This window comes from Prinia subflava, chromosome 4 (genome assembly GCF_021018805.1).
Source record: "Prinia subflava isolate CZ2003 ecotype Zambia chromosome 4, Cam_Psub_1.2, whole genome shotgun sequence".
NCBI classification, from domain to species: Eukaryota; Metazoa; Chordata; class Aves; order Passeriformes; family Cisticolidae; genus Prinia; species Prinia subflava.
Genome location: NC_086250.1, coordinates 25,581,732 through 25,704,162, shown reverse-complemented (window position 1 = coordinate 25,704,162; position 122,431 = coordinate 25,581,732). Strand labels below are relative to the sequence as shown.

Below are 122,431 nucleotides of genomic sequence, written 5' to 3'. Positions count from 1 at the left end.
TGTGGCCACAGTACTCACAAGTGAACACAAGAGGGAGGTATTTACGTGGGAAAGCAACTCACAAGCTGGGAGGTGCAGAAAAACAGGTGTCCTGGAAAGCTCTTCGTTTCCCTAGGCAGGGAACTTTGTTACTCTTAGGCAGAGTTCCATGCCAGATGAGTAGGCTTTTGCAAGAAAGAGATATATGTGCTTCATATAAAATCAGAAGGTTGCTGCAAGTTCTCATTGACAATAAAAATTTTCACACAGGATGTTCCTGCTGGTAGGCAGAGAAGAGTGAGAAGCTCCTGCATATGTAAATTTACTGAAAACATGAAAATTTAATTCCCAATACAACCATTCATAAACTGGATTTTGTGCTACATGAAAAACAGTGTTCAAAATAGTCCTTTTTAGATCTAAATGGAAAGTAGAACTATTGCAGTAGTCAAAATGAGCACAGTGGTTATTTCTCACTGTCAGCATAAATCTAGTATCTGCATGTATGCTAGTCAGAATGCTTTTACGCTTTTGGTAGGGGCAGCAGATTTTGCAAAGAAATGCCAAAAAACCTAGGTCTGTTTTATCATGAGGAACTGAGATTCTCTTTGGAGCAAAAAGAGTGCCAGTGTTCTCACTCTTTATTATATTGTAGCAGTTCACTTAAATCTCACAAATATCTTCAAGTCTGATAGCTGTAAAATGGTCCTGAGTCAGTGGCAGATAGTAAGTGTACACATCTTGGGTATGTTCACTGCTAAGAGCATTTGTGTAAAGCAGAAAGTGTTTATCTTCCCCAGGTCCTAGCACAGAGGGGCAGGGGTGGAAGCCCATAAATAAAAACATGTTCATTCTACAGGGTCCTTTGGTAGCAAACCGCACAGATAAGAGGAACCAGCCCTAGAATGCACCAGAGAGAGAACAAAATGAGTGATAATATGGGTGGAGATGCAAATGTTTGTTCCCCATGGAGCAAGGGAACACTCCCAGCTGTCCTGCTGGGTGCTTGAACAAAATTTCTTATTCTTTGCAAGCAGAATAGGGTTGGTTCCAGTATCAGCAAAAGAAGTTTAAATCTCTCTGAGGGTTCTGGATCCCTGGAAAACCTCTGGAGTGTTATTGCCAGCTATGTAATGGATGAGATGCAGAGTCAGTCCTGAATCAATCTTGTCAAGGGAACTTTGCTGGAGCTTGTAGGGCAGAGTCGTTCCTTTCAGAAGTAGTGAGGCTTGCTTTAATAGGTTGTTCCTATGTGGAAGCCTGTAACAGCAGAGGGGATGTCTTGTCCCTAGATGGAATCAAAAATTATTTGATTTTTGCAGTAGCAAGAATATTGGGGGAGAGAAATAGAGCTGCTCCTTGTGAAAGAGTACAGAGCCTCCTTGAGAGGAGTGACTAGACAGCTGGCCACCTCCCTTGATTTGGAATGACAAGCTGTAGAAGCACTTGGCCTTAGAAAAGCCAAGTCTCACCACACCCACATTCTCACTGGTGCCTCACCTGCTACAGGTATGTGCATTCAGTTTCAACTAAAAATATCTCAACAGGTTGGAGGGGCAGGAAATGTTTTGTTTTATTGTGGCTACTCCAGCAGGGCTGGGTCAGAGCGTGTTTGTATAACTGAAGTGGAATAGGGAGTGTCCAGAGATGTATTTGGGCAAAACAGAATTTGCAGCCACCCTAAAACAAAATCTCTAGCTGATTTAATGAAACATGAGGGGAAAAGAATGAAGTGAGACCTGTCTGTCTCTGAATAAATATTCAGAAAAGACCAGCACTGGTATGTGTGTGGCTGCATACTTTCATACAACAACTGCTGCCAGTGTGTTTGTTCAGTCAGGAAGGCTTTTGAGGGGCAGTTCTGAAGCACACCCCTGCACATGCTTGAGTTTCACACAGCAGGGAGCTGAGGATTAACCTTAGCGTGATGTGAGGTAGGATTGGGCTAACACAAATTGTCACATTTTTATGGTTGAAACTCAGGTGAAGTTTCAATGAAAGCTGTGTTCTCAAAAAATGTTCAGTGGGGGTGTTTGCAGTTTGAAACAATTATGCATTTCCAAATTCCATAATGAGAAGGTGATTATTTATATATTTCTAACATATTTTAAGTTATGTTTTATGGCTTTGGTTTTTAGTACTGCATAGGTGAGTACTTGGGGCAGTAACAAATAGGATGGAGTGTTTTTCAGTTAGATGTTCTAGAGCTAACAGAAGTGGGTCTCCCCTTATGAGGGGAGAAGTAAAATTAAACATGGAGGTCAGTATGGATAACTAACTTCAAGATAAGTGACAATACCTGGAAAATGGTTGCAGTCCCTGCAACCACCCAGAGGTGCAGTACAAAAGCTGCACTGTACAGAACTGACCCATCTGAAAAGAATTTGGCCATGTCAGTTCCCCAGAGCCATACACCTCCTGCCCAGGGGCTGCAAGGGAAGGCACGGGCTGGAAAGCACAGATGGGAACCAAAGTGGGCAATCCAGGGCCTTTTCTGTGGCAGCAGCCTGAGCCTAAATCTAAAAGTAATGAGGCACACATGAACTCATTCAAGAACCTGACAACCCACTTGTCTCCCTGCCCCCAGAAAGGGTAGAGACAACTAAACAGGGAGAGCTGAATTCCATGACTTTCAAGCAACACCACTAACTTGTGCTGAGAAGAGTCTCAGTTTAGGAGGAATTCTCAGAAGAAACTGGCAATCAGGAAGGTCTTAGTTTACAAATCAGGACTGATGCTAGTAAAAATTCACAATTCAACCAAGCACAGACAAAGGAAAATATCCAACATACTTAAAAGCTCTTGAATATACCTAAGAAGAAATGGAATTCATTGCATGGCCTGTGAAAGACACAGGCATCTACCAACCACTCTGGTGTTGTATAAATGTGAAGTTGTGGTTTGCCTGCAATGACATGTAAGGAGCTTCTGGAAACATTCGAGTGAGCAATTAATTATTGTAAATGTTGCAGAGTAAATGCTGTAAAAATCCAGCTTTGGTGACAGATGTAGTTCATATAGTCATTCTGAATTCTTACTCCTCTTCCTTATGTACTTAGTAGATTTTTGGGAGGGGGTGGGGGAAACCCCAACAATTACAAAGCCTATGAGAGAATCAGAATGTGAGTTTCTGACAGAATCCCAAGATTTGGAGTTAACTCCTGAACTTAAAGGCTAAAAGATACTTAGTTTTCAGATGGCTTTTTCTTGTGGTCTGACTAGGAAAGCTTCTTTTGAATAACAACATTTAAAAGGGAGAACTAAGGAAGTTTTGTTCCTCTGGCACCTAAGAAATGGAACTGGTTACTTGATCTCTGGCCCAGGAATGAATACAGCCATGCCACCAGTACTGTATTTCTTCCTGAGGATCTTTTAAATACAGAAACTTAGGATGATGACAATAACACTTTTTCTCTGCTTCCAAAGCCCCCTTGGGGCACCAGTGTTTGCCTTCCTGAACACTGTAATCGAGTATACGTCATGTCTCATGGTAGGATGTGTGTTGGACTGTGCCAAGGTCATGCCTAGTTGTGCAATAGAAGACAGTGGCACTGCAGTTTTTAGATGTTGATATTTTAAGTCCTCAGGGAGGGGTGGATGCCTTTGGGAGCTTGTTCAGCACTTTTTCAGAGAAGCACCTACAAGCCTGAAGCTGTGTTTCCTAGAGGTTTACTGAGTAATTTTGCATGCCCAAAGGGTAGAGAACTCTTTACCTTTGCCTTCGCTTCAGGAGGATATTCATCATTGCAGAAATGTACAGGCTGGTCTGTTGCCTCTCTCTACAATAAAGTTAGGGACAGGACTTGTGTAAAAGTTTCTGCCTTCCTTTGGGCTTGGTGTTTGTAAAGGTTCCTGAGGAAAAGGAAATATTATGTGGGCTTTCTGTGCAAAAAGTGGGAAAAGTGTTTTCTTGCATCTCACAGACACCATTGCTTCTGTCCATCGCTTCCTCCTCCCTTTTTGATATTTTCAAGGAAGGTGTTTTTTTTGGCATGTATTCCCATTTGGGCTTAAGTCTCCCCTTAATCCTGCTCAAATTTTTCACTCACAAATATGCCTCTGTGCAAAGGAAAGCAAATAAAACTTGCTCTACAGGCTATCCATGTGATATAGATGGAGGACTGCATGATAAGGGTGAACTGCTTTGGTTATGCAGGCTTCCAGAAAAAAAGGACTCCTTTGTGTGGTTTTCACTGTACATTTGCTCTATCCCATGAGTAAGGCTAAAATATGAAATTTATTTGCTTTGATGTAGGAGAAAGTCTTTTGCACAGTAAGAGTTGGAGTCACAAAAGTACCTCCTTTTCCTGCAGTACAAATTAAGTATCCATGGAGCAAGCCTGGGAGAGAACGCGTGGAGGCTCATTCAGTTTTATTTAAAGCAACAGAAATTATGGTACCCCAGAGTCTCACATGTAATTGCATATACTTGTTCTTATCTGTATACTCTGTCTTATCTGTAGCTCAGCTGAGGGGAATTTATAACAGGAAATACCCAGCCTGATCTGTCCTTGACAGCTTCTGTGCTTGGTGCATCATCAGCAGGGAAGTAATACTTCTTATCCTTCAATATGTATTCAGAATGATAGATTTGCCACAAGTGAATGATTTCCTATTACTGCTGCTCATGTGCATGCTTGTAGGCTAGTTAAGCCTTTACCCTGGTGCCTGCCAGAGGCTGTCTTTGGTCATTAAGGATTAGTCTTCTCCAAACACAATCAACAACATTAAGCAGACAGCCTAACAGACTCCTGACAAAGCAGCGTTCCATGCCTGTAGTTGCAGGTTTCAAGATGCTTCTTGGAGATCCTGCAGAGCTTTGAGCTATTTTCCATTGGATACACTCAAGGGATGTATATATATCTTAGCTTATTTTAGTCTTCCTCTAACCATTGGTGAGAATTTCTTCAGTATTATCTAGAAATCTTGGAGTTGCCTTCCCAATTTTCAAAAAGAGTTTAGATAAAAATGCAAAATTTTAAAAATTATTAAAGGCTGTTCTCTCCAAAATGGATAACATATTGAGAAATGGTTATAAAAGATCTGTAGAAGAAACATCATAAACAGATTTTTATTATGTTCTATCTATGATCAAATTCAGACATAAGCACAGGCAGATGTGAGGTTATCTGGCTGGCTATAGCCAGGCCTTCTCATCTTGGATGAGTTTGTTGGAGAGCTCTTCCTTGCAAAAAAAAAAAAAAAGCTAGTGTTTTGTGACCCTTTGGTTCTTCCAAAGCTGCCACTCAGAAATTACTTCTATGCTCCTCCAGTTGTACTGCTTCTATCTAGTTCAGAGGACAACTTTTTGAAGGTCCATTCTCTGTATACCAGGCTACTCCCTCTTCTTTCAAACGCTGCCACCTGTCTGATGAAGAGTTTGTCATTACTGTGGAAATTTCCCCTCCATCAGGGTTGCATGAAGCTGATGGGGGGGGATCACTGTCAGTAGTCTTGCTCTTGTATTTGCAGGGCCAGTCCTGGGCCCCTCAGTTTAGGGAAAGACATTGAGACACTTGAGCGGGTTCAGAGGAGGAAACGAGGCTGGAGAAGGGCTTGGAACACAAACCCTGTGAGGAACAAGTGAGAAAGCTGGAGGTGTTCAGCCTGGAGAAAAGGAGACTCAGAGGTGACCTTATCACTCTCTGCAGCGTCCTGCAAGGTGGCTGTATCCAGGTGGGGTTGGTCTCTTTCTCCAGGCAGCACCTGACAGAACTAGAGGACACAGTCTTAAGCTATGCCAAGGGAAATACAGGCTGGATATGAGGAAAAAGTTTTTTACAGAAAGGATAATAAAGTATTGGAATTGTCTGCCTGGGGAGGTGGTGGAGTCACCATCTCTAGATGTGTTTAAGGAAAGACTAGATGTGGCACTCAGTGCCATGGTTTAGTTGAGGTTAGAGTTGGGTTGGACTTGATGATCCTGGAAGTCTCTTCCAACCTACTGATTCTTTGATTCTATGAGTATATGATTGCTGTGGTCCTTTGAAAATCCTATAGAAGAAGATTGTGGCTCTCTCAGATTTAGTAGAAGCAGCAGATGTAGAGAAAGATTTGACTAGTGCAAGGGCCCTGTTAGCCTTCTGTTGTTGATGAACATGTTGTGCAAGGGAGCTTGCTGGAGGGCATGGTATCAATTAAATCTTTCGGTTAGTGTCTTTATCTCTCTATCTTACACATACAGGCAATAAGGCTTTCTTTTTTTCCTTTTAACATAAGCAGGCCTTTGGAAAGTTAATTGCCCTGTTCTTTCTTGAAAGGAAGGTGGAGGCCCTGAACTGGTGTGTCCTCTGCCAATCAGGATAAACAGATCAAAACCTTTGAGAGCTCTCCTTCTTTGTAATGTTCTTTAGTTTCCAGTACTTGGGCCGGGGCAGCCCCAGCTGGAAGTGTTCAGCTTTCTTAGCCCTTTGTTTCTCTGATCACCTGAGATCTACAGGACTGTGCACTACCAATTTATATGGACAGCACATAAAATGTGCAGATGGGCATGCTTTTGTGCCTCAAATGGCTTGTGGGTTAATGTCCAAAAACATGCTGAAATCTGTGGAAAAGACAGTGCTGTAAGTTACTGACATATGAAAATACAGTGATAAAGAGGAGGACTGATGGATGGAGAGACCCTTTTTCCCAGCAGGATAGTGAAGTGAAGCTGTTGAGTGAAGCTGTTATCTCTCTAGGTGGGAAAAGACTTTAGACAAATAGAGAACTGAAGCAAGCCATGGTTGGGTGACCTTGCTTTGAAGTGACTTCTGTGATCGGGATACTCATTTCCTCTGCCTTGACGATAGCAGGACACATGTAAATTTTTGCTTGCTTTGCCAAAGCCATAAGCCTTAACAGAAGCCGTGAGCCTTAAAATGAATTCTTTATAGAGGGAAACAGCTTGTGAGCTTCTGTACTGCCCTGGATTCTGCTTCAGCTGGAAAGCTTTTCCCCATGACTGACGTGGGTGGTGGGCTGAGCCTCGTGGCAGAAACCAGACTTGCCTGATGTACAAGGTGCTGGTACACCAGAGCAGATGATCCTGCTCACTCTGTCAGCAAAATCACAGAGGCAGACTTTGCATCTTTCTGCTCTCCTGAATTGTCTTGCAGAATCGCATCATTATCCAGTCCACTCCCATCATTTGATCAGATAAGGCTGACCAAAGGATTCCACTAACCTTTGGAAGCATTCAGTGATAGGTGTCTTGGGACAGTGATGCTTGCAGGTGCATGAAGTTGGGGAACCACCTCTCCTGTGGCTGAGGGACAGGGAATCTCCCTGCACATCTGGAGTAGGGAAGCCCCTCCGCCCACAACTGCCTGGGTACAGGTACCCTTCCTGCCTTCACGCCTTGCCACATGGACTAACTTGTTCCTTTGGAAGCATTGTCCAAGGCTTCCCTTCACAGAATTAACTGACAACTGTCACAGCTAGTCTTTAGGGAGATAAAATAAATCTGGTCATAACAAGTCCAGTCTGGCTGACCTGGCTTGTTCCTGAAGTCCCTAGGTGAATGAGAGCTCGTGCTGACACCTCAGCCAGTCACTGCCAGTCCAGAGAGCAGACATATCACTGCTCAAGGAGCTGGGCAGGGCTAAGACTGAACCCAATCAGTGTCTAGGGCCGGAAGTTTTGAACTCCCTATATAAGGCAGTTCGGAACAATAAAAGAGGCTGTGTGTCTCAGGATCAAGAGAACTCCAGTCATCATTTCTCTGTCTCCCTAGCCACAACTGTTGTGTAGAAGACAAGGATGTGCTTTGTTTCTTCAGCTGGCAGGCCTGCAGAGTTCTGTGAGATCCTTCCTAGGCAAGATTTCCTCTTGCCCAATATGTCCCAGAATGTGTTGCATTACTAAGCTTCCATTATTATTGGTGTTTTTTGGGGACTTCCAATGTTCTCACACCACCTTTAGCCTCCTACATGTTTGAATCCCTTTCTTCACCGAGTCTTATGTATGCATCCCTTTTTCTAAGCACGTTTTTCACTCTGTCCTGCTTACTTTTCCCCAGCCTTACCCCACCAAATAGCCTGCAACCAGGCTCCTTCAATGGGGCTGGTTCTGTGCTTTGCTGTTTTGCATTGCAGTATGGTCCTGCAGGCTCTTCTCCTGTCTGCTTAACAGATGTCTGCCCAAGATCTTTGCTTTCAGTTCTGTTTTGCTTTTGTTTTCCAGAGTATAGGGAAGATGTGAGCTGCCTCAGTAGTTCCCATGTGACTCTCCTCATCTTAATGGTATTTTAGGAAACACTTGTGTACCTTGAAGCCTCTTGCCAGAGGAAGCTAGTACGACCCCTGTGCAGGTAGAGATTCCTCCACTGCATACCTGCAGGCATATCCCACCTCAGTTGTTAAGAGACTGGCTGGAATCTGTGTTTTCAGGTGCTCTAGAAGATACCAAACAAATAGATATATGATAGAAAGTAATAGAGATCCTGTTGGGCTCTCTGGGAAAGTCTCTTGTCAATTAATGTTAGTCTTGCTAATTAATTAACACTGTTTGTTAGGAAAAGATGGTTTATTTATATTCAACAACTTGTTTGAACTTATTACTTGTAGTAGTCAACTCTTTTGATGAGTTACGAGAAGGATGGTTAGATTTAGGGCAAAATAATCAAAATTTTGTGCTGTCCTGCAAGGTTAGGATACATCCTAACCAGTATTAATTTCAACAGTGTCACTTTTCTGCTCAATGATTATAAATGAGTAGTTAAGAAAGTCAGATTACAATTGGCGAGCAGAGGTTTTAACCATGCACTCATCTAGATTAACCACTCCGGAGATTGAGGATCATCAACTGTTACATAATAGCAGACTTTTTTTTTTTTTTTTTTTTTTTTTTTTTTTAATTGGAACAGGACTGTTAAGAGATGATGCATTTGCTGAAGAAACCAGATTGTCATGTAATACATCCAGAATGTGTGCTTTGTTTGGCAGAATCATGCATGTGGATTGCTACTTTTCCTTGCCTTTACCTCTAGTGACAGAACACTGCTGATCAGACAGGTGAATCATTAGAGGTTGGATTTAGTCCTTATTTGGGTTAAGTAAGAACTGAAGTTGGTTTGGTTCAGGTCTGGTTCAACACAGCTTCAGATCTACTGTGTGTGTTCAATTCTGACTGAGGGAAAGCTAACCCCATGTACTGTAAAATCTCATGGTAACTTGAATCCCATGCATATCACAGCTCTATAATTTGATATAATAATAATAATATTGCTCAAATCCATAGCATATGTGGTTGAGATCCCTTTATTCATATACAGCATTGGCTTTTTTTCTTTTTTAAATTAGTTCATCCCACATAATGAGATGTGTTATGTGCCAAGCAGGTCTGTGCTAAAATTTGTAGTGATTCTTTTTGCCTTTTAAAATGTAGGCACAAAGCCACTGGATTTTCTGTGTGATCTAATAAACCTCCCTACAGGTCCCAGAGAGGCAATAATGCATGCTTGTTTAAATGCAGCAGCACTACCTGGCGCCCAAAAGCTGATGGGTCTTATCCTCAGTGAAGTCCCATCTGCAGCCAGGGATTCCTGGAAAAAGCAATATCTAGCCTTCTAAATAGAGCTACTTGTGTGCCAGTTGGTATTTCATTACTGCAAACAAATGTTTGTTATAGCAGTTTGCTCATAATGAACATGGAAGGGATTATCAGGCAATGCAACAACTTTGGAAGAGGAGAACCTGCTGCAGTGGCACAAAGTTTCTCTTTGGCTTATCATGCACATACCAAGAGGCATCCCTCATCTCTGATGCTTTCCTGCATTGCTCATACTATTAGCTGAAGCTGTGTTTGCATTTCGGAGGGGGTTAATTGGCAATTAAACCTCCACTCAACTGTTCCCTGGGGTATGGCTATCACAGTGTTGCTTTTGTTTACCAAGTAAAATAGTCAGGGCTGCTGGGTCTGGAGAGCACTGTGGAGTCCAGGGGCTCCCATGGGAGACTTGTCCATCACACCCAGCAGCCAGCTAAGTGTCCAGGAAAGAAGCATAACACAGCCAGAAAAGGGCACCTTAGGCTGGAATTACTCGTCCAAGTGGTTACACAGTCTCTTTCTCTTCATACTGCAAGCCAGAAACTTTGTAAACCTTCTCTATTTCAGCCAAGCCTTCTCCATTTGGCTGTTAATAATGACTGCTCACTCATGTTCCTCCCCCTAGCTTAGGGGAGCTCCTGGGTTGTCCAGAATTTTGAAAGAAAAATAATCAATGCCAGGGACATGGCAATCAGTTGTACTATTTGTCTAGTTCAGACCTTGCCTTCTCCTAGCTCTGGACACAACATCCAGTCTGGAAGTTCACATTTAACAGTATAATGCTCTTTTCTAATCCAATATTACTGCTTGTTATTCTAAAGATGTCAAGTTTACAATATCTTTAGTGACCATAGCAAATGTGAGATAGCAATACTTCCACAGGCTTATCTGAGATCAGGAGAGGAGTGAAATGAAGATGTGAGGTGAGACAAGGAAACTAGCCCAGCAGCAGATCAAGAGACACTTTTGAGTTCTGACAGCTGGTCTGAATTGTCAGTGGAAATTTCCATCTGAACTTTCGATGGAATAATGGACTTTTGGTCAAATGAGTGAGGAAGAGTATCTGTGTATGTGTGTGTTTAAGACCATATATTTGAGGGATGCTTTTCTCTTTGCATGAATCAGAAAACTGAAAACAATTACAGTAGGAATTTTATGCACAGACTACATTTTTCAGTTAACTTTCCCTTTAAGAGTTCCACTCTTTACCGTGAAAGATTTAAAGAGAGAAAAATTAAATGGATTGCATTAGGCCTCCGCTTCAGTTCTCAAGAACTTAATCTCTCTGGCTAGGATTCAAATCTATGGCCTCAAGTGCTCCATCTTTAAAAAGTGGAGCCATTGAACTAGATAGCATTTGGCACATCTTTCGGATCTGGCATCACAAAGCAAAAGACACCTATTGCAGAGGAATAGGCAGATATGCTACATACCCTGCAGTGAATTTTCTATGGAAAACCATTTTCAGTGATGTTCCTGGCTTGCAATTGCCCGTTCTCTTTCTCACCCTGCCTGACTGCCACTTCCACTCCTGGATTGTCATTACTTTCCCTTGCTCTTCCTTCCCCTAGCTACCACTTCCACCAACAGCATCCTCACACCTTGCAAGTCCTGCATTTTTATCTAGTTTCAGTAGACATTGCAACCACAGAAGCAAAGAGTGGCAGGCAGCGAGAGGCTGGGTGTGGCTGCCGGCAGGGGGTGTGTGCTGGCAGGCAGGTATGTGTGTGTTTGTGTGGGTATGTGCCTGCCGAAATTAGGTAGAAACTGCAGAAAGAGGCATCATCTTACAGAAGCCAACAGGAATGCTATCAGGCCTCTGAAACCCACCCATGTCGTTGGTATGTCCCTTAGGGAGCTCGGTGTCTCTGGTGATACTTGAGAGTTGGAGATTTCATAGAGCATCAATTGTGATTAGCAAGTAGGGTGGAAAGAAACTTGAGAGACCTTAATACTGATGCAACAACTGGTCACTTCTAGCAAATGCTGCATTAAGAGAATCATTTAAGAAAAGGGGTTTGGTGGGAGGAGTAAAGAACTGAAATGCAGTGCTGGGCCTCCAGTGAGGCAGTATCCAGGGGTTGCTTATGTGCCTGTATTGTCCTCAAAGCTGGAAGAGCAACCCACTCGCCTCAATGCACACCATGATGGAGGAAGCAGTGGGAGGAGACCTGCATGCATAATCTTTTGCCAAGTGATAACAGGGTGCCCAGCAATATGCTGGCCTTTTAAATGGAGGATATTGAGATCTGTTGCCCAGCCAGCTCCATCCTGCACCCAGGATGAGCATCCTAAGCAATCATCTGGACTCCCCCAGCAGTGGTGGAACCCACTGCTATCTGTACATGCGATGTCCAGGCTTCCGGGGCACCCCATCTACCTGTGCCAGAAGCCAAGTGTTTCCCCAGGTTCCTGGGTTGCCACAGGGAGAGGAGTCCTCAGGATTCGAGTGAAAAGGCATTTTGTGCATGCTGGAAACATGACCCTAGCCCTAGCCTGATAAAGCACACATGCTGTTTTTCTCCTATTTCATCTCTGAGCATTTGCGAGGCTACAGTGGTCTTTTTGGAACATGCACAATGCGTTGGGGAAGGACTTCAGCGTAGACCAAGCTAGTACTCCCCTGATGGATGCTGACATCTGAGTGAGTCCTTAAGCAGCCCTGGAAGATATTTGAGGAGTTTTATGGTCATCTATAATCAAGACCTAGCAACAAACTTTATCTTGAGTGAACTATCAACCAGAAGTGAGCCATCGGCTTTATAAGTCATTTATATATAATCTAGTAACTATTACTCAGTGGCACTTCTGCCAGGTAAGCACCGGCCTGGCCCTTCTAACAGTCTCCAGCTCAAACCCACAGGAACATAAACCATCTCCCCTCAAATCATGGGGACCAACAGATTGTAATGCCCATGGCTCCTGGGAGATGGCTGTGTCTGTGAGCTTTGCTGCCAAGCCCCTAGCACCCCAGAAGAAACTGCACAGAAGAGACACTCTTTCTCCCAGGACTGCAGCAAGACATCCTTCAGTAGGGCTAGCACGAGAGCTCTGTGTGTTACCATGTTCTTTGCTCACATTTTCCTGAAGCCTGACTGAGATTCTCTACATGGCTCCTCAGCAGCTCTTCAGCTCCAGGAGGTGACACTGGGATTTGTGACACTCAGAGAACAAGAACTACCTGCCCTGGGTACCTGCTCTAAACTGTAGGAAAATATTTTGGATCAACAGGCTGTGAATTCAATTACATCACCTTATCCTACAATTGTTCCTTACATTTTTCTCCCCTGATGCTCATTTCCGTTAAGAAAAATCATAGCATTGATTAAAGGTTAGTCTACACACACTGACCAAAATTGCTCGCTTCTTCCCTGGCTGTGGTTCTGCAGTCAGTAGCAGATTTGTATGTAGCAATTTCATAGAATCAATAAGGTTGGAAAAAATCTTCAAGATCATCAAGTCCAACCAGATATGTCTGATTAAATATGTAAACACAACTATATTTTTGATCATTTATCCAGGAGAGGCAATATTGAGTTTATGCCAGCTTTTATGCTGGCTGCATGGGGACCCAGATCTGTACTTGCACGAAGAAGCTTGTTGATAAAAAATAATCCAAAATCTGTCAATGTTTTTGTTTTTTCTTTTCTGATGAAATCTAAAAGGGAGGAGTGATTTATGATGGATCTCAGCTTTTCTTTGTGCTATTGCAGTGGTGTTTGATCCAGAAGCAGTAAAGAATAATTTTTTTTCTCATTGAGCAAGGTCATTTTTGTGTGCAGCCTGATTCCCAGGAATGCTTCTTGCATGGAAGCAGTCTTGTGCAGAACCTCTTACCCAAGATACTGCTGTCAGGAGAAATCAGATTCCAGAGCAAGATGGCTATCTCAGAAACTCTATTGCCAACAGCCACCCATGAAAAAGGGAGCCTAATTCTCTCCCAGTGAGAATCTCAGCCAGTCTTTGCAACCCCACATCCCACAGTGTGGAGTGGACAAGGAGGGAAAAGGGGAAACCACTCCAGACACAGTGGGCAAGGAATGCCAAAAGGAACACCATTAGTGGCCAGACAAGGGTACCAAAACCAGGACTGGGACACAAGGAAAGCAAAGGCTGACTCCTCTCAGAGTGCTTTGCTGAGAGTCTCTCTGTCATGTCCCACTAGCTAAAGATGCAGTCAGACATCCCCTCTCTCCTAAATCATTATCCCAGCCTTGGAGTCAGTCTTTCTGGGAGAAAGCAAATGCAGGTCTTCCTGGATCTTCCCTGGCCTGTCTTCCTTTCCAGGGGTATGTTTTCAGATCCCTTGTTTACTGAGAGTTATTTTCCTAAAATGTCTGTTTATATACAATACCCAGTCATACATATCAGGGCAAGTTGCTGCTTTGGGAATGCATCAACATAAAAGCAGATGAGGTTGATGTCATAAAGGAAGGCATTCTTTGTTGAACTTAAGTGGATGGGCACAGGAAACCTCCAGGAAATTTCATCTAGAGGAATGGCTCAGTTGTCATGAGTGAAATGTTTATCAGCATACTGTTGGAAGTTCTAAAGGAGGTGATAAATCTAATTAATATTTTCCACTTGTTCATGGCCTTAAAAAGCACCAGTTCTGTTGTATGAAAAGGCTCTTCCTGGCCAAAGAATCACAGTCACAGTTTCAACTGTTCTCCACTTATTTCTGCCCATTCTTGCTCCAGCTTCCACACTTGTGGAGTATGAAAGACTGTGATATCTGTCCCCATGGGACAAGAGCAAGTCCATGGCATGAGCACAGGTTCAGCAGGTACTCCAGGTGCTACCCTCTGTCACCGGGTTTCCAGGTGCCAGGCTGTTCACACCTGGGATTGCATACAGAAGTGATCCTGTTGGCAGCATTGCAGAGCATCATGTTCCTAGCGGAGGACCAGGCAGTTCATTTTCATAAGCAAGGTCTTCTCACCAATTAGGAATGCTGTAGCAGTTAATTCACACGTTTGAAAGTTTCTCTTTATAGTATATACTCAATAACATTGATTTCAATATTTTAATAAGTCTCATTGTCCTTTTTGTGAATAAATCTCTCCCTTTCTCAGTAAATGAAAGTCCTGTGCCAGGAATTAGGGCATTTAGGAGCCAGGAAGAGAAAGGGGTTGGCCAAAACCTGCTCATTTAAAGAAGGGAACCTCTTTGAGAGGAGGTAGCAATCAGCACAGAAAGCAAAGCATTGTTATATAGCAGAAATGTTTATATTTTTCCTGAGACTGAAAATGGCAGGGGGCATAGCATGCAGTTTGGAAGAACTGATAGCAGAGACAAGTAAAAGCTCGGAAGGACACCAGAATGTTTTTCTTTTGCAATTATTTTAGATAATATTTACTTTTTGGTGCAACACTCTTCATTACCAAAGGAAAACTATTCAACTCTTAGAGTCTTAGAAATTTTTGTCATCTTTGGATACAAGTTTTCAAAGCCAGAACATGAGGGATTCAAGGACAGGACACCCAGGAGAAAGTCCAGCATTATGCAAAGATCCCGTATGTCCCTTTCCAGAAATGATACCCCTCCCTTGTCTTCTCTCCTGGCGAAGGCAATGGTGCTCTGAACTGGCTGGCTGAAGACCCATCATCTCAGTGCCAGGCTCCTTCCAAGGGTGTCATGTTTATACCTGAACTGATTTAAAGATGAAGAGAATGGATGGAGCAGGATGGGTTGGAGCTTGTAATGTTAGCTCAGGATGACTGTGATAAGTACTGGCAGGGGGATGTTTTTCAGAGAGCAAGGCTGTTTTTATGTTATTAAGCTATCTGTTGTGCCCAGGTAGCTAAGCAGAAGGAATGACACAAGCCTATTCACCATGCAGCCAATATCAAGTCAGACATAGACATGTTATTTAGACACATTCCAGAGCGCCATGCACCGTCTCTCCCCAGGCATCTGTTTGCCTTATTACTTGTCTTAATAAAAGGTGCTATCTCAGTCCCTGCACCTCCCAGACATGCTTCCTTCCCCTTGCCTGGCTGAGCTGAGGGGGCTGCAGCACTCTGCCATTTGCTGTGACACTGAAGCCAGTGGAGAAGGGCTGGCCCAGGACACTGGGCAGCACTGGGCATTCCCACCCCACAGGAGGGAGCAGAGCCAGGCAATGCCAGCAGCAAGAAGGGGCAGGGAGCAGAGCTGACTCAGAGGGAGAACCCAGCCCTCATCCTGCTGCCTGAGAACTGGGAATTGTGAGTGCCTGTTGCCCAAAGGGGTCAGATTCTGCTGCTGTCCCTGACTCCCGTCAACCAGTCACTATCCCTCCCACTACCAGCAGCCAGCTTGCTTGTCCACGGCTGCAATATGGCCAAAGCAAGCAGTTTTGCTACCAACAGCCTCCCACCTAAAGGAACTTCCAACATTAGCAGCATTTTGCTACTGAATTGTGTTTAAATTCTTTTTGAGATTTGCTATGCAATTCAGCTGTCAAGCCTAAAGATCTGTATCATTCTTTTGTCTCCATCTCTCTTGGAAAGAAATGGGTACTTCTCAGGTGATTTGGTTTGTCTTGAAGATCAACTGCAACTACCCTGGAAGTGCCCCTTTCTCTCTACCAACTATAGTGGCAAATCCACCTGACTGCCTCCAATGAAGAAGTCTGTTCTGTCGACATCCAGGAGTCAGTTTGATTGTCCATACACTGCTGCCTAGGGTCATTTGGGATCTTCTGTGTTATTCAGCATGAATTTAGCTCAAGGAGGATTGATTTCCACAGCTCTTGTACCTTATATGCCATCCCTACACTGTTCACTGAGTAATAGGTAACAGAGCTACAGCACCTTCAATTAATTATTTATCTGTCGTGGTGTACCAGAATTAAGTCCTTACAGTGGAATAGGTGCCTACATATAAGTTAGGCATCTCAACTTTGAAATAGCTAGGGAGATTGAGCACTCAATCCATTTGCACTTACAAAGGTGATTTCAGATGCCTAAGGGTATCCAAAATATCTGCACAGGACTGCCAGATCTGATAGAGGAGGTACGGGAAATTCATGTGCTCCTGCAGTGGTCACTGGAAGTTGAGCAGGAGACGCTGGGGCATCTCAAATGACACTATGCTGGTGTGCAAGCAACTAAAGTGAGGCCCCAAGCAATCCAGCCACACCTGGGAGCATTTCAGCATACACAGAAATAGGCACCTGCATCCAGTCAGCTGGGACTGACTGACCTTATGACTGTTTGGGAGCTGAGACACTCAGTTCACATTTAGGTAATAACTATCAGAAATCTAAATTTAGGTGCCTCTATCTGCAGGTTACATCCTGTCCCTCAAGGGGGGTGACAGCCATCTCACCTTTCTGGTGTGATCACGGTGCCTTTTGTACTGGCGCATGTAGACCAGTGGTGCCTCTCCATCCTCCTTGGCACAGCATAAGAGCCATGGGCACCATGTCTCACACTACACTAAGTCAGCAGCCCTCAGTCTCCTAAATCACTCGGGACTGATTTTAAATGTAGCCCCATTAGCCTTCTGAAAGTACAGGTTATGTTTGATGACTGATTCTCATGGATTTCTCAAGCATTCTGAAAAATGTCTGTTATTTTTATATTTTCTTTTTTTCCCTGATATAATTTGACATGGTTTATTCCATGAGGTTTTGTGTGTCTGTGTGAATGTAGGGAAGTAGCAGGCAGTCCATAATGTGCTCTGACAAGATGCAAATAGGCTGGCAGTGACCTTTGAAAGCTTCTTGGCTTATTTTCCTAACACAAGTTGGGTCCCACTGAGATAGTGCTAAGCTTCTCTCCATCACTACCTATTTTCTCATTTTTCATAACTGCCTCCTTCTTGGCTGGTTCACTAAGCCCAGGATGTTCTTTAAAGTTTGGATTAATTTAATTGAGAGAAACCTGGTATGTCTTTTCCTAAGAAGCCTCAGGATTTTACAGTAAAATAGAAGTGGGAAGGATGTAAAGAACTGTCTTAGGGCTCAGCATGGCCCACCCCACTGAGTGCTTCCTTTCGCTGGATGAGCTGTTCATCCCTGCAGGTCCTCATGTACTTCTGTGCAGAGTGGAAGAGAGAACTCTCACGTATGAATTCTGTGGCAATCTTCACATTCAAAAAGGATCAGCACTCAGAAATAAGCCAGAAGCCCTAAAACAAGCAAAATTAAAAAGCAGATGAAACAACTGTGGGCACTTAGACCTCAGCACAGGCATGTGCAGCTGCTCTACCCCCACCCCTGGTTTTGGGAAGAAGCACATACTTTGTGAGGTGAGGGGGATTTTTAGGTTTGGGGCTGTGTGTAGGGACTGAGTGCATGTGGGTAGGACCTGATGTCAATTCCTTAATCAGGATAATGAAATACTCCCAGTGAGTAATATTTAAAATAACAAATGAAGTCATGAACACATTGGATATACTCGAGGATTTAGACGGGGTTGTGCTGATAGGTGTGTCGGGCCAGAGGCATAAAATGTAGAGCAAGGGGGAATTTGTCATTGCCTTTGTTCATTAACTGTTTGGGCCAGCAATTTGGACAAAGTGACTCAGCGCCCGCGAGCAGGCAGAACCGAGCCTTCAGAAAGCAAGGCTAGTCTCAGCGAGGCACAAGGAAAGCCAAGCTGCCCTTCTCAGGAAAGAAGCGGGCGGCTCTCACTGGCACGGGTGGAAGGGGCAAGCAGAGCAGACGTGTCCCCAAAACGCAGACGCAGCACCTGTTGAGAGCCCCGAGGAAACAAACCATCTCTGGATCCAGGCTTGCCACTGGCCACTCTGGGCACTGCGGGTCGCTCACACACCATCGCCTCCTCATCGCCTACTTTGCAAGCAGTTTATCTGTCGAGAAAGCAGGCAAAGAAACAAAAGGCTTGGAGCAGGGAGGTGACGCGCTGCTATTCATAATCGCGGTCCCCACCCACGGGTGCCAGGAGTCAGACAGGGGAGCACCTTATCCCCTTATCAGTCCGGTGCCTGACTGGGCAGCATTCAGCGCTGTCCCGGGGCTCCATCTCCACCCCGACGCAGGGGTGAGTGCCCCGCTGACGTCAGGGGCCCTTACTTCATTTCCTGGCACAGGGGCCCAATTTTCGCAGCCGTGTCCTCTGGGAGAGGAGAGGCGGTGGAACTGGAATAGGCGTGCTCAGCCCCACCTCCTCAGCCCTCCAGCTGTTAAAGCTCCCAAGAACGGCGGGCGCAGAGCTGCTGCTCGGCCGGGGCTCCAGCAGCGGAGGCGCACGGGTACTGGTGCGCTGGAAAAGTACCTCTCCTGGACGGAGCCTCCCTGCTGCCTTCACCGGGCAGGACCCAGAAAGGTAGTTCAAGACAATGTTTACAGGATGCGGGGCGGGCTTGCCTTCTGCAGCCGGGTTGGGATGGCGTGAGGGACCATGGCTGTGCGGGGTGCGAGAGCAGGGGCATGGAGTGCCACAGTGAACTGAGTGCCTCCCACCCTTGACTCTAAGATGGGACTGCCAGCTGGAGCTGGGGAGACGCTCGCGGGAAACGATTTGAAATTTTTGGGTGAACTGGTGCATTGTATGTGCAAATTTCAATGGGAAAACAGTACCAAGGTGGAGGGAAAGAACTCCTTGCTCAAGCGAGAGCTGTGATTTGGGGTGTGTTGTCTAAGCTACCGCAGCAGAGGCTCTCTTGTACGAACTGCAGAGCCCATTGGAATTTTTAGACACTGCTGTAGGTGCTGGATGAGCAGACTCAGCTTCTGACCCAGGACACAGGGTAGAGGCTCTTCATGCCTCACAGGACATCTACCCTGGAAAAAAAAGGAGAAGGCAGTAAAAATGGTTTCAAGTATCCCAGTTCTCCAAGTCAAGAAGGTTATTTTCCATCCCATTTGTCCCAGTGGTCGTGGTGGCTGGCTGTAGCAAGCACCACTTGCAGTCCGCACCAGTCAGACCCGAAGCTATGGGTGTGCTCCGTGCTCTCTTGAGGTCACTCACGCTGGTTCTCTGGGCTCTCCACGTGCCTCGACAGCGAGCACCAGTCCTGTCTGCCAGAGCTGTGAACAGATAAGCTAATCTAATCAACAGTAAATGTCTGTGGAGAAAAGAATCTTTTCTTAAAATTTTCTGAAAGACTCATTATTTATTACTCACAATTGTCCAGATAACCCAGGTATCTGTGTAAGAGATCATAAATCTCCAAAATTTTGTGTACATTGATTGTAAAAACTCCTTCATGTGTTATCCACTTATTCCATTCTCTGTGTGGGAGTCCAAAGTTCCTGCACATCTGAATAATTTGCATTTTATTGTAGCCAGCCTTTTGAAGAGCTGCACATCTTTTACACAGTAAGCTAGAAGCTGGAAAAATATTTCCCCAATTCAGTTATAAGCAGGTCCATTGAAGCATATGTGGGGCTGAGAGTGAGTTAGTGATATTTTCACCCTTTGTTTATCCCTTGGTTAGATCAACTGCCATTTATTAAAAACACAATCTGCATTCACCAAAATCTGCTGGGAGGGTTTGAGAGCCATCTTCCTAAGTCCAGTATGTTGTTTTGGAGCAGCAAAATCAAGACAAATGCCACAGAGAGCACTAACGTCTAAATTTTGAAGGGTTAATTTTTTCTTTATCTATTAGAAAGCCTCTGGTTTTCCAGGGTGGGTCACCATTAAGTGACAGGTTTGCTCATGTTTCATAGTGATATTGTAGCTAAACTCCTCTTTTGATAGATTTTAGGGACTCAAGCCTAACTGAGGAATTTAGTATTTAGAAATCAGTACCTGGCCCCTAGGATCTAACCTCTATGTGCCTGTGTGCATGCATAATGGACATTGATGTGTCAAAGGTTTCTGCATATGCTTCAAGGTCCCAAGAAAAAAGGGAACCTAATTCCCCTGAATAGCCCACTTAAGCTCTCTTATCCCCTGGGAGACAGGCTTGCTCAGACAGCACTGAAATCCTTATGATGAGACAGCAGGAATGTGTTAGAGACCTTGACATCCCTGGCTTCTGGACTCCTCACGAAATAACTTGGTGGTTACTTCTCACACAATGAGCAGCGTTAGCTCTGACATGTCAGGCCTCTAGTCAGTGCAAGGCAGTATCTTGGGGAGGAGACTGAGGTCTTTGAGACACTCCTTATTGCTACACTGCCACGAAGAAGGAGAAGTATGAATTTAGGGCTAGTGGTTGGTGGCCTGTATTTGCTGCTGAATTTGGAGTGAGAAGGGCAATGCTGGAAGCATCCAGGTTAGTTATCTGCTAGGTAAAAGGTGTTGAAGTTCCCCCTTCATTCATAACAGTAAACCATAGCCAAAAGCGCCTCAGAGAATGTAAAACGGGAAAAATGAATGTAAAAGAGAACAATGAGTTTCCTGTTCTGCATTGTTTATCTGTGAATCTCCCTGGTATAAGGTACTGATATTGTTTGAACTTGTCAGAAGAGCGTAAACTGTGTTATGACTAACAGCTGCTCTAGTATCACAGAAGTGACAAGGCAGTCTCTGCACTGCAGGGCACCAAGCAAGTGCCTGCTCCAGCACCTCACATTCTCCCTGCTCCCCACACTCCTAAAACATTGCAGAACATCAGGCACAGTTCAGAGGACATGTAAGGTGAATTACCTCCTCCTGAGGGGCTTGGCTTGCCCTTGATGGAGAGTCAGTGCCCAGCTGTGAGATTACTCTGCTCCCATTGTCCCATGTCCTTATCGCTGTGGTATCCTTGCCCAACAAGTTGGGGACAGAGGTCTTTCTTGCCTCTCCTTCCCCACTGTTGACAGTACCCAGATGGTTGACTTGACAGCCTGTGTTTTCTCTTTTTCTACAGCTTTGGAGAGGTTGTTCAAGAGGGTGAGAGGATGACAACGTCACGACCCCCAGGCTGTGGCAGCATCGGTGCTGACTACCACCTGCTCTGTGACACAGAGAAGGCCTGGGGTATTGTCCTGGAGTCGCTGGCTGCAGCAGGCATCCTCATCACCATTTTCCTCATCTGCTCGCTCTTCTTCCTTATCTGCAAAGTCCAAGACAACAGCAAGCGGCACATGATCTCCGTCTATTTTTTCTTTCTTTTAGGCACACTTGGCGTTTTCGGTCTCACTTTTGCCTTCATCATTAAACTCAATGACAGGACTCGTCCCACTCGCTTCTTTCTATTTGGAGTCATCTTTGCTCTCTGCTTCTCATGCCTCCTCACCCATGCCTGCAACCTCAACAAACTAGTGAGAGGAAGAAAGCCCTTCTCCTGGCGAGTGCTGCTGCTCTTCATTGTTTCCTTTGCCCTGGTGCAAGTTGTGATCAGCATTGAATACTTAGTCACCATGTTAGTAAACCAGAGAGAAGAATTCCTGAATATGGCTCGGGAGAATACCAACAAGGACTTTGTCATGCTTCTGATCTACGTGCTCTTCCTGATGGCTCTGACCTTCTTGATTTCCATGTCCACATTCTATGGGTCATATAAAAGCTGGAAGAGGCATGGGGCACATGTCTTTGTCACTGTCCTGTTCTCCATTGCCATTTGGATAGTGTGGATCACTATGCTCATAAAAGGCAACACGGTTTTAGGCAAAGAAATGTGGGATGATCCTGTTGTGGCCATTGCTCTGGTGTCCAATGGCTGGATTTTCCTGATTATGTATATTGTCCCCGAAATTTGTTTCCTCACTGCCCCTCTGAAGCTAGAGGACTACCCTCCAGAAAATGACTTCTGCCAACCCAAGTTCATAAAGCAAGCAACTGGAGTGGACAACCGTGCCTACACCCAAGATGAAATTGTGCAAGGTATGGTGAAGTGACTGACTCCACTGTCCCCCCAGCCCTGAGCACCTCTTATGACCTAAAAGAGGTGGGAGAGCTACAAGATAGGGTTTGAAGATGATAGATAGATTAGAGGCTAGGAAAAAGTTTTAGACTGATGAAACTTTGGAAATGCACATGAAAGTTAATCTCCAGATGTGAGAGACATGACTGAGGACCAATGCAAAAGCTAAAGATAGGTAGGAGGAGTGACTGACTAGCAGACTTGCTGCATGTCAGGGCTGAAATATAACTGTTTATGACCCTGCTGTGTCTGGCAAGTCCATGTTAAAAATCAGGAGAGGTTTTTGTTTCTTAGTGATGTATCTGCTCTCCAGGCCTATCTAGATTATACCTTGGAGATTATTTATTCCAGTTTTGATCAGGTTCCCTTGTCCATGTGAGAATGAATCCATCATCTGAAAAGGGGGCAAGGTCTTCCTTTTCTGAATGAGTCTTTTGCCTACTTGGACAAAGCAAAACGTTCTATCAGTTGATGTTTCCCAAACCTGTGGGTGGGTAGGAGATGTGATTCCTCTGGCTGTGGATTTGCTACTGGTATCACGTTCATCACCTGGAGTCAGACCTCCAGGTTTGTGAAAGAATAGCTAAGAAAGGCTGTGCTCTCCCAGGGAATACCATGAAGGGGGTCTTGTGCATACGGGTGGGAGGGATTTGGCTGGTGGTGGTGGCAGTAATTGTGAGGCAACAGGAGGTGTCTAAACTCCAAGGCCACCTGTGTCCCTGTTATATGCAATACCATTCATTGCTCCTTTCAGAAAGAAATATTTAATGTCCTCCACCTACGGATTTTAGCCCATTCCTGCCTGCACATTGCACCGTTAGACCCATCTAAAAGCAGCTGCTCATGTAGCCACAGGCCCTCTGAGTCTCCCATGATGTGGTATTTCCAAGCTACTGCATAATGCTAAAGCACTAACTTTCCCCTGCTCTTGTCTTCTGACACAGGAGACCTCAGCTACTCCCCGTATGCTTCTCACTTTCAGATGAAGGTAAGTTCATGCCACTGTCACCTGCTTCACCACATGTGGGCTATAGGCTATTGTTCAGGTGCTGAAAGGAAGGGAAGGAGAAGGGGCAAAGACAGATGGACCTAGAGCAGGCTCTGTGAAGGCAGACTATGCTTTGTGTGGAGCCAGGTGATTCTGTGACATGTTCGTGGAGGTGCCTGTGGCTGGGAGGAAAGAAAGAGCTATGACATGTCCAGGGACATGGGAAGGCAAGAGGGGCCCAAGGTAAAGAGGTTGTGGTTTTCAATACTTCAGGATTTGGTACCACATAAGAAATCCCCTCTTTGAGCACAGTTCCTACAGTAGACTGTGCCCTTTCCTCAGGAGAGTGGACTTACTTCCTCAGCACAGGCCCAGAATGTATTCCCACCAGCAGACACTGGAAGTTGCAGTGCAGATCCACAACAGGCAGTCTGCATGTCCACCTGTCCATTCACCACAACCTTGCCAGGTCTAGTAGCTCACATCATGTTCCCACATGTCCTCTGGTGACATGTGCTTCTGTGCTTCCTTTTCAGGCCATTGAACCCCAGAATGATTTCTCCATCCCTCGCCCCAAGGCTCGGACAAGCCCATACCATGACTACACTGGTGGGAAAAGCCCCATGTAGCAGCTCCACAGTGAGCAGGGACTAAGTGCCCCTCAGCAGAGGCATGGGGAATGGGCCACACAGTGACAAGTGAGATGATCCTGCAGACAAGTCAAACCCACACCAGCAAAAAAGGGGAGGGATCCTCTTTCCCCCACACAGGCACATTTGTAGCGCCCTGTTATTCAAACGTAGCTTTCAGACACAGCTCTGGCCATCCTGTCCCTGTTCACTCTGCCTCCGTGGAATGGAGCTTTTCTCTTCTGATGGAAGAGCATCCTGGCCTATTTTCAGCAGGAATGCGAGAGAAGCAGGAAGATCATCAGCTGTGTCTGTGAGTGTCTTTGCCCCAGACAGGACCTGCTTTAATCAGGTCATGGGGGTGCCTGCACCCCTCACCTGATGGGAGAAAAGGAAGGATCAGGAGCATCAGCCCTACACATTCCTTCCTCCTGCCCACCCACAAAGACATCTCAGGTACTTCTGAGGACATCTTTATCTATCCACTGTTACTTTTGTGCCTACTCCCAGCCCTGCCCGGCTGTCCTGCACAGATCAGTGGAGAAGAGACAGAGAGAGGAAGAGTATTTATTTTTTCGTCTTCATATTTGCTTCCAGCACCTTCCTTATCATCTAGGGACCATGTTGGAGATGGGAAAGAAAACTTGAAGACATAAAACCATATACACCAAATTACCCTGACACATGTTCCAATTAATGTTCTGACAGCTTCCTTTCCAGCTCTGGCTCCTACCCATGTGCCCCGGCTGAGCTCCCCAAGGTGCCTGCCCCCCTGCAAACTCTCCCTCCCACCCTGGCCACTCCTGGCTGTGAATCCCCTGAGACAAAGCCTCTTCTGTGTGGCTCCTTGCAATACCCTGGTGGGGTATAATCCTGTGAACCCTGGATCTCAACCTCTTCCTGAGTGTGTCTGTGCCATTAACACAAACATTTCCCAAGCAGCCAGGTTACAGAGGGCAGACACCCCTCTTCCCAGGCATGAGTGAGCAAAAGTGTGTGTGTGTGGTGTGTGGTGTGTGAACTGCACCCTGGTGATGAGCAATGAGTCTGCAGAGTTGAATCATTCTGTAACCTACTTTGCATTTGCAAAATATCTTTCCATGGTATTTCATATATAACTACAGAGAGCTCTCCAAGTGGGTGTGTGTGGCACACTGGCGTCTGACACAGCTGTATATTTATTTAGTACTTTGTATATGGACTGTTTAATTAATAAAAACCCAAACAGCCTATGAGAAACTGGTGTTCTTCCTTGGTAATGTGAGTCCTGTAATGGCTGGTGGGGTGACAGCAATAGCTCTCCATGGGATGGAGTGGGCCACCTGGGAGGTTGCACTTGGGGAAAAATGACAGAGAGATGCTTCTTTAAAGCTGTCTTTGTGGACCAAAGATCTGTTGCTTGAGGGTGCAGAGGAAGGGTTAGTAGCTTCTCCATGCTACGTTTTTGAATAAAATCGATTCAGTGTTAGGAGTGCTTAAGAAATGAGGGAATATAAATCCAAGCCACAGCAAGCAAATGCCAGACGAAAGATGTGAACTTTTCATCACTGCACATGTCTGTATCTACTGGGTCAGTACTCCTGTATTTATTCGCTTGTCTCTTGTTGGATACCTGCATGATCAACAATAGGAAAGGGATTTGTAGGTATGTAATTCAGTTTGTAAAAAATGTCTTTCTGATGTTCTGAATACATGTAGTATTTTTGTTTGAAAATAGAAACAATATCAAAGCAAAATCATGTCAATGAAGATGATGATAATAATAAATTTTAAACCTCCTGATAGTATGAGGCTATAATTTCCCTTTTTAGAGGATACTCTCCCATGAGATTCTACATGGTGTGTTATGCTACCACATACCCTTATGCTCTTGGCAAGTAAACCCCTTCCTCAGGCACAATGCTGTCTAGAATCAGGCATCCTGGGTCTTTCCCACTCTGCCTACCAGTACTGCAGAGCAACACAAGGACATCTGAGGCTTCTGAACCCCTTGGCATGAGAAAGATCCCTCCTAAGGATTGATTTTGAAATGTATCACAGGATAACCTGCATTTTTGTTGTGAATTTGAGGTGCAAATGATGCTAACCATCCTTCCTCTTCTCTCTTCCACATATACAGTCCACAGGTGTAACAGAGAGGATGAGGGAGAAAACTCAAGGATGCTAATATTACATTGGAGAGCAGGCTTGGAAAAGAGTTTGTGAAGCTGTGATGCAACTTGTTGACTTGCAGACTGACGGTAGGAGGGGTATTCTTGAAACAGTACCTAACTTTCAAGAAATTAGCTTTTCAAGCAGATGTGGTGTCATTGATAAGTATATATTATGTCTCAGGATGATTCAAAATGTGTTGTAAGAGAGCCAGCTCCTCTGCTTCAGTGGAGTCTGGTAAAGCAAAGGAACAGGCTAATAGGAAAAATGGGAGTGAAGTGTGCTGTTACTGTGTGTTTTCCATATCCCAGGCACTTACCAACTCCTTCACTAACTGCCACTGACCAGAAAGAACCTCCCAATGTGCCTTGGCCCCAGAAGTGGCAGAACTAGGTGGGATGAGAGCTATCATATGCACTCCCATTGATTCAGGGCATGGCGATTTTCTTGACTATTTGGTTGATACTGTGCATGCTGCTTGGCAGAGAATGAAAATCTCCTTCCATGGATTTAGAATGCCTTTTGGAGTATTTTTTTTAAATCTCTATAATGACAGAAATACTAATCTGCCCAGGGTTATTTTGCACTTTATTGCTATTAAGGCAGCTTTGCATGAGAGCTCATTTAAATGCCAAAATAAATATGAGTTTCTGTGGAACTTGGCGCTGCTGGGTAAGGGTTTCTCACACCTCAGGAGAGACTTTTGGAAAAGCAGCAGTTTCCTGTCTCCCTATAATTGAGCTTTAACCAAACCAGCTGGCCACTTGGTCACACACAGGTCCCAGGGAAATCCTAAACTGGTGGGGCCAGACAGACTAGACCCAAAAGGAACAAGTGAGTTGAGGAGGCAGGATCTGTTGTTTCTGAAAACCTACTCACTGGGAGGCCTGGGTAAACCCAGTAAGGCTCCTCCTTACACTCGCTGCTGCACAGGGCTCCCTTGGTGGTGGTGGTTGCAGGTGCTCTGCCTTCAGGACCCTGTGGTTTCCCATCCCTCCTCTCCCTGTTTAACGATACCAGAGAGCCAGAAATGTACACACCAGAGAAGGGTTGGCACAGAGCGCACCTGGATTATGAAAGCAGCCAGGATTATCAGGAGGCAGGATAAACTGCTGAACTTCAGGTCAGGGGTGTTATGGGAAAATAGCAAAGAAGGACAAAAACACTCTTCGATCCCAGGACCTTCAGGGTCACCATCCATGGCCTTGCCAGGGCTGTAGGGCTCCACGTGCCTAGCCAGGGGTGAACATGGAGGGCGTAATAAACCCTTGGGGCACAGACCCAGGTCAGTGGTGACACAACTTGGAATGAGGAGGGACCTTGCTGGGGTCACCTCCTAAGTGCTCCCTGCCCCTTCTGGGAGCTCCTGCCAGTGGCACCTGCCCTAAACAAGATTTTTCTTTAAGAGGGATTCACCCTCTTCCTAAAAGTCCTTTAGCCCTTGCTGTGGTACAGGGGTCATGGGTCCCTCTTCCTCAGCTGGGACCACTTTCTCCAGGCTCACAAAGCCAAGTGATCACTTTAAGCAGATCTCCTCCCCAAGGAACAGAATCACAGGGCCACAACTTGGATGTGGCAACTTTTGGTCCCAGGGTGCATGGTGCTCCTTTGCCAAAGGTGACTGACTGCCTCACAGCAGGGCTGACGGTACAGGTGGTGTGTCCAGTGCCCAATTACAGCAGTCACCTTCTCCCACACAAACCTTACACAGTAGGCTTCAGTGTGTCTCATCACACTGGACCAGAACCAGAGGTAGCTGAAGAGGAGAAATGCCTCCCATTTTCCTGCCTCTGACAGGCAAAGTGAACAGCTGGGAGCTGTCTCCTTCAGTCACCCCTGTAAGCTGCACTACAGCCTGTGAGCAACACCTAGAGAGGAACAACACTCGGGAGCAAGAGATAGCATTCAGCTCACCCTACATTTCCACTCACACTCTGCTCTTATACACACACAGTCCCCAGGGAGGGACTGATTTTGCAGTTTCTTAAAGACAAACGAGATCTAAAATCTGCTAATGTGAAAGTCATGTGTGAGTAGTTCCATGGGATGTCTCTTGTTTCATTCTGCCCCAAGAAGAATATTCTGCTCCCTTTAAAATGTAAGCTCACAGAGCATGCAAGGAGCTGGCGGTTCTGAGAAGCTTCAGAGTTCTTCCTTATTTCCAGCTCTTTCCTACATTTTAGTAGGTGTAGTTAGTGGTACTAGAGAGTCACTCAAAGGTTTTGGTACATGAGACTTCTGGAGAGGTCCAGTCCAGCTTCTGCCCAGAATAATGCTCATCTCAAAGACCAGTTTGAGGTAGGCTTTGAATGTCTCCAAAGGCAGATATCATACAGCTTTTTTGGGGTCCCTGTGCTGGTGTCTGACTGCTCTCATTGGGATTTTTTTAAACCTGTGTCTAATGAGATTTTCCCTTCTTGCAACTCCTCTGTCATCCCTTGACCTTTCACTGTGCACCTCTGAGAGAAGTCTGGTCCCATCTTCTCTATAGCACCTATTTAGTTAATAGACAAGAGCACCTGAATCCCCCTTAGCCTTTCCTTTGATGACTAAGCAGGTCCCTCAGTCTTTCCCCCTGGTGACATGATCCAAGCAGCTCCCAACAGTCTCAATGGCTCCCCTGCCAGATGTGTTCCTCTTCATCAAGCTCTGTAGCATGAGAGACCCAAACTGGACATGGTACTCCAGACAGAGCCTCCTGAGCACAAAATAAAAGGAAATAACCAATTCCCTCACCTTGCTGACTTTGCCCTTACTCAGACAGCTGGTATGTGGTTGGTGTATATTGCCATAAGTGTGCATTGCTGAACAATGCCTTCTTTAGACTCATGTTCCCCAGCACCAGTCACTCCCTTTGCCCTGGAGGAGCTTGTGTGGTTATAAATAGAAGGGACTGAACAGTCCTGAACTTCCCTCTGTAAGGCAGGTGGTTTTTTGACAGGAGCCAGAAATAGTACCCAAGGCCACTGAGCTGAGGGTTGCTTCTCCTAGGAGAAAGCCCTCGAGAAGGAAACCCAAGAGCCCCTGCTCAAATTTGCCTGCTTTCTGGGGCTCTGAATGCAAAGTGGAGGTGTGCCTCAGCGGGAGCAAGTCCAGCCCTTGAGTACCACCTGGTCTGTGGCACTGCACTCAGGCTGGGGTTGGTGAGCTGTTGGTGAGCAGCTGCACACAGTGGAGCTGTGCACTCTGGGGCACCCAGCCACCTCTGCCCGAAGGCAGTCTCTGACACTGCACTGAGCAGTGAGGGACAATGGCCAAGAGAGTCTCTGTTGGGGGTCCCTGCCAAACTCCAGCCACCTTGGCTCCTTTCGGCCTGGGACACGTCTTGTCCCCTCTCCCTACCTGCAGCACACTCACCTGCTGCACTCATTACTTTCCTGTTTAGGATTCTTTCCCTCCCTTAACGTCAACATGCACTGGCACATGCAGTTTCTAGGGAAACTGGTGTTTGCTTTGCTTTTGCTATGGTGACAAGTGAAGTACTCTGATAGATGTGAGTGCCATTTCCTGCAAAAGACTTTCTGAAGTGCCAGGCATGGGGCAGGAGCTGCCCTCCCATCTGACCAGGCTGATTTTATCTGCGTCTGTCTCCAGAGACAGCAGGGCTCTGCCTGGGTGGGCAGTTTCTTACATCAAACTGGTAACAGGTGTATTTGAGGAGAAAGCAAAGGCTGTGGCTTACAAAATGGGCATCTTGTTCTCTAACTAATTAGTCAAGAGCTGAAATAGAATGCTGTGTCTCCAACATGTGTTGCTTTCTGCTGTTTCTCTCTCAAAACAGTCTGTAGTGAGGAACCAATGCTTGAATATAGAGAAATGCTAAATATTTTTGATAAGATCCCTAATCATGGATGGAAAAGGAACTCGATATCCTCTGGTACTGCTCCTTGCTTAATACTACAAGAAACTGTGTTTTCCTGTAAATCATCTCTTTACTGGTTTTGCCAGACTGGAGAAACACACTTGAATCTCGGAAGTTAAGCACCGAGGTGCTGCTCAGTGTCACTGGATCATCCCAGGGTGCCCCTATAATCCAAAAACCTCTATAATCCAAAAAGCAGGCTGTTCCTGCAGGCACTCTGTTTTTAGCAGTGCTGAACCGCCCTCTCTCACCGGCTGTTTGCCACATCCTCAGCCCTTACCTCAGCCACCTGAGACTGATGCCAGGGGCAAAATGAATGAGGCACGCAGGGTCCCAGAGCGATTCCATCACCCACCCGGTACCCACGATGTTCTCCAGAGCAGTGGGCCACGTCCCAGCGCGCTAACTCTTGCAGGATTGAAAGCAACCTCCTGGAAAACGGGGAGGAGGCTGTGTTTAGGTTTCTGGCTCCTCAGAGGAAGGGGGAGGCGAGGCTGGGAGGATCGGTGCGAGGAGAGGAGCTGGCGGCAGGACTGGAAAGCCCGCGGGCGGCTCCTCCTGGCATTCCGCCAGCGGCCGCCGGGCGGCGCCCTTGCCCCGCGGAGCGTCCGCGGCGCCGGGGGCTGGTCCCGAGCGGGAAACGCGCCCGGCTCCGACAGGAACCGCACCCGGGCAGGAAAAGCCGCCTCAGCACAGCCTCGGTATTAACGCTCTTAATAACATTAGTATTATTATTAATAATAATAACAACAATAACAGGAACAGTAATGTTATTTCATGGCCTTGGACTTCGATAGAATTTGCAATTTTGCCACCAATGATTTCTTTGACTCAGCATGTTCCAATAACAGAAACAACAACAACAGTAAAAAACTCACACCAGAAAACCCAAGCAACTATAACTATGCAGCTGAAAAAAGAAATCTTATCCATTGTGACGTTCTGCTTGTTTTATACAGCAGCACAAAGAGTTTATCTCTGAACTCATTTTATTTTAGGCACAGTTTAGTTTGATTTCAACTAGCCTCTTCCTGGTTGTCTGCACTTCAGCTGCTGGAGAGAAATGGTTGCCTGGAGAGGCTGCTGCTCATCTTTGGTAAGGTATCTGTGGTCAAGGAAGATCAGTCAGACCCCAGACCCTGCACTGCAGACTCCTGATGCTTCACAAGGCTGCGAGAATGGGCAGTTGCAGGGGTGGGCAGCAAGTGGGCATGCTTCTGGCAAACTGAGTGTCCACGCAGAATACAGGTCATCAGCTCTGCTCCCCATTCTGTGTGCAGCTTCCCAAATGGAGGCTACCAGCTTCTGGGCTTGCCTTAGGTGGAACTATGCCAGTCAGAAAGCCAGGAGACTGCCAGCGTCAAAGTCTGTGGTATCTGGCAACAACACGGACAAATCTGTTACACAGTGAAGAATCAGGTCTTTGTCCTTTCTCCTCACCCATCACAACCATCACTACTACATATAGAGACTGTGTTGTGGTTCTCCTGTGCTACATCCAGATTTTTGGGTTTAAATCAGCAAATGATTTGTGTGAGATGAGACATTACCAGGGCCAAGATTAAGTGCCCAGTTCCTGAGCACAAGTCAGCTCACAAACAGATGGATTCACTGATGCAAGGATGTGTGTGCTGGGCCAAGGTATGCTCAATTCTCTAGAGTACAGGCAGATGGAAGGAATGTGGGACAATTGTAGTACTGCTTCAAATGACCTAAGAGCAGTCTACTCAGTTTTTGCAGCATCGCAGTGCCACTGTCCCCCACTCTGCTACCCTGCTCCTGTCCTAGGAGGACATCAGCTCACTGCTCACTGTGCTTAAGTGAACTCTCTGAAAGTCAAACAAAAACCTGTCCCTTGTGAGGATAATGCCTTGAGAGGCTACCTAGAACAGTGGCTAGACAGTGTTAAAGGAATAAAATAGGTATTTGTTTAAAAGGCCTTCAGAAAGTACACCTTGGGCAGTACAAGAGCCTGGCTGAGGCTCCACTAGATGGACAACAGCTATCACATTTTCACACTTCTGTAAGTTTTGGTCCATTTACATACTGGGGTTAATTAATTGTCCAACTACAGCTTCAGGTTATGAAGTTCCATCCTCTCAGTTTGCTCTCCTCAATTCACTGTTTATACTTTTTTGGGCCTGAAGCTGTAACGGTGTTCTTGGTTCTCAGGCTGGAAAGGATTGTTTTGCCTAAAGTTCTCCTCACCCTGTGAGGAGAATTTGCTAACACTTTATATGAAGTTCAGAGTTATATGCCAATGTATTGCAGAATCTGGAAACTATGAAAGCTAAAACTTAAGGCATCAAGGACACAAAATCTGGAACCGCCTCAGTTTCACCGTGACATCGGATCCTCAGTAGCCAGGCGGGGGCACTGTGATATCTGCATCCATCGTGAACACATGGTTCCGTTCCTGCCGAGTTACCCGGAACGCGTGAAGAAACACTATGAACTATTTTTAACCTGTTCAAAGCCTTCGAGTGAGTTCACACCAGATCACTAGTTTGTTTTTTGGTGGTGATCACATTTTTCATCCAACAGCAGCAGTTCTAAAGCCAGATGGTGTACCGAGGTGTCTAGCCCTGGTTCTGACTACCAGTGCTTTTTTTCCAAATCCTTGGACAAGTGGGGTGGGAGGAGGGGAAAGTCCTTTCTCTGCAAGTTTCATGATGAGTTTTGCCTTTTTTTGAATATCATTTGTCTTTATTGTCTGGCAATACTCTCTAAAAGTGGAATCAACTTTATGGAATGAATGAGGAAATGCTGAAAGAAGCTGCACGCTCCTTTACAGGTTCCCAGAGATGAAACCCTTGCTAGTGTCTAGCCTTATTTCTCTTTCACAGTGCACTCTTCAAATGTAGCCAGCTTTTGGGGCATGCTGTACCTCCAACTGTGTATACAATGCTCACACTGAAATTAATAGAAGCATGATGATACATTTGAAGTGAGAACATTGGGAATAAAAGTTAAATTCTTACAGGTACAATCAATGGCAAAAGTTTCTTTGACTTTATTTCTCACCTTAGAGACATCTATAGGTCTAAGTAAGGAATCATTTTTATGGATATATGTGTCTTAGCATAATCCTAAGAAATAAAAAAAAACCCCATGAACTTGGAAACATAAAAGGATTTCAAAAACATGTCTTTGCAGCCTCCTTCTTAACAGAGATTTGTTACTGTGCTTAACCCCACTCTCTCAACCTCAGTTCTACTCTGAGGAATAGGGTATTTTTTGTGTTTGATAGGATCATCACAATACATGTGAACAAGGTGCTGGTCACCAATATGCATTGGAGACCTTAGATCTGCTATTCAGAAATTCTCCTGTCTTGTTTTTGATATGTGTTTTGAGTTGCTAGGAGTCCTTCAGAAGGTCTTCCACATGCTTATCCTTCCATCATGCTAGCATGATGGGAAAATGATAATTCCTACATTCAGGGCAGAAGGTGAAGGTCAAATTTTCACCATGCCTAGGTGATTGCTCACCCACATGCCCAGGTGAATTGCTCTGTGTCATTCAGAAAAGAGACCCAAACCTGGGCTGCTTCCAGGCAAGGACTCAAACTACAGGAAGCAGTGGAGTCACCATGCCTGGAATTGTTCAAAAATCAAATCGAGATGGAATTTAATGATATGGCTTAGTGGGTATGGTGGCATTCAATTGAAGATTGCACTTGATAATCTCAGAGGTCTTTTCCAATCTATATGACTGATACTGTGCCCTCATTCCCCTCCCTGTAATGGAGAAATGCTCCCACCAACATCTGGTTTACAGGACAGAGGGGATCAAACAGGTAGGACAGCTCTTCTGAGCAGCAGCCTTCCTCAGAAGGGACACTATTATCAAGTATAAGGTTTAAGATCCCCTCCTGGAGGAGAATGACCTCTCACCTAGCACTGTTCATCTGCTTAAATGGAAGCCTCTGTAGGAAGAAATGAAGAGTGTCAAAATATCTGGGTGCTCTCAGGGCAAAAAGGGGATATTTGGTATACGTCTTCACATTCAGACTGTCCTATTGTCCCTGGCATTCAATTGCAAACCAAGCACAGAAGCTCAGTTCAGACCACACTGGCAGCTGGACTCCAGGACCTCTGTGGACCCTCTGCTTCAGCACTAATATTCGGCCTGTCCTGCCTTACCAGCTAGATGAAGCAAGTGCAGTTTCCTGGAACAAGCTGCATGCCTGCAACTTCTGCTGTGTAAAATCAGCCAGCAGCATCTTGCTGAAGAGATTTCATAAGAGGGAGGAAGCCATGGGTTAGCAGCACTTCGTCAAGGGATTTTCTGGCTGCAGCTATGCCTGGCTGAAACTCCCGATCCTTGTCTCATGAGCTGGACCAGATTTGCAATCATGAGCAGACATCAGGGGGAATGGGAGCATCTCCCAGTCAGGCAGAATGACCTCCTGTCTCCCTGGGCAGAACAGCTGAGATGCAGCTCCCTGCATCCAAACCATCCATCCTCCCATTACACCATGGCCTCCTCCTTAGTGTCCATCTGTTACCGTGGCCAAGGGGAGGAGAAAAGCAGGGTGGAATGTAATCCTGTCACATTGTGCTGACAGTGAGCATTCATCCATTGCGGTTTCCTCTGAGCACTGCTTTTCCTGTCTCAGCTCTGTCCAGCTCTGCAGGTGAATTCCTGAAAGGGCCGTGAACTAACTGTGCTTTCTAAAGACTGAAGAATGAGGACATTATTTACTTTGGTTGTCGATGGGCATCAAATGGTGTGAAAGAAATGTATGCCTCAACTCAATCACTATCTGGGACCAAAATAACAGATAAAAGGAGAAAATCTGTGGGAGTTATCATTATATGGAGTTGCCATGGAAATAGCATGAGAGAATTTGGAAGAGAGCTGACACACTATGTCTCCAGGAGGGCATAAATCTCTAGCTGGCCTCACTCCTTTTTATCACATTAACAGGCAATTTTTTTTGCTTCAGCAAGGGGTGGGAAAACATCAAAGCACAGCTCTGACATTTTTGTCTATCTGATTTCTTTGATGAAGACCTCCCTGACCCCTCAAGAAACAAAAAAGTGAACCCTAATGCTATTGGTAAGTTGCCCTAGAAACCATTTATTAATTTCAGTAAAATGATAAGAGGGATGTAATTTAAAGCAGAAAATATTTCTGACTTTTGTGAAATCATATTTTAAAACCCCTTTATTAAAAATGTACTATTCTAAGAGTTTTTTTCAAATAAAAAAATACGCACTTCATTAAAAAAGTGTTTTAAATTATGATTTGTAAGGAAAGGCATTAAAATTTGAAGGATCTCTTTCAGGTGAAGTTGCTGTCTTGTGCCATTTCAGTGTTCTGGGAAGTCTGTTTTATTCTCTTGTCTCAATTGCCAAGTCCCACTTTTAATCTGTCTCATCCCCCTGGTCAGGACAGGATAACCAAGTCTGCTCCTACGTTATACCCTGAGACTTCACAAACACATCTGCAAGGCATGGCGTTGTACAGGGGTGCTGTTTTGTAGGGTGCCATCCTCCTGCTCCCAAGCCCAGCTCTCCAGCCTGTGCTCCCGGCAGGCTGTGGGTCACTCCTCTGGTGGTCAGTCCCCACTCGGGGCTGTTGGTGGTGGCTGTGCCAATCTGACCCAGAGCCAACCACCACTTAGATGCTGGCATCCACCTGCACATGAGTACAGGTGTGCAAGTGTGAGTGCACAAAACCACTTCTGTTCAGTAACAAAATTGTTGTCCATGCCTATAAGACCTCACATTTTCTTTTGCTATATTATTGCTCCAATTTTGCCAAATGTTTTCCCAGGATATCGGTTTACCAGCCCCATATTCCACCCTTTCCTGCAGCTTAGGCTGCTACTGATTGTTACTGAGCACCTTTAGAGGCAAGAAGGACACTCAGCCTGCAGCCAGGCTCTACAGGGTAGAGGGTGAACAGGAAAGCCTGGAGCAGGGCAGCAGCAAAGCCTTCATATTTGTACCTGCTGCCTTTCAGCAGAGCCCATAGGCAGAAAAGGAGAGATGCCCAGGACCCTCCAACGAGATCTTATCCTCCCCACCCACCAGTACCCATGCATCACCCCTGCATGATTACTGCAAGAGCAAGTGAGATGAAAGGAAGCAGAATAACAAGAGAGGAAGACAAACAGCATGGTCCCCAAATGCTCCCCCAAGAGTCAATTCAAGTTATGTTTTAGCTATTGACCCAGTTATTTCTCAGACCACCATCTCACCAACCAAAATTCCACCATATCTGTGACTCCACTTGCAAAACCTGGAACCCCAAGAGATACAAAGGCCTACATTTTGAAAACCAGAATAGCTAAAGCCATGGAATTAATTTTTGTGGGGTGACAACTGTGGGCCAGGCTTCTTCTTTGGCTTATAGCTATCACGTTTGCCATAATGGCAGCAATTTCAAGTGTTTTCCCTAAAGCTGTCTTAAAGGAAAAACGGAGGAAAGGTGAAGGGAGGAAGGTCTTTTTTGATACCTGCATTTCTAAGACAAAATCTTACAATTATCTAAGAACAAAACTCGTGTTAAGTTCTTGTTGATTGTTTTGTCTCTTTGCTCAGCATCAATTTAAGATAAAATTATACACATAATTTTATAAATGTTATTTATAAAGCTGTGGATACATATTATGCATATTTTGTGCCAAAAAGAATCCATTTTTACCCCTGTGAGATGACAAGTCCCAAACACTGAATAATTCCATAGGGGCTATTTTAAGGCACTTGGTGGTGCATTTGTTGCTGAGTAGCATCTCTCTGTCTATAGCCATGGGAATAGACACCATTTTTAGCTTCTTATAATTCAGGAGCTGGATTCAGTCCAGAAGAGTTTGTCACAACAATTTGAAAGGCTATTTATGATAAACGGATTGGATTATGGGATCAACCATTTCAGAAAACAATTGTGCTTACCTTCACATCAGGACTGTCTGGGGAGCTCATATTCATCCCCTTGCTACATGTCCCAGGAGCAGGAACTGCAGCCACAGGGCAACTCTGTCAGGGTGGCAGTTCCCAGGGTATTTTCCTCATCTCTCTGATGTGCCTGGTTGTACCTTGCTGCTTTCAGCTGTTATCTGGAAGCAGGTGCCTTTAGTATTGCTTCAGCATTGCTATTTTCATTTGTTTTATGTGCATTCTGGGCTTCTATTCAAAATAAACAAATTTTTAAAGGCCAAAACCTAAATCATATGCTTCAGAAATAAGCCCGCCTTTTTCTCTCTTATTCAGAAATAGCATAATCATAATGAAAAATAGATTAACTCCTGTTGCCTGTTAACAAACCAGCTCTGTGGAGAGCTGTCTCCGGCCAAACGGCTCCCCTGGCTCAAGATCTGGCCTTCATTCCTGGATTCAGAGAGATGTCCTGTGCAGCCATTTAGAAGCTGATACAAACCACAACTGCACCTGAGAGGCAAAGTGGGGTACAGGGCACTGCCGACCCCACATGTGAGCAGTGCCACTTCCATGCCAGGTGAGATGTGGCATGAAGCTACACAGGGGTCAACACACGGGCAGATTGACAAATACACCTGGGAGGAACAAAACCACACCTGGGCACCCTGTGTGCTTGAAACTGCACCCATTTTTTCCACCTCTATTTGCTCCAGGCCCTGTTACCCCATTTGGATCAAAATCTGCAGGACAGCTTTCATCATTTTGAAAGCATCTGGGCAGGTTTCCAGCTTGAGTGTGTTTTAGACCAGGTTCCCAAGATGCAGTAGCTCATAAAAATGTCATTTCTGTTTCCCTCCCTGCCTTGGGACAGGGAGGAGCGCTCAGAACAGTCTCAGCTGCACTTTGTGCCTCAGTATTTTGTCTCTCCAGGGAAGCAGCGCCAAAAATGTCCTCAGAGGAGGAGCATTGCTTTCCACAAAGGCGTATACCAGAATCTTATGCAAAGCAGATGGCAACACAGCAGGAGAGTCAGGCAGGGAATTTCCAAGGAGATCTTTGCTCCCTGGGCCCTGCTGTAGGGAAGATATGTAGTCTGTCTCAAGGCAGGGCTGGAGAAGCTGGGAGGAATCTCTGGTTCCTCTTCTATGATTAGCTGTGCTGCAGCCATCATGGCATAAGCCCTGTTGAAAGGGGCTTGTCAGTGTCTCCACCAACATCCACCAAGGCAAAGGGCCATTGCAGGAGGTACAGAGCACCACGGACACTGCCTTCAACCAACCCACTCTCACACTGCCCTCCCCCGAGACAGCACAGCCAAGGCATCCACCTCCTCCTTCCTACACCTCCACAGGATTTCTTCTTCCCCTCCAGCCTGGGTTTCCCATACAGAGGTATCAGCATGCAGGTGTGTCAAGGTTTCACCCTAGCCAGCAATGAAGCATCACATAGCTACTTGCTGATTCACCCACCCTGGTGGGATGGGGACTAGAAGCAGAAAAAGAAAAGTGAGAAAACTTGTGGGTTGAAATAGAGACAGTTTAATAGATAAAGCAAAAGCCTTGTTTACAAACAAAGCAAACCAAGGAATTAGTTCCCCACTTGCCATGGGCAGGTAGGAGTTTCAGCCATCCCCAGGACACTAGGACCCCTATCACATGGAACAATTCCTCAGCAGGAAAAATAACACCACTCTGAACATCCCCTCTCCCTTCTTCCCCCCACTTTACATGATGTGTGGCACCATATGGAATGGAATATCAGCTGGGGTGGGCTGTCCTAGTTCTCTCCCCTCTCAGGTTCTTGTGCACCCCTGGCCTACTTGCAACAAGAAGCAGAAAAAGCCTTGGCTCTGCATAAGCACTGCTCAGCAATAGCAAAAACATCTCTGTATTATCAACAATTTTCAGCAAAAATCCAAAGCACAACCCCACACCAGCTACTATGAAGAAAATTAACTCTATCCCAGCCAAAACATACACAAAGTGGAAGCAAGGTACTGGAAAATGAGAGGCACAGTAATTACCCCCAAAAAACACCACTGCAGTAACCATCCCCTTCAAAGTACCCAGAATAAATAACACTACAGTTCATGAAAGATACTTCAATGAGCCAGCACATATTGATTTGGAAAGATGTTCCTTCACAAAGCTGAGTCATAAGGAAGATTGGGAACGTCTACAATCAGTGATTGAACAGCCTGGAAAGATCTATCAGCAAGGGAGTGCCCATAATTGTCATGCTGTACACCATCTTCTATTTCAGTGCTATGCTTTAAATAAAAAGCTTCATTTATTTTGTTTGTCTGGGTACAATGCATTTCAAGTTTTAGATCTGCTCTTACTCAAAGCAACATTCAATTCTGTTGATCTTGTACTTCACAAGTTGTGTGGGAAGGTGCCCGAACCTTTTGTCTAATCAGAGAATTCACTTCAACTGGTTTTTTGAACTCCAATTAGGAAAGACCTTAAATTAAACAATAAGGATATAAGAAAAAAAATGAATAAGATTGGAAAACAGAGGGAAAATACTTGAGAATAGTTGCCATGGCAATCCTTGCCTGCTTTCATGTGCTGAAGACACATCCCAAGCACAATGTCTCTTAGAACCCACCTAGCTTCCAAGTCCAGCCACAGGCAGGGTGGGTGGTGGTGTCCCACCTTATGGTGGGACTGGGCTCTGCTGTCCCACCATAAGGAGCCCCAGAGTCGGGTCACACTGCCAGGGTCATGTTGCACACCCAAGGTCATTCAAGTCACAGTGCAGATCAGGGTGTTGCAGCACATGGCATATTGCAGGATGTGGTTTCTGGGATCTTTCACTTCCTCTGGTACTTTTAAAAATCTGCACCTTAGATTCAGGCTCCTCAATCCAGTCTTCTCACAGGGACTGTGTAGAAGATACAACTGAGCCTTCCTTGGGACCTTGGGCTGCTGATCAGTCAGACTTCACACTCAGTCTAATAACAGTGCAGCTCCTTTCACCCCAGTCACTCAAATTTCTCTTCAGGGGGGTGGGCAGCAGTGAGGGGTATGGGAGTGGCATGTACCCAACATACACCTAGGTATAGGGTCTGGATGTAGAATTAAGCAGAGTCTCAGGAATCAAGCAGCATTTGCACTGACCCATCTTCTGCAGCAGCTCCCACAGAGGACTAGAAAAAAGCATCTACCATGCCCGAAAACTATCTTGTGCAATGGATTCTGCTGTGAGCAAAGCAGAGGTTATGAATGAGCTGACAAAACCTGCTTGCTGTTGGCACAGGCACCAAGCAGAGACAGAGTAGCTATTCTGGAAGTGTTTCATCCATTACTGTCAGAGAAGTCACTTTTACCACCGATCTCACTCTAATAAATCATGTTGCCAAGCAGTTTTATAGAGGTGTTATACATCCAAAGCTACTTATGGTCCTGTTAAAAGATGCATTTCTTTTTTAGCTCAGCGTGGCTGAAATGCTGTCACAGAAGAAAGAGAGCTTCTGCTCAGAATGCTATTCTAAGAGAAATATTATTGTAATTACAATAGGGAGGGTCGACATGAGCTAGGAGCCACAATCTTCCTCTTCTGACCCATCGCCTTGGGGCAGCATTACAAAACTGAAAATTTGTGACCATAAGCACAATAGCTGCTCACACACTCTTTGCCACAGAGTTTGATGAAAATGGGGAAATAATGATGTTACTTCCTCATTCACCATAGATCACCCATCCCCTCGAAGTGACTGGAGTATAATAAGTCTGGCAAGATGTATATAGACAACTTAACCAATTAGCTCTTTTATAAAGGCTTTGTCTTCTTAATGCAGTGTTAGATATATTAAGGCATGTGTCTACAAAGTAAAGCATTTCTTTCTGAAGCTAACGCAGCTCTCATTCTAGCTGTCTTAAAACTTGAGTAGTCAAGTGTTCCCCCTCTGGCTGCCTTCTAGTGAGTTATTCAGTGACTACAGAAGCCAAACAATAGATCAAAGTAGCTGGTCTACACACATGCTACATATACATACATTTATACCCATATGCATGTACCTATAAATATATAAATATTAAAATATGTTTACATATTTACATATTTACATAAATATATAAATATATAAATATATAAATATATAAATATATAAATATATAAATATATAAATATATAAATATGTAAGGTTTGCCACGGTTAATACCAGCAGGAAAACTCCTTACTAACAAGTGGAGTAGCTTAGGAAGGTTGTATATCCAGCACAGCTAAATCTACATGGCATGTGTATAATTCCCACCAAAATTATGCTTTTAAATTTGGCTCTGTTTAAACGTAGTCCTTCCCATGGCCAGTCCTATTGCCATCATACCACTGCTTTGCACAGCACTGAGAGGGACCTGCCCAGCTGCTAATAAGCAGCAAGGGCACTCCCGTCTCTGGAAGGCAATGATAATTCCCAGGGCCACTCCCCTGCTGAACCTGTCCAGCCCAGCAGGCATCACAGACAGCTGTGGAGCTGTCCCACTTTGCTGACAAGTGAGACAATGGGAAAGGGGCCACAGGCAGCAATGCAGTGTCTGATGCACAAACCCACCACATCCCAACAACCCAGCAAGGCGACTTCCAGCAGCGCTGGGGGGCCTCAGTGTGGAAAAACATCCACCTTTCCGTTTCCCAGCACTATCTTCTCAAATCAACACACAACAGGAAACATCATGGTGCCCTGTCAAACAACGGAAAAGCACCAAAATCTCTCCCTTTCAGCATCCACTGGAGACAGAAAAGGACACTGCACAGGCACATAAGAGAAGCAAGGAGGTCTCTAGCAAGGAGGCAATCTGCTGCACTCTAATCTCTCAGAGAACAAATACTGCAGAGGATGGAGAAATTTTTTTTGTTTTAACATCAGTTCAGGAGTCAATTGCTTGTAATTGTAATGTCTGTGGGCATGCTGGCCTTGGGTCAAAATCCAGAACACACCTTTGACTTCTGCCCCAGCACAAAGAGGTGGCTGGAAATCCTCCAATGTCAACAGTGACTCTGGCTGTCCAAATAAACATTCACTTGCAATGACAGAGGCATATGAAAAAGCTGACTGACTCAGCTGCCTAAGGAGCAGAGAGACAGCTTGCTGCAAACCCTCAGATAAAGAGTATTTCTACCCTTACCTAACCAAGGAAGGACAAGAGGATGCCATGGATACTAACTTTACCTTATTTCTAGAAAGCAACCTGACAAATGCATGAGATAAAATCTACCTGGGTCTACCAAGAACAATAACAAAAATCCTTGGGCCACATCATACTAGAGATAGGGAAATATTTAGAGGAGTTCTGAGCACACAGTTGCACAGTTCCTGTAATCTTGTCTCAGGTGTCCACTACTGTCCATCACAGGGACAGGGCACCAAGCTAGATAGGCCTCAATGGGATAAAATGTCTAACACTTGTGGATTATAGACCATGTTGAAAATCAGTCACAAGGATTTACCTGAATATTAATGTGTTCATTGCCTGTGAACCCCAGCCACAGGAACACATAATTTTCCTCAGGTAAGCGGGCCCCTTGTTTCTACATTAACACAAATACATTGCTCAAAGCCTCTCAACGGCTGGAACAAATGAAGGAGATTATTTCATCAGCTCCTGTCTCTCATAGTCAGAAAATGCTGGGCCATGCCAGGATACCCAAAATAGTGATTTACTGGAAAAAGCATTATGAGTATTTATAAATGCTGTGACATGATTAGTACCCCAAACAGAAAGATAAACTGGCAACCTATGGTCTAGAAAATCAACTATTCCCACTGAGCTCTCAAAGTCAGTGATCAGCACAAAAGGTGTAAATCACAACTTTTTTTTTTTATTTCAAAACTGTAGAAAATGCAGAAAAAACACAGGCATCTTTGTATGCACAGAAAGGGTAATTCAGTTTGCATAAGGCTTTGGCATTATTTAACAATGTTTATGAAATTCTATCCTGCCTGCCTGATGCAAAAGCCTGGCAGTAGCAGGGCTGCACAGGCAGAGCCTACAAATGTTTACTCTCACTTTTGGGTCTGAAGCTCTTACTCTCTGTTCAGAGGGTATGCATTTCATAAAAGAACCCCACCATGCTGCTGAGCTGTGCAGCTCTGTTTATACCAGCTTAATTACTGGCATTCTTAACATATGAGATTTCACAAGATAAATTTTGAGAAATTTCACAGTTTTGGTCATTGAAGGACATTCACCACAGGTCACCAGACTCCAAAAAAAAAAAACCTGGGAAGGCATAAAATGAACAATACTGTGCTCCTCCATTTAGCCCACACAGGTTAAAATAATCTGGGACATGAACAGTCCTTTTGGATTCAGGTACAAGCTTAAAAAGGCATTTGCTGCTTCAAAAATTCCTTCAAAAGCCTAATTCCTTGTCTTGATTTCTCTTTTTATTCTTCCTCCCTTGCACTGCAATCACTAACCACAGCCAATAGCTTTTCCCCGTCATGGTTGTTTTTTCCTTAATTAAATGCTATCTGCTCTTTGTACCCATCCTGAACTAGCTGCTCTTGCACATAGGTGATTGAAACTCTCATGGAATTCACAGCAATGCTCTTATATGGCTCAGCAAGAGAGAAAAGGAAAGCACATCAAAACCTCAGGTTTTCTCCTTTTACTGCTGAGATTTGTTCTCAGAAAGCAGGTGCACATGCAACAGCTTGACTAGCCAGAAGCCAAGATGACAAATGTCTCTTTCAGCTCCAGGGGAAAAACGGCTTTTGGAAAGCACCTGAACTATGGGACACTTAACAACCAGAGAAGCACACCTCTTTTAGTGCAGGTAATGAATTATACACAGCCAGTAGCAGTGTGAGTGTTCCCACTGTGGGCATTCTGCTTGATGCTTGACATTTCAGCATTGCCACTCTTCCTGAAATATGACCCACACTTGCTATTGTATTTCAAGTTTCCAAGAGGCTACTCATTATTTGACCCAAGTCCATGTTTTCCAGAACGGCCATGTTTTTCCTTTTCCTCATCTAAAGAAAACAGCTGGTCTGAGTAACCCTTCAAAAACTGACACCTTTTAAGGAAAGTTTTTTAGATTGGTATCCATAGTAGTTTCACCATATGTTTACCATTCTTCAAATGCACTCTCAGATCACAAGTAATAATCATCTGCTTTCTTGCCAGCCTTGCTTTTCTCTAATTCAATTAGATAACCACACACATTTCTGCTTTGGCCCTTGCATAGGCTAGTTTTAAAGAAATGTTACACAAAAGTAATAGGAAGGTGAGGAAACAATCTTGAGGTCTCTAGGACACATTGCCCAGCTGCTAGCTGAGATGAAGACACAGCACATGCTAAAACATTTCTCCTCATACTGAAGAAACAGAAATCTGGATCTTTCTCTGAATGACATTTCTCAGGCAGATTACAGAAGCATTGATCTTCTGCACACTCTGAATTAATGTAAAGGATGTTTATTTTCACTGTGCTGTGCTGGCAGCAATGCCTGTGTCCCTTTAGATTGTTTGTGGAATGGCAAAGAAAAAAGCAGCATTTTACAGCTGCAACAAACTGAAGGAGATAAAAAAGTCTCTGTATGCACTTTTGTCATGTTTCCCTGCCCGTCTCAGGTGAGATTAATGGTCTGCCTACACTTGAATGTGACTCCTGTCAGGCACCAGCCAATTAGGTACATTTGGCTTTCTCAGCAGTGAACTCTGGAAGCATAAAGGAGATAAAAACAAGCCACGGAGACAGCAAGAGAATCTGTGTGGCTGAGGACCTGGTCTTGAATGAAGGAGCAAGACCATCAGGAGGGTCAGCAAGTGTTCCTCTAAAATTACTTTTATGGTCCATAAAAGACTAAGGCATAGGCATGGGAAAAGGCAGTGATAGTTTTTTGCATCTGCTGAATTATTAGTTTATTTTCAAGAGGACAGGGACATAGTGTGGGGAAGTTATCAGTGTGAGGCAGCACCACGGGGAGCCAGACGTTCACTCCTTCACAAACCAGACCTCATTGCGGCGTCCGTAAGGCTTCATAGGGGGGTCATAACCATTGCACAGGTAGAAATCCTTGCGGTAGGCAGCATCACTTCCCAGAGCAGCCTTCAGCTTGGCAGCATAGTTCACATAATCTGCCTCTTTGGCATAGCCGCCAAACTGCCTGCAAAGAAACCAGAGAGGTGTTGAGCGCTCCTGGCAAAGCACAGAAGGAAGAGAGAGAGCCACATATATAGCCACAGTATATTTAGACACATATTTTCATCCAGGCCCTGCCAGCATGCACTCATGCATGCATTGGTCATTGTGAAGCAGCACACATCATCAGATGAAGTCTCATGGATGACACAGCCAAAGTGTAGTCATCCACTGAGAGGCCCCAAAGCGATCTCTCCAAACAGCCCCATGAATGTCAGCCAGCAGAATGGCCCTGCCCTGTGAATCAGCACCATATCAGAGAAACAACTTTCTAAAACACAAGGTTATCCCCAACCATCTGCTGGAAAGATGAAGGAAAGCCAAACCCTAGCTAGCCCAACAAAAAGAGGAGGTAGGAACAGACAATTGGCAATTACAGAATAGGATGCTATTTAAAAGGAGTCGACTGAAATGGGTCTGGTTTATGTCGACCTCCCACCAACAGGAACTGTTTCCACATCTGCCTGCACCTCACCAACCTCCCTCAGGGCCAACGTTTGAGACAAAACAGGCTGATATTGCAGAAGTGGCCCACACCCAGAGCAAAGGCCAAGCAGCAGTTAGAGGCAAGAAAAAAGTCAGTTAGAGTCAGCCAAAATAGTTCAAGTATGCAAGGGAACCTCCAAAGGGTAAAGACAGGGTGAAGAGCTTACTGCTATTGTGATGCTAATTTGAGTCCAGGCTGTCAGTCAACAGCCCAAGACATTAAAAGGTGACTTGAAGCAATGCAGTGTCTGCTTGTTTCCATGGTGGAGTCTGGTATGAGTCCATCTGAATGAGGCTTCAGTGGACAGCTTGATGTGAACCACACTAAAGAACATCCTTAATGACTATGAACAATCTGGAACCCAGAAAGTGGGAAAAACAATAGATTCATACAATAGAAATGGCACAGTATCTTTCAGGGCTAGCCTCCATGCCTGTTTACCCAGTGGAAAAAAATGCATATTCCAAATCAGTGCAGCATGACCAGGGGTAAGAAGTGACAAAAACCACCTATCTTCAGTCTAGACATACACCTCCATCTCCTTCTTCCACAAGCACCCCTTCTACAGCAAGTCACCTGGTAAAACAAATACTGCTCTTCAGAGCACCCTAAAGACCTCACCACTTCAGATTGGAGCTGCCAAAATGCATTCCTTACGTGGAATAAATGGTCATCCCCTGTCTTTCTTCAATCTTAATGCTTTCATCGGTAGGACAAGGAGGGTTCTCTTGAAACTGGCTTGGGATCCGCAGAGAGACTTTCACCTTCTGCTGAAAGGAGCCATCTTCAGCAGGAAAAGCAGTGATGGAGACAGGAGCAGTCATGCCCATTCCAACCCCTGAAACAGATGCACAAACATTACTAAAGAAGTCTAGGCTCTCAGGAACTTACAAACTTAATGAGGAATTCACAAAAGCTAATTTTAGTTTTGGAAAACTCCTCATATGAACAAACTCCTTGTCAGGAATGGGCTCCTCTGGGGAAGCAGAAAAGCCATCATCAGGCTTCTGCTTAGGCCAAGCTCTCTCTCCACACCAGGAGCCTGGGAAAGAAGTGTCCACCTGGAATGCTTTTTAATAATGGAGCTGCTTTCGTGGTTCTGTGAGGCACTCTGTTCTTCTGACAAATCATCAGTAAGACGGCAGGGTCTGTAGCTCCAGGGCAGGCCAGTGGCGCGTATAAATCTACATTAGAATTTATCAGCATTTCAATTAATACTATCTGCACTTAGTTGTGAGCCCACAGCCCATACTGGGGGACAGGAGCTTTGTCTTAAGATCTTCCAAATGCTTCCAGACATTACAAGTTCCAGTGCCCCAGACCTCAGTGCTGTTATGGGTTTCAGCAGGACTGTCCACACTCCGGGAACAGCATGATTTTTTCCTACTCATTACCACCAAGAAGTACCACATGGTACTGAAGACCAGTTTTCTTCACTCCTCTTGCAGCAGTAGGGAACTTCTAAACCTCATGATCAGGCAGCCATAAAAACAGTTGAGATCAAGGCATCTTTCTCATTTATTTTCCTTTGATATCATACCTGTGTTTGTGTCACATGATATAGAAGGCACCCTTTCTACTACAGCAACAGTGATCATCAGCTTTCCAAAACTGTTGCTGCAAATACCATTTCCCACTGCATCCACCTCCTCCTCCTACAGAGACTACACTAGTCCCTCTACTAGGTGCTGGAAAAAGGTGTTCAAGAACGTGTATATGCCTCAGAGCTACTCTGTAGTCTTCTCCTGCTATGAATGGTTAAAATGCACACTTTAGTAAAATGAGAATTAGAAGCAATCACCTGGAAGTGGTGCTATAAAACATTACAATATACCATTAAAGAGGAAGCTCATTGTTCACTACCCTTTCATGAATACAAATAGCCACATAAAATATCAAGGTCATAACTGTTATTTCACTGTCCACAAAGGCACATCATAGAACTGAACTGTCCCAGATACTCTGGATTTCATCAGCTATTGCTCACCCAGGGAGCTGTGATAGATACATGTCTGCCTGTCCTCATCTTATTCCAGCTGCAAGGTAATTCATTACTGTTTAAACAATTTTTGAGATCTCACCTTGAAACAGAGATGGCTTATAAGCGGACTTGTAGCATGAGTTGGCTGGGCACGACTTAACCTGTTGCAAGTTTCCTTTTCCCAGTGAGGGGCCATCCCCATCAAAGACCCCCAGTGCCAGGAGCCACAAGCCTGCGGTGCCATTGCCCTTACCCATCCTGCTTTCATCAAGCTTCAACCACTAACATCTGCCAAGCCCCGCGGGGCAGGCAGCATTTCTCACCCTTGTCGTTGCTTCCTCCGACGTACTTGAGGAGCTTGACTGCCCCTTCCTTCGAGGCTTCATCGAACGGCTTCCCCACCAGCTCCACCGCCGCGAACCTCCCGCCCTCGCACGCCCTCTCCTCGTAGCTGACCTGATCCTGAGGAAGGAGATGGGGATGGAGGCGCTGCCGGGCGGACGGCGCTGCCCGGGAGTGATGCCCGCTTTCCCTCGCAGCGCCTTAGCGCAGAACCTGCCGGCAACAGCGCCGGCCGCCCGCCCCGGCACAGACCTTCTCGCCCTTGCTCAGCAGGCGGCAGGGCCATGCCTCCACCGTGCTCAGCAGCGAGTTCTTCACCATGCCCAGCATGACGCCGCAGCTCAGCTCTGCCCCGCTCGGCCGTGCCCCGCTCGGCCGTGCCCCTGCCGGCCCGGCTCGGCCCCGCTCGGAGGAGGCGGAGGGCCGCAGCCGCCCCGCCTGCAGCGCGGCCGTCGCCCCCAGGCGCGCACAGGGCCGCCGGCGCCGCGGGACGGGGCTCGGGGAGCGGCGGCCGAACCGGGGAGGGGAGGGCGCCGAGAAGTGTGGGGGATCATGAGGTGCGGGCAACAGATGGTATTCATCTCTGGGAGACAGGAAATATGAGAGGGATATGAAAGGAACGAAATACGGGAAAAGGGAAGTACTGGCAAAGTGTGCCAGTCATGCACAGTGTGAAAGGGCACCGAGCTCCTAGAATTGTGAAATCATAACCTCTTGTTTCATCGGTCTTTTGCGTTTTGTTGTTTGTTTTTGTTTGTTTGTTTTTTAAAATAAACAGAACTAAAGGGGAACATAGTTGTTTTTCAAGGAAATTGTCCGTGTCACTGGATATTGAAAGCTTTAGGTGAGGGGTAAATTTTAGAAGTTCCTAATGATGCTTAATCTTCCTCCACTGACCACCCAACTGGTGTTTTAAACCTGTGTTTAAAAGTTCCATCCAGATCCTTTACCAGAAATACATGTAGATGAACGCAACAGAGAGCTTACATGGCTTCTGTAGCTGGATACATTTACATGCATAGAAGACTTAGACCCCTTGTGACAAGTTTTTTTGTTGTATAAACCATGTCAAAGGACAAGTGCCAATTAGTGTCTTACCCCGGATCTTTTAAGAAGAGGTTAGCAGAAGCAGAAATCAAGTACCAGTCCCGGGAATCAGTCCCATGGGTCAGGACAGCTTCCCCAGGCAGATGGCATAGAGGGATCTCAAGTTGTTCAGCTGGACTGCTGCCTCCTCAAATAGAAGGTGAACAGCTCAGAAGCAGGCTGGTGCATAACCTTTCTACAATCTTAAAGGGCAAAAAATAAAATTATATAAAAAAATAGGACACTAAAACTTTTCCATCTAGAGAGAGGGTCATGCAAAAGCAAAGAGGTTAAAGAAGCTAGCTGTTATCATCTGAGTAAACAGGCTGTGTTCAGGTCAGGGAGCTGGGCTGGAGCCTGGCATGGGCTTTCACACAGTGTATGATGGGGGGTGCTATCACTGGTGACAAGGTCACAGACTAGGAATTTATTAACAATTTATATTACTTGGTTTATTCACCACTATGCAAGAAAGTGCAGAATTATAATATACATTGCATGCTGCAGCTTATTTGTTCTCTTTTAAAGCAAATGGTGACTTTCTTCATTGTGCTGAGGAGGTTTTGCCAGGACTACAAACTTGCACATATCAGCGTAGGAATACGTGGACTAGGTTAGACTGGGGGTCCATCTTGCCCTATCCTCTGTCTCTGGCAGACACTGGTGGTGAACATCTACGTATAAAGTAAAAGTATGCAATGATCTGGTCTGGCCTCCCACTACCAGCTATCTGTAACTTGAGGGATTTAGGGAAGTCTCATCTTTGTGTTTCAAGTAGTCCTCAATTTATACAACTTCAGGTTGCCTGACAAAATCCTTGTGTTTAAAATACGACCATTTATGTTTTACTCTTCCTCCTCATAGACCAAAATAACCCGCAGTCCCTACAGCCCCAAGAAAAGCATCCCTTGTAGGGATCAGCAGTCTGTGCAAGGATGCAGCTGTTGGTACAGCACAGCCTAGAAACTCTGAATGCAAAATAACAAGTTAGGGGCCTTTCTCTTCTGTTATTCCTTGTAATTTATGTAAATATATTCTGGGATCAAAATGCTCTACATTTCCTGAGAAATTATGATGACAACTTCAACAAAGGCACAATTGTATCCTTTTATCAGCCTTTTCACTGTCTTGATTTTTCCCTTCTCTAGCTAAGCAGTGTTTCAAATTCCCAAGCAAAAGCCAAAGAGAGCCAAGTCAGAGTTTTGTTATTTCCTGAAAACCTGGACTCAGAAAATTTACTTCCAGGAAATATTTATCAGATTGTCTCATACCTTCCCCACTCAACTAACTCCCAGGTTAGAGCTAAAATTCTTACTGTGTTAATTCTTCTGGTCCATTCTGAAAGATTTCATATGAAATTATTTTTTCCCCCTTTCTTTTTGGAGGTTATTGTACTATCACTGAATTCCTTTCCATAAGCTCAGGCTTTGGGAATCCTTAAATAACTAGTCTACATCCCTACTGTGGCTGGAGAGTGTTTTCAAAACAACTGTCATGCCAGACACTCCCACAATCAGACATAATCCATTCATTATTTGTGTTCTCATAAGTTTCTTCATCCAGACCTTAAAGACAACCTGTTTCTTTTTCTCTCTGACCCTCCTTCTTATGTTTCAACACATTTCATATACACAGCTGACTGCAATGCTAAATGCAAATCTCTGTATTGGATTTATCTTTAGAGACCTGAAGGGCAAGCCCACTCTATCCTCCATTCAGTGCATAATTTGATTCATGCACTCTTTTTTATCATTGGCTTTATTGTCAGGAGGACACACGCAAAGACAAGCTGAAGGCAGGGTATTCTGGGTAATCCCTGAGGGACCAAAGTCTTTAGAGAGTGTGGTTGTTAATTTTCTACAGTTCTTAATTGTGCTAAAGGATGTTGGGAAATGTCTGGGGGTCAATGCTGGCACGTGGAGACAATATGAACTCTGTGAACTAGACACCAATTGAATTATTATCTGTGATTTTGGGGACTGAAGAGTCTCTTAAGCTTATTTTGGAAAGTCCTTCCAGATACCTATCTTTGCCAAAAGGTATCTAAATAGTTTTGAAAAAAAAATTTTAAAAATCCCCTGGTTTCCATGGGTCTTGGCAAAAATCAGTTCAATGTGTTTAGAGTTCTGGAAATTCTGAACATATCTACTGAATAACACCATTCTGAATGCACAGTTCCAGGTAGCTAGAAAAACACTCTTTGCAGAAGGTTCAGATTTGGTCCCTAGCAATTGATATATCTCCAGGGTTGAAGCATGATGTACAGGCCAAGGTTATCCAACCCTACCCACCCTCTGAACATATGAACATGGACAAAATGTTAAGACTATATTTTGAAAGATAACTTCCTCTCCCTTTCCCTGCCCAGCTGGAAGTGCCAAGCACTAATCCATCTTTCTGCATTCATCAGTTGTTCAGCACTTTTGTAGTTCAAATTCCCCAGCTGTTTCAGATGGAGTGCTTTAAAAATAGGGCAGAGCGAGAAATTCACCTGATCTTTATACAAAGACCTTCTTCTAGTAAGCAGAAGGAATGCTTGTACAGACTAAAGTTATTCACTGTCAAGTAGACTAAGCTTGTCAACTTTTTTTTTTTTTTTGCTTGGGACACAAAACAGCCATCATTAAAGAACAGGGTCAGGTTTCACCTACTGACCTAGGTTTGGAAGGCAGCAACAAAATGCAGAAGTTCTGGTCTCCTTAGCAATGCTGACTTGTGTGTGCTTTACTTTTTTTATCCAGCAATGTCCCATTGAGAAAGGCTTAAGCAGATGAAAAAACACTAAATATTTCCCCTTTTTTCTGGTAGAGAATTAAGTGCTCTGAGGTCTCCTGTGAGCATATAACCTCCTCCTATGTGTCGGGAGTCTCCGCAGCTGAGTATTTCCACGCCTCTGGCTCTGCAGAGCATTCAGTCGAAGGGGAAGGACAGTTTTGCTGACGACATTGATACGTTCGTTTAGTTCTTCCAGCCTTTTCCTTATCGACTGGACTTCCCTCACAAGGTTGTCCACAGCAGCAGAGACAGGGCGGAGACTACAAAGAGAGTAATACAGAAGAATAACTCAGTTTAGGGAGTGTTTCTGAACAATTAATTTACCATAACCTTTGTTACTTTACCAAAGTAATTTACCATGACCTTTGTTTCTTGCTGGGTAAGGGCTCTTGATGATGAAAGAGTTGCAAGCAACCATTAAAAGATGCTTCAAAGCTACCCTGCTCTTCGGTGATGGGAGTTCGTCTGAGGGGCCCATCTGAACCCTGGAAAGCACAAGCTTCAGCACTAGTATGAGCAATGTGGTCTTTCCACTACCTTACTTTAATTACTAACAATTAACTAGGAGTACACATGGAGGCTAGGCCAGTGACTCCCAACATCCTAACATGAGGATGTTAGTCCTCGGCATTTCCAATGAACCAGTCCGTGTCCTTGCCAGCAAACTCGTAATTCAAAGTGTGAAATACAAAGTTATGTTTCGTGTCAGGGAAATGAAGAAAATCTGTGTAATCATAGTTGTAGAACACAGCAATGGGACAGTTATAAAGATGAGTTCTAATAAACAGCTGAAGAAAGCATGGAAGGAAGTTTTTGAATAAATCTTTTGCTTGCAATTATCTATTATAAGTCTCAAGCTATTCTGCAATAAGTGTCCTTTAATTATAACTTTAGAAGCTTGCTTTGTATTAAAGAAATTTAAACTGTAGTTTTAGAGTGCAAAAAGGTTTTTTAGACAAAAGAAAGAAATAAGGAGGGGGCTCAGGCCTCACACAAGGTGGGAAAACATCCTGGACATGAAGATATGACTTCAGCTCACTGATTTATAGCTCCTAGAGAGGGAAACTGGACATCAGCATTAGAGATTGATGGACTTGAAAATAGAGATGAGACCCCACATCTGGAAGCCAGATCCCACCACCTGGAAAAACATATCCTGGAAGTACATCCTGGAGTATTGAAATATCAGAATAGATCACAATGGTCTATAGAATTATACAGGACAATCTATAGATTTATGGCTGTTAGGTATTGAATTGTGACGTTAAAACTAGAAATGGAAACTGCTGAGAAAGCTTATAAATATGTATAAAATACCATCAAATCCAGCAATAGGTGTGCAGTTGGAAGGGAAAACCCCTACCACTGTACCCAGCGCTGCCTTTTTGCTCACACTTTACCATGTTAATTAATTAATTATTAAATTGCTGCTTGATATATTGGCCGTGTCAAGTGTCTTATTTTTAACAAAAGCTCAGTACAGGATATATGGATAGTGTCATCGCATCTTCCTGCACTAAAGTTAGAACATTCCAAATACAAGATTTGGAATCTGATAATCTGAGGCACCAATGAATTTCAGCACTGTTGGTGTGAAAGTTGTGATGAATTCTGTGCTAGTAACAACAGCCACCATGCAGTGAGGGAGAAATCTACTAGATGCCAAAGGCCAATGTACAATCTATGAAGTATCCTTCTGAAACCCTGATTTGCACAGACACCATGTGACCACTTGCTCAATGCCTTTTTTATTCTTCTAGCCTTTCCTCTTCAACTGGTTCAATGTGTAACATTTGCAAACATTTTTTCTTGTTCCTAAAGAGAACAATTAGTTATGGAAGACAGCCACTTTACTTGCTTTATAAACAATTCAGATTTAAGTGATATTACGTTTCCAGTAATTCCCAGTATTCCCTTTTCCTCTCTTTCTTTCTCTGCCTCACCTACTCTCTTTCTGGAATATGAGGTTGACGTAATTTTTGTGAGTTTGTTCAACAGTTAATATCTCCTGCAATGCAAAGGGAGAATATGATGACATGAATTAGTGAATAGCTTTCTCAGATCTAGATGTTAGAGACTGAAATAAAAAAAACCATCACAGACCAAACCAGCTTCTTTTCTCTGACCTGTGGCCAAGCCCATGTGTGGATTTGTAGAGTAATTAATTTTTTTCTAGGCTGTTCTCACAAGTGTGAGCTGCCAAAGGCATTTTCTTCAGGAAGATTCTTGTAATGGCAGTTGAGAGTGTTTCACAATAAATAGTTAGCAGAATATTGTTTACTAATCCAAGCTGGTAGCACAACAGGTACTGAGACAATGTGTTTTATTTTCCCCCAGCTGAGAAATATGAAAATTCATATTTAAAAAGATTAATCCTACTCAAGCAAGGACACCCAGGAGAGGACTGAATCCCACCTCCAGAGGAGAGGAATTACCTGGAGAACTCAGGCAGGAGAGCATTTGGGTTGTTCAGCAGGGTATGCTTCATTTGCCAGAAGATGCCATTTCCCCATTTCTCAAGGGTTTGAGTAATGCTGTAAACACCTTCTATGTTGACCTTGTCAGCTAGGTTAGCAGGATGTCCATGGAAGAGAGGAAAACAAATGTCAGCACAAGAAAATATGAGCCAGTGCTCAGAATTTGATTCAATTCCCCATCACAGCTCAGTTGCAATGAAATACCAAATATTAAACACGTGGAGGATCTAAATTAAAAGCAGATAATTCTCCCTCACAGTGTAATTCCCTGCCTCCAGGTGCCCAGGTTTTCTGCTGCCACTGGATACCCCAGCCTATTATCTCTAAAACCACTATTTTCTCCAGAAGTCTCAGCAGCTACCCAGCAATCAAGAAAGAGCAGTCATGAATGAGCACTGTCTCAGTCCAAGGACAAAATAAGTGCATCTGCCTCTCTGAGTTACTGAACATCTCCCATGCTGAACCACCACTGTGGCTCCTCCTACCGCCTTCTCTGTAGTTCCACTTCTGATGCTGGTCCAGAAAGTCCTCCTGAGATTTACTGCAGGGCAAAAGGATGAAGAGGAGGAAAAGAGGAAGAGTCACCATGATGGCTGTTGTAGGATCTTGACTTCCCCCTCTCTCTGTGGAGACAAAAAGCCTTGCTAAATGCTTTATTTCTTTTTTCTTCTCGTTCTCCATTTTCCATCTGTCACCACGACACCAAATTTCTCTTTGGCGATGTTTTTATTTAAAATGTTGTTCAAGTGGTTTGGAATAGGTTTTACAGGAGCACAGGGACTTTTTCACAAGTACCAACTTTACTTCATTTTCAAGCAACAGAGTGGTACTGAGATGCTTCATCAACCAGCAGCAGCTGGGGAAGTAGCTTTGCTTCCTATGAAGCCATGTTGGGATAGCACTTTATAGCTACAGTTGTTCTAGCAGTGTAAGGAGGAGGTACTACAAAGTGTGAAAATCACTGCACCCCTACTTTGTATTTGGGATAAACAAGGTAAACAACCATTAAACAATTTATCGAGTGTCTCATAGTGGCCTGAATAAAAACAAATATGTTCTTTTTGATCTGATCCACTAACCAATAGCAATATCTTAGATGCTGCCCAGTGATGGATCCTCAAAGGTAACCTCAGCCCCCATGTACTATCTCCACCTTGCCCTGGTGTCATGGGGTCAGTTCCTCCTGACAAAGCTATAGAGTTGACAGGACATGTATATGAACTGATGTGAACACTTACCTAACTCCATGTTTTCTTTCAAGTTTAAGGAAGCCGAGCCCAAGCCAAGGAAGTCAACCCTAACCTATGTGCCCTCCTGGGCAAGTATTACCTCTAAACATAAGAGGATAGATCAGTCTCTCTACAGCTTACTCATGCTGATTTGTTATTCTGTCCTAATAAATAAGTCCCTCATTGTTGAATCTGGCATTTTAATTAAAACAAAAAAATGTCATGAACAGCTGCTCTGCTAGAAATTGGCTGAAAATATCCATTACGCACATATTGCACATAGAAAACAGAAAAAATGCATGGCTAAGTTCGTGAAGTTTAGTGATGATTTCAGTCATCTGTAGTCACAGTGATGGAGGGGCTCATGTGAGAAGCAGGCACATCCAGAAAAATCTGAATTATTCTCTTGTTCAGGTACATGCATTAAAAGCCTAAGATCTCACTGCAAAATGAGGACATTAAATTTCTTTTTTAATATAATATAACCTTCATCTCCTGACCATCTGTGAAGAATTCAGTCACCTCAAAACCTACCAGAAGCTGTAGTAGATAAAGCAGTAAATAATTCCTTTCACTTTGTGCCTTTCTTACATTTGATCACTAGTGCGTTTTAATTGCAACTGCATTTATTTTTCCACTATTTAAAGTATCAGTATTAATATAGCCATACTAATGGAAAATGTCATGATACTTTAAAAACATTACTTTCCATCTGCCAGGATGTAATTTTTATTTCTTCTAATTCTAATCTAATTACTTCATCTAATTGGAGTATTCATTCAAAGGAAAAATAAATTACCTTCTTCCTATCTCGCACATGCATACACCTTTTCTTTCCACTAACTCTGAGCTGCCAAAATGAAGATCTTTAAGAAGGTCTGACATACCACCAAGGCTCATAATGAAAAGGTCTTCATGGACCTTCTTGAAACTATTTACATTGACACCATGCCTCCTCCACCTCTCAGCTTTTCCAGATAAATGCACCAGCCTTTACAACTTTTTTCCCCTCTCTTTCTTTGAATGACTCTGCCCTGCACATGCCTTTTTAATCTTCCCTGATAGGAAAGGACTAACCAGACACCTATGTATCTAATTGCAAATGATTTGAACATGCTGCCAGCATCAAGGAGACAGTGGGCTTCAAGGCTAATTGGAAAACTTCCTGAAGAGATTGTCCATTCTTTATCCTTTCCACCTCCCACTTGTTTCAATACCCCACAGCTGGGATACCTCAGTCTTTCTCTATTTTTTAAAAATAGGGTGGTAATAAATTCCACCTACATTTTATACTGAAAATCCACCCTACTTGAGCTCCAGCTTTTTTAAACACTTGTGTCCAAATGAATCACAATACCCCCATGTTACATTTGTAGGGCCCCTCACAGACCAGTTTCTTTGTAGCTTTGCTCCCTGCATTCCTGAAGCTCTACTGTAATTTATTATCACAGTAAACATCAGGTTAATAATAATCTTTGAAGTAGATTCTCATACCTCAGGCACACAGAAAATGAGCAATCTTCCTTCTCTTAGGTACAACTGTAGACAGCAAATGGATGTTCACTAATAAGGTTTCTAGCTGAAAAAGTCTGTGAGGTCATCTGTAACAGGAACCAGATCCCCAGCCAATTCAAATATGTCTTCGGCTCTTTTTCAGAGTTGCACTGGAAAGCACAGGGTAGAACATGGATGGACAAGCAGAGAGAACTTTCTCACATCCTTGGGTGGAAATTCTTTCCTAAATGCAGAGAATAACAATATCAATATATTAGCTTTGTCACTGTTACTATTAATTACAATAACATGAAGTGCTATCAAACTTACATCACATTTTGCCCTTGCAGCCCAAGGTAGGCTCAGTGATTCACTCGACAGTCCCTTTATCTGCAGGCAGAAGACAAACATATTTGTCTCATTAATTTCTACAATATTTTTTTTCATCTTTTAACCTTTTGATTCCTCACTTCAGCATGATAAAAGAGCTCAGCTAGCTTAATATCCCTGAGCACAGCCTGGCTGGGATAAGCAGTTGTGCCATCCAAGCCAGAATCCCTGCCTCAAAGCCAAGGAGTACTGCCAGTATTTGAACTCCCATCACTGTCCCTCTCCCATTAACCCCTTTGGTTTTCTTGTTGTTCCATTTCCAGTGCTCATCTTTCCTCACAACGTAGTGGGTAACCGCAGCAGAGCCCTGAGATTTCCTTGGTATCTGCCTCAGACTTTGACAACTGGGGTCGAGCGTGATGACTGAAGTGCATCACTGCCTGTGGATTGGGCTGCCTGCCGGGATATGGGGGATTTGCCCACGTTCCTTGCTTCTAGTACCAAACACATCGTTGTTTCAGAGAGCCGTCTCTCCCCTGACGCCTGAGGAGAACACACGCATCCTATTGCAGACATGCGAGTAGTTGCTTTACGAAGCAGAGCTTGCCTGCCCTTATACATCTAGAGGGCTTGAAACCTTCCCCTGAACTTCTGACTGCTCTAAACACATGCCCTCTCCTGAGTTTCCCAGCATCCCAATGTGTTAGCTCAAGCTCATGCTTGCTTTGAGATGATGTTGATTAATCAATCCCTTCAGTGATACCTAAAATGAAGGAAATTTTTCTGCATTTGAACATTGAAGTGCAAGTGAATTACATTCATGCTTTTCATTTGAGGTCTGTTTTCCTCTCATAACTTTTTCAAGTTCCTTTTGAGCTACTTTAAGACTGAAGTTGAACAGTGATTCTGGATTTTGGGTTGTTTGCAGGGAAATAAAATATACTTCTGAGTGAATGTCAGTTTGAAAGACAGGTGTCTGCTAGGGAAGGCAGGAGCCTCCCTTGGAATAGAGAATGTAAGCCCCCTCCCTCCAAATGATTATAAGTTTGAAATTAAGGGGCTCTCAGGCAAGGATATGAGGGAGAGAAGTAACAGTTCTTTACTAGTATGTGTAACAAGGCAAACAAACAACAATAACTATGGAATTAACAACAAAACAGAACCAAGAACCTTGAGGGACTTTGCTTCACAGAACCCTGGGGCACTCTGACCCCGGTGGCCCTGCAGGACTCCGAGGAGCACCAAGCTGGAACGGCAGGAATGAACAGAAATCCCAGGCTGGTGGAGGAGATGTACCAGAAGCTCCACAGTGGTAGCTGGAACTGCGGGACGTCCCGGCAGGGCAGGGAGTGCGGGGCTACAGCGTAGCAAAGGCCCAGAGCAGCGCCCGAGAAGCAGCGGGGCCGGGACAGCATCGGCCCAGCTCCCGGCAGGGCAGGAAAAGGCGAGCTCAGGATACCTGGACACACGAGCAGATGGTGGTAGGTCCCTAGAACTGGGCTCCGGTGGTTACAGTGAATTCTCCCCGCAGTGAGCAACAGCCTGACCCTGCTCCTTCCGATGCCAAGAGCGAGAACCCAGCTGCCCCCAGCCCCGTCAACCTCACGGTATCTCCAACTCGAGAGAAACTCCCAGAGACAAAAGTGTAGCCAGGTGCCACACTCCTCTCCCGACTTTGGCCGCTTCTTTTGTTTTGCTTAAGTACCCATAAGTACCCAGTAGTTAGTTTCCTAGCAACTTAGGGGAAAACAATCTGTAAGTAAAAAAGGAAGAAATCTAACCCCTAATAGTGAATCTGAGTTTGATCTCAGGTAAATAATAAATATATAAAATGTAGTTCTCACTCCAATGAAAATGAGTATTTAAACATCAAAGTATGATTAAGATTCTCTATTTGGTAAAGGATCTTAATAGGTAATAAATCTATTTTTGTAGGCTGTTGGAATAGCTCCCTATCTTTTTTCCTTCTATCTCTTTTATTTTCATTGCAGTATTTTAAGGTCATATTACTTACACACACCCAACTAAAAGGTTCTGGTTTATGTATTAGGTTTAAGAAGGTTTAAGTATTATAAACCAAACAGTTTCTAATTAAAAAAAAAAGTAAAAAAAAAGTGTATTGTAGCTGCATACAATTTCTGATGCCAGTTCTGTGAGTCTCCCAGCCTGGGATCTTGAAAGGTCTCTGAGCTTTTAGAATAGAAAGCTGCCAAGCCTGTGAGTCCAGAACAAAGTGTTAGCAAGCTCTACTTGCAAAGCGGATGGCATTTGTTACCTCTCCAAAAAAAAAAAAAAAAAAAAAAAAAAAAAAAAAAAAAAAAAAAAAAAAAAGCATTAGCATATGCTTGTAGAATTATTATGTAATGGTGGAAAGATAATGAAAAAAGCCAAAAACAGTTTTAAAAATTGGATCCTACAATATTAACCCAGCCACAGTGGTATAGCTAGAATATCACCTGTTTCAAAAGTCTTTGTTATAAACCTATTGTAATGGAATATTCTTCAATTTATGTGTGTGGATATAATACTATATTTTGGTAGACACACACACTCAGTTTGAGGTTGGAATAACAATATGTAGAAATAACAATATCCTCCTGGATTTTTCAAGTTTGGCTACAAATTTGAGTTAAATAGTGCTTTTTCATATAACTAAGAGTTACAGTGCTCATTTTCTACCTGGATGTTGTATGAAAGTGAAGACCATCTGAATCCCTGAAATAGCCTGACCACCCTGTCAAACAAGTAGATCTGACTGATAGCCCTGATGACAGATAGCTAGCACCCTACCTGTTGCCAGCAGGCAGACCATAGTGGGCATAAAAAAGATAAAAAGAAAAACTGAAAAAAAAGAAAAAAAAAAGAACAAAAAAAAAGAACAAAAAAATCCAGGTGCAAAGTACACATCTGCTGCAATACATCTCTAAAGTACCGTGGGTTTTGAGGAGGTAATATTCACCTCCTTCCTCTTCTCCAAGCAGGAGAAGCAGCTTTTTCAGGATATGTCTTATCTTCAGCTCCCTCTCATTTAGTGCTTGGTCCTTCCTCTTAGGAAGTTTCCTCTCTCTCCTTAGGCACTCACAGATCTTGCACTCTCCATTTCTGCCTGTCTGACAGTCTGCATGACTCTAAGGATTTTCTTTATCTTTCTCCCTACCCTTTCACTCTGCACACCCTTGTTCTCTGTAGAAACTATAGGCAGCAATCCTCCAACCTCCGTGTCCATGCCACTCTGCACATATTCCTTCTTCTCCTGGCTCTTCCCACAGGTGCCTTTAGAGTCCCTCAACACAATAACCTCTTTCTGAGTAATATGGATTGGTTTCCTACAGAGGAAGAAACAAAACATTCCTGAGAAAGAAGGCAGAGAATTGTATACAAGTATTACCTTCGTTCTTGAGGCCAGTTCTTCTATGATGAAGCTTCCAAATCTCTGCCTCCCTGCTCTGTTCTTCTACAACCCACTCTGCATTTCAGCTTGCAACGAGTGACGTGTCCTTCTTCATTTCCCTGCTTTCCGCATTTCCACAGTCTTTCCATGGAGCCTCCTCCAGCTGTACCTCTCTTACCCCTCCTTCTCACTCCTGCAAACTAGCCATCTCTCCCCACACATGGGAGCCTTATGGGAAGGAAAGCCTGGACGATGGAGCCCTTCTCAAAAACAGCTGTTTCCAAGGACACCTGTGTTATCTTTGCCCCCGGTTCTTTTGGGCAGCTCTCAGCTGCTGGCTCTCTGGCACAGCTGTATGACTTCTCGTACTAGTCACAGTTTCCACTATGCAGTGCTTCTCTCTGGCTGCTTGAACCCTCCAGCCATCCAGTCATGAATTTGTTCACCGCGTTCTTCCTGCCTTTTAACTAACACGCCAATTAATTCCCTGCTGATTAGTTCATTCCTGATGCACTCTGCCAAATCTATTTCTAGTGGAGTAAACAAGGAGGGATGAATAGGCTGCAATGTTGTTGTTTTTTCCCTTGATCCCCTCCCCCAGGCCTGCACTTGCCAAATCAAACAGGCTTTGGTCTGGTCAGTACTAAAAGAGATTTCCAAACAAATGCAAGTTGTTAAAGGGATGAATTTTGTGAAGCAGGGGATGAAACCCTGACTCTGCTCCCATGTCCGTGTCAAACTTGTATTTTGCTTTGATCAGAGAATATGTGCAGCTGCCACAGCCCAAAGCTACAAAATTGCTGCACATATCACTCATGACTAGACCCATGGCACTCCTTGCGAGTGCCTTGGCCAAATCTGCATTCTTCTTGCTATTACTTCTCCAGTATCAACGGGCAGGAACACCCTCTCTGTTTCCTGACCAGCCTATTCTTAACTCAGTTTTTCACAGTGAAGACAGTGTACTGTACAGTGAGAAAAAAGACTTTTCTCACAGGGCGAAGGACTGCCCAACCACTCAGAATAAAAGCAAACACCCAGAAGTAAGGAACCAGAGGATATGTGCAAGTGACACTGATAGAGCAGTTTAAAATGCAGTATTGTGATGGCAACAGATGCTAGTGTAAGCCAGCTAAGGAGCTCATTGTGAGGGAAACTGAGTGACTTTTAGGCACAATCCATAAACATCAGCTACTTAAATTCAGTCAGGAAGAGAGAGGTTCCACGGGAATCAGACTCAGGGATATCTGCTTCTCTGACACCAGAAGCATGTTGTTTTGGCTGCTCCTGCTCCTCCAGTCCCACTGGCTCTGTGGCAGGGAAATTTCTGAGAAGACTGCCTTATTTATGGAGTCTTGCCACTGAAACAGCAGGACACTCATTTGCAAAGTTATAAAACACCAGTCTTTAAAATCAACACACAATGTACAGGCTTAACACAGACCAGCCTCCAGAGGAACTGAAAACATATTTTTTCAGGGCTCAAACAAGCAAACAAAATGTCCAGGCACCAGGCAAATAACCCAAACAATCATCTGCCTCCAGCTGTTCCCTATTCAGCATGTAGCAAACACAGTCCGGTTATGCCTTTGCATCTCCCTGCTAAGAGGAAGCAAACTGCTGATGGTCAGTGTGAGATGGGGACACCAGCTTGAATGCTCCAAGCAAGAATTCCTCCATGGGGGCTGTCTTGCTTTGGGGGGGAGTGAGTTTTCCAGGAAGTTGTGGGCAAACCAATCAGTGGTCAGGTTTTATGCTGGCACCTGGAGTAGCCACTGTGACATTGGACATGCCTCTGAGAACACAAGGAGTTAAAAGCAAGGACTTCAGAGGGATTTGCCCTCTTTGGTTCCGGTTGTGAGGTGAGCACACATCTCTCCCCTTCCCCCCAGCTCGCGGGGCTGGGTGGGGGAGGGGAGGGGCAAAAGCCATGCGGAGCCTCTTGAAGATGGAAGGGTGGAGGACTGTGGAGGTGCCCTCTGTCCCCGTTCCCGCCCCCCCCAGGAGAGAGACTGCCGCTTCAGAGCTTCGGAATTGATATTGGCAGCAGCCGGCAGCGAAGGAAGGGGGGGCGGGAGAAAATGTTCCCAGCTGTGTAGGGATGTGCCGAACCTGCAACCCTGCCAGAGCCAGAGAGACTTTTAACTCTTTCTTGGCAGAAGAAAACTTTTTCTAGACATTGATTCTCGTGGCTGGTGGTTTGTAAGAAGAGAGAGAGAGACAGCCTGGGACTGAGATGACAAAGGAAGATGAAAAGAATCCCAGATGGGCAGTGTTGAAGAGGAGTGGCTTTTTGGGCTGGACTTTTCTTGCATAATGTTAGCCACAGACTGAAGTCAAGTCTCTTTTGAACATTAACTGCATTTGGGTGGATACAGCTGCCTCTGCTTTTGCTACAGTGACTGGCACTTGAAGAGTAGAGAGAACAGAGAAGAGAGGGGGAGGGTGTGGTGATGCCCTCTGCCCTCAGGGAAGATCTGTTTTTGGAAACCCTCAGCCCCAGGGGAAAGATGGGGAGAGCCTGGCATGCAAACATCCTTAAAAGAGCCCTATAGCAGCTTTGTCCCATGGACAGTGGTGAGAGCACTGGACATGAAAAAGAGAGTGTCACCCTGGCAGACTTCTCTGGGCGGTGCCACGGGTGACATGGAAACACATAAGGGGTGGACCTATGTTTTCTGGGGGGCAGTCTATGGTGCAAGAGAGACTCCTCTCTCCCTTGCTGAATTAGATTTTTTTTTTGGAGTGGTGATTGTTTTGATTGAGAGCCTAGGGTTTGGTTTGAGCGTGGAAGAGCGGAAATTGGGGGAAGAGAAGAAATGTTCTGGGAAGTTTTCATTTTTGCTTTTGTGTGTTTAAGTTTTTTTTCTTTTCTATTTTCTGTTCTTATGTAGTTTAATAAAATTTTCTTTCTATCTTCAAGTTTTTGGGCCTGCTCTGCTCTGTTCTTGATCACATCCCACAGTAGTTGTTAGGAAAACATATATTCATGGCTGCATTAGCATCTGGCCAGTGCTAACCCATGACAGGGGCATAACACAGAGACACTGGGTGGGCAAAACTGATGGCACTTCACAGTGTGCATCAGCCTGGTGTTGGCAGACCTAACTCAGAGGGAAGAGGGCAATTCCCAGTGGCACATTAAGATGTGTGCTTGCTGCTGGGCAGTCTGTAGGATTTTGCAGCAGGTGCTGCCTTCCCTTTTGTATAATGTGTCCCCTTATTATCTACCCTCTTCTTCTCTTTATTGTATCTCCAGTTCATAAAGCACTGGGCTCTTCCCTCTGAGTCTCAGCCACAGAGAGGGTTGGCAGAACAACTCTTGAGACTAGTGACAGACCCATCAGGAGTTTGGCTGGGGCAACCCTTTGCAGTAACTCCCTCAACTAATACACCCCATGAAGGCAGTATGTGAGCACATCCCACAACCTCAGATGCTGCACAGCTAAAACATTTGCACAGTTCTGACCATCTTTTGGCCTTTTCTCATGCTAGGGTGAACTGGTGTTGGTTTTACTGCATGGGTTCACTAGAAACTCCGTGATCATCTGCACTGCTTAAAACTTCCTCAAGTGTGCTCTTTTGCACCTGCTAGAAATGTTATGATCACTTTTCCGGGGTTTACTTGCCTTTAGTTTTTCTTACTGTTATCCTTCACTGCTTGATTGTATTCATTTTGTTGTTTGAACAAGCATTCCTATTTATTGCAATGTCTACTCCGTTGTGACGACTGTCATGGAAGGACTCAGCCAGGCACAGGAGGAAAGAGGATAGTGTTCTAGGCCTTGTCATGTAGCCATGCAGAATAGAAGGATGGGATGAATAGAACTGGTAAAAACATTAGCTTAACACTAATAGGAATGCAAAGATACAGGTTACTTTGTTCCTCTGGACACCTGGAAAAAGGTACAGCTGAGAACAGTTCCTGCCCCAGCAGCAGCTCTGCCCCTGCCCCAGCAATTGCCCTCTGATCTTACAGCTGAGCTGTGTGTGTAATCACTCCATTGTGCAGCTCTGCACGAGTGACCTTCTCTATCTCAAGGACCTTAAATAGCAGTTTAATGTGGCTCCTTTCAGGGTCAAGGAGCAACCAGAGATTTTAGTGCCAGCAGGCTGGAAAAGGCTGTAGTCTCTGGCAGAAGATAGCAAGAAGCAAGGGGTGGCACAGGCTTAACACTGATAAGGGGCTGGTGGCTGTGTATTTTCATGCTTTTTGGCTTCTAACATTTTTCTAAATGGCCACATTATCTACTCAAAGCTCTCAGACTTCCAAGCCTAGCCCCAAGTATACCATTTTTCAGCATCTGGCTTTTTCAAACTGCTTTGGAAAAAACATAAATAAAATGAACAGTGATATTCACATAAATTAATGATCTATTTGCAACTTTTTGATTGATATTAGAACACTTGACAGGTCTAATTTATATGTAAATCAGCTTACATTCACAGCGTAAAGAAGGAAAACTTCATTTCTCATGCTTTGCAAATCATTAAATCCTCTGAACATATTGCTTAGTCATATGTTCCTCAAAAGCATCAGTTTAACTACAAATCACTTGTCCTTGCAATCCATTAGCATCACAGAGAACTCTGGGCTTGGAGAACAAGCCATTTTTATGGGGACACATGAAATTAAGAGTCAGCTATGCTGCACCACAAATGTAAAATCATAGCAAACTATGGGCTTTTGCACTGTATGTGTGTGTGTGTGCCAGATGTTAGAAGATCACAAATGAGGACACCAGACTTCCCAGTTCCTGCTTCTGGCTGTTTCCTGCCATTCCTTTGCTCCCAGCTCTAATTGGTACCAGAAGCATTTTCTTAGAGAGAGTCACTCTGCTGGACAGCTCTTGCCCTATCTATCACAGGCTTTACTAACTGAGACTTGGAAAAGATCCAGGATCTATCCTGTAAATATTTACATAGATACAGGACAGTCACTGCTCTTAAATCAAAGCCTGGAGGACAGGAAATGGCATATGGAACAGAAAGATTATATTCAGAAAGACTTGGAAAGGAAAGAATAACAACAACTGTGATGACTTCTCCAGAGTTTGCCACCTGGGACTGCCACTACAAGCGCTGTGTTCTCAGAAAGGTATCTCTCTCAAGCCTGGTGACATCAGTGGAAAAAAACCTATCTGTACTAAAAGATTTTGGATCAGAACTATTCTCATTCCCTTTCATATCTGAAAAAAACCCTCTCTTCACCAGCTAGACTACTTGGTGTCTCTCTTCTGCTCCTTATTTGTTGTTACTATTTAAGGAGTTCCAGGACAGACATGGACATGAAACAGTAAGTACATTATTTGCAGAAAAAGCACCTGAAACAGGGGAAAGCAAGAGCAGCAGCAGATGCTGAGGAAACGTGACATGTTCATTAGCCAAGCAGAGTCTCTTTTGATGTATTTAGCCAATACTTCTTCCTCTCCTTCAGTGACAGAGGACATTGCCTTGTGAGTTCTCACACAAATCATGACTTGAAGAAGTGGTGGTGTTCGGTGGCCCATGTGTGGGCCTAGGAATCAGGAAGGTGGAGCCTTGTGGCTTTGGGGAAGCCACAAAACCCTCTTTGCTCAACTTCCCCAGTGTAGGAAAAGGAGACTTCACTTGTCCACGTATCTTGGCAGGCTGCAGTGATGATTGAGGACAGCTTTGGAAAACAACCTGGCTGTATTTTGTAATTAATCAGTGACAACAAAAAATAAAATAAAATAAAAACAATAAAATAAAAACAATAACATAAAAACAATAAAAAATTAAATTAAATTAAAATAAAATAAAATAATTTCAAAAGAAAAAGAAAACAATTAGATTTCTTCCAACAGAAATGCTTTCCAAGAATCAAGGTGTATATTTATAGCAACAACAATTTAAAGGCACTGGCACTTTCTGTGCAAACCACTCAGGTGACAAGCCTGTTTTCCGTCTGTCTGCGCCCGCACAGTCGTGCAGGCTGCAGAGATCTGCGCTGCCGTGGGTCAGGCTCGCTGCCCCGGCCCCCCGCTCCCTGCGGGTCCCTCCCCCTGCAGTCCATCGGGACTCGCAGGGCGCACGCCTCTCGCTCCTGGGAACTACAATTCCCGGCAGGCCGCGGGGAGCGCGGGCGGGGGCGGCGCGCGAGCGCACTGTCGTGTCCAGCATGGCTACGGTGCTGTCCCGGGCGCTGAAGCTGCCGGGTAAGGGCTGCGCGCCCGCGGGACGAACCGAGCGCCAGCCGCGCCGAGCCGAGCCGGACCGGGCAGGGGCAGCCGCGCCCAGGGCAGCTCTGGGGACGGGAGGCGCGGGTGGCGCTGCCTGAGGGCTGCGGGGTGCGTTGCCACAGTGATGTGGCGATGTGGGCTGAGGCCCGGAGGTGCGGGCGGTGAGGGGCCCGCGGCCGTGGGAGGGACGCGGGGGTCGGGGCAGCGTCTCACGGCTCGGAGGGCGTCGTGTGTGGCCCAGGGGGGCCTGGGCCGTGGCCCTGTGAGGGGACTGAGCGGGCGGAAAGGAAGCGTAGACCTCTCAGATCCGCTCCTGCCGGGTTTTACCCACAGAAACCGGGCGAGGAGTTTGGTAAGTGCCAATGCAATTACCCAGGTAAGTGTTTAAAACCTGCCTGCCGCCTCTGCATTCTCCAGCAGGAGATCTTCAGCGAGATGAAAGGATATTCAAGAATAAGGGGCTATTGTGTGCGGCGAGCAACAGTCCAACAGCGGTTCTCTTCAGAAAGGAGATTAAAAGGGAATTAAAATACCTTGCCAAACCAGATCTTGGGAGCATGCTAGTTGCTGTTGGTTGTACTGTAGACGGTGCCAATGCACCTGGCTGCATTAACTTCAATGGAAAAGTGCCTCATTGCTGTTCCTAACCGTGTCTTGCCTTTGGGACAGCCCTGGGACAGAGACAGGGCCAGCTGTGTGCTGCTGGGGAGGGCTTCTCCTTGGCACTGCACACCGCAGTGGTCCTGCATGGCCCCAGTCAGTGAGGCTGCACTCAGTGGACTGATCATACTTTCTTCCTCTATCAGTCCATGAAGGTCACAGTAGTGTCTTCAAGGTCCTTCAGCCATCTTTTCATAACCCTTAGCAGGAATCATTGCTTTTAGGTTATGTGGTGCCTGTTCAGTTTCATTCAAAGAAATTTTGTTTGCAAGTTGGTATCTTCCTGGTTTTATATATATATATATATATAAATATATATATATATAAAATATATGTATATATACACACATCTTTCTAAATGGAAAGAAATACATTACTATGAATTCTGTTTAGGAAGAGTGCAAACTGGTAGGTGTAAGTATGTGCATTAGGGTGTGACCACTGAGGAAATGTGCAATAAGAATGCAATCATTCTGGAACCAGAATGATCTATTTGATATCTGCTGTTGGAAAACACTGATTTGGAAAAGATCATAACAAGCCTTGCAGCTGCACTTAAGAGAACAATTCTTGCATCAATCCTTAGGTTAAATTGCAGAAATCACACCTTTCTTGTCTGTTTAATTATTGAAAAATGCAGCTTCCAACAGCAACGAGAAAGCAGAAAGCCTACTGTTATGTTGTTTTTCCTGCTGTGTCTCATTAAATTAATTAAAAATCAATATGCAGTGACTTTTCTCCTCATGGACTTAGAGATATGTCTGCAGTACCCAGTACCAGACTGGTGCCTGCCAACTGCCAGAAAAATAAACAGAATATGAAATTAGTACAACAAATACTGGAAGCAGTGTGCCATCACTGGAGTAATGCATTGAAAATTGCACTCTTCTAAAGTCCAAAATCTGCTCATTTCACTCCAAAGTGAGTGCAAAGAAAAACCTTCCCAATCCGTTGAAATCAGGAAAATTAAGATTACAATTAATATCTTTGAAGCCATCAGCACAAGAAATGAATATTTTATTATGACTAGGACCTCATTTCAACACAGATCAACTAATGGGTGCCTTCTTTCCAGATCATGACCATACAATGATCATCTATTCTTCACTAAGAGGTCACATTCTTCTACTGCAATAGTTCCCTGTGGGAAAATAGCATTTGGCAAAAAAATGGGAGATTTTCAAAGTAATGAAGTGCAATTTAGAGACCTGCTGCCCTTGAAAGCCAGTAAGTTGGGGCAATTTCCTTCTGTTCTGCTTTGAAAACCTCCATCATCAGTATTTGCTTTTTCTTCCAGTGGCTGCAAAAAACCCAAAAATCTAGGGTAATGTGACCAGTAACTTGCTCTGATTGTAACCCCAGGCCACTGAATGAGAACCTCTGTTTTATCACTGATGCCATGGAAAAAATGGAATACAATTTAGATCAGGTCAGAACAGAAGATGCTTTTTTGACTCTACCTGTTGGAGGGAGGGAGCACAGAGCAGTAGGGCAACTGACTTTGCAGATACTAACTCCATACCTGTGAAGTGCATGCAAGGTTTATATACACTTAGAGTCTCTGGAAGACAGATAACAAAGAGTTACACAGACCTGGTTCCCACATAAGGCCACAGAACTGCATCTGGCTTTAGCACAGAGACTAATTTCTCGTGAAGGCTACACAGTTGTCATCCTTTCAGGACATGTGGTGAGAGTTTGACCAAGAGGCCAGCTCAGACCTTAACATTTCTGCTTCCACGATGGAAAACAGCATGTTTTCCTTGGCAGCTGATTGCTTGCAACAGAGGCAGTTTTAGCTTTCTATTGATGGACAAACTGTTTTCCTCCAGCCTGAGCCTTGTTGTTGATCATAAAGGAAAGAATTTGACTTCTGGGGCACTTAGAAATAAATCGTCATTCTCTAAATGGTGTGAGACTGCCTATTTTCACACTTTGTTTACTGTTTTTTGTGGTTTTGTGCTTTTCTGGTGAAAAAACATCTGGGAGTGATTAGTGAAAGCCAGGTGTGTTGTTCCCTCCTTCCCACAGAAAGTGACTTAGAACTTGGATGTAGAGTCATGTTCCTTCTGCTCTCTATCCAGGTGAATCATGAGTTATGTGTCCTCTGCACCACAGAACAGCCTTGGGAGGCTGAGTTGAGCACATGTTTGCCAGCATTCCAAACACATTCCCAAAACACCTACAGATTGGTTAAGGCTCTCTCTGAACAGTGGGAGATAAGTGTATGAATCCTCTGAGATGAGATATACAATTGAGTTTTACATGTGCTAAATGAGTGCTCCAACAGCCTTCTTAAAGTGCGGTGTCATCCGTTCTTTTGGCTTAAAAAACCCCTGCAGGGCACATTATACCTGAGTTTACTGAGTGGCTGTACCTTGTGGGTGTGCCAGATAACCTTTTGAGGAAGGATAGGGTGAAGGATCAGGAACCAGTTCCTGATTCCTTATCTGGCTTAGACATGAATTAAGACTGAGATGCTCTCTGCTTTATAACTTTCCTATAATTCTCCAGATTCTTAACTATGTAGATCATCAAAAGCTGTCATTACTGCAGTAGCTGTTTTCTAGCCACTAGTGGTTTCCAGTGCTTTCCAGTAAGACAGGTGTTACTGTTACAGATTGTGGTTGACACCACTGTCGATGTTGCTGGCATCTCAGTCTCTGCCAGTTCAAGGAGTGGATGAGCCATATTTTCAAGGGCCTTTCTGTCTCCAGAAAGGGATCCAGAACAAAACTGTTCCAGATAAATTTAACTGATGCCAATCCTTTCAGTTGCATCAAGGATGAACAATAGGTTCCAGTCCTTTGGTTGACTGTTTGGAATTAAAATAATTAAACAAAACATAGTATATGTGAAGCATAAGTGTGCTTTGAGTTGTTTTACTCAAAGGTCACCAGTTTCCAATAGCTGGAGCAGTACAGTTAACATAACTGTCTGACTTTGACTTCCCAGGCTTAATACCGTTTACTCTTGGGCCAGCCACGTTTGTTTTTCATGCCATTCTGACCTGGCTTGAACTGGCATACCTGGATCTGTTGTGAGAAGCTGCAAGTACACTGGCAGTGAGACCTCTCTGGAATTTTTTGTTTCAATTGAGTAGTCTTTCAGTCACTTTTTAGCACAACCTACAGTATTAGGCACCTGTGAAATTTACACTGCAACTTCTGAGCAGAGAGCTGTGTGCCACCAGGGTTGGTGGCCTTCCATGCACTTACGGCATGGAGCCAAGGTTATCAAGACTTCTTGATAAGCCCACACTTTGACCACATGTTTAGAGCAGACCTATGTGAAACAACGCAGTGTGTCACAGGGATACACCAGAATAGGAATGCAGTATCTCTTGGCTGGGTTCTCTGCCTCCACAAGGAACTGCTTTTTGGAGGGTATATGTGCACCAGATTTTTGAGTCTTTTGTAGAAGCCCCTAATTCAATAAGGAAGAGACTGTCTTAGATATGTGAATGTGTTGGATATTTTTATTTGCTTCTGTTCAATGTAGGTCAGTTGTCCTGGCTGTTCCACCTAGTGTGGGGCATTTGATTTCTAGCAGGATTAAAAGTTTTTCTTAAATCCTAAATATCAAGCTGAATACTATTTATAAGTGGTAAACAAAGGGAAAATGAAGGTTCTTTTGTGGGGTGAGAAGTGAGGAAGAAATAAGATACACATGCTGAAAAATACAGTCTAGATTATTCAAAGTAGGTGTTTTGCACTGACGACGTACTACAGTACATCTGTAACTTGAGTGTCTTTAACAGTAAAACCAGAAGTAAGATATGCTATCTTAGTCATGAAGAAAAATCATGAAAGCCCTAAAATTTCTGCTTTGTAAAGCCTTCCCATCATCTTAGTGTCTGAGAGGGGTTACAGCTTGTATATTTTTGCTTATTAGTTATGCCTTGAATGTATCACTTCAGGAATCTTTGGGCACAAGCTAGTTCCTGTTTCGGATCAGCTTTAAACAGGAGGAAATGAGACAGATACCTGGGATAGCGAAGTCCACCTTGGAACTGGAGAGAGAGAGAGAACCAGACTGAGACTCTGCAATTATCAGAGCACTGGCCATGGCTCCATGCCCAGCCTTGTGGCACGAGGCAACTCCCTGAGACGTGACCCTCCACTCGTAGCTGAGGGCAGTGAGTCTGCGTGATCTTTCCTGTCCCCATAAACAGATGGTGCTGGGCTTATGCCAGGGTGTGTGACACTCCCTGTGGCTGTCTAGGGCTTGGGGAAGAAGTTATCTGTGTGCTGGGCATCTGTGCAGGAGACACCTAAAGCTAAGCTACTTTGCTGTGCCACCACCTGAAGGGATCAGTACCAAGTTACCTATCCTGGCCAGGCTAAGCACAGACTTTTCGCTCTGGTGGGAGCAGGAACAGAGCAGCTGCACTGTGGTTGCCTCGGGCAGGGGTTAGAGCATTCATTCCCCCTTGCAGAACTGAGTCAGGCAGAGAAGGTGGCGTCTTGGAGAAACAGCCTGATTCCTCCAGACATCAGCATGTTACTGGCCCAAAGGGACAAAATTACCTTCCCCTCATCTTCAGGGACACTTCATGTTTCATTATCAATCAAGAAAGTATTAGAATTAAATCAGCTATAAATTCCATGTAGACATATGCATAGACATACATACATGTATACACACACACACCCCCTTTTATCTGAGGAAAACAAACTGTCAGCATCTTTTCTCCCACAGATGCTACTGTGAAACATGGAGAGAGAGACCCTGTCATTTCTCTCACACTTCTCAGCTGGATCAATGCAGAATGCAGACTCCTGTCATCCCTTCTGTATCACTCTCCACTGCAGCCTTTTCTCCACTGAGATCCTGCAAAAACTCATGCATTATTGTCTCTCTCCATCTTTTTTCTCAGGAAAGAAGAGCCCAGACCTAGGGGAATATGATCCCCTCACTCAGGCTGACAGTGATGAAAGTGAAGATGACCTTGTACTCAACATCCAGAAGAATGGGGGAGTCAAGAATGGGAAGAGCCCTCCAGAAGAGATACAGGACCCTGATTCTGATGTGGAGGTTGGGATGACAAAGCAGCACACATCAGAGAGCGTGCCCGAGGGTTATCCTGCAGAGACGGCTGGGAGTTTGGAGCAGAAGGCTGCTCCCTCCCTCATGCCATACCTGCGCACTGCGATCTTCTTGCTCACTGTGGTGATCTCAATGATACTTGTGCTGGTGTGCGCATTTCTAATTCCCTGTCCCCCTAGAGACTTGCATAACACCTGGAACCGCAACCTAGGTCAGGGAGCAGGTGAGAAAGCCCCAGGAACAGCATCTGGCATGGGGGAGGTGGCAGCACCCTGGCCGGGCATTGGTGGGAGAGACCTATCTGGGAGAGCCAGGTCAGAGCAGAGACCCTTCCTAACCACTACAGATGGTCCAAAATAATAGACAGGTGGCTATGTCCTGCTTGCTGTTCAAGCTGAGGCATGTGAAATCTGGCATCCACAAATAACAGTGCCACAAAATTTTGTTTCTGCCAACATCAAAAATTATTTTGACTCTTCTTCCATCCTGCCTTTTTGTCTGGATGTTGTGCTGTGTTCCAGATGGAGATGGCCCAGCCCACTTTAAAATACAGTGCCTCCCTTACTACAGCCTGGACTTTACCAGTACCTCCATGTTGAAGTATGTGTTGTGTTTGAGAGGAGAGGGATAGAAGTCTTTGTGTCTTCTGACTAGCTTAACTAACCTTATTCCATTGTCTTTTAGTCCTGCTTGAATCCATAAATCATCATTTGAGATCTTTTGATACCCTGTATGGGTCACTGGTAACATTTCTAAAGTATCTCCCATTCTAGCTTCTGCAATAAAGTAACACTGTTTTGCGAAATAATTTCTGCCAGGTCTAGATATGTCTCTCCCTCCTTGCTTTCTGTCCCTGGCTTCCAAATCTAGGCTTTTCATAAGATACCTGGCTCCACATCACTTCAGAAGTTGAAGTGGTAAACATATATCTTTTTCTTTTACCTCCTCCATTTTTCCTTTTCCTTTCTCTGACCCAGATGCTACATTTCTGCCTTTCCATGCAGTGAAAGATCTTACCACGGTCTGAGCTGCCTGCCCTTAGTGGTTTCTTAGCAGACTTTGTGAGGTTTGTCTACCCCCAAGTCTCATTTCTGGGCCAGCCCTCGTCTCCCAATGTGAAAAATGAGCTGAGTGCCTTTTTGACATGCAGTGACTCTGTAATGTTGCAGGTGGTGTGTTATCCCCACTGGAACTGTGTGATGTGAACGGTGATGACCTTCCTGACATCCTCATTGTCTTCACTGCCTTGATGAATGCCAGTGTCATGGGTAAGCACTACTGCTCCTTTCCATTCCTCTTAATGTGTCAGTATGGTCTTCTGTATGTTTGTCTTACACACAGGAAGAGTTCCTGCACTGCAAACTCACTGCGTTGCACTTTTCAGGGTTCCTTAAAATTGCTAGTGTACTGTGCCTGTTGTTGGTCATGCTTAAAATTTTCATTACAAGTGCTCCTTTTCATTAAATTCATTAATTTCAGAAAATTTTAGTTACTGTGCTCCTATACCTTTTGGTCAGCACCATCTGTTTGCCCTTACCTCATCTTAGGACAACTCCATCTCTTTGTCCTGCATTTGTGCACACTTCACTTTGTTTTTAGAAACACTTCGCTGCGTTTTCCTCCAGGTCACTCCATACACTTGCCAGGCTCCAAATCACTGTTAATTCACAAATAGACTGATGATGAGGAAGCTATTGTGCCTGGCTGTTTGGCAGGTATTGTCATGCTTCCTCCTCCTAGCTGCTGTGCTTTCTTTGTTAGTCCTCACACCCTCAGATAACATAGCAGAGCCTGCTGATACTGGCCACCATTACACAGTGGCTGCCAAATCCAGTGGCATCCTATTGCACCGGGCTTCTGAAGTCCTGGAGGTTCCCAGCTGCCTGCAGCACTGCCTCTGCCTATCCTGGCATCACCTGGTACCAGGTGGATCTGTTCCATCTCAGAGATGTATTCAGGGAGCAAGCATACCTTGCACAACCTGAAGAAAACTCTTGGAGCAAAATACCTTGGCTCTTCAAAGAGGTAATAAAAATATTGTTAGAGGATAGGGAAGATGCCTTTCTCCATGGCCCAAGAAAGGCCCTTGGTATTTCACAGCAAGTCCTATAAAAAGAAATGTATGAACACAGAGCAAACTGTAAAGTAACTTAAAAAATAAGTGAGAGAGGAAGATATGGTTGACATAAAGGCTGTATTCAGTTTATATAGGTTGTCCTTGCTCTCCATATTTTTGCCATTGCATTGCTTTTATTTTTTATCGTAGATATATATATAGTCAGCATGCTCTGAATGAAACTAGTCATACTTGGTTGCATCCTGGGCTGTAGCTGTGCTGGAAGACAAAAACCAGACACTAAAACAGGTGTAAGCAGATCACAATCCAAAACTCACATAGCTGGATATCAGCCCACCAGTAGCTTGTGCTTGGAGCATTCACACAGTGCCAAGTAGAGATAAGCTTGGAATAGGCACCCAGTGGAGAAATCTCTGTCATTGTTAACTGTTTCTCCAGCTTGTACTCACAACAGCTGTGTGCTGCATTCAGGAGTTACTTGTTCTTGGTCCCTATCAATGTAACAAAGATAACTTGATCTGGGGCAACCCCTTAGGATAAGCCACATGACTTTCAGTTTGAAAAGAGAGTGAGTTTGATTTAGAGACTGGACTCAGTCTTGTATTTAGCCAGTGGCCCATATATGCCCTTTGTGAGATCAGGTCATGTGTTGTATGTGTTGCTAGTAAGACAGAAGTTGACTAGATCTTTTGTTATTTTGAAATGTGTAGGAGTACATCTTAAATTGTGATACGACCATACTTGTGGAGATTAAGTACACAGACCACATATACTTCTGAGGGTAGGCTGAGCTAAAAGTTGATCACATTTGGAAACAGACCCAACAGTCAATTGAAACAGAATAGACTACTTTATTTTGCAATTATTTTGTGCTAACTGGTGAATTGGAAAAAGAACGCCAAGTTCTAACACTTGGTTGCATTCAGTCTGTTTTTCACCATAATGAAACTCCTTTGGAAAACAAAGGAAAAAGTTCTTAGACCACCAATCACTTTCTGTTCCTCCAGAATTACAAACAAGCCAGCACTTTCATATGAGGTGACACCTGCCTTAAGAGTGTCACTTAAGTGTCACTTGGGAGTCACTTAAGGTTTCCCCTTGGTGCTAGCTGTTTTGTTGAGGGAGAGGGGATCAGAAGAATCAGTCTGATTTGACAGCAGTAAATTTCACAGGAAGAAGTTACCACAATTGAGCACATTGTCCCCAGAACTTGGTTCTCTCTGCCCAGCTGACCACATTTATTGCTATAAGCTCAAGTCCAACCTCTGTGATTTTCTGGACTGTTGATTTTCAGCCCAACTTGTTTGGAGATCACTGCTAGGCTCTACAGTAGAGAAGTTCAGGCATGAGGTGACATTGGACCTTTGCTTTCAGGAAGGTGGATTTGTCTGTCTTAAACCACTCAGCTCCAGGAGGTAGAGCTGGATCCCCAGCACAAGGACCCAAGGCCGTGTGGTCATAGTGATCCCTCTGACACCAAGGGATTACATTCTCTCTTTCCTGCCTCTTCTAGGTGTCTCTAGACCCTCCGTAACTGTGGTGGCACTTTCTGGCATGAATGGCAGCACCTTGTGGTCCATCCAGCTTCCAGAGGAGACACAAAGTGTGCAGTGCAATGAGCTATCACTGGGGGCAGCTGCAGGGCCTGTCTGCCTTGTCACAGGAACATCGAAATTCCTTAGCCTTCTCAGTGCCTCCACAGGTAAGTCAACTACCAGCACATTAGAAACATGCTACTGCTTTTTTGTTTTCTTTAAAGGACTAGTAAGCATGAATAATTTGGTTTTGGCACATCACCAAGTGGTTATTACTTTGTGACATGCAGAAAGGAGTCAAAACACGAATGAGTCTCTAGTTACACAGGATAAGAATCCAAAACATTTCATATCTGTGGCAGCATCTTCGTCCTACATCTCAGAATATTTCAAAGTGTTAATCTTATCCTGTAGCATCCCCATGTCATAAAGAATATGTAAAGTCTGTTCTCATTAGCGTTCAGCTGCTGGTATAACTCGGGACCTACCTAACAGCATTGGAAAGCTGAACAGCATTCTTGGAGAAGTTTCACAAGGATATACATGACATCCAGGAAACATTGCAGAGAAATTAGGCCCATAGTTGAATTGATTAGATGTGAATGAATATCGCATTTTTAATCACTTGATCATGTGCACCTTCATTCTCTGATTGCTGTTTGTTCTACCACATTAATTCATTGGCAGAAATAGTCATAGGGAGGTACAGGGTTTTTGGAATCAACCAAAAGGTACCTTGAAGGCAGGTAACTTTGGGACAGAGGTGTGTGTTAATGTTACAGATAGGTTTTAATGAACCCAGTTCATCCAGGGACAATGATTTCACCACAGCTGTTGGCTCAGCAACAAGACACCTTCTCCTGTCTCCCCTGGCTGACGGATGCTATGCTGTTCATCAGCTGCAAAGTACCATCAAGTTCTCCTCCCTGCAAGTATTTCTACAGTCTGGCCTTGGTATTCCCACTCCACTCTACCCTTTGTTTCACCCCCCCTTAGCAGGTGCTATTGTTGCAGACTGTGGGTGTGGGGAGTCATGGTGGAAGAGGTTTCAGGCATGCCAATCACATTTCATCCAGGGAGCAGCAACTGTATTTAATCCTATAATTTCCCTACTGTTAGAACTTCTGTTAGGATGTGAATATGACATCTCAAATTTCCTCTAATTTTACTCCTAGGTATCTTCCCAGTTTTCAAATCCTTTTAGGGACCAGGTTACTTGCACAGTGTTTGCATGGTCAGGACTGTGAGTTGCCTCTTACCGGTAGTAGTAATGTACAAGTTTGGTCCTTGGTTTATTTTGTCATTCAGGGGCAAACCTTATCCTACAGAGCAGCAGCAGCAGCAAAACAATTTTAAAGACTGAAAAAGCAGAAGTGTTGGCAAAAGAATGGTGAAAAAGTAAAAGCATCAGAGTTAATTGTTGCCCTTTTTTTGATGTTTGTTTGCAAGTTTGCAAGTCTGGTTTTACTGTATTTCCAGCTGGGTCCATGCTGGACTGCTGAACCATTTGACATCACGTCTGTTGACATGCTTTCACCCTGAGGTGGAGTGAGCATGTCATGCTGGAGTGGTAATTTGCTGCTGGGAATTTAACTGAGACACAGATTTGCACTCTGAATATTAGAACTGTCCATCTGTTTCCTTTCCTCACATCCACCTAGCCTTTACTGCTGGCTGAGGCAAATAACAGCTGTCCTGTAGGGCAGCACTCTCATTTAGGTTCTACTTCGTAAAATGAACCTTAAATATTCTCTGCTATTTCAGAAATTGTTGAGGTCTCAGGACTTTCAAAGAGATGCTAAGAAGGAAGCATAGCAGGACTTGAGGCCTGACTCAAAGGCAACCTGAAGAAATGCTGGGAGAAGAATTTTGCTTCCCACTGCAGTTTGTCTCAGTTTGTAGATGTGTTTTTCCCCTTCACACAGAATGGGAGAAATAATCTGTCTTGCTCCCTTTTCAAGAAAGTTTTGTGGAACCCTCTAGGGATGCCCTCTGGTTCCCCAAGTACAGGTCTGTTTTATCCTGTTCTTTCCACAGGCAAGACCATATGGACACTGAACTCCATTCACCTTTCAAGTGGGATACTGGCTGCACCAGCTGCAACTCTTCCAGATGTAGATGGAGATGGGATTAGGGATATTGTTGTTCTGGTTCTCCAAGAGACACAGGTACAGCATATCCCTACGCAGGGTTTGGAAGGACCTTTACTATTTGTGGAGAGGAAAAATAGACTGATGTGGAAGGACTGTAACTGGAGCTGCAAGAGCCCCTGAATTTTCATTCCCCTGGATTTTGCTAAAAAGCATTCTTTTTCTTCCAGTAGGTCAGAGCAGTGAGATCAAACAATAATGACACTACCTGCATTCTTGACAGCTGGGAATGAACAGAAGGGTCATTATTTGCACCTGACTGAGACTTGAGAATTATCTCTTTCTGTGCAGTGAATGTGTGGTTAGAAGTGAGTGTTTAGCAGCAGTGTAGGGCTGGATCTCTGGTGAAAAGAGCATTTGGCTTATCCAAAAGAAATACTTTGTGATTAATTCAGATGCAGATTTCCTTTATGCTCATCCCTCCCCACAATTTAAAACATTGATGTTGTTAGAGGAGCCCAGATTTTTGAAGTCCCTTTCATATTTGATGCATTTGTGTCAAGAGAAAAACATGAATGTAAGATGCCCAGGAAGCCAGACTGAGCAAAGAGGAAGCAAACACTATCTAGACCTTGCTGAGGGAGAAATGATCAATGCAGCTTCATGTTGTGGGGTTGGGAGAAGATTCTGAGTGCAGAGGTGCTTGAAAGCACTGATAAAAATCTCTACCTTTCTCTCCTTGCAGCCTGATATGTTTTTCATCTTGGTATCGGGAAAGACTGGAACTGCTTTGGGTGGGCCTGTCAAGTACAGCACCAATGGAGAAGGGAAAGTGATAGGCCCCCAAGTCCATATCACCAGCTGGGGAGCCATCTACATCCTGTTTGGTTTTGGTAAGGTGCACCTTGCCTCTGCAGCACTTCACTTTCCCCAGAAAACTTTTTTTTACCTAAAATGGTCCAGAGTGTTCCTAGGATACTTCTGCCATGCCTTCAGCTGTAAAAGCTAGGAGGGCAAAAGCACAAGTCTCACTGCCATAGTGTGGAAAAGTACAGGAGCACCAATACGTGCTAGTCTCAAATAATTTGGAGTTTCCAAAAGCATATCATGGCAGGGAAGTTCCAGCTCTGGGGCATTTCATTGCCTTCTACCACAACTCCAGTGCTCCAAATCACTCCCTGTTCCACTGAGTTATCTTTTGCAGTCAGGATTCTTCATCTTTATTCTTCCTGGCAGGTAATGTTCAAGCAGTTGCCCTGAGGGATATCTTTACCCAAGCCAGAAACCGGGACAACTTTCCTGCACTGCTGCAACAGGAGGAGCCAGAGTGGGAAAAGCGCAGATCTGTCAACCTGTCAGAGCTCATTGACATTTACAGGTAGAAGATGGACTTGCCATCTTGCTCCTTCTGGCAGAGGAAGGGAAGGGTAGGCACTTACTAGTGCTCCTAGAGGTGGTTGCTTCTACTTCAATACTGTCCCTCTCTTCTTGTCCAGTTGATAACTGGAGAATACTGTGGGGAACCCATATTTCCTCCCTGTCCTCTGGTTGTCCTAGCCAAAGAAATGCAGAGTATAATAAAAGGGAGTCCATAGCTTCTCCTGCTCCTTGTTCCTTTCTTCAGCCCCATATGCATTTCTGAGGGGAAATAAAGAGGTGTTCCCAGGTAATGGAGTCTCTTTGGGAAGCTCAGTCTGTGTGGGCCTGGATTTCTCAGCTCATTCTTCTTTAATATCGAACCTAGAGGCAGGCCTCAATAGGAATAAAGGGAGGGAGCAAATGTGAACTCACAAACTTGATGCTTTTTATAGTAACTCATGATATTTAGAAGACCCCCACATTTGAATTTAACTCACTTAACTGAGGAACCCACATCACTGGGGAAAAAGATGGAGTTCTCCAAATAAAGTTCACATCTTTTGTAGGAATTGCCATGTGCACAGGCAGCTAGTGCTGAGATGTGCAGATACAGGCCTTGATCTCCTCTATTTTCCATTTGTCCCAGTGGGGGTGTTGACTTTCTGCAGACAGTGAAGACACCTGACTCAAACTGCAGCAACCTGCTCATCACAACCAAAGAGAGCTTGGTCCTGCTGAGGGGACAGGACCTGGAGCGGCACTGGACCCTGGAGCTGCAGAATATCAGCAGGTTACTTGCTGGGAACATTTTTCTGTCCTATTTCTTCCTGTACCATTTCCCGACTTTCAGTTCTAAGCACATGTGTTCCTTAGAAAGCAACTGACAGTAATTTTCCAAGTCTGAAGAGGAATCTTAGAACTGGAGGTGTGTGTTGAGCCAAGTGAGGAGGGCAAGGGGAGCAAGAAACAGAAGATTGGAAACTCGAGCTGTGTGCTCGTGAGTGATCACAAATAAGGGGCTTGATTCAGGTACCCAACACTGAAGTCATGAGAATGATTTGGCATTGGAATTTAGTGGATTACTGATGTGTGATTCAGCCCACCTGCTGTCCAGGGCTTCAGTGGAGAGGATCAGTTACACTGGTGAGGTTAAGAATTAGAGCAGGTGAATGAGTATGGCCCAGAGATCTTAAAGATGAAAATGAGCATTCTGATGACAGTCAGTACACCATCTATACTAAATGTAAACCTTAAAATAATACTGCTCATCCTCTAATTTCACACATGGAAATTAAGTAATTTTCCAGATCTTGTAGGTTGGTAATAACCAGCAATTTCAGCTTGCCCAGTATTAAATATTTGCAAAGGCTGGTTGGGCACAATTGAGGGAAATTTCATGGGAAACAACTGAGAATAGAGAAAGCAGTTTTCAAGCTTTGTGTTACCAAACTGTCAGGAGCATAGATGGGAAGAAGGCACTGGAACTTCATTAAAAAAAAAGGGTGTTCAACTATGATATTCAGGTAATGTCCACATTCTTGAGGGCTGATGGATGACCTAAGCCACGATTTTAGGAATGGGTTATAGCTAGTTGATCATGCTATGGGGAAACGAAATGGACTAGAAGTGTTTTGGGCCCAGAATCTGCAGACTTCTGAATATGCCTGGCGTCAAGTTTAAAGGGTAAGTGTGTACTGACTAAGCAAAGCCACTTCACAGGTGCTGTAGAATCAGTTATACACAAGACATGTCTAAATGGATGCAGTAATAAATTGGAATATTCAAATCAAGAAGGGTTGAAAATTTCTTTACCAGTATGGTTGAGGTCGGAAGGCGCCACTGGAGATTTCCTAATCCCACCTGCCTGCTCAAGCAGACTCTAGACAAGCTAGAGCAAATTACTCAGGGCTGTGTGCTGTCACATTTTCAATATCTGTGAGGACAAACATCTCAACATCTCTGGGCAGCTAGTATTCAACGTTGCTGCTTTTTCCCATTCCCTGACCTCCCAAGAGAAAAATTACAATACATGTAGAAGAGCCCTCAAATAATAATTGAAAAATAATGAAAGCAATTCTTGTTCTAGGCCGCTGTGCTGAAGTCCTGGACTACTTGTTTTCTCAGAGTTAACAAAGACAAAATTTACTACACTGAATGTATTGTGGGCTAGCATTTAGTTAAGAGGTTTGTTTAGATTTTTTTAGAATTTAAGTTCTACTTAAGCATCACAGGCTGGGGGACAAATTCAGGTCAGGGATGTTACCAGAGTCAAACAGACTGAATTCCTTGTTAGACAAACCTTACAAAGTGAGCACCCGTTTTCCTGGGTAAACCTGCCCCAAGCATACCAGTTCATCCAGGCAGACTGAGCCCAGACCTGTGGGAATAATTTCTGAGAAAACTAGCATGGCTTCTGCAGATGTGCTGCATTTCCAGGTAGCTTTTGACAAGATCCCTGGAAAACCATAAAGGAGAATCAGTAGTCATAAAACAAGGGCGAAGTTCAGAGACCATGAAATTGAGTAAGCAATTGCAAATTGTGTTGTAAATGGATGTTTCAGATGAGAGAGGATTAATAGCGGGTTGCTGGGGGGATTACTGTTGGGAAGAATAATTAATAGCCTTCTGGTTCATTTGAGGAAGTGCCCAGGGGATTTTTCACTTGATTGGTAGCATCTGATATATTTGTGTGCATTCAGTTTGTGGGATCTGCCACTGACTGTAACCCATAAGGCACATGAGAAGAGGCACCTTAGGAGATGTTTTGAGTTTGTGGTCATAGGATAGAATTGCCTGCTATTTCCTTTGCTACTGGAGAGCTTTCAAGCTATAGGAGTGTCTTATGATACTGCCTTGAAAGCAACACCTGGTTGCCAAAGGTGTCTGTAAAGCAAATGACGTTATTTGATGTCCTAAGTATAAAGTCAAGCCACTGCAACACTATGGTATTACTGTTCAGGAACCATTCTGTCATGCATCTTTTAAAGGGGAAGATGGAAAAAAATTGGGAAAAGGTCTTAAAAAAATGCTTTAGCATGGAAGATTTACATTACTGAGTTTATATGATCAAAAAGATGCCTGAGAGATGAGTTCATAAGCGTGTGTAAGGAATAGAAGCTAACCGGCATAGCAAGAACAAATGCCTCGAAGCAAAAGCCATTCATGTTCAAGAAAATGAAGATGCAGGAATGTTTCTTTGAGTGAAATGAATCATTAGAACTGACTGTCATGAGAAGTGATGAATTAATTTCATCAAAGATGAGGCAAAGCCAGCCTACTGATACTTGGTTAATTGGGTGAAATACAGAAATCTGTCATAAAATAGGGGAGAAAGGATATACTCTGATGATCCTGCCTTGCCAGGCAGGAGTCTCTGGTTCTGTGAATTTTGTGGACTCAACTGTGCTTATTTAGAATTGTGTGTCTAGCTTTGGTGAATTAAAGAAAGACAGAGGCAAGGCTCAGAAAGCCAAAAGCAAGCAAGATGGTTAAAAAACAGTTATAATGAGAGATATTAATGTATTATGTCACCCAGAAGTGAGAGGATGTGAAGGCACTTCATATAACCTGATTAAGGTCATAGAAAGGCTTGTAAACCTGCCAGCAGTAAGAATACAAGGAATCATGGGCTGACATTAATGTTGAATTTATTAATATCCATTTCACACAGCTAGGGCAGCCTGGGAAATCCACTTTCTGCAGAAGGCCAAATGTGCCAATGCATTTTGGAAGGGCTGGGTAATTTTATATAATTACAGCAACAGCGGTACAGGTTCTCATGCAAAGGAAAGAATGATAGAGTCATGTGCAGGGAGATAAACAGATGTCTACGCAGCCCATCAAGGGATGCCCTCCACACAGACAATTCTGAAGAGTGGCGGACAAGCACCATGGGCTGCTTTACCATTTTTCACTTTTCTGATCCAACAACAAATGGTTCCTGACAGTCAGAATAGTTCTGAGTAGATGACAGAGCTTACCCAGCATGACAAATACTGCAATTTTAAGAGGCAGAATGGAGGATGAAGGCAACTATTCTGCTTCCATCTGAAATTACTTTTTTTCTACCATGAGGCTGAGTGTTTCTTTTTCCAAATTTACAGCCAGCCTGTACCAGGTTACTTTGGTGCTGACCAAACTCTGGACTTCATGCTTCAAGCACAGACTGGAGATGGGAACAAAAAGGTAAAACAGGTGAAGGAAGCCAGTGACAGCACAGGAGTGGGGGAGGTTGGGTGAAAAGAGACAAAAATTCTCTGGTCCTTGCTTTTCCCATCTCTTCAACCAGCAGCCACACACAGGCCTAAAAGCGAACAACATAGGCCAAGCTTCTGCAAGGGGGTTCCGCATACCCATGCCTTGACATGCATTAATGCTTGATCTCTCCCTGCCTTGAGGTAATGGTGATAGATGGCAAATCCGGCCTCCCTGTTTGGAACCAGGAACTTCCGTGGCACAGGCAACAACTTGATCCACTCTCAGTCATGACTTTGGACAAGAAGTCTGTTTTTCTCTTCTGGGCTGATGAAACACAGCCTGTGTTACAAAGTTTGGTGAGCACGAATCCTTTCTTCACTTTGAGGTTTCTCTGTGAAGCACATGCAGTCTCTGTCTTATTCCTATTGTCGTTGAACTTGAACCTAACATGTAAGAAGGCTGTCAGGGACATCTCTTACTTTGACATTCTGACTTCTCTGGGCCTGAATACAGGAGTTTTTGTGTGCAAATTCTTCATCTTAAAGCTTTGTTGACAAAAGTTTTGCATCCACAAACCCCAGAATTTGTGAATTCGATTTTTTTCATGCAGCACTGAGGAGTTGTAACTTCAGATTTGTTCCCAGCCCAGAATGCTCCTGTCCATGGAGGTACACAGTTTGGCATGGAGACTCAAACTTCCAGACTGTAGCTTTGCCCATCAAGCTGTATGTGACAGAGCTAGATTTCAACTTTACCAAACAGAAGTTGTGGAGCAAATTCTGTTTTAGGGAAAAAAGGGTTTCAGGATTTAATCTTCGTAAAACCATCGTTTTTTTTATTCTCTGATCCATGTAAAAACAACTCAGTGTCAGAAAACTTTATTTTTTTGACAAAGCTAGACTCCCCATTGCTAGCCAGTTATGTTTTTGTCTTTTGCATTCCAGCAGCAACCTGGTCCAAGACCTGAGCGCCCAGGGCTGCACCACCTCTATCTCCTCCATCCTATTTTTCCTACAGTCCTTTTGGACCTCACCAATGCAACAGACAAAGTCATTGCTTCAGCAGGTGAGTACAAAAGGAGGACAAACTACCTAGGCTAAAAATACTGAGAGAGAATTAGCTGTGAAAAACAGTGGGCTGTAGTTCTTTCTTTAAAGGTAGCACCTAAGGTCCACCACACATGGGACAACAAAAGGAAATAAGATTCATCTTCCTTCTGAAGGAGCATCCTGTCCACCCCTACTTTGCAAATAAAAGACCCACAAAGTTACTTACACATTTAACCAATGAAAGGTTTAAGTTTGATTCAATGTTAATGTTTAATGTTTTAAATCAGAGAAGTTGTGTGGCTTTCCTTGAAGCTATTTTTAATTTAATGCAGCGCATTAAAAAATCACTATAAAACTTTTCTCTGTCACCTCAGATACAGTTTTGGTTTTTTTGACCATCTCCTGCTCTTTGGGATAGGAGCTGTTCTGCTTCTTCCTCTTTTGTTTTGTAAGGGGGAATCCAAAATATGTGTTTTCAGGGAAAAGTAGATCTGTTTTATCATGTATACAAGATTGTACAGTCCCTGTTCAATTTCCTTGCTCTTTCTAAAGCAGTTCAGCAAATAAGCAGCCTCTTGTGCATGGGAGCGTGGGATAAAAGATCAGTTCATCCAGAACTGAGAGAAGTAGGCCAAGAAGCATAGAAAAACTGCTACATAATAGTAACATCTAATTGGACTTGTATCAAAAACACAGTTTCAGTCAAGAACAAATACAATACTAGGTTTACAGGGTTTTTGTAGAAACTAGGATTTTTGAGGTCTGTACAGATCATTCTGCAGTGACTGGAGTAACTTGACTTGCCAGTGCTTTACAAATTTCCCATTTTATAGAGGTAAAGAATAGCTACTAATAGGTGTGGGAAGGAAAGCTGAGAATGAACTGTATTCTTGAAATATGTTCATATCCTATGTCAAGCCCGAAAGCATAACCTGGAATCAAACCCTTCAATTTCTGATCTATATTTCAGTTTCTTTACCATGAAATGGTAAAATATTTTTTCCTTATCAACTAAGGTACATGGAATTGTAAAGTCAGACTGAATATGCTATCAGTCTAGTGGATGTTTTGACTGAGTAAGGGCTGTAAGAATTTTTTTTGGAGAAACATAATCATTTACTCCTCACCACTATTTTCTTGCCCTTTTCTGTTGAACCAGTTGGAATTAATGATCTTCAAAAGGATGCATTTCACATCACTGTGACAACAACTGCAACCTCTGAAAAACAGCCAGGTTTTCTCTCAGTCAGCAAGCTGGGCCTGAAGTGGGCCATGATGAGTCAAGGTCGAATGGTGTGGTTAAAGGACAGTAGCACTCCAAAAATCAGCCGTGGAGAAGTGAGGCGATTTCTTGCCCGGATGAAATTTGCTGACTTTCCTCAGAAGGTGAGATTGTGCAGGAATCCCTAATGAAATCCAGGCTTTGAAAACAGCTGATCTCTTCCCTACAGACACTGTTAAGGTGTTCTTTGGGATGGAAAGGGACTGGTGGGATGCAAAGTGACTGTTTGCAAGATGACTGGCTGCCCCTTTGGGCATAAGCTGGACAGATTGTGAAGCAAAGATGTACTTAGGCAGTTGAACACAGCACAGGGTCTCAGAAAGAAACAGGGATGATGATCATAAGAGACTGAGAGACTTGCAGAGGGATCAGAGAGGTGGGACTGAGATCCCTTGTTTTGACATGGGCAAACAAGGGTCCTCCATATAGTGGTTCCCATGTTCTGTTGCTGCCTTTTAAATTACTACTGTACCAGACTGGATGATAATGGATTTTGGCTTTAATGTTTTTTTGAATTTCCTTCTTCAGCTCTAGCCTGATGGTTCCTCAGATGTTGGTTGGACCTGTGGCCTGTATGGGGAGTATAGGAAGCTACTATGTATATCTTCAGGAAATCAGCTATATAGATGGAATGGGGGCTAAAGCACTTTCCCTTTCTTCAGCTATCTGGGGAATGCTGTTGGAGGAAGGTTTGTCCTAGGCAGACCTGTTCTGTACCCAAGAAACCTTGTTCAGCAACTCCCCTTCCATATGCTGTTCTCACATGCTTCCTTCCAGGTAACACAGAAATGTGAATTTAGAGTTTATATACATATATATATGGAATCAGGCTTTATATATATATATGTGTTAATTTATACAATATATGTATATTTTTTGTATGTTTAATTTATGAACGAGACTTAGGACCTTTTTGTGTCCGAACAGTGTTTCCAAGCAGTCTGACAAGCTCTATGCCTAAAGCGGGCCATGACGAGTCAAGGCAAGTGTGTGGCTAAAGGACACCTTTAATCTTTTTATTTTTGAAGAGAAGCCTCTGACTCCTGCAGGGTTAGTCTTACAACTTCTCCTGTGCTCTCAGCTCTCTTGTCCATGCTGTTGCTAGACACACAAACTAGTTCTCTGGCTGAATTACCTGATCTAGAGAAAGATGGGAGAAAGATGGGAGAAAGATGGGAGAAAGATGGTCTCCACAGCATTTGCCAGCCCCTTGCACTTTTGTCTTTCTTTCCCAGTTCCAAGTTCAGGACACCGAGTTCAGGCATATGTGGGTGATGTAGAAGTGAAAGGTTCACAGCTTATTTCTCTCTATCCTTAAGGTTTGTATGAACCCAAATTGTCACTGTAACATCAACATCATGTCACTGTATGAACCCAACTGTCACAGTAAATGTCAGTCAATCTTGTTCCAGAAAAGCTGATTCTTACACTGCTGCTCCAGGGTTTAGAGGTTCAGAGACAGAACAAGAAAGCTTTTATGTGAATTTTAACCCTATTGTGAGCTCAGTATTGCCATTCCTTGGCCAGCCCAGCCCTGTGTGCAGCTCCATGAGGAACGAGGACACATTTGCTCACAGCATGTTAGGTGTTTTGAACTGCGTCCCAGAGTGCGCCATCACTCTCTGTTGCATTTGAAGAGCATCTGTATGAATTTTCTTGTAGTAGAAAAGACCATATAAAAGGAAACCACTTTGATGCCCCAGTGGTTCCCCACAGTTTACGGCAACAATATATGAACTGCTTTCCTAGTATGCCATTCTAACTCTGGCCTTTGACATTAAGCAGAGCCAGGCTGAGATGAGGATTGCAAAGGACTCTTCTGCCTAGCATGTGCCCTTCCAGCTTCCCCACATTTCCCCATGAGTTGTGAGGTGACAGCAGACTTTGACCCTCCTTCCAGATGGGCACATTAGCCATGGATTTGCTCTCCTGGGCCCCTGACATCTCTCTTTGCTGGACCACCCTCTCCATCATCCCATATCTCTATATAAAGCTTCCAGGATAGCCCTTCAGGTTTAGCTGCAAGCCCCAAGGCTGGTCCTTGTGCCCTGATCTCCTAATGTCAGAGCCTGTGAACAGTTTGTATATGTTTAATGTTATTTTGGTGTAAATAGCTTTGTATATATTAGCATAACTGTAGCAATGGCTCTAGGCCTGGAATTTTCCTCCAGACAGGGTTTAGTGTTCAAAATGTGTAGTCAGTTAATACAGCTGCATAATAGGACTGAAGGTATGATGACCAGTAACATATGAGGGATTAAACAGGAGTGCCCCTTCCCTCCTGTCCAGCCACCACCTTGCTGGGAAAGGTGAATCAGCTGTTACCTAAGTAGTTTCTCTTCTGAGATTCTTCCTGAGAGAACTGATATTCAAGAGCAGTGATGTTATCTCCTCCTTAATGTGAATTCACCCTGCCCACGCTTTCCCCATCCCCACTGTGAATAAAGAGTCTGTCTGTATATTGTTGGAAAAATGTATTTGAACTGCAATGAAACAAAATAAATACTGTGGACAGCATCATGTGTCATGAGAACCAGTGTTTCACCTTTGAGAGATTATGAGTTTGCTTGGGGTTTTGATTCAGGGGTTGTTTGCAATATTTTTACAATGGACAAAAAGGAACAGATGAATAGAAGTAACATAAAAAGTAAAAGTCCTGCCAAATTCTTAAAGGTTGCGAAGAAACAGTAAAAAGACACAGACAGTAAAGTATCTCAGAACAGGAGATTTTTGGGCAAAAAGCAGGAAGGGAACATGTAGGAGATAGGAAAGAGAAGAGAAATGTCTGAAAGCTACCCCCTATTCCTACTGCACCAGGACTTTTAATCTGGGGGCAGGGAGAAGAGTTTGGGCCTGGAAATTAAGAATAAACAAGGTGTTCAGAGAGGGTGACAGCTGATCAATATGAACACTGATGGCCTTCACCATAGCACTGAACTGGAGGGAAAGTCAGTGTGACACCACCCAGCAGTGCAATTTGCCATCTGGATGGTGCTGACTATCTGTTCTCAAGTGCAATACTGGGATTAGGACATCTGACTCAACTCTGTAAGTGCTTGGAGACAGCTGGCACCAGCATGTCCCTCGAGTTTCACCCTTGTCAGTTTAGGGCACCCATCACACTGTATATGACCAGGGAGGATCCCGAAACTTCTACTCTAGTTGCCATGACCAAGTGCCTGCCTCCTCATTCCCTTTAGAGACAGGAAGAGCTCCCCAAAACCTGCTAACAGTCGTGCTAGTGCTTGGTTCAGAGCTCTTGTCCCTCCCAAACCCCACTGGTCTGCCCGTGTACACTTATCCCTAACAGCGATCCTCCCCGATTGTCTGGCCCAAGACTTCATCTAGGTCCAGCTCTGGTTCTCGCTGTAGTATTTTCTGCTGCAGATCAGTGTAGAAGTCGACTCCCTCAGAGACTGAATGGAAGGCCTTGCCTTTGGGCTCATAGTAGCTGCTTATTTGCTGTATGAAGCACTGGTGGTGCTGAGGGTGATCCTTGAGGCTCCCATCATATCCCTTGATGTGGTTCCTTTTGAACTCCAGTATTGTCTTGGTGTAGGTATTGAGAGTGGTGACAGCAGAAGCCATGCAGCAGGTGAAGGAGGCCCAGGCCATGCTGCCAGAGACACAGAAGAAGCACATGCTATGAAAAGCCATGTAGGGTACAGAACACCACGACACACCCCAATTCTCCCTGATTTGCCAGGCACAACCTACTGGGCACAGACATGAACTAGAGTGACTAAGGCTCATAGCATTACAGTCCTGAGGGGTTATCCCACCACAAGATCTTTCTTAGATCAGTGGGATAAGTATTGGTCATCCCCATGACAGGGAAGGGAGTGATACAAGGAAAAGAGCCCCAGGAACATCTGCAACTGGTCAGAGCAGGGGAGCACAGCTTGGAAGCACGTTCTGTATTGCAGGGCTGCTCAGTGTCTTACTGTGCATGAGGCTTGTCTACCTGAGCGTAACCAAATTGCCATCCTGGCATTTGATGTTCACGGGTGGCACACGGCACTGGACTGTTTAAGAATCAATATGGTCATCATCAATACAGCATTGCAAATTCAACCTGCACTTTCCATGGGCACCTGCAAGGCTCATCCAACTGTTTTTCAAGTCAGGTATGTCATGTCAGCTGTGTTTGGCTGCTTTATCCTTTAGAGAAAGGCAGACTGAGCCACTTTGCTTTTTGCAGCTCCTCTTCCTGGTTCACAAGTGACACTGTGGTCTATTGCCCGCTTTCCCTCCTTCCTGCACATAGTACCATCTTAAGATGACCTTGACCTCCAGTGCAGCTGCTATTATATGGCTGGGCCAGCACTGGAGGAGATGGTGTGACTGCTGGTTGGGAGCTGAGCTGTGCTCACGTCTTTAGGCACATATCTAGGCTTGGTGTTGCAGGAATAGGCCCTTTGACCCAACATTCATTAGTGCAGATGCCAAACCAGCATGCAAGTCATTAAAATTGCAGAAAAACAAGGTGTGTTTGAGACCATCATTACAAGTGTGACACTGGCCTCTGCACACAGGGAAGAGTTGAGACCAAACAGGGCAAACCAGCAGAGGGGCAAGCCTAATTAGTCAGCAGGGCTGAAGGCAATTGTTTAGGTGTGACTCCATTGTTTTCCCAGTCCTTTGGTAGCTATTCATTTAAGTAGCTCAGCCACCAGGGTGAGGCAAAGACAGGAGATTAGTAGTAGGAGAACCATGGTACACCTGTCTTTGGAACACACAGAAGGTCAAGAAAGGAGGAGGAAGCGAGTAACATGGCTAAGCTCTAAAGGTTGGGGGCGTGAAGGTGACTTCAGAGCTCACATACTAGAATGCCCAGCCATAGTCCCATGTGTGCGGTCTCCAGTCCTCCGGTCCCAGATTAACTGTTGCCTGGAAGACTTGAGTGTACATCATGTGTGCCACCATCCCAAGGAGACCTGGACACAAAGGACAAAGCAAAGAAGTTACAGCAGGAGCCAGAGCAGCATACTTCAGCCTTGAGTGGAAAAGCAGCCTCTCCAGTGCTGAGATTCCAGACTACAGTAATACACTTACCTGACAGCACTGAGGAGACAGCAGCAAAGGCATTTAGCTTCATCCCACAGACAGGATTGCCAGTATGCAGAATTTCCACCATTAGGAGGATGAAGCTGATGAGCAGCAAGCTGATGTACAGCATCTCTGATCCCAGTGACAGCCAAAGGATTCCTGCCAGGAATACAGGATGAAACCATGTTCAAGGAATAGTACTCCCCTCTCTCAACCCAATCCTGAAAGGATGTCCTTTGGATAGAAGGAAATAAAGGAAAACAGCAAACACCCAAAAGCAGTCTCCCCAGGCTGTGAGGAAGGGATCAATGGATGCTGTAGGGGACAGAGTGCCCGTCACAGAGAATGGCTGGGCTGCTCTAGCATTGCAGAGCTAAGAGGAACTAAAATGCCCTCTGTAAAAAAAGCCAGAATTATTCATAAATAGCAAGGAGGAAAGCAAAAGGGAAAAGACAGGGGAAGCTGTTGACAATTAGCATAAAATCTAATGGTCACAGATTGGCCACAAACACATCTGAGCTCTAATCACAACAATGAAAGCAACCTTTTAACCTGGGGCTCAACTAGTTAAGAACTATATGGTGCATCCATGACAGTCTGGCACATGGCCTCTAGAATTCCGGAAGCCTCTTGCAGACCTGTACTTCTGACTGAAATCCCAATTAAAATGAAAGTACGTTCCTTGAGGTTGATCCAGGGCAGTAACACTGACCACTCTGCTTCTTGAACAGAGTGCAGGTACATTCATGCTGGGATTTTGAGGGGGATTTAAGTGATACCAGAGTCCACAGCTGACCTGAGTTCTACAGCTGTGCAATAAGAATTGAAGGGGAATGATAAAAGGCACTCTAATGCTAGGCTGTGGAAAAGCACAGGATTCACTGAGGAAGAAACATTAATCTGACAAATGAAGCAGCACTGTGAACACTACTGTTAGCAACTATTAATGGCTGTAGAGGAGACATTCAGCTGGGGAAAAAGAGTGTGAAGAAAACCCTTATTAATGTGGCACTGACTTGAATACTCAACATCATTAGTGCCATAGAGTCACCCAGCTCTTTAGCAGAAATAGATGAGCTACATTCCCTGTTTAAAGGAGCTGGCTTGCTTGCTGCAGCACAGTCAAGCAGAACATTTCATTTAAGGTCAGACTGTCAAAAGTATTCTGGAGGCTGCAGGCACCACACATACACAGAGACCTCTGCATCGTTTTCCTTATGAGTCCAGGCTTCCCACTGATGATGTGTAATTTGGTCTTATTGCCTGCATATTGTGGAGCTGCTCTGCCCAGCTCAGCCAGCCCATCCCACAATCAGCAGTCACAAAACCTTGTCCAGTGCTAGCCCGGCTACACAATAGCACCTGCACCAGTCATGCTAAGATGATAAATTGTGCAGGAAGGGGTGAAAATGGCACTTGCAAATCCCCAGCATTTATTATGCCCTTGCTCTCAGGGTATGAATGCTGACACAGGCTCTTCACCCCAGGCCTTTCCCTTCACAAATGAACATCTTCTGAAATGACTTGCTGCCAGCCTCCATCTGAGGGAATAGTTAGCAAACTCACACCAACTGAAAAGCCTTCATTAAGCAGAATCTCTGTAGGATATGTATACTTATACTTTATACTGTATATACTTATACAAAGTATACTAACGCTACTCACAGGGTGATTTGAAACATGTGACAATGACAGGAGGGGTGATCTCTCCTACCCAAATGTAGTTTTGTATTTAATGAGGCAGGGACTTGACCTTGAAAGCATAACTTTCAGATGCCCTTTTCACTTAACAAAATGAGGTGATTCAGCTTCTAGATTCTTTGTATTAGACCCCAAAACTGAAACACTGAGTTAACATGTAGCCTGTGTGGAAGGGACTGCCCTGAAGCTGCATCCGTCCTCTTCCCCTTTATTTCAGCAAGATGATAACCCCAGACCAGGCAACTTACTACGTGAGACAAATCCTACTTCATACTGGAGGGAATCTGAGGTTTCTATCTCTGAGTTCACAAATGGCAGTCGTTTATGCGAACATCTGGGAGGAAATCTTTGCTCTTTTAGCAACCACAAGGACAGGATTTCATTCCTGGCTCTTCCTTCCTTCATTCCTGACTCACCCTGCTGTCCTCCCCATAGAGGCAAAATGTTGCCTCTGTCCCCTGTCCCAAGGAGGCACACTGTACAGCTACAGTGAAATACAGGGATTTGCTCTTACCTCTCTCTGCTGGTGGTGAAAGTTCAATAAAGCTGCGGCATTTCTCTTCTGAAACACAAAATCAAAGCTTTCAGTTTATAAAACAATGCAGGGAACATAGAGGAAAAGAAAATCTCTTCATCTCACTCTTTTTTCAGTGCATACATCCACTCATCCCTGAATCTACCCGTCATATCTTCTCCCTTCTGGTCTTTTTCTGACTATCTTTCCAGACCTTCATTGAGGCAAAGGACAAGAAGGCAACATTTGTCTGCAAAACTAGAAATGGCCTTTTCAGAAAAAAACTTCAGCAGATCATAAATCTTACTAGCCTCTGCTGAATACAAAAATCAGTTGCTACTCATTAGACATTACTGATGATCAGGTGTGTTAAGGGTGTAGCTTATAACAGACTGCAGATCCAACACTTCTGCTGAATTCCCACACACCCTAATCTCAGAAGAGCATTTCCAGCACTGCTTCTCAAAGAAGAAAGCAAAAAAAGAACTTCCCAAGTGAAATACTTCATGGCAAAAGTGAAAGTCCCCCTTCTGTGACAGAGACTCATACAGAAATATGGTCCTTGGTCCTCACATTTTAGGCATGCTATTTCAGCATATTGTGTTATTATTTGCTTTGGCTTTTTATGTTGGCCAGGTGCAAACTACTGTCTGAACTGAGGGTCTATCATTATTATCTGTAAGTGTCTGTTCCTGCATGCTGCATTCCTGCATTACTGCATTTGAGGGTCCTCTCCTCCACTTTGCACAGTATTTTCTCCCAGACATTTCTGCTTCATGTAAGAATCTCATTTTCTTAATTTCTATCCCCAGTTTTAATCTTTCCAAATCTCCTGTGTTACTTCTGTCATCCAGAGCTCTCAGGATGCTACCCAGTTTAGTGCCATCTGCAGTTCTCATTAACTTGTAATTTGCTACTTCACCTAGAACTTTAATGAGGATATTCAGTAATGGCTCATCTAAACTGATCCTGAGATTAGCCTGAATAATGAAATCCTTTCTCCAGCTCGGCTCACACTCCTTTTGTTCAGTGTAGTCCCTTTTTTCTTGTTTTTATCATCTATGCAGTTGCTTTAAATATACACAGTAATGGGTGGGTTGCACTTGATTTACAGGAAGAGGAGACTGGACTGTGCATTTACCCTGTGCTCTATCCTGTGTTCTGCTGCAATACAGATTCAGATACTCTCTGTGTTCCTTCAGGCATTAGGGTTATTCCAGGACTGCCCAGTGGACAGAAAAGTTGTTTAAAGGAATCAGTCGAGGGATGTAGTTTCATTCCCACAAGCATCATGGAAACACAATGCACCCCAAACCAGTCCTAAATAAACACATCTCCTTCCACAGCCTGTCTGGAAATGCTCAAAACAAAAAGCAGCCCACTTGTTAGGACATGAGAGTTTCAAGCATTCCCTTCTGCTCCAACCCCTCCTTCTGTCTGGTTTTCTTCACCAGTTATTTATTTTCAAACTCTGGCAGCAAAAGAGATGAAAAATACTATACTGGAAGGATGGCTTGGTTAGAGGGTGAGACATTTGTACTTGAGCAGAGCTGAAGACAGTGTTGTGGGCTCAGGGGAATGGCCCTGATGAAAGTAACTTTCACCACTCTAGATACAAATATCTGTGTTGACCACCTTCTGGATTAGTTGTGATCCTTGATGTGTGTGCCAGGCACTAAAGAGCATCTGAGCACTGCAGAGCACACACCTGTGCTGGCATGGCACAGGTTCCAGCAGAAGGACTTGAGCAGATCTGGACAGGAACAAGCCAAGGATGAAGGGAAGCACCAAAGGGTTCTAGTACAGGTTGCACAACCAGTATCTGGCACTTTAGGATTTACAGTGCAGTCCCACATGGTTAAAAATCATAAAGGAAACCTGTCACAATATCATAAAAACTAAAAAAACCTACAATATTGCAACTCTAATCCTCAGGCTAATTTGCCTCCTAGCTTTGGCTCCTTTTGGGTTCAGATCCTCCAGGTTTTCTCTGTATCTAATCATGGTACTTAAATTTCTGAGAGGACATGCACAAATTTACCCCAAAGAGCATCAAGTAAGTTGTGTATAGGAACTGAGAGGGAAAGGGAAAGGGAAAGGGAAAGGGAAAGGGAAAGGGAAAGGGAAAGGGAAAGGGAAAGGGAAAGGGAAAGGGAAAGGGAAAGGGAAAGGGAAAGGGAAAGGGAAAGGGAAAGGGAAAGGGAAAGGGAAAGGGAAAGGGAAAGGGAAAGGGAAAGGGAAAGGGAAAGGGAAAGGGGGGTCATGGAAGTTCCCATCAGGATGAACAGTGCCATCATAAAGTCACTGCCGTCACCACCATCACTTGCATTTCACAGCCCGTATTTCCAGACCAAAGGGCACACCAGAGACAACCATTCTCCATTTCCCTGCTCTGTGAACATTCCAGTGAAGGACAGAAATATATCGACCGCACCAGTGCACAGGGCTGATACCATCTAGGAAAAGGAAGAAGATTTTCCAACTGTTCTCAGCCTCCCACCTTTCAGTTTCAAACTTCTGTGGAGTAAATACAAGGCAATAAGTGGTGGCTGCCTGAGCAACACACTACCTGGCCCTTCCATGCTCTCTTCACAGGAAAGCCACATCCCGGTGTGGAAGTATCTGAAGGCAAAGCGGTCATCTCCAGTCTCCCAGCTGTAATGCACTGTGTCCTCCGATGAAACATTGCTTGCATCTGCATCAGATGGTGCAGGGACACCCACGCACTGGGAGGCTTTGCTCTTCCCACACAAAGGCTTGGGTACTTTCTGGGTCCCGGTGCACCAGTAGCTGCCCAGCAAGGCTGTGGTGGAGAGGGTGAGAGCCAACAGGTTCAGGATGACAGCCAGGAAAGTACGGTGTAGTGGCAGTCCCTTCAGCAGCTCCATCTACAACATGCAAATAGGAGAGACCATCACACTGGCCACTTGTCCCACACAGCCTTATGAATCCCACCTTTTCCCAGCATGCATCCATGGGGAGGGGTTATGAGCACTCTGCCCTCCTCACAACATCCCAACAGCTCACCCAGCATAGAAGAACCATTTCTTGAAAGCCACGGCAGTGGACCAATAGGTCAGCTTCAACCATTTCAAAGTATGTCAAATATCTGTACTGAGAAAGAGAGTGCGACATAGCAGGGCTGAGTGCATTGAGGTGTCTGAGCACATGAGCAAAATGAAAGGAACATCACATTCATCCGTCTCAGAGATGACAGGGAGGAACTGTTAACCAGCTTCCCTGAATTCCAAGTGCTGCCTTTACATGAAATACAATGAATACTCTCTCTAACTAAATGAGAAATCTTGCTGCCAAGTGTCCCAAAACACTTTTTCAAGCAGTTCATTACTGTACCTAGGGAGGTAGAGAGTACAGTGATTTCTCAGTGCGAAAAGACAGGAAAATGTTCCCATATCACTGAAGGTCACACATCAAAGCAGTGACCAGCTCAGAGAGGACACCCAGCTATCCATATCTGGCATCTTAAGTACAAGCCACAGAGCAGCACCTTCCATCTGAGCTCTCATCTGCACATCAAAAATTTGGTAGGGTGGTGGGATGACAGCATCTCTGCTTTCACACAAAGTGCCAAAGGGTTTTTTTCCTGTAAGAGTGAACACTGCCACAAACATTCCTACTGATTTCATCTCATCATTGCAAGTAATTCAGAAAGCAGCTTGTGAATCAGGGTCTTTCTCACTCAGGGGGAAGATGAAGACTTTAGGGTTCCTGCAAAACTTTGCACTGACTCCTGAGAACCCCAAAATATCGCTCCATAGATTGATTAGATGCCATCTACCCACACATCAACTTTCATGTAATCAATGCATGTCTCTTCCCATGTGGCACTCCGTTATGTTTGGCACAACTTCATCCAGATACTCCCACCTTTTCCTATTTATGACTCTGAAAATCTATTTACCCATGAATAGATTCAGTTTGCACAGATGCTGCCTACTGCTGGTCCTCTTCACTTAACTTTGGCTGACTCATGCAACGCTGAATGTGTGAGAAAGACCCAGCATTCTGCATTCTGGACATCATTATAAAGAAACAGTACAAGACCCAGCTTTGCGTTGTTTGTGACTGCACCACAGACAAAAGTGGTGCAGTTAGAGTCATTTTTTCTGCTAACCAGCAAGCTTGGAGACATGGTCAACATGAAGGTGCTGAAGCTCCTCTTGAAAAGCAGGATCTTATTAGCATCTCATCACACTGACAAAACAGTGCCTGACCCCAAAAACACTCATTGAAAGCAAGAAAATACTCAGATCCTGAAATTTTCCCGTATTGTTTCATAACCTGGCTTCTTTTGTCTCTTCACTAGGATATTTCTTTCTGCACCCTAGAGACAGTAACATCTTAGTGATGTCATAACTAATGGCTTTCATGATTTGAAGGCATGTTGAATATCACCATTTTCACAGAGCAGACACCTACTAGGAAGAGTCTAAGATTAGTGGCAAACTTCTCACTGAAAGTTTTTCTGGTGGAAAATTTGGCTTACGACTGAGAAGGAAAGAACAGACAAAATTGCTCTTCTCAAAAAAGTAATTTTTCACCTGTAAATTGAAATCTTCAGCACACAAAGTTTTTCAGTTTTTCATCCATTCTTAATTATAAGATTTTCTGATATCAGATTTTGTGTTGCTAATCTTTTTAACAACAAAAACAACAACAAAAAAATCCACTCACAATGTTTACAAAAACCATCTTTCTAATTTAAATCCTCAATAGTAGGAAAAATATTCTCTCTGGTTGATTTATGACAGTAGTTGAAATGCCACATAATTTCAAGAAGAATACTAAGGAAAAGACATAAAAAATACAAGAAACAAATGAGTCAGAAGCAGGAAGTGGATCAAGGATGCAGAAGACATATGGAATGAGAAGCAAATCTGAAACACTTCCTGAAAATATTGTTAGAAAAGCTTCCCCCCACAAAAGCCAAGCACTCACTGATAATAGCCAACCATAATATCTAGGAATGATAGTTGAATTTACCTTAGCAGCAAGTCTTTGAAGTCCTGTTAATTTCGATGAACGGCACAGAAGTGGGACTCATGCTTTGTCTGGTGTTTTATTCATCTCTATATCCTCCAAGAAACCAAATCGCTGCAAAATCTCTTCCTACTTTGTCTGGTCCCCTCCTTCTTCACCTCACCAGTGATTATTAAATGCTATCTTTCTGATCAGCAGCTGTTTTGTGGAAAATGGACATTTTGTAATCCACAATGCAATCACAGCACAGCTGTTCTGGGAGATTATATGGGAAGCGATTGGTGCTGCGGGTTGGGATTAAGTGCGGAAGAGTGACCTGCATTAAATGAGTAGAAAGTTTCTTTAAAACACTGAAAGATTCCAGCCACCCCCATGTGGCAGCTATTTGGGGGCTTGTATGGAGGAAGATGGCAGCTTTGGCCAATGCTGCAGGGGAGGAGTAACCTTAGCTTGGAAACTGCAAGCACCCTTGACATCACGTCACCTCTTGCACTGTGCACTGTCTCAGCAGAATGGCAAAGACCAAATTCATCCCAGTCATAGGATATCTTCCTGCCCACACCTAATAGTTGCAGAAACGGCAGAATAAAAAAAATGGGGAAAGTTTATGCAACTGTATCTGCTCTGAGGACTGAGGATTTCAGTCCCTCAAAAGATACCAATGCATTTCTCCTCATGGGCACTGGAAATTTGATGCCAAAAGGAGTCCCCTGGAAGAAGAGTTGCTGAGTGGCAGACTGACACCATGGCATCACTACCACAAAGTAGGTTTTTGAAACAGCCACAAGTCAAGCCAATAGTCAAAGCATAGGAGAATGAGGTAGATTGTCAGCGTCACTTGTAATGTCAGCTTTTACCAAAATGTGAAGGTCACTGGGAATCCCAGATGGTTCACATTGGATGAATTTGGGAACCTAGTAAGATGAGACAGCGATTCACATTCACACGAAGTCCACTCTGAGCTCTTGTCCCGAAAGTTTAAAGGCTCTCAAAATACCTGTGTGGTATCAAACCCATGAAAAGTAAGAAGGACATCACCTCTCATGAGAATGTACTAGATGCCATGGAGCAGAGCTGCACTGAACCAAACTGCAAGGGAGGGGAGCATCCCAAAGGAATATGCATCCTGTCTTCCCCACAAGCCCATTGCCCAATGCCAAGAAGGTGAAGCTCACACCACCACTGGGAGAGAACAAGGCAGATTCCCTCCTGCCAAGACAGAGATGGACAGTGGTCCATCCATTCCCATCCCCTGTGTCCAACACCAGAGCCCAGAGGCTGGGGGCAGGTGCAGAAACAGCTCTGGGTGAGCACAGCCAGTGACAGCCCCACGCAGCACGGGCAGCAAACGGGTCAGTTCTTGGGCTGTGCCACCCCAGGCTCCTGATCCTTCCTGCCCTGAGCAGAATGGGCAGTAGCTCTCTGGGTATTTTAATCCCAGTCGCTGCATAAACTCCTCTAATATAGATAAGCATTTTTAAGATGGACTAACTGAAAACAATGCTAAATGCCCCTGAACTCCATGGACTGCCTGCAGGTTTTTCATTAATAAAAAGGTTCTGCTTGAAACAGATATACTTAATTTACTGAAGTAGGTAGAACAACAGCTGATGCCATTTAAAAGGAGGATGATTTCCTTTTCTTTCTTTTTCTCAGTCTATCCACACCTGGACATGTTAAATTTAACTTCTAAATGCTCAGTTAAAATAAAACAAAATTTTAAAAAAGCAAAACAACACAAAAAGCCCCACCTGGTTTACAAGCTGAAGAATAGATAAAGTCCATCTCTACTGATAACCCTTAACACCTTCCTGATTTTAAGCTTGGTTAGAGGATCATTAAAACCCAAGATTCTCTGTCAGTTTCTAAAGCTAGGTTCATGGCATATATATCAATGAAATTAAACTGAATTAGTTTTATATGGATAAGAATTTGTGCTGGGAAATACATTATTCAGAATTATGCTATGGTTTAAAAAATATGCTTATAGCACATTTAGTATTCTGACCAATGGCAGATATCCTTCCAGAAGATGGCAATCTTTCTCTAGGCTTCTTTTCGGGAGTCTCTCCTGCTCACTTATATGCTGGAGGGAAGCAACACCTAAGTTTAGATTTACATTCCTTCCCTTGAAATTCCTCCCCCCGCCCTTTTTTTTTAACATTTTTATGAACACAAACTCTTTACCTTGATTCTGAAATGGACTGTGGGTCTGTCTCTTGGAGTTATCTCAGGCTGGGAACACTTGAAATCCCTGGGAAAAGAAAAAAGAATAATGATTGCAGGAGCTTAGCTTTTGCTCACCTTCTGCCCTGCATGAAACTATTCTTTCTAACAATTTTCACAATGTTTAGTCAAATATCACATTAAATTTCCCCAGATTATTGCACATAACTCATAGAACACCAACACCAGTGCACATTTCCTGATATTCAACAAACTGCCCTTTGCAAAATTATGGGGATTTTATCTGGTTTTGGTTTGGGTTTTGGTTGGTTGTTTTTGTTGTTGTTGTTGTTTTGTCTATTAACCTCACCTCAATCTCACCTATTATACACATGAAAATCAAGCTGTATCTGTTTCACCCTGCTGTGCTTCCAGTTTTCTCCTCTTTGTATCTGATATTTCCCACCATAATTTGGCTTGGCTAGAGTTTTTGGATGTCTCTTTCTCTTTGAACTCAGCAGCAGCCAGTCCCTGGTGACTCATTTAAAATTTGCCCATTGAAGTAAATGCCGACAGCAGTTGATTTCCTGTGCAAACAGCCAAATGCTTGACTTACAGAAACAAAACAAGGAAACAATATGCACAAACCCCCAAAATCTTTGCACAGCACCACCATGGAGATAACCAACTCTAAAAAAGCCTGAGCATTGACAAGTGATGCATTTTTATCCTGGCTCTATCACCATCTACACTCTGGCTTGGGTGTATTCTGCCCCAAAGGGACATATTCAACTCCCCGGGATGTTGGCGGAAAAGAAGGTCAAAGAGACCTTGTTAGATAGGGCCCAAAATTCACAATATTTAACTGGTGGGTCTCAAGAGGCACACAACTCCTCATAGTCCCCCATGCAGTGATCCTCTAGGGATACCAGGGATCATTTGCTGTCCTGACATTGGCTCTTCAGCTGACCTGAAGAGGAAAGGAGAGGAGGAAGGGTGGCTATTTACACCCATAGAGTCACTCTGTGAATACTGGACAAAGACAGGCTCATACTCACCCTCATTCCACACATTCCTCGCACATGACACTTCCCACAGCTCCTGTTTTTTGCTGTTTTTACAGGAAGATCATTCAGCACCGCAGTCCCCTCCCTTAGTGTCATACAGAAAGGAGGATGTCTCCTGAGTGACAGTGACATGGAGAGAGCCAGACTTCTCAAACCCAGTGACAGACTGCAAATGCCAGATTTCTCCCTGAGCTCTGAATAATTCCACTCAGATTGTAACCTTTATTTAGCTGTTTGCATGATGCATTAACTCTTGCTCTGAAAATGACCTCACCAGGCATATTTTTCTAGTCTAAGCACATTTAAAGGTGAATTCTGTTTTAAAAGATGATCAGCTTACATTGCTAGACACTGAGAGTGTGGCAGGAATAAAGATTGAACTGGATGAAGTAAATGCATCTTAAAGGTGGACAAACAAGTCAGTCAGTTTGTACCTAACTACTTTTTTTAACTTCTACTTTTTTCTTTTTCTGCAAAATAAGTCTTAGTTAGCTGGATTTTTTTCCAATCTTTATGGTTGTCAGCCACTCAAAAACCATACAGAAAGCAGACATAAAAAGGAAAAAAATCAGATGCAGCAACAAAGACTTTGAGGACTCACTAGAGAGTCTAGGTGTCTCAATTTCTGAATAGGAAATATAAGACTATATATTATATATAGGGCTAGGGGATTGCTTTTCACAGAGTACTTAAACTCTAGGATGTGCTCACCTGAGCATACAGAAAAAAAATAGTATTTATGCATTTTAGCTGGCCATAAACTGTAAACAGATAAGAAACCCACAAATTTATACAGAGATCTATAAGGATATTAAAGAGGTGTCAGTCCAGAAAAGGGTCTGTACAAAACTCCAGGTAGATAAACGCTTACCTTATCCACTGCTCACTATTCCCATCTGCTTTTCTGGAGTGTCCAGTGAAATAAATACTACATGGTGATCATGGATTCGACCCCATGTCTTTCTGTCTGACTAAACATGTAGTAGTCAAGAAATCCATGAGATCTGACCAGATGCTTTGAAATATACCAAGTCTGTAATTTTATTGATGGTTTAATTCTTTCTGAGCTCGCTAAATCATCACAGCACATTATATCAGCTGCTAGATTGGCAGGGCGTCCACTTCTGCAGAATGAGCCTTTGTAATTTGGTAGTCCTCTCTATGAAAATTGTTGCTACTTTTAACTCTACCACTGACAAGATCTCAGTCTGTTACTACTCAGAATCACAAATACCCAGACTCAACGACTACTACAGGCTCATGGGGTTTTTTATCATCAAGACGAACTACCGCAACAACATAGTCTTCTATCAGATGTAATAGAACGCAAAGAACTTTGGAGAATCATTTCTAGTGATACACAGAACTCCTACCAGAGCTATAACACATATTTCATACAATTAACTGGTATTCACTGTGCAGCAGAATATGATAGAGAACCCATCACATTCTTAGAAAAGTTATTTTAATGATTAATTAACCTCATTCTTAAAATTTTTCTCTTGCTCCGTAAAGCAGCACCTGCTTTAGTTTTCCAACCTGACCAGTTGCTCCAACACACAAATAAATACCCAGTGAAGTGATTTCCTAAAAATGTTATTGTAAAAGTCACAGATCAATGTGTTTTATTAGAGGCACACAGTATGAGCTAGCAAGCTGGCTGGTGGCCCAAATTCCTAGTTCTGTACTTGGCTCTGACACATAATTTTCCCCTCCCATCGGCCAAGTCATTAGTCGTGCGTTTACACTGCAGTCAAAGCAGTGGCAATGATTGGAAGTAAACATTCAGTGCTTGTTTTAATTGGGTGTTGCTAGGAATTTCACTCTAGCAGTGTGGAGCACAATGCAGGGTACACACCTAAGTCCAGAAACAGAGTAAATTGTGCTAAGCTCCACACTGCCACGGCTGGATTGACAGCTGAAAAGAGCCCTTGTTTCCAACTATGAAGTTGGGTCTTTGGAGTCATTCCCACAGATGAAAAGCTACAGCACAAAGGATCCTTGTTGATACTGGAATCAGCACAAAGACAGCGGAAGACATTCTGTGTTGGTAATGACAAAATTTGAGGACCTAACATTAATCTGTGGAAGAGTACTTCACACATATGCAGGTGATCTTGGAGCCAAGGATATGTTTAGTATGTTTTAAAGGAAAAAAAAAGAAACAATACAGTTAAACCACATTGCACTTTGGTTTCACTCATGGAAATGAGAAAGCCAAAGCAATTGTTCTTTGCTTTAATTTATTTTTTTCTGCCATTTCACTATGGTGAATCAGAATAAGCTAAGTTAGAGGAAGCATATAAAGATTATCTAATCAACCTATCTGCATCACTATGACCTTAGCATCTTGAAGAACTTCAAGCCTACTGTAATTTTTTTTTTTTTGCAAGGAGATACCACTCCATCCTGGCATAAAGTCCCTTGTAATATTTTTTTTTTCCAATCAAATTACAACATAAACCAGAAAACTTTTCCATCTCTGCTAAATGCCATGGTGTCTATTCCACATCTGATTTATTTATTCACATGGATTGTTTTCTCAAGGCCATTGGAGCTACATAGTTTATTAAAGTTCTACTCACATGCTAGTATTTGAGGAACCAGTGCCTTAAAGAAACATCTAAGCTAGCAGGAAAGTTTGGACATCTAAAAGAGTGAGTAAGACAGAGAGTTAGCTTTTTTTAAGGCAAGGCGTGGGAGGTGTTTTCGTTCTTTAGCTATTAAAAACTCCTTGCTTTGACAAGAAAAAAAAGGAGGAAGAGAAAACTGGGAGGGGAAGGATTAATGAATAAAGAGGCAGCATGGCAAGAGATGCAGCAAGCATGGTGGCCAGAAGACATGAGCAAGTTTCTAGGGCTGGGTTCCCTGACAGAGCAGGGGTGGTAGCAAGCACAGATCAGAGGAGTCTAGGTCTAATGTGCTGCCTGAAGAGAATAATAGGACCAGCTTTCCTTACAATGCTGAGCAGAGGGTCTTTGCTACAGTGGCTGCTTTGAAAACAACCATGCTAGATATTACAGCTGCATCTTTTATCTTTCTGAATATCCTGATAATTATCCAGGATTGAGGGCATCTCCTTTTTTCCTCAGATTTGATGCATATTTGGGATTCCTTTCCATTCCTTTGTGGCATTTTGGAGCTGTGGCTTCACAGACAGTCCTGCTGTCGAGTCAAATCTCCATGGCTCATGCCTCCCATGGCCTTGCATGCTGTGGTGGGCAGCACACTGAAGCTGCCTGTGCACCAGGGAGGAGACAGGTCAGGACAGGGCAGCGGTGGCACTGATCTGGGGCTCTAGCCCTGTGCCTTGGAGGCCCAGTGGGAGCAGGGAACGCCAGGAGCAGATGGTGTCACTGCCATGGACATGGGGTGGATGCAGCACGTGTATGCTGTGCCAGGGGAGTTTTGGGGCACCCAGGCTTCCCTACAAGTCCTGAGGGAAAGGAGTGACATAGTTGTTGAAATCATGAACACAAAATATATTGGACGTCTGCCTCTCTTCTGCTGGGTTTTTGAGGTGGTTTTTTTTTTGTTTTTTCTTGTTGTTGTTGTTGGTGGTGGTGGTTGGTTGGTTGCTGTTTTTTTGGTTTTGGTTTTTTTTGTGTGTGTTTTTTTGGTTTTTTGGTGTTTGTTTTTGGTTTTTTTGTTTGTTTGTTTGTTTGTTTTTGGTTTTTTTGGTTGGCTTTCTTTGGGTTCGTGGTTTTTTTCTTTTCTCTCTCCTCCTCTCTCCACACCTCCCTGTTTCCTCATAGCCAGGTTTCCACATGCCCGGGTAATCCCAGTTACATTCATGGGGCAGGGACATCAGTTCCCACGGGTGACCCAGACATGGAAAGGAGGGGGCCAGGCAGAGTGACAGCATCCTGGCCCAAGGGAGGCCAGAATGAGGTGACCCTGCAGCCACAGCCAGGGGCCTTTGTGCATGTACATTATAATCTGGGCCTTAAACCAAGTGCTATTTTTTCCATCAGGTGCACAGTTTAAAAAAAAAGATAAATAACTATCCTTCCTAGCCCCCATTATTTTTTCTGAGCAGGCCCAAGATGTAGCATGTCAAAACCTCATTATTTAGCCAACTTTGTGGGGGTCTTTGTCATAGATGACAAAAGATCTGCTTCTGACAGAAAAAGTGTGATTTATTTTAATGCAAGATATTGCTCAAAATGTGGTTCATTTGGTTTATTTAAAGAAAAAGTAATTAGGATTTTTTGTAATGTGGATAAAGCAGAATATTCCCCTGCCAGCCTTGTTCTCAAGAAATAGCTAAGTGGTCTTGACTGAAATTAAAAACAAAACCAAAAAGAACCCTATAAAACTACTGAAGCAGACATGAGCTAGATGATGCTGGTTTCAAGTTTGGCGAAGGCAAAAGCAACCAAAGCCAGACCATGTGATGAAATGTGTCAAGTGACTGTTATAATAAAGAAGCAACACTACCAGCAACTTCTGCTGTATTCTGTGTACCCATTAACATGCTAATCTAAACATTAGTCTTTCCCAGGTAGCCAGGGACTATTATTGCTAAGCTTTACAGCTAAGCATTAAGCATTGTGGCTAAACAGCTTAACTGAACAAGAATTATTTGCCATCACCTAACAAGGTAAGTATGAAGGCAGGAGAGCCCAGCTAGCATGTTACTACAGGCTGAACTTAAAGAAATTAGGTCAGTGAAAAATAGTCCTCTGTGGTACACTTTCTTACGGGAAGCAAAGGATGCAGACTGGATAATGCACTGGAAAATGTATTGCAGGCAAGAATCTCACAGGAATTAGGCTAGGCTAGAATGTAAAATAATGGACTGGATGAGCTAGCAAGATTTTCCAATCTCTAATTTCCATGGTTAAAAAAAAATTGCCACAGCTTGCATTGCTTGAAATTCCTTCACATGAGTTACAGGATCTCTGAGTAAGGCAGAATATGAGACTGGAGCAAGAGAGGTGGATGTGTTTCCTGGATGACACAAAGAAGAAAGAAAAGAAAAGAAGTCTTCAGCCTGGAAGAGGCTGTGAAACTAGAAGACTGGCTGGAGAGAAAAGGAGGGAACACAGCTCAGAAGGACTGCTCCCACCAGGCTGAAACATGGGCGAGATACACTGAGGACACCATGGTGAAGCTTTAGGGCTTAGGTCAGTGATAAAGAGGGTAGCTTTGAGAGAGCAGTGACACTGCCTAAGTATGCTGCCATCACTCATGATCAGTCTTCAGCTCTGGGTAAGAAGTGGGAAGGCTCAGCTCCTGCTCTCTGCTTGACTCTTTAATAATTAGTTTTCAGCAACAGATTTTTCAATTTTGAGAACATTTTGATTAGGGGTTTCTCTCCCACTCTCCTTGTCTTTAAGACAAGAATTTCCTGTTTTGCTTTGGTTTGAACTCAAATTTCAGAGGGTTGGATTAAAACAAAGGATTGAAGAGCTGGTCTTTCACTCCCATCCAGTGCTGGCAAATAAATATCCTCAGTTACTCCCATCAGTCATGAAGGCACACACACAGCTTTACCAATGCACTGCAATCCTGACTTTCAACATCCCTAGCATTTCAGTTCATGACTGTATGCAGTCACAGGTCAGCCATGCCCCTTTCAAAGTAGGTCACTGGCCTCTGGTAGGGCCCTATACCACTTCTGGTAAATCTGTCTGTGTTGCAGTCCTAAGGATACCCTTGGGCTCTGCTAAGGGACACCTGAAGTCCAGCCTTATTGAGCAATTCCCAATCGGCCCAAGGAGAGTTCAGTCAATCCTATTGTACCACATTTATTACTCAAGACTTGGAACACCTCTAGGGCTAACACAGCAGACCAGGAAAACAGCTCCCTCTGCTATCATCATGCTCCAGGTTTGGTACAAAGGTGACGTGGGAAGTACAATACTGCTAAGATTCCAAACTAAACCATTCTTGGGCTTGCTGCTGTTTCTTTCCACCCACAGTCTATTACACACATTAAATGTGTGGTTCATGGCTTTGTGGAGCAGATCTGATGTTCCCCTCTCTTCATAGATTAAAATGCATTCTTTAATTTTTAAATGAAAATTAAAATCTATAATGAACTTCTCCATAGACCTTCTTAGCCTTAAACTCTGCACTGAAGATCAAGAGACTGTTCTTTCAAAAGCTCTTCTGAGGTCCTCAAGAAGCTTTGAGATCCTCTAGGACAGAAGAGCTACTGCTGTCTTTTCATTGTTGCTAAAGAAAAAACCTGTGGGTCACAGATCCAATCTGGTTGTTCCAGCACCAATTGCTGCCTTGGGCATGTATTCAGGAAAGCGTAGGCAGGGGTGTCAGAGGAGCCATACCTCCAGTCTGGCTTTGTTTACTGTATTTCCTAATGGCAAGATTCCTGTACTATTCCTTCTCCACCCTCCCAGGCATTCACTGGTGTCCTGACTCAGACACTCAGCTGACTAGCCCATAACCAAAATTTACAGGCAGGGAAAGTGACCTGATGTCTGCAGGACCTTAGCCAGCTTATTCCACCATTGCTTGGAAAATAGCCATGGCTTGGGATGCCTATGTCCACCTCCAAAAAGCTTCTCTCTCATTTTCTGAGCCCAGAGCCTCTGTCAGCTACTAGGTTATGTGTAGGTGCTAAGACTTCCCACAGAAGAGAGCAGCAGGGAATGCAGGGAGTGCCACTTCAGCCTTCTGCCCCCGAGGCAGATTTAATCAAGTGTTTTCCACAGAGCTTGGGGCTCCTAGCAGTGATGACGGAGAATGATTCTCTTTACAATTGCTTGGAGGTTCTCACAGAGGCTTTCCCTGTAGTGGTCACACCTTTCAGGAGCACAGATGCATCAGCTGGACACAGCAGATACCTGCTCTGACTCCATGCACAGCATTCACCCTTGGGATTTCTCCTGTCCATGTTGTGGCCATAGTTTCCCTTAAATCTCTATCTTTTTAGGGTGACATCTGCACCAGACTGAAAAACTTCAAATGTCAAGGAATTCACTATCCCTAAATTGTCTCACTAGCTAACCAACCTCACAGTTCAGAGTGCACACCCTATTTCTAGATGGTCTTCACCACCAGCCAGTGAGGTAACTTCTCTATTAGCAACCGAAGCAGTTCAAGACATGCGCAAGCCCTGAGAGGCAATTTTCCATGTTGTTTGCATGCTTAATGGCAAGTTTTGGCTTGTGGTAGCCAGTGTTCTCTGAACAACAGGAGAGTACTCTCCTAACAGCAGGGCTGACTCTGACAACACTCCTAACAGATTATTTGGGCAAGGCTACCTTCTCTGGGGGAGAAAAAGTTTTATTCTGATAGATGCTGTGCCACTTGCCCTGAGATTCAGAGAACTAACCCTGGATCACTTTATTTACCTGTGTAGGTGTAACCTAGATTTCGACTAGATTTTTCCTGCCAACACTGTTTACTATTAGAAATCTATCTCTCAAGTAAAATATTTGTGGACTTTGATTAAGTCAGTTCCTAACTTTCTTTTACATAAACTATATTTTGAGCCCTTTCCAGTTTATAGCATCCTTTGAGAACTTCAAACAGGGAAATAGAAGACAGTACTCCAGCATGATCTCACCAGCCAGGCCTGTACTGCAGGCCCTTCCCAGCTTGCATTCCTCTTAGGAGCATAGCAGAAGGCACAAGTCCTCCTGTCCTAACCTGTGTACCTTATTTCCAGGGTCAGGAATCCTACAGATTTGTGGCAACTGGAGTATACACTGATCTTGTCCCAGATATGAGCTCCCACGGGATCAAGACTTTAGAGGGTGCCAAGTTATACTTCCACTTCTCGGCTTGGACACAGGAGTTAACAGGAAAAAATGAAAATGTTGTCCCACTCGCTGTTCCCCTCATACATTTCAGAGTGACATCTTTCCTAATCTGTTGAGGTTTCTAGCCTGGAGACTATTTAGTTTGATTCCCATGTCCTCTATAGTGGCACTGTGAGACAGGATACTGTCACCAATCTCCCTGTCACATCCCAATACACACTTTGCTATAAGAAGGTAGCCATTTTGTTGTTCAGATACACTTAAGAGATCCATCTGTGCAGTTTGAGCTGACCCTACAATTGTTGTCCTCCTCCCTGTAATTTATATTATATGCAAATATGGCAGAAATAAAATTTTCCTGATAAATGAGTTCAGGAGATGATAAAAGATGACTAGAAGCACTAGAAGCACTTGCTAATAAGAGGATCTCCCCTGGCAGGTGCTTTCTGAGGTCTAACCATCGACACGCTTTCCAGCCGTGCAGCAGGGGTGGTGTTGGTTATTTGCCTTTAACCCTTCCACCCACAGGAAGGTTTCTGCATCACAGCCCATGGACTCTTACACGTCATGGTCGTGTTCATTCCATCGCTACACAAAAATAGCTCCCGCTCAGTCTCTTTGCCTCTATGACTGCAGCAAGGCTCCATCATTTCTGTTCACAGACCTGCTAGTAACGCCAAGCCAGGGAGCCACTGCAGTGCACTCAGTGATACAAGTCAGCAGAGCACACAGAATGTGTCACCCTGTCACTACCTCAGCTCATTGACTTAGGGATACACTGATGCAAGCTTTGCACTGTTGCAAAAAAAAGACTGCAAATACCAGTTCCAACCTCACCAGCCCACAGGTGTGACACCTGTCACTGTGCCTCAGCACAAGTGTCCCTGCCTTGCTAGGCAACCATCACAACATGGTAATGGCCTGTCAGTATACCACCAAAAGGTCACAAAAGGAGCCTTGAATCTTCAGCAGCAAACTCCAGGACTTCTTTCACTGAGCTCTCCATGGTCAAGTAGCCCAGGGGACAGAGATTCTCTCCAGCAACCAATATTTGTATGCATAATAAAAAAGAAAAAGGGAAAAAGGAAAAAAAAAAAAAAAAAAAAAAAAAAAAAAAAAAGGGAAAAAACCCCACCTCAGTCTGCTTTGCAAGCTCAAGTACAATTTGCAGCTGTGAACCTAATTTCCCAGCCATCAGAATGTATTTTTCTCCATATCTGTCTCTTTTCTCCCCAAGGCAAATACTTCACTATCCGTATCATGGGCAAAGTTTTAGGGGCTATGTTCAGCCCTCTCGGAAAATACCACACTTAATATATTGGAAGCTTACTGTCGTTAGTGTCAGTGCAAAGATTTCCCCCTGAAGTCTTGCCCCTGATTGGTAACCTCTCATGGGGCACTGAGAGGAACAACTTTGCCTTCAGCAGAGAGCCAGGTGGCATTAAGTGCTGAGTATTAGATAAAGCCAAGAAATTGGGAGTCTCATTGTACTAACCCTTATCTCCAGAAACACCTTTGACACGCAGAATGTTTGTTTGAGGTGATTACCTGGGTGGAGAGGTTGTTGTTGCATAAATTATTTACTTTTAAAACCACAGTTATTTGCCTCCACCCTTCTCACTACTGCCCTGTGTACCCCAGTAGTAACACACCTTAGCATTTGGGAGCTCTGGGAAGAACTGCAAAGAGCTCCAGGAGGATGGCTGCACCAGGATGCACCTGGCAAGACAGATGTCCACTGGGGCCAGTCATTAGCACAAAAGAGCAAATACAGACTCCTACCTCTGCTGTAAGGGCTATCAGGAAGAGTAGCCCCAGGAGAGCAGTGGTCACAAGTGAAGGGAAGAAAGACCAAGCCCAGGACAAAGGCATCAATTCCTTTGCCTTTTCCTGTCTCTGTCATATCAGAGGTCTGCGTGAGTTTCAGTTAACCAGCAGCACTCAAGGACATGGTTTAGTGGTGAACATGGATGTGGTGCTGGCTGGACAGCTGGACTTAGAGGCCTTTTCCAACTTTAATCATTCTATGATTCTGTGAAATAAACACAGTCTAGCAGGCCTGATGCACAACAGGGATGTGCTTCCTCCCACCCTGCAGGTGAGAAGTATATCTGGTTCTCTTCTTCCAATGCTCTGTTCATCTGAAACTCTCAGAACCATTCCTTAACAGCTGCCTGAAGGGAGCAAGCAGTAGAATTGAATGGAAGGGCATGGGTTTGGATATACCAGTGACAGGCTGCACTGATAAGAAACACCTTAGAATGTAGAAGAGAGATGGAAAATCAGCACTGGATTACTGGTTAAGAAGGAGCCTGTGTTCTCTAAGGTCACTGGCAACACTCACTTTGGATTTTTGTGGTGCAGGGTCACACCCATAGTCATCATCCCAAAAGCAAGTTCATTTCCTGGCCTGCAGTATGTCCTGCTGTGTCCAGTCCAGCATGGGAGACCAGAACCGATAGGCTTCCATTACTGGGTTTCCCTTGGGAATCTATTCCACACACTAACAAAAGTCAGTCCTGATATTCAACTAAAAATTTCCTTTCTTTCCATTACACCACATACTTTCTTCTGGATCTTCTCCTTTAAGTAGCATATTCCACTTGCCTCTGTCCTTCCCAGACAAAGTTTCATCACTGTGTATGCAAGCCCAGTTCTTCAGCAGAACTGCCTGTCCCAGCCCTGCCCTGCCTTGGTTCACCACCCTGCCAAAATAAAGCACAGCCCTTGCAGTGCTGAGAGCAAGACTCAGATTTTCAGAATTATTAAGGAACCACAATCCCAGAGCAGTCTGTGGGAGCTGCAGCAGTGACCATGTCCAGATGCCACAGCAGGCAGAGACTACAATCACAGTGGGACTGGTTACCTCCAGAGGAAGGTCTTGCTGCTCCTGATGACAGCATTATGATCACTAGAAACAGAATAACTGAGGTGCGAAGTCAGTGTCACATGTATGGAAATACTCCTCAAAGTATCAAAACTGAAGAGAATTACGAAAATGGTTTTCTTTCAGGCTAATCACTGCACTCTGAAACAGGGACGCAGATCTCTGTGATAGCCATGCTGGTGATGACTACTGCTTTTTAATATCACATGATTTCCAAGGGCAGTGTTGGCTGATTATATTTCTGACCAGTATCCGGCATGCTGAGGCCTGGCTTCTCAGCATTGCCATAGAGCAGGTAATGGTAATAATCATTAGTAATAATATGGTTTGGTTTGTTTCCTCAGACAGTTAGAATAAGTTGTCAGTAAAAGTAATGAGCATTTTGCTTGCTTTTTTATGCCCATGCAAATTTAATTCCAGTGCCGCAGAGGTATTAATTTGGCTCTGTGAGGCTTTTGAGACACTAGCTCTAGGCACAAGTAGCCATATTCCCCAAAATACATATCTATTCCAGGTGTTCTGTCTCCCTAAAAGAGCAATTCAAGATGGAGAAAAAACAAACAAACAAACAAACAAAAAAAACCTTATTACCCAAAGCTATTAACCCCTTGTTCCTTCAGAAGGCTTACCAGGGAAACAATCACAATATGTGAGTCAAATTCAGGTAGCACATTGGCTGAATATCGCCTAGATATATGCAGACCATTGAATTACATTACATTTGTGGAGCAGCCTGGAAAGCTAAATTGAGTCAGACAAGTACCGATAAAATCTGTCATGGTTAAGTCACTCTTGTTCAGTGGTTTATTGCTATCCTCTGAGCTATGACACATGAGCTGAACAGTGCCTGTAGTGGTATGACGTGAAACAGAACAGCATAAATCACATCCTGCAATAGTTAACTTATCAAAAGGTAAATGGATGCCTTTAGTCTCTCTGGGACTGAGGACTAGAAAATTGAGACATCTATTATAATATATTCTTCCAGCTCTTGAGTGCATGTACATACACAATACATCTATTCTTTTCAGAAAAGGGCTCACTTATTTTAAGAGTAAAGATTCAACAACCAGCCACAAATGGTTCCCAAATTATACTAACATAGAAGAATACAGCCTCTCTAGTCTGTTCAGATTTGCAATACAAGAAGGAACATCAAGGCAGATGTTTCCAGGCAAGGAAGCAAACAGTACCTCGGTGTGATGCCAGAAGTTAAGGTAGTTGCACCCATTCATATCCCAGAGATCCAATGCAGGGTGAAACACCTGAGGCTATTGGTAAAAACCAGTGAACTCCCACAGGAAATGCAAAGGGAGCTGCTGGCCATTGACAGGACATAAAAGCAGACAGACTCCCATTGGAGAATAAACAGGACACCCCCTCCCTTTTTTTTTTTTAACTTTTTTATTATTATTACTATTTTTATTGTTATTACTTTAGGGAAAAGACATACCTGTGTCCTCTGTGCCAGGCCTTAAATTCCAGATCACCAGTTCAATGATCTTTGTCCTATTAGTCATGACGGGCATTTACGACAATGATGAGTGTTGTTGTAAGCATTGTAAAGCACTCCACGATGTAGTCACAGAAGAAAGCCTATACAGGCTAAGCAAACCCAGCCATAACAAGTAAGTCTCTGTTCTGAGGTATTTAAAATTGAATTACAAATTATCCAACTTCCTGGCAAGCAGGGGTCAGATTACAGCAATTTACTCTAAGAGGCAAGGAGGATTCAAGAAACATGAAGTTTTAGTCTTCAGTGGTGGGAGTCACTAGAAGCCTGTGAAGTCACTAGAAGCCTGAAGTCAAAATGCAGCCTACAGGCCACTGGCTGGACCATTTGGACAGGCAGCTGGGGATGTTGGAACCTCTGCAATGCTTCAGACAACTAATTTTAACTGTTTCTGGGTACCTTTAACACCTCAGAAGAATAAAACTCTCTTTTCTAATTGCTCCCAAAGTATGTATTTTGCATCCTCAAAACAAGGAAACCCCTAAACTCAAATAAAAGTCCCCTTGTAGCAAAGAAAGTCCTGAAGTCTCACACTTGTAAAAGGATGTCAGGGGCACCACAGAGTCCCCTCACAAAGCCTCTTTCTGTCATGTCTGCAACAGAGTATTGAGACAGAAAGTTACATGGATTGGATTTCAAAGCAAGGAAGCTCAGAAGAGATCTTCCAGCTATGAATGGCCTCCAGATGTGGGCTTTCCTTCTCCAGTCCTGGGGGAGGGGATGGAAATACCTTTCCTTAGTCTCATAAAATTAAATGGAAAAACATTGTCTACTGAGGAGGCTGGGCAGCAGAAAAGGTGGTGTCAGAAACTGGGCAGAACAGAATAGGAAAAATAAGCAGGACCACAGCTGAAATAGTTCAGGATGTGTATCATCCTAAAAGCTGTAGTCTCTGAGGAGGGACTGATCATTACGGCAGGCATCAGCAATGGAGGCATTTGAAATGGAAAAGGCCAAACAAACCAAAACAGCTTTGTTTGCAGAGAGAATATTCCCAGAGGTGTGACAGGATCTCAAACTGTGAAACACCTCCAGGGAGGCTATGTGATGGCTTCTGGGTGAAACTGTGCTAAGTCACAAACAACATGCTTCTTTTACCAGCACCCCACAGTCCTGGACTTGTATCTAGTTATCCTTTCTTCTGCAAAGATTGTCTATGAACAGCTTACACCTCCTCTCAGCTTATTAATGAAGAATTACTCTCCTTAATTGAAATTTGTCTCCAAGCAATGAATCTGTGCAATCTGGAAAGACCAACATCCCTGGGGACAAATTTTCTTCTCAATGATTTCTGCAAATGTACTATTCCCAACTGGAAACACAGAGAATCCAAATCTCATTGCTGATACAAAATCTGGAATTTCCTGCTTGGACAGGTGTAACTGTTCCAATCAGACAAGGGAAGACTATGTCTCTTCTATCTCCTAAATGTCTAAGGAAATCTATTGCCCTGGCAAAGATAACAGGGAAAGCAATGTTTTCCTCATTTTACGAACATTACCACAATCTTTGCTTACTTTCACTCAAAAGTCCCTATTTCTAGATTACGGCATGTCCTAGCACACCAGTGCAAAGAACATTAGGAATGTCCTCAAGAGATGTCAGTTCTTCATCTGGAAGTTTGTTCTCTTTTCCAGCTCATCTGTTTGCTTTCCACTTCTCCTGCAATATGTCACCAATGGTCAGATAATAATGTGGGACATTACTGTAGAACAAAAACCCCAAAAAACAGCTTTACTAGAAATGTAAGAAGGCCTGTGCTAGCCCAGACTGAAGAAGCAGTATCTCTTCTATGGCAGCCACCTCACTTAGGAAAGAAGAAACAGTGGAAATACAAACTGTATCCCAGTCTGCCTTCAGAGATCCCATCACCTTGCTGTTTAGGACCCTTTTGATGCAGAGGTAACATCTGTGCTGCTGCATTTGACAATCTCCAAAGGAAATACTCTGTATAGATGTGCCCAACCCCTTCATGGATTGTCTTCCACCAACAGTCTGTGGCAGAGTTCCATTTTTCCTTGATGCCTATGTGAAAAAGTCCATAGCTTGTTTATTTTAAACCTGTTGCCTAACCAGTTTATCAGGTGCCATTAGTTTTTGTGATATGGAACTGCATGAATGTTAGTTCTTTGTTGACATTCTCCATACCATTTGTGATCCCCTTTCAAGCAGCTCTTCTTCAAGATTAGCAATCTGTGTTTACCCAGAAACTATCTCCTACTTCTGATCATTGTTGATGTCCTTTCTTCTCTTACTAGTGTTTCTTTATGCTCTTCAATGTAGTAACCAGAAGCATTCACAACTTTCAGACTTTCAGCAGACCATGAAGTACACAGAAGAATAATTGTGGTTTTTGTTTCTTATTTACTCATTCCTAACATTTCTTTTTGGCTTTTTGACCTCAACAGAGCCCTGAGAGACTGTTTTCAGCAGCCTGTCTGCAATGAATCCAAGAATTTCTTTCTCTGCTGGTAGAAGCTAACTTAGAGACATTCAATATATCTGTACAGCCAGACTGTTTTCTTCCTAGTGGAATTCCCTTGCATTTGCCACCACTGAATTTCATCGACCAGGGAGAGCCCAGGCACTCACTGCTGGGAGATTTTCTGCAACCTTTTGCAGTCAGTTTTATGCTGCCTCTCTGGAATAACTGTGGGACTCAAGTAAACTCACTGCTTGTGTTCCTGTCCAGACCATTACAAGTGTGTTGAGTAACACTAGTGCTACCACAGAGCCTTGTGAGGGCCTTCTGATGAGCTCTTTGTCGAGACTGACCATTTGAAGTGCTGAGGTTGATGCTTGTTTTCTTACTTATGATCCCATTTACAGAGCTCTCCACAGCCAGGGTTTGCCTCTGAGACTGGTCCAGTGCAAACGAGTGCCTGGCACCAGCCCTTACAAATGCAATGTGCTCAGACGACAGGTATGTGAGGCCACTCTCTGTGATAACTAGACCTAGTTGCTTTAATGATCTGGACCTTAAATCAAGAAAATCCAGAGATGCAAGAAACTGAACCCAGATGCTCACTGGTGTCTGTGCTACTGAGCTTCAGGGCATCTGAGGGCTGCATAGGAAAACCAGAGTCACTGCACAAGGAAGGCTGGGGCTATTCACACCAGTGGAGGATAGGGTGCAGATCTGCACCATTCCACTGCAACTCCTTACCTCCATCTACCAAGTGTAGGATGGCTTAGAAACAGATCAGTGGGCCAAGTGAGAGCACATCACACCCTCCACTCTTCTCTGCCAAACCACAGGCTCAGCCAGGATGTCACCCTGACAATCCTCTTCTGAAATACCCCAGCTCCTCTACATTCAGCCCCTCAGAATCCCCCAGTTAGGAGTCTGAACTGCAAAATATGCCTTCTGCTCCTGACTCTGCAGCTGCCAATAACCTCATAGTCATGTGCCCCATGGTTTCAGGTGCCACACTGTCTCCAAGGTGAGAGGGGCCACCTCTGGGGGAAAGCAAATAGGAAAGTATCTCAGGCATGAAAACACCTCTGTGGTTCTCAAGACAGGAATTTCTCTCACACCCATCCCCTCCCTCTATTCCTCCACACTGCTTGATGCAGTTGCTGAACCAGCAGCAGCAACAGCAGGCAAGTTTAATCACTCCTGCACCTGTGTATCGATTACACCTGAAGGTGGAAAACAAGCAATCAAAAATAAGGTGTCAGCTTTGCCAAAGGATTCTCCTCAACTCCCAGTTTGGGCCTGCTGCCAGTTCTCACCCTGCTGTACTTCAGCATCCCAGCTCTTTCCATGACAGGTGTTTATTGAGGCATTTCACTTCACATGTCATCAGCCTTCATGGAAGGAAGAGAATTTCCAAAGCTACTTTTCTGAGCAGCATTGAGAAACCTAACACTACTGACCGCCAGGACAGGCAGAAAACAGAAGCTTTTTTGTGTCTGGGTCAAGCCCTCCCATTACTTGTTTCTGCCTGCTGACATTTCCCTAGATGGCAGAAGGATTTTTAAATTACAGGGACAAGCTGGCCTTTCTTGTATTAAGAACTCAGCTTGCATGGTACTCAGCAAGTCACGGGCTGAGCAACAGCCTGCCTTCAGAGACTCCTCAACACATCTCTGACTCAGACCCTCGCAGCTTGGCAACCCTCTCCAGGCATTTTGGGAACGACACAGTGCATACCCAGTGACCCGCACTGGCTAGCAGCATCAGCTGCTGCTGGGACAGAGTGCAGTGGAGAACCATCAATGGCCACCTATATGACTATTGGGTGTAATCAGTTTCCAGCAAAGAGAAAGGCTGGAATTCATGTCTCCAATGCAGCCACATATCCTGCTACCCCAAAAGGGGACAGCAAAAATAACAATAAAACCCCTCTGGGAGATTAAGATGCACATTGGCTACCAAAGACTTTGCAGCTTCCATTTGTCATTGCTGTTTCCATCCTGCTCTCACTTATTTTGGTGGCTGTAGCATGCAGAGATCTCTCTTAACTTACAGAGCTTCACTATGCCTACTCTTTTTCCCATGACATGAATATCACCTCTGCATGAAGCCATGAAGATGACAGCACTGGATTGGAACAAGAGGATAGGAGGCAGCTCAAGGAACCTTCATAAGCTGTGCAGCCCATAAACATTAGTTGCCTGATCAGAGCTGGTCTGCCCTGCCACACTACTGCTCTTGACACACGATGAGTCCATCCTTGTTGTAACATTTGGAGACTTCAAAGGGCATCAATTCTCCCTTCTCCTTCACCCTGACCTCTTATAGACAAAAGGGTTCCACAGCCAGCCAGGGGGAGTTGGTGGTGATCTGGCTGCAGTAGCTGTCCTGCAAGTGGTTCATGAGTCAGAAGGGCCTCTTTCCCTACCATCACAGAAAACATTGTCATTTTAAGGAGTACAACCAGCTATAAGAGATGTAACACAAGTATCACACAGAAGTTCCTAACACTCTCGCTGTCTCTTTAGCTACAGTAACAGAAAGAGGACATTGGAGTGCCTTGTCAGCTGCCTGCACACTGCCTGCCCCAACACTCTCATAGCAGTATTGTGAGGAGGATCAGACCCTGTACTCAGAAGACTTTTGCCCTGTTCTTCTGGAAGTGATGAAGATGATGGTGTCTTTTGTTCCTCTCTGCTTCACTTGACCCAAAAAACTCATCATTCATACCAAACTGGGCCACCACAAAACTGTTGTTGAAGGTTTTCCAGCCTGTGCCTCATTTAGCTCAGTTTGGCCCTTTAGTTCAATTTTGACGAGTATTATAAAGTAGATGCATTCTCTTACATATAACAGGAAATGTAACATTTTTTTCTCACCAAGGCAGTACCTACAGCTCAAGGGCAACACCTAAGCTTCAGTCCAAGGTTCAAAATCTTCATTTTTTTTTTTTCAGTTCACCTCCAAAAGTCTTTGTTCTTTACCTGTATCATGTGCTTTGCTTCAATTCACTAATTCTCACTTTTTGTCATATATCTCACAGGGATGGAGGTGTTCAGACACACCTATCAAATCCAAGCAATCATTTGGTGACCATGAGATGCTTTGCTGAATTTTGTTCACACTCTCCAAACATCATCCTTAATGGCAATAAGCCCACTTGAAATCAAAAAGCCCAAGGTTTTAATACTCTGTGCTTTCTAACAACCCTCAGAGCCTGGCAATGTGGTGAGTGCTCCCTTTCTCCTTCCTCTTGCTAGCTCATTTCCTCCCCCATATTCCCAGTATGGAGCTGCACAGGAACATGACACCTCTGACTATGACTAGTATGAAAGTATCACAGACTATCCAGGCAATTCATTAGTCCCATAGCACCATTTGTGGCTACACTAGAGAGAGATCCCTGGTCACAGAATTTAAGTGAAATTCTTTCAGAAATGAAAATATTTAGCTTTCACTGTCATTACCACTGGTAGGGCATATCTGGGGGTGAAATACACCTGTGAGATCTGTGAATGTCGGAGAGACATTAACATAAGAAGAGCTCTAAATGGCATGATCTGTGTTCTTCTGTGCTATTAAGATGCAAACTCTTCTTCAGCTCTCTCTCTTCTGTCCCTGTTAAGTTGCTTCCAACTATATTTCTCTTGCAAGTTCCAAAGGTTCACACCCTCTGAATAGCTAACTTTGAATTTATTTCCCCCAAGATAACAGATTTGCATTTTTCCAGTTTGAATCTTGTACTATTATTTCCTGCCCATATCCTGCCTCAAGCACGAGGGAGTCACACTAGTGGTGACTGTACATTACAAAAGCAGAAGGAATGGAGTAATTTTTGTGTTTGTGAATGCATATGGCACAGACAAGGAGTGAGTAGGCACAAAGGGAAGCAAAGTATTGTTGCGGCGTGCGTTTCCCAGGACGCACAAGGCAGCGTTGGGGTGCGACACATTTCCCCCCGGGGAGACCTTTCCTCCCCGCTCTGGACTTCGGTTGTCTCAGCAGTTGCTTTTGGGGTGCAGAGATGTATCAGAGGCGAGACGGGTCTTGGGATAAACGAAGGAGATTTATTACAGGTATAACTGAAGCATAACAACTAAAAGCTGGACCCCAAAGACCGGGAGCACATGTCCCACTGTGGGTTTTATAGACGGGGCGATACAAAGCAAACAACCAATGAGAATGCACTCAGGGAGGACTCTAGGGTAGGGAATACAGAACTAAATCCAATGGGAATAGCAGAAGCAGTGTAATGATATGAAACAGCAAATGATATATCGAGTGAGGGAAGATTGGCAAGGAAGGTTCTAGAAACAGAGGCAGGGACACAGAGAAATTACACATAACGGCATGTATAATTTAAATCATAACACACAAATGAAATATAAAGCTAGCTTGAAAACTTAAAGCAGAAAATCCACACCACAACAAAGTATAATTTATATTTCCTCTCAAAAGTCCAATCAAAAGCTGGCAAGAAGCAAGGGGGCAGGGAGAAAGGAAGGAGAGAGAGCTTAGTTAAATGTTCAGTCTTTGTGCTCTGGTGAGAGATTTTCCCCTTCCAAAATTCTCTCTTTACCACCAGTTTCTTGACATGGTAGCACTGCTTCAATTCCTGGTTCATTAACCAGAAAAACTGCCATGAAGTCAATTCAAGTTGTTCTTGTCCTGTCCTCTGCAAATGAACTCAGAAAGTGGCCTGCAGTGTGACACAAATAGATGTTTCCTCTTTCAGAAGGGAACCATTGCTCTGCAGTCATGGGAATCATTTCCCTCTCAGTCAGTGAATGAAAAAGCATACCTACAGATTTTCCTCTCCCTCTTCCATGCAATGGCAACAGAAAGGAAAGGACTTCCAGCCTCCTGTCAGCTGTCTGCACTTTGTTCAGGCACTTGGAGCTCAGAGGCGTTATCCTTATTGGCTGCATCATCCATGGTGTTCAGCCCTCTCTGTTCTGCCCTGACTTTGTCAGCTGTCTTTCCATCCCAGAGACACTTTCCTTTTTTTCTTCTTCTTCTTACAATGCATTGAGCTTGGTGTTTCCCCCCTCCCATCAACTTGTTTACTCAGTGGGATACCAGTATAGGTAACCACTAGGAAGCCTTCCATGGGCTTTTCTTTCCATTTAGTTGTGAAAGTGAGTTGCCTGCTTGGTTTGTTAATATGCCAGCTTCCTTACAGTCTCTGCCATCTATATTCCCTGGTTAGCACTCTTCCTGCATATCTGTAGAGTCTGTGACACTATAACATTACTTTAAAAAATGCATGCTGAGATTCAAAAAATCAAGATATTGTGAACAGTGAGAAGCAAGTACAGAAGACTTGATGTGCCTTCAAAACCTTACCTCTGGCTGCAAAAGGAGATTCTACAACTCTCCCAGAACACCAACATCTGCTCTAAGAAGAAATTCCAGCAAACCTTGAGTAAAACTAACACATACATACAGCACGTAGGAGCAGATAAACAGAAATATGTTCCCTTACCAAACCTCAACCACAGTGCAAATGGCACCTTGCCTTTGCCTGGGCCTCTCAGCCAAGGTCCATTTCTATGGACAATCAACACAGTTGCAGGACAGTCAAGCAGCTATTTCACTTCATTGTTACTGAATGAAAGAACAGTATGGCCCTGTCAACTTATGCCATTTCTTGGTGCTTGCAGAATTTTTTCCTCTACTAATATGGTAAAACATGTTGGTGAACCAGTGTATAGTACAACAGTCATAGAAGACGAGAGTTAGAAATGAACCAGGAGCAGCAGAGAGCAATAAAGAAAACCTTTGGTTGCCAGAATGCGTAAGAAAGGCCTTAATCCACAGGTAGAGAACACCACCAACCACCAACCCTTTGATGTGGAGTGGGAGAGGTTCTTGTGGAAAGTGACAGCTCAAATGGGTCTGCCAGAGCAGAGGTAACACTTGCACATTACAAGTAAATACCTTCAGCTGGGCTGTTTCCCATGGAAGAAAGGAAGAGGCTAAGATGGAGGTTAAAGTAAGGGAAAATGGACTGCAGTTCTCCTGCTCTTATAAAAGCAGGGGAAGACTACCACATTTCAGATGGCTTTCACCACACCTTCTTTTACACCAGAGCACATGTTCATTTTTCCAGGTTTGGATCTCTGTTCCTAGCTCCAGCCAGCTCATGCTGCTTCCTCCATGTGTTCAGAACCTCAGCATGAGGATCATGTTCATCCCATCCAACAGCACCTAAGAAGCCAAGCACCCATTCCCTGAGAACAGGTTCAAACCTCTCCACCAGTTACAAATGGATTGCCATGAACCCAAGCCCACAGAACCTTCTGCAGCAACCACAATGTGATTGTCAGACCATCTGAGATGCAGGTCTACCCA

The 122,431-nt window shown here is 44.1% G+C and overlaps 4 protein-coding genes and 2 long non-coding RNA genes across 11 annotated transcripts; 2 read left to right on the top strand and 4 right to left on the bottom strand.

Moving 5' to 3' along the window:
* Window positions 1–16,341: 16,341 nt before the first annotated feature.
* On the bottom strand, window positions 16,342–36,208 carry LOC134549964 (uncharacterized). The gene is made up of 4 exons (XR_010080226.1): window positions 30,171–36,208; window positions 19,040–19,243; window positions 18,189–18,309; window positions 16,342–17,625 (listed from the first exon to the last, which is right to left on the bottom strand). It is a non-coding gene; the product is annotated as an uncharacterized LOC134549964 (long non-coding RNA).
* LOC134549963 (retinoic acid-induced protein 3-like) lies at window positions 18,254–25,116 on the top strand. The gene is made up of 4 exons (XM_063396146.1): window positions 18,254–18,785; window positions 21,265–22,220; window positions 23,205–23,248; window positions 23,785–25,116. The coding sequence occupies exons 2-4, from the start codon at window positions 21,296–21,298 to the stop codon at window positions 23,875–23,877; spliced, it is 1,062 nt and encodes a 353-aa protein (XP_063252216.1). The 5' UTR covers window positions 18,254–18,785; window positions 21,265–21,295; the 3' UTR covers window positions 23,878–25,116.
* Window positions 36,209–42,583: 6,375 nt separating the features above from the next.
* Window positions 42,584–48,285, bottom strand: HEBP1 (heme binding protein 1). The gene is made up of 4 exons (XM_063396145.1): window positions 47,997–48,285; window positions 47,726–47,864; window positions 46,079–46,259; window positions 42,584–44,899 (listed from the first exon to the last, which is right to left on the bottom strand). Exons 1-4 carry the CDS (start codon window positions 48,072–48,074, stop codon window positions 44,728–44,730), a joined length of 570 nt encoding a protein of 189 aa, XP_063252215.1. The 5' UTR covers window positions 48,075–48,285; the 3' UTR covers window positions 42,584–44,727.
* A 971-nt stretch (window positions 48,286–49,256) lies between these two features.
* On the bottom strand, window positions 49,257–60,966 carry LOC134549962 (uncharacterized). The gene is made up of 6 exons (XR_010080225.1): window positions 60,524–60,966; window positions 57,136–57,195; window positions 56,806–57,049; window positions 54,568–54,705; window positions 54,041–54,170; window positions 49,257–51,865 (listed from the first exon to the last, which is right to left on the bottom strand). It is a non-coding gene; the product is annotated as an uncharacterized LOC134549962 (long non-coding RNA).
* A 4,882-nt stretch (window positions 60,967–65,848) lies between these two features.
* On the top strand, window positions 65,849–88,539 carry FAM234B (family with sequence similarity 234 member B). 5 transcript variants are annotated; one of them, XM_063396139.1, is made up of 14 exons: window positions 66,019–66,705; window positions 68,465–68,616; window positions 72,269–72,661; window positions 73,608–73,706; window positions 76,029–76,217; window positions 78,088–78,218; window positions 78,886–79,033; window positions 79,377–79,518; window positions 80,146–80,289; window positions 83,603–83,684; window positions 83,897–84,052; window positions 84,641–84,761; window positions 85,905–86,131; window positions 86,556–88,539. In XM_063396139.1, exons 2-14 carry the CDS (start codon window positions 68,559–68,561, stop codon window positions 86,559–86,561), a joined length of 1,896 nt encoding a protein of 631 aa, XP_063252209.1. In that variant the 5' UTR covers window positions 66,019–66,705; window positions 68,465–68,558; the 3' UTR covers window positions 86,562–88,539. The 5 variants fall into 5 exon arrangements, with proteins under 5 accessions (XP_063252207.1, XP_063252206.1, XP_063252211.1 ...); XM_063396137.1 differs by lacking the exon at window positions 86,556–88,539 and having other exon boundaries at window positions 65,849–66,705; window positions 84,644–84,761; window positions 85,905–86,549; XM_063396136.1 differs by lacking the exon at window positions 86,556–88,539 and having other exon boundaries at window positions 65,853–66,705; window positions 85,905–86,549.
* A 165-nt stretch (window positions 88,540–88,704) lies between these two features.
* GSG1 (germ cell associated 1) lies at window positions 88,705–100,540 on the bottom strand. Of its 2 annotated transcripts, none has more exons than XM_063396143.1 (7): window positions 100,480–100,540; window positions 96,319–96,405; window positions 95,861–96,179; window positions 93,292–93,339; window positions 91,083–91,235; window positions 90,853–90,964; window positions 88,705–89,643 (listed from the first exon to the last, which is right to left on the bottom strand). In XM_063396143.1, exons 2-7 carry the CDS (start codon window positions 96,379–96,381, stop codon window positions 89,331–89,333), a joined length of 1,008 nt encoding a protein of 335 aa, XP_063252213.1. In that variant the 5' UTR covers window positions 96,382–96,405; window positions 100,480–100,540; the 3' UTR covers window positions 88,705–89,330. The 2 variants fall into 2 exon arrangements, with proteins under 2 accessions (XP_063252213.1, XP_063252212.1); XM_063396142.1 differs by lacking the exon at window positions 100,480–100,540 and adding an exon at window positions 98,296–98,581.
* Between the last annotated feature and the right edge of the window lie 21,891 nt (window positions 100,541–122,431).

What these genes read in the sequence shown, in the direction of transcription:
- HEBP1 (XM_063396145.1), bottom strand. Translation starts at nt 48,074, where the DNA reads ATGCTGGGCATGGTGAAGAACTCGCTGCTGAGCACGGTGGAGGCATGG. An exon ending in CGGAGGAAGCAACGACAAGG is followed by an intron (nt 46,260 to 47,725) that starts GTGAGAAATGCT and finishes CATCTGTTTCAG; the next exon opens with GGGTTGGAATGGGCATGACT. An exon ending in GGGATGACCATTTATTCCAC is followed by an intron (nt 44,900 to 46,078) that starts GTAAGGAATGCA and finishes GTTTCTTTGCAG; the next exon opens with GCAGTTTGGCGGCTATGCCA.
- FAM234B (XM_063396136.1), top strand. Translation starts at nt 68,559, where the DNA reads ATGGGAGATTTTCAAAGTAATGAAGTGCAATTTAGAGACCTGCTGCCC. An exon ending in CCTGCTGCCCTTGAAAGCCA is followed by an intron (nt 68,617 to 72,268) that starts GTAAGTTGGGGC and finishes CTTTTTTCTCAG; the next exon opens with GAAAGAAGAGCCCAGACCTA. An exon ending in CTACATCCTGTTTGGTTTTG is followed by an intron (nt 79,034 to 79,376) that starts GTAAGGTGCACC and finishes TCTTCCTGGCAG; the next exon opens with GTAATGTTCAAGCAGTTGCC.
- LOC134549963 (XM_063396146.1), top strand. Translation starts at nt 21,296, where the DNA reads ATGACAACGTCACGACCCCCAGGCTGTGGCAGCATCGGTGCTGACTAC. An exon ending in CCAAGATGAAATTGTGCAAG is followed by an intron (nt 22,221 to 23,204) that starts GTATGGTGAAGT and finishes CTTCTGACACAG; the next exon opens with GAGACCTCAGCTACTCCCCG. An exon ending in CTTCTCACTTTCAGATGAAG is followed by an intron (nt 23,249 to 23,784) that starts GTAAGTTCATGC and finishes CTTCCTTTTCAG; the next exon opens with GCCATTGAACCCCAGAATGA.
- GSG1 (XM_063396143.1), bottom strand. Translation starts at nt 96,381, where the DNA reads ATGGTTGAAGCTGACCTATTGGTCCACTGCCGTGGCTTTCAAGAAATG. An exon ending in AAATGGTTCTTCTATGCTGG is followed by an intron (nt 96,180 to 96,318) that starts GTGAGCTGTTGG and finishes TGCATGTTGTAG; the next exon opens with ATGGAGCTGCTGAAGGGACT. An exon ending in GACTATGGCTGGGCATTCTA is followed by an intron (nt 89,644 to 90,852) that starts GTATGTGAGCTC and finishes TGTCTCTGGCAG; the next exon opens with CATGGCCTGGGCCTCCTTCA.